General features: G+C 42.5%; 5 protein-coding genes across 10 annotated transcripts; 4 read left to right on the top strand and 1 right to left on the bottom strand.

Moving 5' to 3' along the window:
* The first annotated feature begins 3,284 nt into the window (after window positions 1–3,284).
* On the top strand, window positions 3,285–4,746 carry pou4f2 (POU class 4 homeobox 2). Of its 2 annotated transcripts, XM_076148098.1 has the most exons (3): window positions 3,291–3,370; window positions 3,458–3,501; window positions 3,785–4,746. In XM_076148098.1, exons 1-3 carry the CDS (start codon window positions 3,291–3,293, stop codon window positions 4,744–4,746), a joined length of 1,086 nt encoding a protein of 361 aa, XP_076004213.1. The 2 variants fall into 2 exon arrangements, with proteins under 2 accessions (XP_076004212.1, XP_076004213.1); XM_076148097.1 differs by having other exon boundaries at window positions 3,285–3,497; window positions 3,814–4,746.
* Window positions 4,747–74,547: 69,801 nt separating this feature from the next.
* Window positions 74,548–83,996, top strand: ednraa (endothelin receptor type Aa). Its single transcript, XM_076147985.1, has 8 exons — window positions 74,548–74,857; window positions 75,839–76,387; window positions 78,014–78,141; window positions 79,759–79,957; window positions 81,344–81,496; window positions 81,607–81,740; window positions 81,885–81,993; window positions 82,401–83,996. The coding sequence occupies exons 2-8, from the start codon at window positions 75,896–75,898 to the stop codon at window positions 82,536–82,538; spliced, it is 1,353 nt and encodes a 450-aa protein (XP_076004100.1). The 5' UTR covers window positions 74,548–74,857; window positions 75,839–75,895; the 3' UTR covers window positions 82,539–83,996.
* A 3,991-nt stretch (window positions 83,997–87,987) lies between these two features.
* Window positions 87,988–92,790, top strand: tmem184c (transmembrane protein 184C). 2 transcript variants are annotated; one of them, XM_076147909.1, is made up of 10 exons: window positions 87,988–88,529; window positions 88,639–88,769; window positions 88,867–88,903; window positions 89,046–89,251; window positions 89,897–89,971; window positions 90,118–90,211; window positions 90,594–90,706; window positions 90,816–90,915; window positions 91,133–91,304; window positions 91,393–92,790. In XM_076147909.1, exons 1-10 carry the CDS (start codon window positions 88,413–88,415, stop codon window positions 91,677–91,679), a joined length of 1,332 nt encoding a protein of 443 aa, XP_076004024.1. In that variant the 5' UTR covers window positions 87,988–88,412; the 3' UTR covers window positions 91,680–92,790. The 2 variants fall into 2 exon arrangements, with proteins under 2 accessions (XP_076004024.1, XP_076004023.1); XM_076147908.1 differs by having other exon boundaries at window positions 88,636–88,769.
* Window positions 92,791–92,817: 27 nt separating this feature from the next.
* prmt9 (protein arginine methyltransferase 9) lies at window positions 92,818–100,413 on the bottom strand. The gene is made up of 13 exons (XM_076147907.1): window positions 99,913–100,413; window positions 99,239–99,438; window positions 98,929–99,077; window positions 98,553–98,789; window positions 98,234–98,401; window positions 98,005–98,107; window positions 97,518–97,627; window positions 97,221–97,413; window positions 96,871–97,054; window positions 95,098–95,788; window positions 94,845–94,998; window positions 94,015–94,137; window positions 92,818–93,607 (listed from the first exon to the last, which is right to left on the bottom strand). The coding sequence occupies exons 2-13, from the start codon at window positions 99,434–99,436 to the stop codon at window positions 93,368–93,370; spliced, it is 2,550 nt and encodes an 849-aa protein (XP_076004022.1). The 5' UTR covers window positions 99,437–99,438; window positions 99,913–100,413; the 3' UTR covers window positions 92,818–93,367.
* Window positions 100,414–101,704: 1,291 nt separating this feature from the next.
* arhgap10 (Rho GTPase activating protein 10) lies at window positions 101,705–141,891 on the top strand. 4 transcript variants are annotated; one of them, XM_076147630.1, is made up of 23 exons: window positions 101,705–102,285; window positions 112,534–112,629; window positions 112,888–112,949; window positions 114,177–114,248; window positions 114,488–114,589; window positions 115,353–115,463; window positions 115,639–115,743; window positions 115,994–116,123; window positions 116,415–116,521; window positions 116,647–116,738; window positions 117,299–117,380; window positions 117,590–117,632; window positions 117,754–117,822; window positions 118,271–118,345; window positions 120,813–120,897; window positions 122,385–122,443; window positions 123,847–123,952; window positions 126,479–126,638; window positions 128,488–128,629; window positions 130,580–130,736; window positions 136,786–136,872; window positions 138,351–138,442; window positions 140,318–141,891. In XM_076147630.1, the coding sequence occupies exons 1-23, from the start codon at window positions 102,132–102,134 to the stop codon at window positions 140,404–140,406; spliced, it is 2,277 nt and encodes a 758-aa protein (XP_076003745.1). In that variant the 5' UTR covers window positions 101,705–102,131; the 3' UTR covers window positions 140,407–141,891. The 4 variants fall into 4 exon arrangements, with proteins under 4 accessions (XP_076003745.1, XP_076003744.1, XP_076003748.1 ...); XM_076147629.1 differs by having other exon boundaries at window positions 101,706–102,285; window positions 130,577–130,736; XM_076147631.1 differs by lacking the exon at window positions 136,786–136,872 and having other exon boundaries at window positions 101,707–102,285; window positions 130,577–130,736.
* The last annotated feature ends 2,288 nt before the right edge of the window (window positions 141,892–144,179 follow it).

The raw sequence follows: 144,179 nt of genomic DNA, 5'->3' as shown, positions 1-144,179 counted from the left end.
CTTGTTGGCGGCACAAAGGAGCGGTTCTGTAATAAAAACAGCTGTCTCTGGTGGTCTCGGTGTAATTGGGATTGTTAACGTGGAGAGCTCCTGAGGGAGACTGAGGAGAGTGTGTCTTTGTGTAAAGCACACAGACACCTCAGCAGCACTCCTTGATTCGGATGCAAGTAGGAGAGCGAAGGGGGGGAAAAAAGCAAAAAGCAAACAAGTCACCTGAGCTGTATCAAGCCCTGCTGCATGTGCTCCCTCTATTTTACTTTGGCGTTACTTTTATTTTTAGACAGTGCAGGTTTATTTATATGTAGTAAAGCTCCTTGAAGTGATAGAAGCCTTTTTGTGTGGAATCCCACTGATAGCTCTGAGGCGTGAGTGCACCTTCCAGAGACGCCTCTTTGTTTATGATTGGGACATTTTCCTCCAATTAGACCATCAATGTGATGATGCACATTTAAGGGCATTTACCTGATTATACAATAAAACTAAATATATGACAAAATCAGCCAAAGCCAAAGAGTGCAAGATTAAAGGCCGAAACTCACACATTCACTTATTTAAAATATGTTTTAAACATTAAGCAATTCTTTACAGTTTGAATGCATTGTATACACTGGATTAGAGTTTCTTCAATTCAACATTTTGCATGAGTTACATTTAATTTACTTTAGGGCAAATTCGTGTATTTTTGTGTTCTTCTTTACATCACAACAATAACACAAACGCTTCATGAGACCTTTGGCACTAGATGTCAGTAAAACGTGCTTCCTGTTTCTCACGTCACTCTGCTAAATACTTACATGCTGCTTTTAAGTATATAAGTGAACACGCAGTAGTAAAAAAAAATGCACATCAAAGCCAATTGCTTAGGAGCAGCCCGGCTGATTTATTTGAGTTCAGATATACTTTTTGTGTGTGTTTCATTGTCGATGAAAATTTCATACCACCGATTTAGAGGTGGTGAAATATAAATGATTTCTTTAAAGTTTCATCATAAATCACTCTGTCGGTATATGTGAGCAGACACTGATTGCTCCTTGATGTCTCCTGAGCCTGATCTCTTGTCTCCTGATGGCTCCGGCGCTGCTTGTCCCGCTGGGGGAGGCGAGTCTTCCTGCAGCTGGGCGGTACTCCTGCGACGCCAAAGTGCTGTGAAGCAACGCCAACGGGCTGCTGCGTCTGCTGTGTGTATGTGTGTGTCGCAGCCGAGGGGACTATTGGATTATTTCATGTCCGTGTGCTTAAAAAAAAAACCCAAACAAAAACAAAAGAAGGGAAGAACCGGAGCAGGAGCTGAACAGACGCGGTGTCCATCAGCACATGGAAGCTCTCACACTTTCACTGTCAGAAGTGACACGTTTTAAGATGGGTGATAACAAAAAGGACACTGATTATTACGTAATATCTGCTGGAAATGTCATATCTTAATGTGTGTGTGTGTGTGTGTGTGTGTGTGTGTGTGTGTGTGTGTGTGTGTGTGTGTGTGTGTGTGTGTGTGTGTGTGCGTGTGCGTGCGTGTGTGTGCGTGTGTGTGCATGCGTGTGTGTGTGTGTGTGTGTGTGTGTGTGTGTGTGTGTGTGTGTTCGTGTCCACACATCGCCCTGTTGAGAAGAAAAAGAAAAATATGACATTAATACACTAGAAGTGTAATTGTTTCCCAGTTTTCCCATATCGCTTCTGCAGCACAGGGGTATGACCACCTTAAACAATGAGACACCCTTTGCTCTTGTTAATTTCAATGTGATTAAATGCTTTAATTACGTTACCGATTATATGGTTTAATTAGCATAGAGATAAGATAATTGCCTGGTGTGACAAGTACATCAATATAGAATTAAATACTGCTAAATATATGATCAATCTACGTTTTTAAAACTATCATTCACAAAGTAACGTTTTGCATTTAAAATGGAATAAATCAAGAAAATATCTATGTGTAATATTGATTAATTATTTTCACTATAGAACAAAATAGCAAGTATTTCCTAAACGTATTTAAATAAAGATTAAATGTTATACCATCCGCGTTTCACATGTTTGTTTCATAATAAAATAACGTTCATTATTATTATTAACACTCACGACACTGCTTTTGATTTGTTTTGTCCCAAAAGCGAGGAAGAGGAGCTGTCCACGGTCCTGGATTCACTCCGCGATCCAGCTGCGGTGAGGTCAATTCTGCCTTTTTGTTTTCTATGCGATTAAAGAAATATTTTCGGGTTAAAAAAAAAAATCTGAATTGAAACAGTCCCCCAAACTTGGGAAGATGTGGAGATGTAGGTGAGCAGAGGGGCACAATCATTGGAAATAAATGCCTTGTCGCACACTGCCCATGCGCAGAGTCCCCAGCGGCGGCGGCGGTGATGGTGTGGCTAATGAAGAATAATAAATCATGAAAGGGTGTTTCAGGTAGAGAGAGAGAGAGAGAGAGAGAGAGAGAGAGAGAGAGAGAGAGAGAGAGAGAGAGGCGGGGAGAGAGGGGGGATAGTGTGTCAGAGGGCGAGAGAGAGCGAGGGAGGGGGGAAGAGAGGGGGGGAGAGAGGGAGGGCGAGAGAGAGAGAGAGAGAGAGAGAGAGTGGGAGGCGGGGAGAGACTCAGTCTGCCCTTCGCCTCAGAGCAGAGGCAGTTCGAGTCCCCGCAGCATTCAACATAGTCGTAGAGGTTCAGAGTCTGTCACCGCCACAGTTCGAGTCATTTCGAGACGGAAACTTCAGCCAAAAAAAACTCGCAACAGAAAAGCTGCAACAGTTTTAAACTTGCGATATTTTGGAAATCCTAAGAGACGGAAAGAAACTTTTTTTTTCTCCATAACAAAAATATTTTTTTTCTGAATCCACAGAAAAAAAATCGGTTCTATGCGTGTAAGCCGGACAGAGTTGAAGGAGGTAAAACAGAAGTGTTATTAGTTTGTTAATCCACGCAGGCGAGAAAGAGGGAGAGCGAGGGCGAGAGAGAGAGAAGGAGAGAGCGAGAGAGAGAGCGAGAGAGAGAGCGAGAGCACCGGGGGCGAGGCGAGGCGAGGCGAGGCTCTGTGTGCAGGGCTGGTCGGTGCGAATCAGACGCTACGCCGCCATACCTCCGCTATCACCACCGCAGACACACGTGAGAACTTGGCTCTGCTTCCTGGACGATCGCGTTCTCCGCGTCTCAGCTCCACTTCACCTCCGCGGCGGGCGAGACGGCGGCGACCTGACATCCCCGCCAAAGCAATTGGACCTCAACTCCCCGGCCGAGGAGGCGGAGTCTTAACTTATTAAAAGGAACTTGCCGAAGCTCGGACGCCAGCAAATATGATGATGATGTCTCTGAACAGCAAGCAGCCGTTCGCCATGGCCCACAGCCTACCCGAGCACAAGTACTCACTGCATTCCTCATCGTCCTCCACGCTGACTTCCAACGTGCCGTCGTCCTGCTCGTCCTCCCGACACAGCAACAGCATCATCAGCAGCAGCGGCGGCGGCAGCTCGGAGGCGATGCGCCGAGCCTGTCTCCCAACCCCACCGGTACGTATTCTGCATAATCAACGCTTAAAGGCACATTTTGACAGCCCACTTTTTTTTTTGCTTGATGTTTTTTTCATGTCTGCACAGCAAATCATCCAACACCTCCATATTTTTTTTCTTCCTCTGCCCAACTTAAGTATTCAGTCGGCTTTGCCTTTCGTATTAATTTTTATGACCTGGGATGTTGCATGTGTCTTGTTTTGTGTGCTCCTTTTTTAGGATTTCTTTTTTTCACAGTCTGGAAATGTTTTAAACCGAGGCGTGGAGGGAGAATTCCCTGTTGACAGTTATGTGTGCATTCTATTTGCAATTCCAGAGCAATATATTCGGAGGCTTGGATGAGAGTTTGTTGGCCCGGGCTGAAGCTCTAGCGGCGGTGGATATAGTCTCGCAGACCAAGAGCCACCACCACCCTCCTCACCACAGCCCCTTCAAGCCGGACGCAACCTACCACACCATGAACACTCTCCCCTGCACCTCGTCGTCTGCCTCCTCCTCATCGGTGCCTATCTCCCATTCGTCCGCCTTGTCTGGCCACCACCATCACCACCACCATCACCACCACCACCAGCCTCACCAGGCGCTGGAGGGGGACCTGCTGGATCACATCACCCCGGGACTGGCACTAGGAGCCATGGCAGGCCCGGATGGCTCGGTGGTTTCCACGCCTGCGCACCCTGCCCACATGGCGGGCATGAACCACATGCACCAGGCGGCGATCAACATGGCTCATGCCCACGGGTTGCAAACGCACATGGGCATGAACGACGTCGACGCCGATCCGAGGGACTTGGAAGCCTTCGCAGAGAGGTTTAAGCAGAGACGCATCAAACTCGGGGTGACCCAGGCGGATGTAGGGTCAGCGTTAGCCAGCCTGAAGATTCCGGGGGTGGGCTCCCTCAGCCAGAGCACCATCTGCCGATTCGAGTCCCTCACGCTGTCGCACAACAACATGATCGCGTTGAAGCCCATCCTGCAAGCGTGGCTAGAAGAAGCCGAGAAATCGCACAGGGAGAAACTTAATAAACCCGAGTTGTTCAACGGCGCAGAGAAGAAGCGGAAGCGCACGTCGATAGCCGCACCGGAGAAGAGATCACTGGAGGCCTATTTTGCCATTCAGCCGCGTCCCTCCTCGGAGAAAATCGCAGCAATCGCGGAAAAGCTGGACCTGAAAAAGAACGTGGTGCGGGTCTGGTTCTGCAACCAGAGGCAGAAACAGAAACGAATGAAATACTCCGCATGCGTCTGAAGAAGCGCTTTACAGCCAAACATGTCCACACAAACAAAAAAGACTTGGAACAGTTTAGAGACGATTTGTATCATATTTCTTATCTCACACTTTTTTCAATCATCGATGACTTTGTGCTTTGAACTTCGAAAAATTCCTAACATTGAAAATGACTGAAATAACTCCAAAAACAGCCCCAACATGTCGCGTCTTTTGCTCGCTGAGGTGGGAGATGATGTGCTGGAGTGAAGTAAAGCACCGTGTGACAGAGCAAGTAAGACCAAATGTTTCCACACTTACTTCTATGTTACACACACGTACACATACACACACACACACACACACACACACACACACACATACACACAAATGCCAACGTGGTTTGACTTACAGGACTCTTGTGCTTTAATCACCAACGTTTATTTATGACGAATCGTTTCAGATGAGGACTGTAGTTTGCGTCAGTCCTGCGTCACAAACACCCTGGTAGACATTTCTTTTGTTATTTACACGCAGCAAAGCACTTGGTTGGTGATTATTGGTGTTTATATATTTTTGTGGCTTATAGGATAAGCTACGTTTTCCCTCCGAGTTCATGACGATGCAGTCTGACATGATTCAGGGTCCACGAGGGGGAACACATATAGGACGACACATTGAAAGCTAATATTAGATTACTGCCAAATAACCCTGTGTAAAATTAACTATTTACATCTCACACACTCCATTTTGTGTCTAAATGTGTAAGTAATTTATCACTTATTTTGTTAACATGTGTAATTAAAAGTTGAAGATTCAGGGAGCTATTTTCAAGAGGACCCGGGGGTTTGGACGCAGGTGTGTGGCTGTTTATCAGGCCCGAATAGGAGCAAATGTCTAAATAGTGACACAGCTGGAAGGATTTCAAAGGATTTCCGAGTCAAAATATGATTTTTTTGCCGGCTGCAATAAGTTTACAATCCAGCGTGGGCCGGCATCTTATGAACTATTTATTGAGTGAGGTCATGTTTACTTCATTATATATTTATTGGGATTCCCCCCCTCCCCTCCTCCTCCTCCTCCTCCTCCTCGTTTTTTTGCTGGAGAAAATCAAATTCTGACAGCAAGTGAAGCGTCTGCGACTGTGAAACGCAAGCACCAATTTCCATTTAGGATTTCTGACGTTTGAGAGGTACAATCGAGATATATATGAGATTCTCTTTTTAAATTATTTTATCTATGTTTTCTGCTATTTATTTGTATAAATATACGCGCATCATTATGAAGTCGTTGCTTGTTAAAAATCACCTTAAGTAATGTTTTCTTGAAGAGAAAAAGAACAGCTTCATGGAAGTATACGTGTACTATGTAAATATTTCATTTGATCCATGAGTCGATGCACATAAATATATCCGTACAGGTTTTTGCTGTATTGCTGTTTTAGCTGAGGTAACTTATTTCTGTAATGTATGTTGCTTTTGGTTCCTGGTTAAATAATTCTATTAATTTATATCATCCATGTAATTTAAGTTATTTAATTATTGAACTGCAATATGTGTTTCATTAAAGAACAAATTTTAACATTTAATCGGGCGTTTTCCATGACTATTTGCATAATATGCATAATTCTGCATCACTCAGACATATTATTATTTCATGTATTTATCTATTTATTTATTGATGAGGAGGAGGGAAACGGTTTAGCTTTGGGCTGCACTGCTTTCAAAATATGTTTTCTGGTGTTTTTAGCCTCGTTCGACAAAATAATTATTTAAAAAAATCTAATTCTGAACCGTCTACTGACTGGTTTAAAACGACATTCACGTGATTGGAAATGTCCAGGTTTCGATCTTAATTGTGTCCTGCCACAGTGCCCATGAGCAAGACACGTGTTCAGTCGGTTCTATCGTTGTGTAGAGGTCTTAGTAATATAAGGCGAGTGTTGGAAATTAAAATGTAAGTGATGTGAGTGATGTAAGTTGCGTGTTTCCTGTCACAGTATAGACGCGTGTGACGCACCGCTCCGCTCAGGCCCCCAGTGCAGCGCATCATACTGGGCCTTTCAGGTTCCCTGTCGGTCCGTCCCATCAATGCTGGAGACACACACGTGGTATTTCAGATGACTTGCTGCCAGCTTATGCGGCTCTCTGTTGCCTTACCTGAGAGCAAATGCTAATATTCTATTAGAGTCTAATCAGGGCGTCTGTGGAGAGCTGGATGGGTCCCTGGAGCGCAGACTTGCCAGATGTCAGCCCGCCAGAAAAACAGCTCTCCTGCCAAAGTGCCCGTCTCTATTTAAACACACACACACACACACACACACACACACACACACACACACACACACACACACACACACACACACACACACACACACACACACACACACACACACCTCAAACACCCTTCCGTCATGCGGGCACTAGCTTTGAAAGAGCACACCTTGGTTGGAAGTTATGGCCAGTATATGGAAAGTGAATGTCATTTCAGCACCATGGACAGTTACCTGAGCGGCTCATTAGCATGTCTGGACTTCCTGTTTACAGACGAACAAGGGGAGTGTGTGACTGTTTTCACACTCACTCACACACGAGCATTAGCAACAATAACTACAAGAGGAAAAGTACCAGACATGTTCAGCAAATACTTTTACAGCTGGTTGGGTTTGATTTTGCTGCATTTGTAAGAAATGGTTCCGTTGTTTACGCTGAGAAAATCATATTTAACCAATAATTAAATGTTTTCAATGTTTTCCCTTTAACTTCGCTTTTAAAATGTGTTTTTTATTACTTATTATATCCTTCTATAAGAAATTGCTGTGTCAGGTGTAGTTGCATTTTCATAACCAAAAAAAAAGAAAAAAAGCAAGCGTTGCTATGACGTCAGACGCATTTCACCAGAGTTCACCGTGTTTAGTGGCGAACTGTTAGTACTTGATCTGACACACGCACACACCCCCCCCCCCCCCCCCCCCCCCCCCCCCCCCACACACACACACAAACACACACCCGCCGTACACGCGTGCACGTTAGAGACCTGCATGCTTGTCCTCAACCACGTCCTCCACCGCGATCCTCGTGACAAATTAACGGTATCAAAACGACTCTTATATTAATGAGACAGCGGTGATGTTTCATCAATTAAAAGATGCTCCTGGTGAGCGCTTCTAATCCCTCCTAAATGAGCCATTCACTTAATACGTTAATAAGAGCGAATTATTAAATTACACATCGAATTATGAAAAGCAGATAATTATGAGGAGCGAGTTAAGCACGTCATTAGCCATCCCTGTTAATTACCGCTGGTCAGGGGAGGGCTGCGCGCGTGTGTGTGTGTGTGAGGGTGTGTGAGTGTGTGAGTGTCTCATCGGGAATTGAAATTAACTTTATGCAGCGAGACAAGACGGAAAGACTCGCAGCTACACACACACACGCACGCACACACAGGCTGCTGCTGCCTTGCCTTCACTCCCACATATTGGAAGAAATCGATCCAGATTCTTTGACAGCCAATCCATAGCGTGAACGTCACTGGAAAAAAAGGACACACACGCATACACACACACACACACACACGCGGCCTCGCCACGACGAATGGGATCGAATATGTGTTTGTCTTTTCTTCTCTTTTTTTGTAGTAAATACGTGAAGCAAACAGTTTACCTTGAAGCATACACACCAGTCTCTCTCACACACACACACAGACTCTCTCTCACACACACGCGCGCTATGGGAGCTCTGCGTTACAAAAAAAAGGGCAGCGCCTCTTCCTTTTGTTATAATTACGCGCTCTGTTTTATTTTCCCCTCACTCTCTCTCTCTCTCTCTCTCTCTCCCCCTCCTGAACATTTGCAGCCCTTTCACAGGGATGCGGATGAAATTTTAATGAAGCCAGGGACCGTCGGAGCTCCGCCTGGGGACCCGAGAGGAGAGAATATTTTAACTGTACATTTACGCCAAGTGTCTGCCTTCAAACACGCCGCTGCGCCGAGAATTAGACGAACCCGGAGCTTTTATTTATCATTTCTGCTGCGAAATAAACGCCCCAAAAATTGACACTGTGGCTGACTGGCTGGCTGGCTTGCGAAATTGTGAGCTTGTTGTGGGGAAACACAGCGGCAATCGCCATTTGATATTGTCGCCAATCAGTTGTTGTTGATGCAATATTAATCAGCCATCAATAGTCATTAGTTTGTTAAGTGTTTTCCAGAAACTAATCGATGGGGCTGCATTGGCTGGTGGTGGGATAGTTTTTGATCTAGGGTGGCATGAGGAAGAGCGAGAGCCACTGTATCTGCCAATGGAACAGCTTCATCTCTCTCTCTCTCTCTCTCTCTCTCTCTCTCTCTCTCTCTCTCTCTCTCTCTCTCTCTCTCTCAATCACACACGCGCAGTCTCAGATGCCACGCAGAGACTTTATACATGGCCTGTATACTTTTATTTGAAATCATTTTAATGTTTTATATATATATTTTTGATTTTCGAAATCGAGTTTCCCCTGCAAACATTACGAGAGCGTTGGTATGATGGTGACATTAAAACAGGTGACAGTATATATATGTTGTATTTGTTGTGAATATCAGAGAGTCAAAGTGGAAAAATCTTAAAAATCTTTACCCCCGAAAAAGCTCACTACTCTCTAACCTCCAATCTGAGGAGAACGAGTCTCTCTCTCTCTCTCTCTCTCTCTCTCTCTCTCTCTCTCTCTCTCTCTCTCTCTCTCAGAGCGCGTCTCTTCATTCAATATTTATGCAGTAAATGTATCTGAACACATGGGCTTTATTTTGAGTTGTGCCATTCGGTATAACGGGGGTTTAGTACATCGAGGAAATAAAACGTACAGAGCAACTATACTGCAGTATTACACGGATACACGTTTTACTGCAACAGCGCGTTTTTGTGGCCTGTTCATCATGACAGACGAGACTGTATTTAACCCCCCCCCCCCCAAAAAAAAAAAATTCAGAATTTTCTCTAAAAAACCGAAGAAATAGTCCTTGTTAATTTAAAAATCACTCGACCGCATCATGGGTTTAATAACAGAAAAAAATGCCCCGGGCCTCAGGGCATAGGAGGAGGACGGGAGAGGCCACATCACATCACCTCTGACATCAGACTCTCTCCCTATTTACTCCTCCAAAATGCCGATTAACAAGCAAAACCAGATTTATATGTTTGCAATGCAATTTAAGTCTCTTATACAGTGTTGTTATTATTAATGTAAACATAATGTAGATAAAGATGTTTTCTGTCCTGTAGAAGCTGTTGATTTGATTTCGTAAATTTGTGAAAAAAAGAAGTCCTAGCAGTAAAACCAAACAAACCCAAAGAACAATATTTAAAAATAGAAAAAAATATACCGAAAAGAAATGACAGATTTGACTGCAATATTTTCACTGGCCGCTAGAGGCGCGCAGGCTTTGGCTCTATGCACATTGGCCTATTAGCCTGTACAGCTAACGCTAATGTGTCAAGTGATGGGAAGAAATTAAATGAAAGATGTAGTGGGAACCTAAATTTATTTCTTATATGTAGACACACTTTGTTTCCAAAATTAGTTTATTGAGGATACATTTCTCACGTTTACATTCTTTAATTAAAAGCGCCAAACAACATCCAGTGTCCGTATTACTGTACAGCTAAATGCTACAAGAAGCAACAGTGAGACGTAATGGTGACACAGAAACACGTTCAGCTGAAATTTGATTTCCTTTAACTAATTAACTAAAACACTCACTAATGTTTTATGTAACATTTAACCCCACATATCACCACAGATTGTCACATTTTACACAGTATATCACATTATACAGAGGATAGTCCTCACTCTTCACATACTTCTTGTGTAAGTTTTTGTCGAAAGTGTCACATATAGGATGTTATTCCCTCTGAATGATTAGTGCTGTATAGTTTCCATGGACACAGAGATGTATCTTTGACATTAGAATGCCACAGTTCAAATTTATAATGTGTTTGAACGCACAAGCTATTAAACAGATGTGTTAATTCTATTCATTCAGCCACACTATGTGTTCATCCAGTTATGTATTACGGCCTTACGTGCAAACTGATGGCATCAAAGTGCCTTCAGCTATCAAATACTTAATGACATCAGATGGGCGTGAACATTTATGAACCTCACGTCCTCTTCTTCTTCCTCTTCTTCTTCCAATCCCATTCACCTGATCTTCCTCTGCATCCTTCTCTAAGACTTCCTCCTTCTCAGGAGCTGTTTTGGTGTTCCGAATAAGTAAGTTGTAGGCCTTGTAGAGATTGGTTCTTAATGAGAAGGTGGTAGAGCTGTTCACTGGATGTGTGTTCATTGGGCTTTGACAGCCGTGCTCTGTTGCAGATCTATTAATCATATCCACAAGGAGTGCAGGTCTCTCTCTCTCTCTCTCTCTCTCTCTCTCTCTCTCTCTCCCCCTCTCCCAGTTTTCAGTTTATACAGAACAGGATCATTTACATAAAGTCCTTAAGGCAAATAACTGTTGGGGGCTCTAATTTATATCTGATCGAAAATTAGCCGTCATTATGCGCACCATTAGCTGCGTCTTTAATGTGCTTCTAAGCACCATTTGTCAAGCAGCTTGTTAATATCCTTCAAGTCTTTAAAGTTGAGAGCTCATTAAAGACTGCTGTGCCTGCTCCTGATGCTATTTCATAAAATTCGGTGGGAAGGGACATTTAAAAGTTTTCTTTTTGCGTTGACATTGCCCAGACAGGGATTAGGCCTACGAGCAGTCTGCTGTATACATGTATGCATTGTGTTTGCTTTGCATATAGTTGGAAATCAAAGGGTAAAAATGCTCCACTTTGCTGTTGAAACTGTAAACAGCAAATAAATTCAGGCAAATCTGTCAGCTGATGAGAACACAATTAAACATTTGCTAACGATAGTCTCTGAAACATCGGAGCTAGGCTTATTATCTGGAAAACAATTCTCTTCTGACCGTGCAAGACTTTGATCTGAAAACAAATTGATCTGAAATTCACACATCATAGACATGCATGTGAAGTCTTCCTATAGTTGCCCACAGCCTATAATAGCAGAGCCTCACAGGCCTAATCTTTGCCTATGGGTAATGAGAGTTATGCTGCTTTATTATTGGCTAAAACTCCAGTGTCCTTAGTCTTTTTTTCCTCCCCACTAAAACAGATTCCTCCAGGCTAAAGCAATAAAGAGAGTAATTAGAATGCTAAAGACAGATGTAAATAAAGGGAATGAGACAGTGGTGAGGGATGAGGCGTCTAGGTCACACACTCTCATCAAAAACCCAGTTGGTAGCAAATGACACAACGTTCAGTGCCAGAGGCCCGAGGCTACGACTGCAAACCAGAGGACATAATGGACTAAATTATGGACTCAATGGCTATGCATCTCAAAGCACCAATAAGGACACACACACACACACACACACACACACACACACACACACACAGAGGCAGGAGTACACATCACAAACAAACTCAAATGCCAAACACAGATCTCTATTCGCTTAAATTACATAACGCATTCACATCACAGCAATGTGCCATTTTGCAGCAGTATAGAAGTCACGTGGATTCATGTTAATTGATTGGCGAAGTGATAATAATCCAGAGATGGGATAGATCCGTCGCAGCATCTGTCCAGAAATACGGCCCGCAGCTTTTACTTACACGTGAAAAAATTTAAATGAAGACAAAACACATCACAGTAGAATTATGTTGCTTAAAGAACTGGGAGGAGGTGGGTGTGTGTGTGTGTGTGTGTGTGTGGAGGCAGACACAAGGAACCACCAACATCACTGTAAACACTATACACTTGAGATTACATGTGTGAAGAGGGGGTTGGGCTAATTAAAATATTTGCATTATTAAAAATACATTAACGCCATTGCGTTCAACAACAGGAGACATTAGATAAATCAGCCAACTTTTAGGTTTACAGAACAGAAATACTTATTTATACCTAATTCAAGGGCAGTTACTGTAAATATCTATCACAGTATATCAGCATGTATATACATTTTATAAATAATAAAAATTTAAAGTCATGAACATGATGAGATACACTTCCATAATTACATCATTGTATCACTGTTGTTTATTATAAAGCCGAAAGTGAAATGTCATCTGTCATTTGCTGTTTACACTTATATTGAAATACATATAGACTGGATGAGTGTGATCCCACTATTCAGTTTTATACTGGAGGAATTTAAACTAAATAGCGTAAAAAAAGCAAAAAAAACAGATCAATTACAGACTATACACAACTCTTTTATCTTGTTCATTGCTTACACTGTACACTGTTCATTAGTGTGTGTGAACCATGGATAAATTCAATACACTCACTGAGGAAGAAGCGCGTGACGAAAGATGAAGATACTGCCAGTGTGATTTTCTCTCCTTGTATATTCACAAGGTTGCTACTCCATCTAAACTAACGATGCGTTCAAGTGTTCCTCGTAGGTCCCTGCTTCCAAAATTTGAATTTATGAATACATCTACACATACTCGCAACGGATTGGTTTGGAAATAAGATCAGCCAGACATTCCCATTTAAGGGAACGTCTGGCTGCCAAAATCCATGGACACGTCGTACAAATACTCAGGGAGTATATCAGGAGAAACTAGAGGATTCTATTTTTGGCCTGCAAAAATATTAAATATGACACAAATAGCATCTGAATAGTGAATTTGCAGCTTTTCAGATCAGTTCCAGTAAGAGAATGGAGAGGCGTATATTTGCATTGTTACCGACATAAATGTTGCACAATCTCACCACGCAAATCCTCTGGTGGAAATAAAGCCACGGTGAAGCACAAGGATGCCACCCACAATATTAGATTACGCTCTGTTGTTGAAATGTCTGCTTCTGAGGTGCCTTTGCAAAAGGTTGATTACTTTGGATGTATTTCACCTGCCACTCTGGGCTATTATTGCTTGAGATACACACTATAGTCAGAACCCTGATGGAGCAATCATGAATGGGCAACGTCCCTGGTAAAACCATATAAAGTGATTCAATGCGAACATAAAGAAATGTTAACGATCATCAAAGACCTTTGTGTTGGATGGCTTTTCCTTCCAGTTTCTCTCTCTCTCTCACTCTCGCTCGCTCTCTGCTGTCCTTTTTATTTCCCTCACACTTTTGCTGTTCTCAGTGAGAATCTGGAGATTTCCTTTTTCCATGAGAGCATTTTGAGCCCAATAATAAACCCTTTATGGCCTGAGAGAATCTGAATCATCCCCTCTTGCTGAACAATGCTGAAAAATTACCCCTTTTTTTGAAAATACTCAAATGATTTCCGTCAGAAGGCTTCCTCGCATGTGCTAATATTGAGAGCGAGCTTTGCTGCGCATCTCAGCGGCTGTGCTGTGAAACGTGGCAGACAAACATAGTCTCTGACCTCTATACGGCCGCGTGGAAGGACCTCAACAGCTGTAAACAACACTGCAATCAGTGTCCCATCTGCTCCCATGTCCCACTTGTGTGGATGCCTTTTTGCCATTTGTTTCACCCTCTGCCAAGCGGCTGCCTCAGGACATCTAACCCAGAGAAAAGAGCTCAGTTACCCAAGGAGAAGAGGCGCAAACTAGATTTCTGAGTGGGTTTGCGAACTCGGAAACTTGGTTGTGGTGGCATTTTAATAGTTAGCTGTGCCATTCTGTATAAATAGCACTGCATAAAAGCACCGTTTTTGTAAGGAAGAGAATATGTGCGTGGACAAAATGATCAATTTTGTCTAAAGTCAAGCAGGAATAGAGGAATCAAGTGGCTCTGCCTTGTTGGTTTATCCTCCCTCTCACTGCCATTCAAGCTAACGATGCTTCAGCGTGTCTGGCGGTGATCCTGGGTGAAGTGGGTGCTTCAGCTGAAACCACTCCACAGGTAAGTGGCACGATTGTTGAGCCTGACATTATTTCATACATTACTGATTTTTGAACACTGATATAGCCACTAACGTATGTTTCTTGTGATTTGTCAGTCACCCATTATTCATAGATATAAAAGCGCAATTACAATTTTGGTGTAGCCATACATTTAATCACTTTTATGAAACAGTAGAATTACCATCAGAATCTTCTCCTATCACTCTACAGTATATAGACTCTATAATCTATATTATATATTTTTCTCAAAGTATTTCCATTATTACTTCCTTGACATATTCCACATTGATAGTGAGTTATAGTTAAGTATAGTAGTGTTATTGATGACAAAATCGACACTGTATGTGTTCATCAATCTATTGCAATTCAAATATGTGCCTCTTACAAAAGTTGTATTTGTGATTTAAAGTTTAAACAACACCAGGAAACATTATTAACCCAGATTTGCTTGTTCTGACTGCAGGTTCCTCTCCCATGTTTGACTTGCAGCCTTGTCAGCTTCATGCTGATGGGTCACTGTGCCGTGTTTCCCCTAAAATGATTGCCTTACATGCTTCTGTAATCAGAGTATAACTTATTTAGAAGCTCTTCATTTTGGGGCAAACTTTGTATTCCACACGCATAATCGATGCATAAACCTGCATCACGCCGCAGCCCTGTGTGTTATGTGATTTGAGTGGGGTCAGGGGCTGCTTGTATTCCTGTGGGTGGGATTGTGGAATTGCAAGAGATTTGATCAGGGCATTTTCCCAACACGAGGGCCCTCCAGAACCCCTATCTGTTGTTCCCCTCACTCATTTACTTTATCAGTGCAGGGCTGTAATATACATAATTCAGACAACCGGGGAATGTCTTTGGGCTCCGAACCACCTGCTGGCTTTTATTAGCTAATTAATGGTGATTTATCGGAGCTCCTAATTTGAGTGGGGCTGCTTGCCTTCAGGAGTCTCTGAACACCGCATGAATTCTGATGGTAATTATGCTTATTTGATGGGCAGTTTGCTAAAACAAAAAGTTCTGTCTTTTGTGCCCCACAGGGATACAATTCCTGTTCTTAGGAAAGACGACCTTGTGTGATTTTATTTTTTCTCTCCTCCATGTCTCATTAAGGTCTCACAGTTCATTTTAATACTTAAATTTTTTCTTTTTACCTGTAGATGTGCGTCCTTGGTAAGGTCTTTTGATGTCCTTATATTGCGAGAATATTTAAACTCAAGGACCACAAATTCACCTAAGGTCCATCAAGAAGCTGGACCGACAGTTGGGCAGCATCAAGCACGAATACGAATATCAATACACCCAATTATTTCTGCCTGTCTTATAAAATCCTTCCAGTCATTGTGCAATTTTTTCAAAATTGTTTTGGGAAAAAGTTGGAACACCAAAAACACACCAAACACCATTTCCAAAAAGGGAACGGTTGTTTGGATTCATTCAGTCAGTCACGTCTGGTGTTGTGAAGGAGTTTAAATTTGATGCTCAATCTTACTAACTGCTGTTTAAATGCTTGTATTTTTGACTAATTCTTCTTCAGGTGATTAGCAATAACACAGCAGAACTCATTGCACAGAGTGATATGATATTTGGCTTGGTTGAATTGAGAACCTAATACAACTGAACTGAGGGTTTTGTCAAGAAATGTCTTGAATGTCTGTTACAATCTGTTTGAGAAGGAAGTTTTTTTCCCAAAGTAACCCCAAGCGTCATTTACCACAAAGAGATTCCCTACATCAATTGGAGAGGGACTTGATCAAACTTTCTCCTCAATTTTACAGCATGCTGCCAGTGCTTTGGTGGATAGTTTGGGTCATATTCTACATTTATATAATAATAAAAATGTATCCTTCAGTCCTCCTTAAGATGTGAACAAAGTGGGAAAACAATTAAATTAGTGTGTTATGTTGAAACGAGTGTGTTCTCTGAATCACACCTCCAAAGGTTATTGGTTTCTATCAGGAGTGACAGCTGATGTAACACTGATGTTAACATGGTTGTCCACTGATACTGTAGGAATCAGCCGACTGTGCAGTTTTAATTACACTAATACACACACTGTTAACTACTTGGACCTTGTAGGATCCAGTGGGATTATTATTTTTTATTATAGTACTTCATCCTGACATATAATAGCTGTCTGGTGAAATCTCAAGTTTGCTGAAAGATTGATGGAAGGATTTAGACCCCTGCTGAACTCTACTGAACAAATATCACCTGATGCAGCTTTAAGTGAAGGATCTTCTAAATTGATGCATGTCAGCCATCAACATAGTTTGCTTTGTTCTATAATATTTCTCCTTAGTTAAAGACACGCCCCTCCGTGGACCGTCTGAACTATTTTCTCATAGAAAAACGACCAGAGAAGATCGGTGCAAGAACCCATTTGTTAAGTTTGATGGCTTGTGGTTTATAAAGTGGGAAACCTAAATCCCATAGTTAATGGCTTACACACTTTCATTAATAATGAGTTGTGTGTGTTCACAATACACCAAGTCATAAAGTCTGAGGCAATAACTCACACCTTCCACTGTTTATGCAGAAGTTTTTGGAAGACCATTACAACTTCTTAACTAACTATTAGGCTGCCACTCTGTATCTACATGGATGCTCATAGATGTTGTCTTGTTAGTTTACAGCAATAGTGAGACTGTGTGAATACATGTCTTAATATTGAGTAAGAAGTTCAAAATCATGCCCGATCTCAATAGAGCTACTGATCAATAATGACTTTAAAATACGCAACAACAATTAGAGGCGACCAGAGGAGAGAGGACCGAACTGTGACATTTTCCATCAACGTCTCTTGAGTGATGTTCTGTTGGTATTTTACACATTTTTGTAAGTTATTTTACTCTCAACAAGCTTTGGATTTATCATCACAAGTTCTAAGTAAGTGAACATCATCAAATTCAGTGCTTCTCTAAAATGTGTTTATATTACAGTTGCGCATTTCAACGAGTCAAGTTGCAGATGCAGACAACTTCCATCCCCGAACAAAATAATGACACGGCCGAGCTGAAAGTGTTCATCCGAGTTTTTTTTTGTGCCCCTCAGAACAGAACTGCTGCGAGATGTAACGATCCACTGTACAAGTGTGCATATTCTGTTTAAACAAGATGCTGATCTCCTCGGGCTACCTTACCATGAGTCCCTTTGTTGTCTCTGAGAGCTGACACGTAATCTGCAGAGATACGTTTTCCAAAGATCTTCCCCCCTCTAGTTTACAAGCTCAACTCTTTTTCTATCGCAGGGGGAGCCAGGTCTTACGGTGGGAGAGGGCCTGGAGGGTTTCATGGTGGTGGTGGTTGGGGGGTGCAAACCTTCTCCCATGCAGGGCAATTAAGGCGTCACATTCCCACTGTATTGAACTGTGAATCAGAAAAAAAAGCAGTTTTTTTAATAATGCAACATCTTGGTGACAACACTGACCAACATCTTGTATTATTGTAGAGAAACCTCTGAAGCCACCGACACGTGTTGTTAGTTTGATATCATTGCCTTGAAGACAGATTTCTATTTATGTTTGGGTCTTTAATATTTGAATTGAATTCACCTCATGCCGCAACATTTCACACAATGCGTCGTCTCTGCAAAGACCCAGTGTATGTGGCATCAAATAGCCCATTGATGTATTCTGCCCTCTGCATGCATATCCTTGGGGAAATGCTGTAGACTCTCTGCCTCTCGCTCCCATTCAGGTTCAAATCCCAAAAGGCAGACATTTGGCACGTCTTAAATTAGAATGTAGGAAAAAGGGGTTAAAATACGTCTGGCAACACATACCTTTCCCCGATCTTTTCATCCCTACTCAAATAAAATTCAAATCAGCAGGTAAATGGAAATATCACACAAGTAAGCAATGGCGCCTCCAGCAACACGATGCATTAAAAGCGTTTGCCTCGCAAGGTGCAACAGCTCGCTCGCTCGCTCACTCCGCGCAAACTGGAAGCATTTGCTCGGTGGGAAATAAAAGAGGTATCCTCGAAATTCATTTTAACATTGAAAATATCAAAAATGCCCTCTCAGCGTTGCAGTTTTCACAACAGTAACTCGTGTTACAGTGCCTGACCCTATTCAAGAGTACTGGCTGTACCGGCGTGAGTTGTATCACATCAAAGTGCAATTATGCAATGGCAGCCGAGCTCAATTTGTAACACCGTTGGATCTTTTAGTATAAAGACCCGATCACTTCTGTTGATCGCATTCATTTGACACAGCTTTGAGAGTCAATTAAGATGCCAGTCAAGATCCCCACATCAAAGGTGTTACATGCTTGTGTAATTCTAGCGGTGACCCTGAGAGGTCACGGCGTACACGTGTGTGTGTGTGCCCGTGCGTTTGTCTGTTTGTGCGAACACACACAATAGACTTAAGGGTTGACACGCAAAACACTGCAGTCCCTCTAGGGAGAGAACCTCAAGTATAAAAGCTCGTTATTCACAGGGACCCTCAGCAAGCGTCCCATATGGAATAGGGACCCCACCTTCTCCCTATAGCCCATCAAACACACACACTCACACACGCGCACACACACTCAAAACTAGGTTTGATGGAGAAATGGAAATAAGCCCCTCTGTTCCCATGAATGCTATCATTTCATTCCTCTGCTCTGAATGCTCCAGGGATGTCTGAGAAGGAGTAAGGAGCAATAAGTTCACTTGGCTGAATTAATGCTGTAATTCTTTATCAGGAGAGCCTTGGCATTACCTTGAACCGGGCTTGTTTTATGCAAAATGGTTTCAAGCCTGGTTTTTTTTAATGATGGTCTTAATTTGTTGGCTCACTTTAAATTATTAATCTCTTTTATATTCTAGTAGTTATTATGTGTCATAACTGTATATCTATGGGGTGAGTTTTAATAGCATCTGCTGGACCTTAGGAAAGGAGCCAGTGCAGAAACGCTATTAAATATTGATAATTAACTAAATATTTGCCTTGGCACCTGCTTTGGGCCTCTGTACTAATTGGCATGGGAACAGCTGCGGTGGTCACTGAAGACGCACCGGTGAGGTAATCAATTAGAAAGTGGAGATGAAACTGTGCCAATCCAGAGAGTGTTTGACTCAGATTTATCTCGCCGAAGTTGTGGTCTTCAGGCTTTGTGTTGGTTGTTCGTCTCGCATGGAGGAGCCGAGGAGAGGGAACGAGGGAGGAGAGGAGATGACAGTCCACGTGAATGTCAAACCAACGTGATGTGCTAAGTCACTAAGGAGGTGGTGACCATTACACACACACACACACACACACACACACACAAATGTACCGTCAGCGCTATCTACCTACCAGCTATAGTCAGTCAGACACACCAGACGTCACCATCTGCCAGCCTCCCCCATCCCTTCATGGCTCGACCCCCAGCAGGAGGAGACTCTCTCTCTCTCTCTCTCTCTCTCTCTCTCTCTCTCTCTCTCGCTCTCTCTCTCTCTCTCCTGGGACCTGATGTGCTAATGTGAACCTTTGTGCTGGTGAGGTAAGTGGGCAGCTATAGGTGCTTTAACTGTGGTTAGAGATTAGTTGTGGTATTCTGCTTTGATCAGTAACAGTAAGAAAATCCTGTTAAATGTTGCTAAAACATGTTGTGTATTTTCAAGTTATGGAATCTCAGTAAATGTTAACAAGTGCTGTACTTTCTATATGGAATTATAAAATAAATCAAAGTATTTTTTATACAATTTTATTGTATTGAAATTGGTTCATGAGAAAAAGCACATTTAGTCATTAAGTTATTTGTTCCCTAATTTGAGGAACTTATTATCAGCAACCTGTTTGCATTTTATCTCCATTTCCTAAGTTTGAGTTCTGGGTTCACAAGAAATTAAAATCCATGGGAGAAATTGTTTTTGCTTCATTGAAAAAGTCATGTTTTTGTGGGTAAATTAATTTCCCTCATATGTGTTATCATAATGATCTATTCATATCACTCAATCTAATAGTTTTAAATTTTTAATAATTATCTTCTCTAACCTCACCTTTACATTACATTTAAAACATTTTTCTTTACATGAACAGGAAGCTGCTGCTCTCTGTAGCAGCGCTCTGCACGCCGTCCTCTGCAAAATTCAATTAGACATAATGTTGCGCCGCAATCTATTCATTTGAGGCGCCCACTGAGGTTGCCAGTGGGAGTGTATTGATTGGAGTGTGTCATGTGTGCAGACGGGAGAGGCGTGGCCACCCTTTTCTTTTCTTTTTTTGCTTAATAAACTGAAATAAAAGAGGCAGGAATTGGCTCTAATTAGGGAACAGTGGCAGGGGCATCTAGTCTCCCTCCCTACCAGTAACCCTCTACCCCTATGGAGAGAACTGTCTCCCACACACACACACACACTGCACAAATGCTCAAAAGCACGTGCTCAAACAAAAATGCTAAATATCACCTACCGATGCATTTACACACACACACACACACACACACACACACACACACACACACACGCACTTCAAGACACACAGGAAGAGGGCAGAGGAGAGAGAGGGGGTGAAAGAGGAAAGGATGAAAAGAGAGGGAGAGAGAGGGAGAGAGAGAGAGAGAGAGAGAGAGAGAGAGAGAGAGAGAGAGAGAGTGCTGGGCTCCCGGGGTCTCAGCTGCTGCTTGGGTGCCACCTGCTCCTCGCAATGAGTTGCAACTGTCAGTTTATTTTATCTCCGGCTTTTCATCATGGAGCCGAGCCTGGTTGGAGGAAGCCACCTGAGAGTCTCAGGAATTTGTTGGCTACAAGTCATTAGCAAAGACTGCTGAGATGCACCGGGGCCGGAGATGTGCACGGGGGGCACCGCTTCAGACGAGTGTGTGTCCCCTTAACCCTCAGCACGCTGATTGGCGCGGCAGCTCCGGCTTTGATGGCTGGATAATTACATGCAACACGAATGACGCCAGGAGGTCATGTGAGCTTAACCGTGCAGGTGGAGAAGGCATGGAGACGAGGTGAACGAAGGCATGTGGAGAAAATTAAAGATCAGATAGATAGATAGATAGATAGATAGATAGATAGATAGATAGATAGGTAGATAGACAGATACATACATAGATACATAGATAGATACATAGATAGATGAGCAGCACTAATGTGTTCTGTGGCTGCTGACTTGGATCAGTGAACATGTCATTTCCACTCTGTTTATGTAGCAGCAGGCTGCAGATTCATTGGTGCCAGTCTGCATGGCCATCAGTCGCTTTTCTTACAGTGACTTGAGGCACTGGAATTGCACCGCGGCGAGTGATTGGCCCTCCGCTCCTGATTGCTCATTAACAAAGTGTGGGTGTCAAACCAAAACAATATTGATAGCATAGGCTGTGTCCCCAACATACAGTATACCACTCACTAATGATCTTTGATCTGATGCATATAATAGCTATAGTATTTTACTCAGTAGTGTGCAGAAACATGTTGTGTAATCACAGTATGAGATGAGACTGCCCATTGAACAATCACATATCACATGATCTAGCTTTTGTTAATCGGAGTACAATTTGACAGTACAGCTGTGTTTCTAAGCCTCTTTATCTTTTACTTGCTGCTACTCTTCATAAAAATGATTTGGAAAGGTATCGACAGACAGGTCAAAGTCGAATTAGGTTGAAATTTGAGCGAAGGGGACGGTACAGGCGCTGTGAAAACATAATGTGACCTCCGGTGCTGTGCAGCTTCATAAGCAGCCTTACAGTGACATGAAAGAGAAGTATCCCACTTAGAAATGGGATCAAATATGGATTGTGTCCCACTCCAGTTGCTTCCCCTTCCAGCCAGTGTCAGTGGTTTGAATCGTGCAGCACAGAGAATCCTTGTAAGTGGATGTTTTTGTAATGCAAAAGCTGTGGAGTGAAGCGAGGAAACACTGTATGATTACCCACCAAACACAAACAGTGGTCGTAACCCCCGACCACAGCAAATTATTCTCAGCAACGGGTGAAGGCAGAGAATTGAACAGGAGTAAAATGTGAAATTCCAGTGGGTGTCTGTCTGTGTACCTAACCTTGTGAAAACACAGAGACGTGAGTTTGATGGAGTTATTACACGTCTGCGGCGCTGCCATTTGTGCAGCTGAATCTCTTATGGGGACAGAGACGGGGCCGGGCTGAGATTCTGCAGGGACGTCTCATCACCCCGGTGTCACGGGTCAGGCAATTTCAGCCGGCACTGTTTGCTTTTCATTACTAAAATACAAACTTTAAGGACGTCTTTTTGTTTTTCTTAACGGAACAGTGTTGACTCTGTTGATAATTACAGTGGTATTATTTCTACTGTGTGTCAAGTGTCATTGTAGAAGCTTTTTGAGGATAATTTGGCAACATTGTCCATTTAGTTTATCTGACATTTTTATTTTAGCATTGAGGAAATGTCAGAGGAGGATATGTGGTGTGTGTGGTGTGTGTTAAGTGCAGTGCCAGATCAAGTAAAGAACCTCGAAATTGTCCTACTACTACTTATTAAACTAGAGCTGTACAGAAGAGAAAAGAAGATCTCTCTCAGGTATAAAGGTACATATTTTATTTACAAAATATAAACACTCCACTACGGTACAAATTCTACCAAAAAACAAACATAAAGCAGCACTACGGCATTTTTGGAGCTCTCTAACCTTCTTTACAACAAGTTACTGTCGCAAAGTTCAAACCCCTGACTACAGAGCTTTCATAAAGGTAAAATAAAACACTTTCATTATTCAAGCTAACAGTATAGGCACAGTTTATATGACTTACTCTTTACTTACTAGAGAGGGCAAATTCACCGTCTGGTTCCTGTCTGGATGCTGTGTGTGATCTGCAACCACAAGCCAGAACGATGCCGGTTCCCCAGGTGTGTAGTTTTCCAAAATATTGCTACATTTTTAGAGAAGACGAAGAGTAATCCATGGAAATTTAGAAATGTATGCACCAGTGTGTGTGTGTGTAGGTAAGTTTGTTTATGCTCAAGTTTCCGTGACCCACAACAACAAGCCATAGCTGGATGTGCACACACACAAACCAACCAATCGGACAGAGTATATGACGATATCGGGTAATATGTGGATCATATACTCAGGCCAGGATGTTACTGTAATGATGTTAACTATGTCACTTCATAACAAAATACACATCATATTTCATCACTGAAGCAACAGGCAAAGATATACAGTACATAGATTGTGGCTCAACATTAGACCGTCTCCACCATAGAATATCAATCTCGGAGTGTGTCGCTTTCCATTGTTAAAGCCACATCTGCCCTATCTTCCTGTTACATCAGGAGCAAGTGATCACTTTCAAGGTGTGTCCTATATCCATGAGGGAGGAGAAATAGGACGGAGGTTATCACCGCCCCCCCTACCCCCATACCCGTCCCCTGACAACTGTCCAATTATGTATATCACACTCTGCCTACTGTTTGCACTAGAAGTAATCAATAAAGGATTTGGCTGAGTGCACATACATTTTGGTGGAACCAAATGCATGAAAACTTAATCATTTGCTCAGGCTGGCAGGGAATCAAATATCGGTAGGGAACAAGTAGGCAGTGGTGTTTCTGTAGGGGAGGAGACTGATTAGTGATTGTAGCTCCAAGTTGTATGGGGTGTGGTGGGGGCGGAGGGGAGGGGGGAGGGGTCTCTCCTGACGCGGCAAATGGAACGGGTGACAGGTGGAAATGGGGATGAAAAGGCGGTCCTCCATTTCATGAATAAATGTAAACACAGCGACATGCAATTACTGCTTCTGGTCATCTCTGTTAGGATGGTGTGTGTGTGTGTAGGGGGGGGGGGGGGGGGGGGGGGGTGTAAACGTGCAGTTAGGATCCCTGCAGGTCCAATCTAATGAAAACGTGCAGGTTACTGGGGCGTTTAATTGTATATACGGTAAAGCTAAGAGTGAGGACTGTGGCGGCTTGTTGCGGATGAAAGCCTAACCCTACAAGTGGAAAATATAATTCAGTTTAAACATAGCGTTTCGTTTATTGATCCGCTGTGGAAGGTGAGATCATCACAAGAACACGACCTGAGCAGATGGATTCATTTGGACACGTCAGGAGAACACATGGGTCTTGTTGCTCTGGAGAATCACTTGTTACACAGCTTTGGCACTCCAAATGACATTTGAAATGGCAGCGAACAGACAGATACTTTATCGTTCTATATTTCTAAGAAGTTCACCTTGTTTTGTCATTATAAAAAACACATGTAACTGATTTTGACACCTTACACAAATATGATTGTAATCAAATGCATTCTTTTTCAATTAGGACAATAAAGTTGTTAAAAATGATGATGTATTCTCTAATAAAATGGCAATCATTCAGTCAAGTACTAATCTCCAGTTTTCAATCAATCTTGTGTAATCATCAGCATGCATATGCATATCTGTTCGGCATTACCAGTTATCCACCACAGAAGAGGCAGGTCAAAGCGTACCACAGTTATATCTTTTCTATTACCAAGGTTAATCAATAATTCATGGGTCACAATAGCAGGCAGAGTGAGTCGGGGGGAGGGAGGGACACCCTGAGATCTTCTCCCTGAGCAGGATCCCCTCAAAAACAGGAAGAGGAAATCAGAGTCTCAAAACCACTTTGAGCAGGAAAACATCACAGTGCTTCCCTCACACCCCCCTGCTGCTCTGGCTAAAGGTAGACCATATTCATTATCATCATCGCTGACACTAAGGCGCCTGTTCAGGCATTCCATAGTGAGGCGATAACCTTCTCTTTCCCCTCTTTCCCTCTGCTGCTCTCTGAGAAGTACTCACACCATCACTTAGAGCATTAATCAAAGAGCATGTGCCTAATGGCTCCTGACAGGCAGCGCCCATAATGGGCTGCAGTCCAGGCCTGCATCTTCCTCACGCATCTGGTAATACTAACAGCAGCAGCCCGAGTACAGCTGCCTGCCTGGCCACCGCTACATTGTTAATGACAGTGGGTGATATGGTCTCACTCACTATAAAACACTTAGAGACCTGAGATGTTACCACATCATGCATGAAGAAAGCTTTTTGATAGTATGCTAATCTCAGCCATTACTACAGGATGATTTACAATCACTTAAACAGCACATGAGCGGCTGTAGAGACAAAGCCTGGCTGGCTGGAATAATAAAGACACTGGTGCATGTTGATCATTAGCTCTCTCTCTCTCTCTCTCTCTCTCTCTCTCTCTCTCTCTCTCGTGCTCTCTCTCTCTCTCTTGCCCTGGCTCTCTCTCTCCCTGTGTGTGTGCCAGTTTGTGTCTGTGTGAATGCGCGCACTCTGGATGCAGTGGCATTTGGCTTAATTAGTAAGCGATTTTAACATGAAAGAGATGGAAGACAGAAGGGAGAAGGAGTCATTTTGCTTTGTAGTGGTGCATTGTTGTGTTCCTCTGCTACCTCTGTGTGTGATTACATTTTTGGAATATTGACATTACAAATAATACACAGTGTTGAGATTCAAGGTCACACAGACAACATTTGTTATGATTTCACCCTGGATGGCATCATTCTTCACCAGCTACAGCAGAATCAAATGTATCTTTACTGTGGAGAGAAGTATTATGGAAAATAGTACAACATTTTAATTACAGCAAACTCACACAACAACGTTTACTATTAAACCTTCAATTTAGAGTATAAAGTATCTAATTATAACGGCATCATCGATACATCCATGTCACAAAAGGTTCTAATAGTTTTCAACAGAGTCCTATTCCTTTTTATGAGAACCAAACATGCTCACTTGACTGTGTGTAACCTGCAGCTTACGGTGTGACGGTTTGTCTCGACGGCGTTTCAGCAGCGTTTGCTGTGTTTGACAATTTATGAAACCGTGGCAACATGTCATGCTGGAACCTGCATCTGCCACCGTGCAACACCTGGATTTTGATTGCTTTTCCTACATGTAAAGCTACAAAATTGCATCAATATTTTATCGGCGGCAGCATTTTCTTGCGCGCAGATTCAATGGGCAAGGAGATAAACAGTGGCGTATTAATAATGCAGTGCGGTGACACTGACCTTATTTTGTGCCTTTCAACCTGCGCTGATATTTTGATGCACAGTGCCCCGCTTCTCTCCAGCACACAGGAGGTTTTCATGCTCTTTGTTCAAAGCCAGGGAGAAAAAAAAGAGACACTTCCTGTTTGACAGAGGTTACATCACTGCCTAAACCACCTACAGACCAAAAGACATTAATGAAAATGCTGGGGCGATGTGCTGGATTTTTCTTGGGATACACTGTGGAAATACGTATCTTCATTTTCACTGAAACAATGTGAATGCTAAGTGTCGGTTTGACAACTGGCGCTGACAGCTGAGCAGATGCCTTGAAGGTGAATCGTGAAAGGCTTTGACAGGGGACTAAAAAGACAGCGCAACAACCGCTTCTTCGCTGCCGTATGGAGAAGAGACTCAGCATTCCAAAAAAAAAGAGAAAAGAATGGATGGGTCGGTCCAAGTCTAGGTCACCTGTGCAAATAAACATGTCTGCAATAACAAGTCAGTTCCTGAGCGGAGGAGTGGGAAAATGGTGCTAAGGCAGAGCACCATTAAGCCGGAGTGATCCTGTTTCCTGTCTTTCCTGCAGAAAAGGTAAAAATGCCAACAAACGTGTCGTCTCCATCATTAGTAGATTAGTTGGGTTCATTTCTTTATGTTGGAGACCAGAAACATGTACCAGTAGAGAGTTTCTTACAAATGTGTGTGTATGTGTGTGTGTTTATCTTGTGGCTCAAACACTTATAAAGGTGACAAATAATAACTTCTATCCCATCTGCCAGGAGCTTTTACTATGAGTGTTATAACAACCAGTAATAAGTGTAAATAATAAATGGCCGTTTCTTATCAGGGGGGCCTCGACTGCTCTGCTAAACTATTTAAGGTGCCTTGTTGATTGGAGTATTTTTTTGCTGTGGGGTTGTAGAAATTCTCTGGCTTCCCAGTAGAGTTTTGGCCTGACAATAAACAACAGTTTAATACTTTATCTAATCCCTGCCAGGAGGTGAGTCCAAAAGCAAGCTCTTGCAGATGTTCACATCCAATAATCTATCCATAATTGATGAAACAGGGAGGTCAGATGTAATGGCTGCTGCCATTCCAGCAACAAATAAATGGTTATTGACAAAACAAGCCAGTGTGGCACTGAGTGGGCTGTGAGATGACAGGCACAGAGTGGAGCGGAGAGAAGAGAAGAGGAGAGGCGTGGAGACAAAGCAGAAGGCAGGACAGGGAGGACGCAGGCTGGACCGCCGCTCCCACCACGGGCCAGCCGAGGCCATATAGGGCTGGGAGACTGGAGATCTATGGCGGTGGGTGACGGACACACCCCCGAGGACCCCTCAGGAGAGGATAAACAGGGGGGTGGGGGTGGGGGTGGTGACAGTGAAGAAGTGGGGAGGAATGGGCGGTGGAGCGACGTGGCGAGGTGAGTGCAACCGCATGGAGTGTGCTGAGTGCAGTGGGCCAGCTGTCCGCTCCTCTTTCATCTCTGGGCTTTATGTCAGATACAATCTACCTGGCTGTCAAACCTCAGCAGCCATCTCACAGTCTTCCCTGCCTCTGCCTCCCTCTCCCTCTATAACTACACCCCCCCTCCCCGTCTGTCTGTCCCTCTCTCACGCCCTCGCTCTCTCCCTCTCTCTCCCTCTCTCTCTCTCTCTCTCTCTCCCCCCCTCTCTCCATCTCTCTGTCTGGTGGCTGCACAGAGGGGTCCACCTTGCTTTCCTCTGGCTCTTCTGCTTAAATCTCTGTGAATGTTCTGTAGCACTACTGAACCTTTATTTTCTGACTTCAAAGTGTGTCTTTTCAAACACTATAGTAACAGCATTTCCTATACATAACTGGACAAATACAACACAATACAATACAAAATGAATTCTCTGGACTATAATACGACAAAATCGGCTGTATTTTTGCAACCCTGCAAGATTTTCATGAAACAAAAGTTATTTGATACCAGATTATAATATTCCACAAAAAAAGATGTGGAAACCTTTATATTTAAATCCCTCCACAAATGTATTTCTGTCAAATATAAGGTTAAATTACCACAGTTATTTAAATCAAAAGTTAAAATATAAGCTTATCACTGTAATATGTTGTGCAGCAGGTCAGAGGATGGAATTCTGTGTTTTAAATTTTTTAACAGCACGATCATTCTAGTTCAAAGACACTGAAGTGTTTGTTACCAAAGAAGGAGAATCCTGCCGATAACTCGGCCTGATGTCACACTATGTATGTGTTTGTGTGTGTGTGTGTGTGTGTTCTCTGTGGCACTTAACTGAAGTTAATTCAGTAAACAGAAGTGCACATCTCTTAAGCCTCATTAACTGTTTCATGGTAAATGGCTCTGTAGATTCACACAAACCACAAAGAAAATACTTCAAACAATTACTTAGAAAGCCGAGGATAACATGTTTTTGTACAAGAAGAGAAAAAAGGCCATTTTAACTCCAGGAGAGGGGTAGTGACTCTCCCTTCTCCGCTGCTTAATTACTGCATGCGATCATGAATATTTCAGGCATATGCTTTCCCACTTTGTCATTGGAGTTCAGAACTAAGAGAAACAAGTTCATATGCATATTAATAGGAGGGTTGTGGGTGGTGGGGGACAGGAGGACTATGGGTTGCCAGTGTGCTGGTGACAGCAGGAGGAAATGGCACTCATTCCCCAGCAGCTGCTCTTTTTAGATCCCCCTCAGAGGGAACTGCCCGAGGAGGGCCTCCGCCACAAAAGGGATAAAGGAGATGAGGGCTCTTGATGGAAAACAGGCAAACAACCGCTGGGACCCCTTACCACCCCCCATCAAACGCTAATGCTTGTGCGCACACACACTGGCTCGCTTGCCCGCACGCACGCGCAGACAGAAGCCCTTGGCCCACACTTAGCCGACCCCCAGGAGTTGTCAGGACCTCTTTAGCATTTTCCGTGGTGGCTGCTAAACTGTGCATTAGCACTGGGCTAACGGCTCCGCTCTAATGACCGGCACAGACAGAGAGGAGGGATTTTTTCTTTCCCCAGCTATGTATAATGACAAATGGGATGCGGTCCTGAGGGAGGGGGAGAGAGCGGGGCCCTGGAAGCATCTGAGGCCCATTGGTAGAAGAAGGGTGCTCTATTAAAATGACAATATAAATGTAAATCTTAAGTAATAATTCTTAAAAATGGCCGACGCGACCCTCCCCTGGATCACGTGCGTCACTGAACCAACATGGGCTAGGGGCAGCATTAAACATTGTCTAATTGAATTTATGGACCTTTAAAATACCACTTAGCATCCAGTAGAGCTTAATGATATGCTTTATTTAACATATCTAAACAAAGACGATTACAGCATTGTGCAGGTTTAATGGTGCACAAAGTGTTCTCTTCCCGCTTGATAAAGAGTCCTGTTTGAACAAAGCCTCGGACGCAAAACGCAACGCCTCTTTCCAGACAATGATTAAAATGTAGCATCCGCAGTTAGTTGTTTAAACGTGGCGATGATTTAATGAGCGTTTTTGTGGAAAGACTTGAACGTTTTTGGCCCGCATGTAGGACGTCTCTTGATTAATTTGAACCCTGTCAAGTCTGCGTGGAGGTAGCAGGAACTTTCTGTGGCAAGTTCAAAGGGAGCGCTAATTAGTTTGACCTTTGCTGTCATAATTAGCATGAGCCTGCCTACTCCACCTCCCACAATTTACCAGCCGGAACAAAAGAGCCGACCTCCAAGCTGCGTTCGCCAAACCAAAACATCCTCTTAATTGATGTTTACAGACGATACAAACGCCTTTTTGTTGTTGTTGTTGTTGTTGTTCGGCGTGACCCTCATTTGCTCAGTTTAGTAGACGTGCAGAACAACTCAGTTCGGTCAAGTGTCTTAAAATGTAACACAGGAGCACAACCAGGAGGCAATTAAAGCAGTGGCAGCTATATCACTTCTCTCAGTGTGTCAGAGGTGCTAAATGTGATTTATGGAAAGAGATCGGGTCTGGCTCTCTTAGAAAGGAGAGAGAATGGAGAGGCATTCAAGACGTCGTAATGCTAAAGGTTTCAGGATTACTATCTAAACAATTACGTTTTTACTTTTTTGTTTATGTTAGCTTTTCTCCTTTTTTTTAGTGAGTCTGTTTATGTGTGTTTTTGTGTGTGTGTGTGTGAGAGAGAGAGAGAGAGAGAGAGAGAGAGAGAGAGAGAGAGAGAGAGAGAGAGAGAGAGAATGAAAATGACCAAAGGGAAGTAGACTAACCTTATATAATCACTGATAATCATCAGACACACAGGCCTTGTGTGTTAAGTAATCTCACAGCTGCTTATGGGTGCTCAAAGTGTCATTAGCCATTTATCTGCCAGTGAGAGCCTATGGACAGGATTAGAGTGCGGCTCGATTGCTTATATCTGCAAAACACATCAGATTGACTACCACAGCTACAATAAACACTTGTGATCTGCTTCAGATCTTGTTCCACTTTCCTATCAGTCATCATCACAGCCCCTGTAATTCCCTTTCTTAGTGCCAAGACGCCCCCCCCCTCAGATAGGAGGCACAAAGAGAACAGGACAGAGTGGGGTGGCTTTTGTTTTGGTACCTCTGTGTCTTCCCCCACGCTTTCTCTTTCTCTTCCCTTCCCTCTGTGGGGCTCTGGTGTGATTATTACACTTTCAGTTGAGGATTTAACCACGGGCCAGTTGGGCCATCGCCTCAGGGAGGCCCCCATTTCAATGCGTGTGTGCTACTTTTTCCCCCAGTTTATTGCCTTGCCTTTTATTCTGCCAGGCAGTCCCACTGACATCAGGGGGCTCTTAGAATAACTTGCCCGAGGCAATCAGATCCCTGAACCTTAAATCAGCCACCGTATACTGGTATAGGTTTCAGATCTGAAAATGAGCTACAGCTAATAGATAAAGATAACTCATGATGTAAAGGATGAAAGGATTTTTTTATTGTTTTAATATATGTGTTGCTCACCAACCAAGCAAGTGTTCTTGTGCTCACCCTTCATAACCTTTAGTTATGATTGGTGTGATTAAATACTTGATTGTGACACTTTTATGAATCAGCTTTGCTATGTTCTGTTATGTACATGTCACCACACTGTGCTCTTGACACTGGAAACCACCACATTCGGAAATGAAATCTGTATCAGTGATTACTTTGGTATGTTTCCACAGCCGATCTCTAGAGGCTTCACACTCACCATCTCTGTCTTCTTTCAGTACGAGAATACAATGAGAATCCAAACCTGTTACAACAATAAAATCAAATGAAAATCAAATTTGTGATTTCTTTTTAAAGAAGATGACACCTATTTTAGGGCTCTGTTCTGTCTCACCTCTAACATCTTTGACAGGTTCAGATCTCAGAGAGAAAAACCTGTTGTGGTTTGGATCCGAAGGCTGGATAGCAGCGCAGATCGATTGGTGACAGTTTTTAGGCTGCTAATGAGTGTGTATGAGAGGTTGAGGATAATTAGCTGTTGGCAAAATCAACAGGGACCATCCTCTGTATTGACGGTCTTGGCCCCTCTCCCCTCTGGTCAGTATAGACTTTGTGCGGATCAATGTGACAAGTCAAGTACAGGTCAAGCTTATGTGGAAAATTCACATCAACTATGATGAACTGAAAGAAGATCAATCTTCTTTTGTGCTGTGCGAACAAATGGGCAAATATCCAACAGTCTGAGGCTGAAGCAATGAATAAAGATGCAGCACGTAGTAAAACACCACACAGCCTCAGAGCCCATGTAGAAACCTCACATTAAACAGCAGGGGGGCGGGGGATTCTTACAGAAATTCTTATTTAATGGTCATTTTAATAGAAGCTATTGTAGATGCTTAGTGTTGGATGTGGAATAACATATAGGGTTGTGCCATAACACATACAGATGCAAGGCAAAACACCTGATGTTCTAGACCTAGACCATTTCTACCTGAAATACACACACATGGACTCAACCATAAAGCACGTTCTTGTTTTTTGGTATCTAATACTCCATATGTTTCCTGTATAACAGCCACCTGTGCAAATAATACATTTCATAATTTTTTTCATCCAAATTTATCCAAAACTATTTAAATTTTTTGCTACTTGCTACTAAATTGTGCTCAGTGTTGATATCTTCCTTTTAACCCCAGCACATTTATCTAATAATACAAGTTATTTTGCAGTTTTCAAAGGGGGAGAAGCTGGTGGATCTACTGAACACATAGAGGAACCTTGGAATCATTTTTACCTGAAATTTCACCTGGCAGGATGGAAAAGCTTGTATCTCCATTTGTAGGCGAAAAACATTTATGTCCAATTTGGAGAGATATTTATTATTTCATTCCAACACTTCCATTACTTCATTTGGAAAGCTTGCAGAATTTGGGAATGCTGAGGATTTTTCACATCGTGGGTTAAACAGTGTTTCTCTATTTCACAATATGTGACTTTGATTGTGATTGTAAGATTCTACAGTAATGGAGTTTATTTCTCGTTTGTGTGATTACATCTTCGGCTTAATTGCACGAATTGAGCAGTAACACAGTAACAGCAAAGATCTGGATCTTGTTGCAGGCTGCTAATTTAAGACATGTTCCCTTTCCTCTGCAGTATGTGTGTACTACGTGCACGGGCATGTGTGTGCTGGTGTGTGTGGATGACAGCTTGAAGAGCCTGTGTAGTGGGTAAATATTGTAGAAGGCCAGAGTCTCTGGAGTGAGCACTGTGGATCTGTGATCTCTGATCTGTGCGGCAACTCAGCAGGACACAAGCACTGACTGCACCATCATATCAGCCACAGACATAAACTCACATTTGCTGGCTCCCCCTGTCTGCTGCTACAAGAGGTTTAGCATGTCTGAAATTGATGACTTGCCCCTCCTGGTCAAGCTGTATCAGGAGTCAGAGCCGTAATAAGAAGTAATTGTGCCCTTGCCTCACCCTGGCACCCTGTGAGGGATGCGGGTCAACAGAACAGTTGGAACTTGCAGATTGTTAAAAACAAGGTTCGCTTGACGTTTGTACATATTTTCAGCGTGAAGTAAAAGGAGCTGCTCGTCTCTTCCAGCACTGCAAGAGGATTGTTCTCAGTGAAAGCCTTTGTGCTGTCAGATGTCTAATTGCAGTTGGAATCTGTGAGCAACGTGTGAAAAGGAACAAACAGTTATAGCTTTTGAACAAGAGAAGTGCTTTAATCTGAAAAGAGCAAACATTGAATTATTGTTAAGATGACGTTAAGCTAAATTCATTAATATTGAAGCTTCAGCTTTGTTGAGAAGCTTTTTAGTCAGATTGTATCAGCGTTTAATAGTCAAGTTTAAGATTTTATATGCAGTTTATGCAAGCAAAATGGGACGCCACCACATTGAGCTCTCGCCTGACTGCTTATTGAAAGCGTTCTTAAAACGGCTGATAAAAGCCAAGGGCGCTTCTAAGAATTGACATTCTCTTTAAAACACACATCTCATGAAAAAGACTTAAAGAGGGCCAGTTGCAAATTTAATATAACTTGGGGGATGCAGCAGAGAAATACCATGAGTGCAGGCAGAGACTGTTCACAAAGTAAGTGCCTCGGTCTGAGAGAATACTACGCTCACAAAGACAAACACACTGGCAGATAGAGGCGAGGCAGACGAGACTGATGAAGAGTGAGGAGGAGAGGCAGGCTCAATTGAGCTGGAGTAGTGCAGCCCTATTTCACCTTTTTGCATCACTTGCTTTTGCACTGTGTCCATTCAGACAAGAGCATTTTAAAGCATGAAAGTGAGGGTTTGATAAGTTTATAAGCATAAAGAGAAAAGTTTTGTGACAAGTTTGATACCCCAACACCCTTTACACCCAAAAACAAAGACACATGAACAAAATAAGTCCAGATTTGCTCTCAGTACAATGCAAGTCAAGGGCTTCCAACACATGACAAACTAAATGTAATTCTCTTCACTCCTATTTTGATGCACTTTTTTTACCCCATGAATATTTGATGAAATGGGCCCAAACCAAAGCTATATAACACTCCTGCATAACTGATGCTCACACCCGTGAGCCATCAACATTATGGCCATGATTGAGTGCATTCAAATGAATTCAAACTGCACATTGATTACTTGATGGAATAAATGGGTGCTTCCCACCACATTACCCTGTCATTCTTCAACTCTACGCACACGTGCAATAGATTCCAGAGAAATCAACGTTTGTCAGACAGAGGGGAGAGAGGAAAGGATGGACAAGACCTTGGCAAATGGTCTTTTTGATTTCTCATCTATTTTAGAATGATTTATATATTTGATATCTGTGAGAAGTTAATTAGGTTCATGGATTGCTCCAGGTATTCTTTAGGTAATTCTGAGTGCCATGATCTAGACCTTACTCAGTCCCAAAACATGCTGCTGCATTCTTCAGAGCAGCTAATTATTTTTACTATGTCAGGGGTGTGCATTTTTGCCCGGTAGTAACGTGGTGAAAAGGAATAATAATTGGAAATCTAATGAGATGAGGCTTGCAGACACAAAGAACCGAGCCCAGGTTGTAAAAACTTAATGCAATTTACAGAAGTTGCTGCTCCTGTGAGGCTGATATCCAGACCTTAACCTTACAGCAGCCATTTCTCTTACTCCCCATGCACGATGGGGTTTTCTTTGCAGGTTTAAGTCATCATTATTAGCTGCCACTTGCCAATAAAGCACCACAGCAGATGATTTTTTTTCATCGCTATATTGTTAATGTTAACATTAATGCTGTCAATCAGAACAACAAAGGCATCGGGCTCCAGGACAACGGAGGTGCTGGTGTTGCATTGCAATTAATGAAACTTTTCCAGCTCTGTTGAGGTAATACCTTCAGGATGAGCCCAAGGCATCTCCCAGCTGTCAAAGTTGAGAGGATACACAACCAGGCCAAATTTCAGATCAGAACAGGTATAGAACCTGCGAGGGCCGGAGGTAGGTGTGTGCGTGTGTGTGTGTGTGTGTGTGTGTATGTGTGTGTGTGTGTGACGGGGTGGGGGGGGGGTTATGGTGGAGTTTGTGAGAATCAGAACATCTCATTAAAACCCTCATGCAGCATTTGGCTCTTCTGTCAACACTTTACCTCTGCCACTCCCCTTCCAGCTTTCCCTCAGAGGAGCCGCTGTCCAACAGTGGAATCAAACATATACGCATGAATAAATGAATTTTCCATATAATCACTCAGCTGAAACAATTCATTCACATTCCAACCTATTAGGCATATTTTATTCAAACAAGAGACATCAGTCCTTGAATGATAAATAAAGGGTCTGCTCCATGCCAATTGTTTTAAAATGTTAAGCTATAACTAAAACCTCATAATGAAGCTGATCCACAGAGACCAAGGTCAAAAGTAAAAATCATTTTGGTAATCCGCTGTACAACATTTCCCTCACACGGTGGCATAATTAACTTGAATATATTAATTCTTTACCACATTGCTTATTGAATTATACATCCTCAATTTGCCTTCGACAATACACTATATTGAGCCGTGATGGTGAATAAAGAGTAGTAGATAAGACCTGTGGCATACCTGAAGCCCCCGAGCATGAATTATTATCTCTTTCTCGCTGAAGGACGTTCTGTCGGGTTCATGGAAATCCTGAACGGGCCTTTTTGCCTGTTTGCCTGAGTGAGCTGTAATTGCTTTCTCAGGTGGTGCCAAAGTAGTTTCCGTAGTTTCTGTAGTTTAGGTGATATTGAGGAAACGGAGAACAACGGGTCTGCGTCCTTCTCGCAAGGCCACCGACTCATCCAATCATATTTGAGGGATGAGGCAATCTTTTTCCCCCGAGGCCCAAATCCTGCCGTTGGCATCCCTGCTGATGAAAGTTTAGGATATTGTAGCTATAGGTTTTGTGCGAAATAGGTGAATGATGGGAATTTACATCAAAAATATAATGAATTTTACAGCTGCGAACAGTGATCAGTGATAGTTAGTATCAGTTGTGCTTCTATGGGAACATTCAGCCAACATTAAGTGTCTTAAATTGTATTTCTGGTAAAAGCCCACAAATACATAATGGACGTGCTCGTGATCTGGAACAAAACAGAGAGACAGAGAGAGAGAGAGAGAGAGAGAGAGAGAGAGAGAGAGAGAGAGAGAGAGAGAGAGAGGAGAGAGTTTTTTGCTGTAGTAATGCTGGGTAAATTTTGTAACATAGATTTTCCATTTTTCTATGAAGTGCCCTGTGCTTAACCCACACTGGAGCCTGACAAAGGCGCAGCATCGTAAAACTTCCCTCATTCCCAGCAGAAGTCAAATTCCACCTCTTATTCTCACTTTTTGATCTGGCAAAAAAAATGGCAAAGATTCTTTTATATTCAAATGAGAACATTAACATTAGACATCCGGCATCACACGGTCCCTCTCTGTTAGCGTCTCATTTGAATATCTCATATCTACAAGACAGAGCTGGGTTAGAGTCATCTGGGCTTTTGTCCCCAGCACGGGACACCACAGGCATGTCAGAGGTGTCCCGTCACACATCCAGCCTTTTAATTTGTCATGAAAGAAGCCTTTCCTGGTATGAAGGTGACGAGCTGTCAAAGTCATAATGGCGAGCATAAACATAGCTAATTAATTAGAAACCAGGTGAGGCAGGGTTAGGCCTCACTGTTGGGAGAATCTATAATTACCAAATATGTTACATACAAGCGGCGGAATGTAATGTTAGCAAAGGCAAAACAATTACGTCGTGGTGAATATCAACAAAGAGAGACTGATAAGGAGTCTCTCAGTGGCACCTGTAACAACCTCAAAGAGAGCATGCATTATAAATACAAGAGGCAAGCCATGCTCTATTAGAGATGAAGACCAAAAGGCACCCAGACAATAACATGTCAGCGTCTATTAAAATGCAGAGCGACTCCCTCACACGTCTCAGAAAATGCCAAACAAAATGAAAACGACATTTTCTCGGTGCAGAAACTTGGCACGGAGCGAAAACTTTCCACCGCGGCGTTTCTCCCAAAGGGCCCAGACGTCTCTTTTTAGACTCTGACAGTTAATGGCCTAATCTATCCGTCCTGTTTGCTGAGAGGAGAGTGGGCTTTCATTGTGTCAGGCTCCTAATTTCCTTTTGATATCGTAATTAGTGAGCAAAATCAAGATCAAGCATTGCTATAATTGCGGATTTAATTTGTAATTTGTGATTTGTTGTGAGCAAAGTTACACGTTGGTAATTGAAGAGATAAGTAGACAAAACTACAAGGCGTTTTTTTTATGAATTTAAGTTTTACGGCCTTATTTGCAGAGAGATTTTTAGTTTTGGTCTGATCTCAAAATTCCTGAATGGTGGCTCATGGTCTGAAATAACAATCGATTGTCATCCTCTGTTTGATAAATGTGAAGCCAAGAGGCATCAAAGGGAGCATTTAACCTTACCCCTTCATGTAAAACACGAGAGGTTATAAATGTGTGCTGGGATTGTTTCTTAGCTGACACTGCTGGTTAAAAGGGTTCCGATTCACACAAGTGCAAGTGTTCAGCAGAAGGAGGAAGGCCTTGCAGTCAGGAATGTTGACAGGAAAGCAGATTTGGAGGGAGATTTGGCTACTCAGCGCAAAATTTTGCAGCATAGGAAAGCCACAATGCAAAACCACCGAGGATTTGGCCTATAGATGTACAGATCAATTCACATTTAGTTCATATGGCACCCTGCAAAAAATGATTTTTACCATAAAAGAACACAAAGCTGCACTCTGCACACCTTTCTACTAAATACAAATGAATAAAGAAATAAACATCTTAATGGAGTCATTGGAAAAGTTAAAGACGTTTTACCATCTGTTCCACGTTTGATTAAGTGTCAGAAGAAACCAACGCTGCCTTCATGTTTCAAGCTTCACGTCACACGTTGTCATTAAGCCAGCGCGTCTCATTTTAGTTCATTTCTCTAAGGAAGTGTTACCGCCTGTGTGAATGGCACGATCCATTCCGACTGGGAAGATTGGTGTACCTGCTGGCAGACAAATGGGCTGTCTGTGTCTGCGTAGAGGCGTCACACCAAGCTCCTGAGGGCTTGCGGTCATTTTTGCATCCAACATGCAAAGCGATTGGCCAGGTAACCTCAATAATTTGATGTCCTGTTTGGGTCTTTAATTATTATTTACCCACACGTATGCATATCAAAGTTTACTCTTATGAACCCTTACACTTTACTGGGTAATATAATATGTATTTTTTGTCTGTTAATTTATATGTCTATGTGCAACAATAATGACATTTCTCTTGTGGAAATAAATTTTTGATCGTTTTCCCATTGAATAGACAAACAGTGACGAATACAGATGAGACTGTTAGAAACGCGTAAACTGTCTGCATAAGAATGACATCAACAATCCTAACTCTATTCTGACAAAACAGCCACAGGATTCAATAAGTTAACAGTTACAGCGTTCATTCTACCAGAAGAGGTTCAGCAGATTTTGTGTAATTTTAGCTGTAATTTTCTTAGCATTGTGGGCACCACGGATGAGACCATTTCCATTTCTCTGCCCTCAGGCTCCTCGTGGTGCGGCTCTGTTCCTTCTGCTTGTGGGGGGCGGGGGGCGGGGCGCCACCGCCGCAACCCCCCCTCGTTCACCTGCTCGGTGGTGCGGGCCCGGTCCTCGGTCAGGAAGTGCCTAGGCTGATCCAGCTTATCGGTCTGGGCCTCTCCGGGGGCTTCTGACACCATATGGCTGACCCAGGCCCCGCAGCCTCCCCAGGGGTGATTGTGCCTTGATCAGAGTAAGAATCCCAAGTATAAGGATCTCTTCAGTACCACTCTACCCCCAGCGTGATTACACAGATGTTGTGTTTCAGCACATTCCTGAATTCCGTAAAATGGACCGTATGAATCAGATATCAGCGATGGAAGAACAACAATAACTTGGATCCGGTCTGGATGCTCTACCTGTGGCAGCGCTCACACCATCATGTGGGAGCTGCACTTTCCAGCTGTTTCACGTTTCTAAGCGGCGCCCTGACATTTTGAATCCGCTCTCACCCACCGTCTTCATTGTCCCGCACCGAAATTTGCGTGCCTTTGTTCCCAAAGGCAACAAAAGGAGCTCGCAAAGAAATGGAGGGGGAAAAAAGTCAACAGTTTTTTTAACAGCAGCCATGGCTGTATCTAAATGTGTCTTACATCTCTGCACCCTGCTAGGCCCCCCATCTCTCTCATCCCTCGTTCCACTTGCCTCCTGGAGGGCAGAGAGATTGAGGGGTGTTATCGCCGCCTTTTATCCTGCGAACGAAGGGGCGTCTGCCTCTCTCCATAGTTAAAAAATATCAACTGAAGAGGTGGCGAAGAAGGGGAAGGCAAAGGGGAGGGATGTGAAGTGTCACATGTTCCCCTTAAGCACAATGAGCCATGCACAGGTTGGACGCAACAATATGGAAAGTCATTATTTGCAGGCCTAAAGGGAAATAGGTGTTACATGGGCCAGATGGTAAATCAACAACAGGCAAAAAAAGGCCAAGCTATCCTCTGTAGCATTGAGGTTTACTATCAAAGACCTACACAGGCCTCGCCGCGGCTACCTTGTTATCTAATTTGTGTATGTTTACTCATGTGCCGTGTGCATTGGTTGCCCATGGGAGTAAAAAGATGGGACTAACATGTTTGACTACACCAGGGCTGCTCATGAGCCGACGCACAATGTGTTTGAACACGAAAACAGATCAGGTTGCATGAAGAATAATTATGTAACTGAAAGGGAAATTTCAGACAGTTTAGTGATCGACAATCTGAAATGAGTTTGAAACTTTGGCAACGTCGCATGATGTCATTTTAGATCCGTCTTGTATTATTTTAAAATCTTTGCTGAGGGATTAATTGACAAAAACATTACTCCAATCCATTTGCCCGTAAGACAAAACAAATACAGTTACAGTGCAAATGAATCAGTGCAGAAATGCAACACCAAAAAAAAAGTTAAAAGCTCTCAAAAACAGACAGCCCACTGAGAAACATCAGGTTTGGCTTATTGCTAGTTCGGAAGCAGAAGCCATTATCATTGACAATGTCAGTAAAAGCATGCAGCTGCTGATATAAAAATGTCCAGTGCTGTATTGCTCTGCAGCTCGCTCCCTTTGCTGGGAACAGTAAATTGTAATGTGGAGTGCCTGATGGAGGCGCCAGCTCTGGGGACTCTTAACTGATGGGCAGGTTGGGTATTGTAACTGGCAGATGAGATGTGTAGCATGCTTAGGCTTGTAATCTAATCTCTGCTGTTATCAAATGACATTATCAGGAGCTGTTTTGTTGACAAAGTATAAGAGGAAAAGATAATCTTCTAATAATCTTCTTTTTTTTTAAACATTGACAGCTATAATAAGTTATATTCCGTTAGTGTTGTGGAAGTTTGTTTAGTTACCAACCATTCATTTCCCTGCAATATCCAGTTCATAGCATTCCAGATATGGCTTCGGCAGTCACATCAACTAAATTCCGAAAGCTCATTGTAATACTGTATTTTCCTGTGAAGTCTGTTTGGGTTTTGTTTACATTTTTTAATTTGTTTTACTCTTTTGGATATCTACAGTTTATTTCAGCCTAATCTTCTATAGCATGTGATGAATCTCTGCACTCTGGTGATGAACTAGAGGTATTTTGTCTAAAGATATTTAAAGAAAAATCACAATATGAGGCTTAGATGTGTTTTCTGATTTCACAAATACAACCAAAAAGTGTGCTGTCAATGCCAGTGCCATGCTGCAGGCAGGGATGGTATAATGTGGTAAAATATAGTGTTTATATGGTTTGCAGGGACACCTATTGGCTGAATGGGAAAACTACACTAAGCTGTCCAGAGTTACACATATGATGAAAATGTTCCACCAAACAAGGACATTGCTTTCAATTTGTGCAGTTCATTAACATTGAAAACAAACAACATTTGTTATAAATAATGGATAACAATTAAAGCAAAAGCAATTCTATCCTTTTCTTATAAAACTAGAACTAGGACTTTTTCTTTCCCCCGACTTCACACACAGTGCAGTCACATGGTGAGCAGTCAAGTCAGCCTGTTAGGAATAAAAAAGCAATGCTTCCCTAGGACATACTAATGAATCATGTATTAAAGATAATCATTATTGGTTTAGAAACGCAAGCGTCTCACAAGCCACAAGCACACAGTTCAGTCCCAGGATATGCAACAACCAGTAATACTTTAATTAAAATGAGACACATGGCTGAAATTCTAACAGTACAGAGGAGACCAGAACATCACAGCAGCCGTAAAAAAGCTTCTTCATCTTCAGCTGCGTGATAAACAGCACATGGATTCATTTTTTGTTTTGTATGGAATAGGCTTGAACACTTAGTTGGGAATTGTCTTCATTTCCTCATAAATACACTCTCGTTTTAAGTATGTTACATTAAATGGTCCACCTGTGTGTTTGGTAATTAGAGAGTAGAGTTTGGATCGTTCAAGGAGCAGCATATAGTTTGTTTGTGTGATCTTTTGGGCCTTCCGATAAATAAAATGATGAGAAAAACAAAAAGAGTCACGTCAGCCTTTCAAGTCGCACTCGTTTAGCTTCTGTTCATTCCCGCTGTATTCAACAGGTGTGGTTTGCCACCTTAAGTCCTACTTAACGGCAGAAAGACTTCCTCCACAATTCAGCTTCACCTTTCATGGACCAGCTACCTTTGAAAGAGTGAGTGTATACAATAAATAGAATTATTCATGATTTTGTCATTAAAAATGAAAACTTTCTTTTCCTCATACTTGGGATGTGTTTTGAAATTATACATAATGGACCATAGATGTTCAGAAGTTTTCCAAACCTCCTCTAGCTACGTTGGGAGACGTACATGAACCCCCCCCCCCTTGCGTTTCACAGGAGAGGGGTACCAGGGCTTTAATTATGTGCGGCGCTTGGATCATTAGCATGGATGGGGGTGCGGTATGGAACATCCTCGTCTCCAGTCAATGCACTGTGCTCAGTGTCGACCACCCCCTCCTTCCTCTTCCTCCTCCTCCTCCTCTCTCCTCTCATGTAACAAACGAGCCCTGGCCTTGTTACCGCGGCACCGGTTAACAAGCACGCTAACTTCATGCTGATGAGCTGTCAATACCTGCGTGAAAACATCAGTCCATGCAGGGAATTTAGACAATGAGTGGAAATGTACTTTGCGACGGATTATTATGACAGTATTACGTGTGATTTAAAAGAAGAAAAGTTTGGATGATGTTTGCAGTTGAAACACAATGCTAGATTTGCATTGTTTGAGGTCAGTATGTTCCTGTTATGACCCCATACCATCAATCCTCTATCATCTGACAAAAACTGAGCCAGTTCTATATGACTGCACTGCCGGAAACACTCGGCGTATTACCCTGACACAGATACATGCAACACTCACACTTATCCCAACCCAGTTCTAAACTTTCTCAATTATTCATTAATATGAAATTGTGTTTGTCTCAAGTGGAACAGTGCGATTTCCTTGTGCGACGTGCAGGCATTGTTTGGCCTCTCTCCAGGGCCACTGTCACCACTCTGCCAATTTCTCAGTTGACACACATTGCTCAAGAATCCCATTTCCCTCTTGATAGTTTGGAGAGTCCTGATTTGTCCTAATCCTGAGACCATTTGTAATACAGAAGACTGGGATAAATAATAAATTGTGTATGACAGAGTCAAAGAAAGGGAAATGGAGCTCGCGAACAAATGGTTTGCTTTATGGTTTGGGGAAGAGAAATCTTTTTTTATGGATGCATTATCAAATCATGATATGTATATTCACTGTTGCAATGAATGAGTAGAATGTGGAAGAAATATGGAGAATAAAAAGTAGTGAAGAATTTGTAATTGTGTTGCTGTGACGCGGCACATACTGAACTATATGCAAATCAAAGCGGCGGACATAGCGTGCAGTTTTAGTGTGTGAGCTATAAAGAGCAAACGCAGATCCTTAAAATGAACGCAAATGTACACTACATCAAAATGTTTATTGTGTTTATGTTACAAATATTTTATAGTGCATGATTATGCTTTTAATCTGTGTTTCATCCGTTGATATTGTAACTTGGGAACATTGAAGATTAAAGATAAATACTACACAAACACTGCCAGCAACTAAAAAAAGGAATAAAAAAAAAGGAATAAAACTCATATATGGCTCTGAGTGCAGGTTATTTTCTATACGTTCAAACATTTCAAATGTTATTTGATTGGTTTGTCAGTATTGTGTTATTATCTGTGGTGATTTAGTGCATGAGTCAATTAATAAGAAAATAGCTGTAAGATGTAAAATGTGTATTATACAGTGGTTGTGAGTAAATGTGCATGCGATAAATCTAATTTAAATGTTGCAGATATAATCTATAAATAGTTATTATATAGTGCAGATTGGAAAGCTTTTCTTATGTGGGCCTGAAATCTGAAATTTAATTATCAGAATGATTCAAAACAACTTATTTTTGGCACATTGCATTTTATATATTGATTATAGTTCTTCACTTCTCTGTAATTGTGCCAGACAGATAAACCAACAAAGCTCACCCGGTGCTGAGGCGTGACCTCTCTGTGAGCCTTCATTCATGCACAATTTGTGAACAATCCCTTCACATTTTCTCCTCCAAATGCTGCAAAATGCGAGTGAACAACTTTAATAAAAGATCTGAGACGCTAAAGACTCTCTCATAAAACAACACTCATCCATTTTAATGTTCACAAATTTCCATTTCAGTTTCCTTTGTAATTGAGATTCATTTTGCAGGAACTAAATTAGTTTGGATAGTATAATTTGTAAATATATGGTAATTAACCCCTTCGCTTCGCATGCTGGTTTGTTAAGGGAGAGCAGAGCCAAATGAAATTCAAACTTACCTGTAAGGCAGATGTCTGTGAATTAAGGCAAATAAAAACACTCCTGCACAGTTGACTTTTTTTGCACACTCAGTTGTTCTTAGTTAGGCGCAGGTCTTAATTGCACTGTCGTTAGTGTATCTAATAATCGCCAGGGGACATCTGGGTTTATGAACCTATGCAAGCTTCCACTCACTGCGTATGTGTGTGAGTCTAAGAGCATGTGTGTAAAACCTGCAAAAGGAAAACCACAGGAAAAGGATGCCCACCACTGCTCCTTTAATTTAAAGAGAGATTAATAAAGTAGTTGCTAGACTTGCAGTTTGTTCTCCCTAAGGGTTGCATTTTAATAATCTGAGCCATACAGGGTTCATCTGTGGAGATTTGCCCTTGTGAAAGACCAACTAAACTTAAAAGGCTTGTCTTAAAAGATCACTGATGTGCCGCTGTTACTTGTCGTCCATAATTTACTGTTAGTTTCGCGCAGATTAAATGTTAAAAGAAAATCTGTACAGTGTGAAAGACTGTGGCGTCTGCTGGACTGAAGTGCTCACAAAATGGCCTGTGGATGAGAGCAGGGAGGAGGTGAAGGTTTGACGTCTCTACTTAGACGTGTGTGTGTGTTAGTGTGTGTGTGTGTGTGTGTGTGTGTGTGTGTGTGTGTGTGTGTGTGTGTGTGTGTGTGTGTGTGTGTGTGTGTGTGTGCCTGTGCACGTAGTGTGTGTGTGTGCAGCACTCGACAAGAACAATAGCCTGCCACACCCTGTGCTTTGACTCAACATGCAACTTTCAAGCACAAGTTGATGACTGATTACATTCCTAATTTTCAGGTTAAATTTAATATGGAAACTGTAGAAATAAGGAGTTTTCCACACTGTGAACAAAAACAGACATGGAGAGAAAATGGTAATGCTCTGTATGTGGCTATATGTCTAGAAGTGCAAAGGTTACACCAAATGATTTATCTTTCACTCATCTAATTATCATTTTACTTTTAATTTACTGCCAATTGCTTAACAGGCCTAATATTATCATGGGATCACTCTCAAACTCTAATTTGTTCCATTTTAGATGTTGTTCAGATGTGTGTATACGTGTGTATTTATCTGGTCTTGGCCCACTTTACCATGTACTCAGATTAGATAATGAGGCGATGTCATTTATGCTATAAATGACTCGTGCTTGTGATTTGTTTAATTGGGCCATTCAAAATAATTACATTTAATAATTTGATTAGAAATTCATGACTATTTTGAATTATTGATTATATTTAAGTTAAACAATATTCCATACCTGTTGGCATTTGACTGGAGGTCACACATCACTTCAGGCTCTGGCAGCTTGGGACCTGAACGTGTCACAGGCAGAACAATGAATAGGATAATAAAAAATAAAAAAAACAGTTTCAGCGCTGTGAGTGTTCTGACTACTTTTAGACTATACTACTACTTTTAGATAACGTGTTTTTTTTGTGTAATTATGCTCCATAAAATACAAAACACTTTGACTTGAGAGTGTGAAGGCATCCCAGTTAAAAGCTGAACAATGTTTAACAATGCTGTCTTGGCTATCCTTGACTGAGGATAATTATGAATCTATATGACAACAGATCAAGTCAAAGGCATCAGTATGACTGTATTTTTCTTTATTTTCCAACAGGGTTGCTTCAATGAATAATGTAATTTAGTTAAGAAAGTGTTAAGAATATGCAAATGAAGGCTGCATTATTCTTCATAGTCTTCATCAGCAGGCTACGTTTGGCTATATTGTGTTATATTTGTGAGTTCTTAGATGCAGAGTTTGGCCTTGACGTCTTCTTTGAAATTGCTTTTCTTAGTTTCTGGCATCACATGGAAACTGTATTAAAGTGGAAAACTTTCCAAATGTATTTTGTTGAGTTGTCGTTCTGCCCCAGATTGAAGCGGTGGAAAAGTCATGATAATAAGAATAATAATATGATCACAGTAATGGTTTAGTACCTGTTTTTAATTGTAATTACATGGAGTCACAATCTGATATTGTGCTGTATTTGTTTGTGTACTTCTTGCTTTTCTATTTCAATTAAGAGAAAGCAAATGATTAAATTTCATAAGCACAAGCACCACGCATTATTCATGATAATCAAACCATTGGATTGCACTCTTGACCACCTGTTGGGACCCCGTACTAAATATTTCACAGCCTCTCTCTCTTTTTACTCCTTCCTCTATGGCCCTTTGATGTTTTTGTTCACATTCTCTCCTCTTTTTTTTCACCCTCCCTGGAATAACTATTGAATAATCCCACAGTTTTTGTCTTTCATGCCTGGAACTTTGCATTGCATTTTAACATTTGTCTGGAGAACATTCCTTTCCTTCTGTGTAAAAGATGATCTTTAATATAAAAGCGGAGGGCTGAGAGGAGCTGTAAATCTGTACCATCCTCACAGTGTCGAGGTCTCTGGGAGACTGATTAGCATCTGGGAGCCGGCGCTCGGCTTCTTAGTAATGAGAGGAAGTTCTGCCTGGCTGCCATGTGACTGAGCCCGAGCCTTGATGCCGTCTCACTTTCCCTGGTCAGTCAAGAATCATTACAACCTACATTCCTTCAGCACAGCCATTAAAACTACTTTTCACAAATAAAGGTGTGATAACTTCTAACAACCTTCTGGCCAAAGTGAAGCCATGAAGTGACGTACTGTATCTCCCCTCGGATTGTAAAATGATGAAGAAAAACAACTAATCCCAAATCTTGGAGCAAGTTTTAATGACATTGTTCTGTTCTGTTTCGGTTGATTGTTTCACTGTTTAGGTTTGTAGAAACTAATCTTAAATCATATTGTCAGGACCTGAACTTTCTGCCTTTATCATTTTCAAAATCATATCAGTATTCATGTCTGTATCAGGCTGCACATTAGAAGAGGACGGCCTTTGAGCAAACACTGGCTAAGTTACTGTAGAATTTCCATGCCGATCAAAATTTGAATTAATATATACATAAATAAATAATACAAAATGAGATGCTATCATTATCTGTGCATTACCTGATTATGTTTGACTTTTTTAATGTTTCTTAAATCATCAAATTTTAAATACAGGCCTGTTGGTTGCTCGGCTCAAACACACACACACACACACACACACACACACACACACACGCACGCACACACACACATCCACACACACACACATACACACACACAGACACACATTGTGCATTCCTTCTACTTAACGGCCTTCGTCTGTTTGGAATGACAGCAGTTTGCAGTTGTGTGTTCTTGGTGGCGATCCTCATGTTTGAACTGTGTGGGCTCATCCAGGAGTGTGTGTGTGTGTGTGTGTGTGTGTGTGTGTGTGTGTGTGTGTGTGCAAAGCAAGACAGCAGTGAGTTGATGTTTTTATGCACATTTGAAGAGACTACGCCTAGATAATTGTTCCTATCCTCATTATTTGACCTCTTAGTTACTTGTTAAAGAGCCTGCAATCTCTATTATTATTCCACAGTTGGCTGACATGTTTAATATTTGAAATGACACATTCGCTAATTGTCCTGGATTATATATAAATGTCCTGTCACATATTCCTGTATTGTTTTATAGAAGCATCAGGTCAAAATCTCACCCTATAGATGTAATTCCTATTTTGATGATGACATTGATTGTGATGGAATTGAACATATTCTGAAATCTTCTGCCCTGTTGTCAGGTTTGACTCGCTGATGCCGTGTACCCACGACTGTTCTTTCTTATCTATTCCCTGGACAAAAAGAAGAGGAAAGATCTAAACCCTTTCTTTTCCACTGAATTTACATCTTCCCCTCATTTCTCCCACTTTCTTACCAAGAGAATTCTAATGAAGGGCAGAGTCAGATATCTACAGGGATACAAGAGGACCTGGAGACAGGAGTGAATGGAGCCATTGATGGCAAGAAATTTCCATAAAAGTACAATCAGGTTGGAATTTTAAAAGTGAATGTGTAAGTAGTCTAAGAGATGGGCTTTGATTCACACCCTGATCAAACCCAAGACATCTCATTCAGAGAATAATGATTTTTCCCCTTAATTTTTCTGTTTCTGTCTCATCTGTGCGCTTACAGGTAGAGCAAAGCCCACTGGTATTGTTTTCCCCGCAGTGCTCCAGCTCAGGAGCCTTTCTTCTACTGGATTAGACAAGGCCAAAAAGAATGGCAAATGGAGATATGCTAGGTTATTAACGCTTAGCTACATCGTCGACTCCGGGCCCAAACCACCGAATACATTTCAGGTCCCCTCCAAACACTGGATTGCAAGTAAATAAATATGTATATTTCACAGATCTTCCTTTGTGCATATGTACCAGTGCATATGTTGATGTGACTGAATATGAAATGCCTGTTATTGTTGTACGCTGGAATGATTGACAGTATGGCGTAGACACAAAGTTTCCATGGGAGAAACGCAGCTGACCACCTCCACAACCCGCCGTCATGGTTACAGGCAAAACGGAAAAGATGCATTGACCTGCGTAGGCCTTTGAAAATTTGTCTCCACCATGTTTCCAATAGAAATATCACCCTGTTTACCAAAGACAGTTAAGAGTAGCAGCAGTACAACATATTATACTTTATAGCTTCATAAGTGGGAAAGTCATTATACACATCATAAGAAGGGTATGCATAGATAGAACTGCGTGTAATCCTGATTTATGAGAGACAACATTCAAGCATGAACAGTCATCCTCCTTGTTGACCTTAATGCCCCCATCTTCTGAACATGAAGTATAATCTTGGCCTTGGATGTGTTAACGCAAAGCTCGGGCTGTTCAGCTCCTCCTCAGTAGTGCGGATAAAGTAAGGGAAACTTTGTTTGAACTAGCTGTGTTGTTTGTACTGCACATAGTGTAGGTCTATACATTCTCAGTTTAAAATGTGATCTGTCAGACCTGCCTGTTTTTTTTTGCTGCGAGCTATTACTCTTTCATGGCCCCTTTTTGGAGAGAAGGTTCCTGACCAATTATTTTCAGACAGATGCAGGGATGCAGAATGACTAGAAGCATCAGTTTTTTTTCCAGATGATGCCTAAGGTAAGGGGAGAATGGCCAGAGGCTATGGCAGACCTCCAGAGACACACAGGGCTTATAAGCTGCGAAACTGACATCTCTCATACATTACTTTTGCTAAATAGACCTTTAAAAACCATGACAGTCTGTTGCACGCTTTTCCCAACCTGCACATATTTAGCATTTTATGAATTTGAAGTCATTTTTGAAGTATTGACTGTGTATAATCTTGTGCATAATCACTGATCCAAGGATGAATAACAGCGTTCAAACTTATACCACTGCATCTACAAGTGCTCATATTTCTTTAAACGCACCTTATGTTACTTTCATGCAGTACAACTTTCAAAAATCAATACTCTGTACACTTTTAGGATGAAACACGTTTTATCATATCAATACACGTTTCCTTCACTACCCAGTTTTTAGCCGTTGCTATCCGAGCCTGGACAGAAATGGTTGTTTGGTTGTCGGGTGAAAGTGAGTTTACTGATTCTGGTTCTGTTGGCAGCACAAAGCCAATGACGCAAGTTCCCTTGATAGCTCCTCAGACACCAACAAGCCTTGCAGGGTGCCTCCAGAAATGTTCCTTCAGTCACCACCGTCCCCTCTGCAAGGTCACCATGTTTGAATGCTGTCACCTCCACTTAGAGCCAGACACGGTGACAAACAGTCTCTGATCTCCCTGTAGATCCCTGCCAACCTACCGCAGATGCCATACACGTACTCCACAGGCTATTCACAGCAGATATGAATTAGAAAGTGTCACAGGTTTTGATGGGATTTGTCTTCAGGACATATTTAATTATTTCCACAGAATGCCAGCAATGTTCACATGCAGAGATTGAGGTATAGATTACAAAAACAGCAGTGTCGGCTCCGATTATGCAAAGTTGTCACATCTAAACAGCCATAACACCCACAACAACCACACACACACATAACATCTGAAATGTCCACACTTTGTAAAGGCAATGTCACCTCAGCTGCAGTAGAAAGCCATTAGCTCACCTAAGGAGTCCTCTGACACTGTTCTGTAACCTGAGGTGCACTGAATGTCTCAGCCGAGCTTTCTGTGCCCAAAATCAAATGGACACACATCACACTCACACAGATGCTACTTTGAATAACAAAAGGCAAAGGTGATTCCGTGAAGCTCCAATTTATTCTGACCGTTTAGATATTTGGCTCAAATGTGGCTTTAAGATCAAGGGTCAAGTGTAAATAGATTTATTGTTCTTAGAGCTTTGCTGCTTGAAACAAGATCGATGTTTTTAAGGTCATGCTTATATTTAGGATCACAGTTGTCATTAGGGCAGTGTTAATAATTCAGCGCACCCCGAGGTATACACAGAATGTCATGAGCAAGATGTAAACCCCCAAAACAGGACAGCACCAATAGATGGTACAAAGTATTAAAATTCATTTGCCAAGTGTTGCATTTATTTTCAATGACTGCCCGACGTGTTATATCTTTTTATTTCTTAATTTGTCATCTCATCAGTAAAAAGTAGTAGTCGGCTAATTATAATCCAAGTAGACTTCAGCAATTGAAATTGAAATGACCTCCAGTGCTCTAGAGAAACCATTTCTAATCAATATTGCTGTTCTTCAGAAATGCCCTGAGGGTCTAAGAAGAATTATCATTAGTATCCATAAGATCGCTACAGCACAATGACAAAGGACAAACATTACCACCAACACCATCTCCAGCCACAGAGCCACACACTTCACTTAGATAGATAGATAGATAGATAGATAGATAGATAGATAGATAGATAGATAGATAGATAGATAGATAGATAGATAGATAGATAGATAGATAGATAGATAGATAGATAGATAGATAGAGGGCTTTTATTGTGACATAACCTTTATTTTGAAAGGACTTTGTTTGTTGTCAGTGCACCAACAGCTGTCACGTTGCTTCTGCGCTTCTTCTGCTCGAGTGTTTAGTGTGAAACTCCAGTGTTTTGAGTTATATTTTGGTAAATGTTGCCTGTTTACATTGCTGCTTGTCAGTATTTGAAGTAAGTAAGAACTTTGTTTCACTGTGTTTTCTGGTGTACTGCGTTTTTGGTTGCAAGCCAATGGTAGTGTTCTTTTTCCGCATTTTTAGATTACATTTGATTAAGTCAAGGGTGGAGCTTTAGCTTCTAGCATGAACATGGACTTCATTTATTAGCCTGAACAAAGATCATGTAAGTATTTGGAGTGTAAACAGTAATGTCACTCTGCTTTGGATCACCCAGTTTTTCGGCTTCTCCTGCTCCGTGTATTTTTGCATATCAAAGCACCTCATCTGTTAGTGGTAATGAGGCTCCCACCGTGGCTGGATTTATTGTTAGATTTACTGAGGATATTAACTATCTGCAAGTGTTTGTTGTGTCCAGGGGCTGCAACACTGAAACTACACCAAATTCAGATTTTTTTTTTTCTGGGGGTAGTTTTGAAGCTTGTGTGACAAGAATCAAACTTCCTAACAAGAGGTGTGTGTGTGTGTGTGTGTGTGTGTGTGTGTGTGTGTCTGTCTGTCTCTCTGTCTCTCTGTCTGTCTGTCTGTCTCTCTCTCTCTCTTCTGGGGTTGAAAAGCATGAATCCTGCATGACCAGGATGTCAGGCCTACACACTGCCAGTAATGCCAAGATTGTTGCTTTAAAGGGTTGTAAGGTTTTTATTGGTTAAAACACAAGTCACAAGTGTCATATATTGCTCAAAAAATGAAAAAATACAGTTCTTCTTGGTGACTCATTTAGTTGTAAGTGTGAAATTACAGACCGAGCAGGTCATTAGCACGAAAAGATAAGTAGAGATGAGCTCAGTTTGTTTGAGATCATTGAAACGGAGCCCTCAACTAAGCCGGACAGTTATTTGAGTTTCACAGAGGATGAGCAGAAACATCAATATTTAGCTCCTCCACCATCCCTCAGATAAAAGCGAGCGGAGGCCAGAGTACAAGGAGACGCCACCTCTCCCTGTGTTGCTAATTATCCCTGTTTGCTATCTGGGCCGCTCCCAGGCATTCTGATTGGATTAACTTGACAAAATAAATAAATGATTGTCATAAAAATGTAATGCCACCTTCCTGACCTTTCCCTCATACTGCAGCCATGTCAACAGGCAAAGGCACGGTTAGAAACTTTTGTACTTGTTTTAGATGCATTTTCACTCCTCTTTAGGTTTGACTACCGCTGTGTGTTCCTCGCTCCAGTTACAGCATGTTGCTAAATAATCTTTGATGAAGATGGTAAACTCACTAATCCACCCCCTCTGAGTGTATAACAAACATTTCTAAAGCACTTTTCCCTTTTAATGTGTTCCAATCCAGAGTTTCCTTACATGCGGCCTGGTCTATGATACAGGATGGAGCACTTATCTATCCCATACCACATCTGAAAATAGCAAGTGCATTTGATAGTGTTGCCCTAATGGTCAGCTGGCATTGTCAATATTGTCCGCTGTGGAAATGCTTTCAGGAATAAGGCCTGTCCACCTGCAGGCCAAGCTCATATCATTGATGCATGACAGGGTGGAGGGTTTTTAAATGTGACTGTTTCGGAGGCGAATAGTAAGCATCTGTTCAGATGGGCGTGCAGACCTAATTGCACCAGATATGTCATCTTTTATTGTGTGCTTTAACTGTTTTGACACTTTGCCACCCAGCCCAGAATGTTCTGCGTCATTTCCTGACCTGTCTTGCTCTAGCGATGTTTTTGCCAAGTTGTAACTTAACTACCAAAGGTGCCTCTATATTGCAGAGTTTAAAACACCATTGAGTGCCTTTTCCAGGGAATTTGACTTGGCAGTGGCTCAGTGGGTAGTGCTTCCACTTTGGAACTGGAGGGTCGCCGGTTCGAGCCCCTGCCGAGGTGCCCCTGAGCAAGGCACCGAACCCTCAATTGCTCCCCCCTCTGCGAAGGGGTAATGTAATGTAAGTCGCTTTGGATAAAAGCGTCTGCCAAATGATCGTAATGTAATGTATGTATGTTTCCATAAGAGCAAAGTCTGTAATATGGACACTAACATCTTGCTAAAGTGTGAAGGTTTACGAAAGAGGCTCCGGAGGAAGAGACTATGAAGAGACTATGAAGTTGAGGCAGCTGGGACCCTCTTATCAGTGATTACCTTTCTCAAATGTGCAGGATCTTAACATGGGTGGGGTTATACTCCAAGTAAGCACATCTCATCTCATCATCAAATTTTAAAAAGCTAAAACCTGATTCCTATTTGACTGCTCAGTCAGCCGACCGTCCACTAGAATTCCAGTCAGCCTTCTGTCACGATCCTTGAGTCCATCGTCATCCTTACAATTCTATCCCCCCCTATTGACAATATTAGTGGTTATTTCTATATACATATGTTTCCTCTGTGCAGGGAGCCTAATCCCAGCATTCACTGGGGCGATGGTCAGGGTTCACTCAGGTCAGGGTGTCGCAGAAAAGTACGAACCGCGTTGCCTGTAAACACTCTGATGTGAAGCAGATGTTCTGAAATATCACATGGAAATGTAAATTCACTCTTTACCCGTGTAAACACACCATCAGAGGGAGGCTACCAATATGGTGGTGGTCACACCATATTGGCAGGGACATGGTTGGGGGGCGGGGGGGGGGGGGGGGTTCGACCGACCGCCTGAAGTGTCGGTGGAGTGATGCTGTATGCCGACTCCACAGGACAGCCGGTAGAAGGCTTCTTTCACCTCGCCTGCCTCTCACTCTCTGTCTCCGGCTCAGATGCTCACTTTATTGTCTCTGTCAGTTGCGAGCTGATGGTTTACCCCCACTCACTGTCACCCCTCTGTCATGCCCTGACCGATAAAACTAGCGCCAGTGCCAATCTCCCTTCTTCGGGCTGCGTTGGCTGTTCCTGGACTCCATTCCGCCGCTAATTAGCTCTTCAGAGATTTCCCTTCATGGAGGCAGGGGGTTGGATGGTGGGGTGATGGGGGTGGGGGCCTGAAGGGGCGGGGCAGGGTAAGGAGAGAAGAGAAGAGGCAGTAGGATTCATCTGGCGGAGGAGTGTTATTGGATGTGTGGTGACTTCAGTGACAGAGGACTGGAGAAGTTGGTTATTTTGCGATGGGATGAATGTAAACGGCAACAGTGAAATGCAAATATACATCAACTTAATACATTTGAGTTTGTTGACGGACAGGTTCCCTGTAAGGATGGTTTGAGCGGTAAAGAGATGAAAAGTCAGCAAAATTTTACTGAAATGAGAAAGTTTTAGACATCTTGATTCAAATGAACTTGTTTCACAGCACGTGTATCTAGATAGATAGATTTTTAACATGCAACATGTTCTCAGCCGTCAGTTAAACAGGGGCAAAGTGCACTAATGTCCTGCCTCTGCTGGGCCAACGTGACCACTGCAGCTTCTCAGGTGATTAACATGTCAGCAGGGGTTCCTACATGAAAAGACCTCCTGTTTCTTTGTCTTCTGGTGTGTAAATATTGTGCTTGCGGAATATGAAAGTAGTGCAACTATAAGGTACAAAAACATAGGGAAAAAGATCAAGAGTGGGTCTCACATCAAGGAGGACCCTGAGGATGTCTTTGTTGTCAACTTCAGAAGGGGGAAGAGAGGAGCAGAGGAGGAAACTGGCAGAAGGGGGAAAGATGCCAGAGAGAGCTCAAAGGATTCGGTCTGGGCAAGGTGATCGGTATTCCTCGGCAGTCTGCCTTCTGGCTCAGATCAGTGGGAGTAAGCTGGCAGCCAAGCCAGAGGGCATAACAGCACAAACACACCTTCAGCATTACACGGCTAGAGGCTCAGCTTCACAATCTGGAGAGGCGGGAGTTGGAGGGAGAGACAGAGGGAATAGCAGAAGAAAATAAACACACTGTAATTACCCTCATACCATCAACCATTGACATCTATTGTAAATATACTGTATGTATATATGCATGTTGGAGTAAAAGCCATTATGCAACACGTTACTTTTCTGTCAAAAGAAAAGTTCATTAAGAGGATTGGGCCTTGGGCTGTGTTTTGTGTGGTGACGGTGCTGAGGTCATCAGTCAGCCAGGCTCATCCTCAGGCCAGCAGTGTCTCATCTCCACACATTATCACCTCAGTCCTGGATCAAGTCCAAATGTCCCCCTAAGTGTGATAAGACTCCACCACTGGAGGGCTTCCTACCTCCATGCTGGGACAGAAGCCTGACTCGCTCCTTGCAGTAGACACCTACATGGCCCGAGCTGATGTTGTGTTACAGCTCTGACTAAAGGTCTAAACAGGTACTTGATGGGTGGGCAGAGCTGGGCAGGGCTCGCCAATGAAGCGCTCACACACCCACACAAAGTGCTGTGACAGGTACCAGATGTCCTGGCAAAGGCCAGCTGTCCCCGCGGATAGACACTTCCAGTATATACACACACACACACACACACACACACACACACACACACATACAGACCAGCATGCACACATATTGGCCCTGATGTGGGTTATATATTGTGCAGGTTCTCAAGCATGGTGCCTGGCTTGACATTTTTAGTGTTATACCAAAGCAAAATAAGATCTTAGCTGTCTGCTGAAAAAATATTTTAGCACATATACATTACAATCTTTCCACTCACTTCCTCACTTTCCAAACAGACAGTTTATTCCCGTGGACACACTCACCGGCTCGAAAACTTGTAAAGGAAACTCAGCATTTAACTGTTCCACTGACACTTTCTTGTATTTGTGCACTATCATTTGAATCTCCTGCACATTTCACTGCAACACGCAACATTATTGACATTTAAATAAAAAGGTGTAGAACCGTTAGTTAGCCAAAGACACAAGGTTTGAACATAAGGTGACATAAGGTTTCTATATTCATATTTAATGTTATCTGTGATATAAGTTGATAATTCTGCTTCACAAGTGATATATGGATTTTGTGGACACATTTTCAGTTAGTAAGAATACTTTCACTACAAAACAAATTGTTCACACAGTTATAACTAACTGTGTAGTGCCTGTATAGTTAAGTTCCGCTAACGATTTGGCTCATAGATTTAAAACCAACTTGAATCAAATCTGATATTTGAATCTCCCCTCAAATATCTTCTTTTTAGCCAATATAATCACATATTCATGCAGCCAGGCCTTGAGCTTGTGTTTGGGCCGATGTGTGGACAAATTTAAGAGATCGGAATACATGTTTTATACGCTAAATCCAATACTCATTTAATGATGGATAATCTCATCATTATTCTCTGTCTCATCTGTAATATTATAATCAATCAATATGTCATTGGACCTTCACTGACGTCTCTGGAGATGTTCAGCAGCATCGGTCTTCAAGGATGTTCTGAAGTCAAAACTGAAGTAACCTTAGACCTACTGAATTACATTTCCATCTTGCTTATGCTCTTCAACCTCATCAACAGGAATTTCTTTCCTGCGGTGGAAAAGAAGAAGTTTGTGCTGTTTTAAGGCTTTAAGTGGAATCTTAATGCGTGTTTTTCCTCCACTGAACAACCCTTATTTCCTACAGCACAAGGTTAAGATATTCACATGGCCACAGACTGAATTAAATAAATAATCGGCAAGAAACAATTAGCAACACATCAATAGTCCGATCAATAGTGATGTTCATAATTATCACTTTTGGGATAAGGGAGATGGTTTTTCCTTATTGATGCCCTCTAATCACAAGTATAACCTGAGGGCTCACAGAATAAATCAAAATACATCAAGGTAAAACCACATTCCCAATTCTTTTATGACATGTGGATAAATATTGCCCCATAATGTAAAATATTAAAACCTGAACTAACCACAATATTAAGGTTATCATAGTCACGTATATATTTTTAATTCCAGCTTTGATTAGATTTCTCTGTTTATCCTTCAAACACTGAGTATATTATACCCATTAACTGAGTTTATACTTATTAAACAGATTTATTAAACACACATTTTCGCATTTCTTAATCTTTCACATTTCTTAACACATTTATTTCAAATATCTTAGTTGGTTAATTCTGTAGTAGAATCTGATATTATCCAGCGTAAACATTTCTATCTTTTGTTGTTCTTTGTTAATTTCCTGGAATTGCTGGGGATTTACATTTAAAGGTATTCTATTTTATTTTAAAAGGGTAGCAACTAACTGAAGCAAACTCTGGCCCTCCATCCTGTCACTCGTCTTCCTCTCATCCTCTCCCTCTCTGCTCTATCTTCTCGCCCCGTGCTGGTTACACAAGCAAAACGGACCAACTCTAAATCCTAAATGATACTTGTGAAGTACAATTCACAGCTGCTGAACTGAAGCTATAGGCTATAGGTTTAGTTTTGTCCTCACGTGCCTCTGAGCTCTCCAAAGAACCACAATCTCTCCAGACACAAAGGAGAACATTGTGAGCCTGTGCACCATCTGAGCCCGGGCCCCTCAGGCCCTATTTTTATCAATAATGCACACATGACCACAGTGATTGGAGGAGACAACTGGTGTTTAGCAAGAGCAAACCCAAAAGAGTACTCTGTCTCTACACAAGTTATCGCTGCTCTCTGTTTGCCACTGATTTAGATGTACAACTGCTGGAATGATTTAGGAGCTCGGCTTTGAACAACAGCTTTGTGCCGTGGACATGCTTTCGGGTGCACTAACATGGACACACACACACACACACACACACACACACACACACACACACACACACACACACACACACACACACACACACACACACACATGCCCACACTCAGTCACCCAGGTGAGAGAAGGCACACACATCAGCCTTACTGATGGTTCCATTGATTTTTGAAGGCATCACTTCTTCTTCCCCTTTTCTTTGATTATTAATTCACAGAGGCAAAAGAGAACTGCCCAATGCTTTTACATCTTAACTGCTCACTGATGTGCTATCTGTGGGAACGGTGCGCTTTTCCCACAGACATGGGAATATGTGCGATTGATACAACACATACTTTTTAAATTCTTGTTTTCAATACAATTGTAAGATAGCAAACAATTCAGTTTCTGGTAAGATTTTTCAAATTTAAAATGAAATTACGAGAAAGACAATTGAGACTACACAACTTCAGGTAATCTATATAACGTATCAACAGTAAAACATTTTACAATGAATTCCCTGATTACGGATCTCACATGATGATGAAATCAGAATGTAATTACTGTGTTGTGTTACATCCAAAGAGTAAAAAGTGGAGTGAGATATCAGCGATTGTACTGGGCTGCATAGGATGAATAGGATGAGGGCTTAACATTGTCTAAGTTGTTTTACATATTGTGCAAATACAGTATAATGTAGACTATATTTAGGAACGTGCTCTGTATGTATGTGGAACTGCCTTTACTTCAGAAATGGTTTACATGGACAAAAATGTTAATCATCATCTTTTCCTGCTTATCTACTCTTTGATTAAACTGCCAAATTTGGTCAGTTCCACAATAAATCACTAGAGGGAGCAAATACAAAGCACTTTGGCGTGTTCACTCTGAAGACGGAGCCCGAAACAGACAAAAACACATGCATTTGTTCTCACTACCATTTTCTGTCTCTTACACATTGAAAAATACATATACCAGTTTAAAATAACAAGATGCAGAGGTAATTCAGCAATACTTTATACATGTCATTTGCATTTAATGTGCAGAGTTTGTGCAGAGTTTGTTTTGTTTCAGTTTTGTTTGAAAAACTTTTTTATTTTGGAATGAGGATCATATGCAAATGGCCACGGGTACCGAGCGTTGCTCCAAAGCAAAGCTACTGAGTGTTCGTGCCTCCCAAAGATGATTCCATGCCGAGAACGCAATCCATACTGCATGTGTGCTGTTTGATCAGTCCATTCAATGTTTGTTTGTCCAATGTTGTGAAGACGCTGATTAGTGAAGACAGATTAATGAATCATAAAAGATACTTTAGAAGTGTCTTCTCCCAGGGACATCAGCCTGTGGAGAAACTCGTAATGCATTTTTCACTTATCACTGCATAATTAGATATATTGATGAATATTAACAATTAAGTCTTTCAATGGCCTTATCTCATCTGATGCCAGCTAAAGACTGCTGCTCTCAGTGAATTCATTCCTGAGTCGCTCCTTGCTGAAACATCTAAGGAGATCACCCAGAAGGCTGTGTTCAGCGCTGCTCTATGCTTGCTCTGCGCTCCCTGTTCACCCTCTTTGCCTGCATCCCTCAACTAGCACCCACCCTTCCCATCCTCCTTTTTTCTTTTTTCCTTCCATGATTTTTGTGCTTGATATAGTTCTTTCTACCCCACCAACATATTCAAAGACTTATACAATATACATGTTCCATCTGGTCAAACTTGGTGAACTTAAATATACCTGTCAAGTGCAACTTTAAAGTTTCCCCCGCAACCTCTTCTGGGTCTCACCCAATCCACCAAGGCTTTAATTAAAAAGCAGCCCCAGTTCCAGGATGTGCTTCTAAATGAGGGAGTTTGCGCTGGCAGACGAGGAGCCGGGGTCTTGCAGTGGGACCCGGCTTGTGGCTTTCATCACTTCCACTCCACAGCTCTGAAGTTCCGGAGAGGCATCTGTCTGACTTGAATTGGAAAGATGGAGAGACGCACAGTGAGAGAAATTGAGAGAGAGAGAGAGGAGAAATTGAAGAGGGAAGAGAGGAGCGGGAGGAGGGAGGTGTAGAGAGAGTGTGGGGGATGAAATCCTCCTTTTGTTCTGTCTGTGGAGTAGGCAAGTGCAATGGTAAATGTAGCACTTATAATTTGTGTTAATGCAGGACTTTGGCACAGAACTTTGAGAGATCACTTGAGCGGAAGGAATTTCTTGTTTGTATTCTCTTTTGTATTATTTTTGTATTTTGTAATATTAAAACTTACTATTTTTGATGTATGATGGATTAAATATGCATTTTTTAGAAAGCAAGATGCTTAAATATTTTTAGTTTTTCAAAACTCTTACATTGAAATTATTTTCATCCTAATCTTAAATAAATGTTGATGTTTTCAGTTACCTGTCACTGCAATCATGCAATTGAAAGCCACTTACAATAGCCAATCGGGCTGATGAGTAGGGGTCATCTATTAATAATCACAACAAATTGGAATTTAGTTGAACTGTAACTGAAATTCTTAGAAACAAACACAGGGCAATGTACATAACTTCATGCGTTTAATTGTTTTTAAGCAAAGTGCTGGACATTCTTGAAAACCAAGCAACTGTGACATCTAGTGGTCATTCCCTTAAAACACAATAATATTGGAAAATCCCATTAACAAAGCATTCAATTTGTGAGAATGGAATTATACAGCCTCAAGGATTACATCAAACTTTACTGCAAGATAACAACATTTTCTGATAAAAATGACAACACACATTTACAAATTTTGTGCTGATGAAATCCGGTGATAATCTGTAATTCAAAGGTCAGAGGAAGTTCTGCAGTAATAATGGATATAACCACCCAGTATAGGACAAAAATGGCACATTAAGCTATTCACAATTTTTGATATTTACCCTTTCATGCAGTACCAATGATACACAATGTTACTGTTTATATATTTTTGTATTTTAGTATTCATACAGTCCCTAACTCATTTAGGGTTTGATGTTTCCAGGCAGAGAGCCAAGGCCCACTGAACCCTGTGAAAGGTTAAGAATTTCTCATGCATGTCTCCAAGCAGGCTTTTTACTCAAAGTCTGTGCTTCACTAATTTACGGTCAATAACTCTCAGCACCACAAGGACACATCCAAAGTCCGACATCTTCCAATTTGGTTGTAGTGTTGGGAGTTCGGTGTGCTGGAGGACAGTTCATTACGGTTTAGAAAGGATCATGCAGTAAGCGTGTTTACACAGTTTAATAAATCTCAGTGGCAGTCATTCCTATAAATAAACTTTGTGCATTTTTTCCTTAACCGCAAAGACAACTGGCCTGTTGAATAATTACATATCTGTCTCCCCTATAGTGTCATCACATCAGCTGTTCGTCTCCAAGGGGCATCAATGGAAAGCTTCAAATATCAAATACCAGACAGTCATATTAAGTTAAAGCTGGTGTAACATTATTACCTGCTGTTGTGTTTTCAATCAAGGACGAGGAACTTGTGTTACGTGTTAGTAACAATGGAAGCATTTTGCTGATTTTGAGTTTTAGAGGGACACAACCACAAGCAGTGTTCAGTTGCTTTAATCCAATAGGATTTGACCCCGTCTACTTCCACTGCACAAAGAGGGCTTCCTGTCAAAGGGAAATTTAATTCAGATGGTGGATACAATTGCACGTAACAGTCTGGATTTAATTTTGCCTTTTTTTTACTGCTGCACTGTCTTCATAAATGGTTTGTCTTAAAAAAAGAAAGAAGTTGCTCATAAAACTCTTTATTGCTTTACCAGTCTTTTTTACCAGTCTTGATGCTTAATATTTACAATACCAGAGAAGGTTACCACAACAACTCCGCTGCAGCATTTTATAAAGAAATGTTTATACCATCTGATAGATTAATATTTGAAAAGTAGCTGTTTTCTCTTTAAAGAGCAGATGGTTGTATATTTGTATTTGCCTGCATAAATAGGGCCAGTGTTTAGTGTTCTTCTTGCCATTTGATCTTTATCTTTAATCCTTTCTCTTTGACAGAGCTCCGTCCTGCCAGCGGCCCCAGCAGGGACTCATTTCAGCGCCAGCCTTCAAGCTTTTACCAATTAAGTGCTACCATATGTAGGGTAAGGGCACTATTGAAGCTGTCACATGTTTGTGATTACGGCAAATGTAATGGTAAAAAAGAAGAAGAAGAATATATGTTACGAATGGGACAAAACCATGGGAAAACTAAAAACTAAAACAAAACAAAAATGTTCAAATAACTTTTGATCCTTCAGCAGGGGTGGACTTAGAGACATTGGGGCCCTGGGCAAATCCAAGTATCGGGCCTTTTACTGAGCCTTTTCCTATCCAAAGTAGCCGGTATTCAAGATCAAATCTGTAATCTAGACGTGAACAAAAAGAGCATTCCCACCAACAAAATTGAAACATAGGATTGGAGCCTGCTCATGCTAACAAATTGATTGACAAGTCTACCAAACTGATGGAGAGATAATGATCCGATCACCTTAATCTGGTTTTAGTGAAGTTTTCTGGTGATCACACACAAAAATGAATGATCTTTATTTTTGTGACAAAATTCACAACCATAAGAGATTTTCTTCAACATTTTGAGGGAGAAAAATAGGGCAAAGTTCGAGCCATTTTCACAAAGTCAGAGTAGAAAATAGAAGCTCTACTTATGAACATAAAATGCTTTTATATCCATCAAATCAAACAACATGATTACAGAATGATTTACAGCTATGGGGGGCGGGGTGGGTCTTATCTGGGGTTATCCCGGGTTGATGCAAGCCTTATTGCCTTATGGTGAAGTCTGCCATGTTCTGCAGAGATTACCATCACAGAGACCTCATGTGTGCTGGTGGTTATAAATGACTGGTTCATCTGTTAGATGAAATCTACTTTATTATTGTCATGTATGAACTCTTCAACCTTTGTATGTCATTCATGGCACCTTTATCAGCTCTGGGACTTATCATGTGTAATAAATCACAACAATAACAAGAATCACGCTCTCTCCTCAGCCTGGTTGTTGTGCATTATTTTAATATGACATAACTTCTTCCCTTCCTTGCAATTTTAATGAAAAGTGAGTTGCGTTTTGTGTACAGAGAGTTTGTTGATAAAAGGGATCATTTGAAGCAAAGAGCAGTTCAGGGACTACTTAAGTAGTAAAAAGTGCTTCCTAAGTAGTCCCTTAACTTTTAAAAAACACATTCATGCTGCATAATATTAAGATGTAACAACATGCGTGTTTGCGGGAAGGCACACACTGCTGAGGTAAGGGTGTGTGTGTGTGTGTGTGTGTGTGTAGAGAGAGATTCAAACCAAACATTAACCTATTCTATTTTATGTTATTAATATAAAAGACAAACAAAACCTTGGAGCGCACCTATCAGCTTCCCTCTGTGAGATACGTCCTCAACGTCTTCACAGAGTGGAGGACGAGAAACAGAAGGCACGCACGGATCGTAACGAGGCATTTTAACGAGATCAAAACCAGCTCTGATCTCATCTGGCTCTGAAAACATTTCTCTGTCCTGTAAATATTCACCAGCAGTCCACCACCACATGAGACATCGCAACACACATACATTACACGCACACACACGCGCACACACACACACACACACACACACACACACACACACACACACACACACACACACACACACACACACACACACACACACACACACTCTGTATCTCAATCTTACGTTCTGGTATAGATTTGCTCCAAATCTCCTCCTTTGAAATTGACAGACGCATGAAATAAATAAATATTGTGGTTTAAACAGCCCCTCATGCCTTTGTCTGCGCACACAGTTAAGCCTAGCAGGAAGGCAAGACATGTCTACAACACACACACACACACACACACACACACACACACACACACACACACACACACACACACACACACAATGTTTTCTTTGTGTAATTAAATCATCTCATGCTTGGTCCATGGGATCTCCCATGGGGATTTGGAGGCCCACACTGACAGTCCCCACGGGTCACAGGGGTTGTTGTTTTCCTTGGACATGTTTCATGAGACTGCAAGTGTTCTCACTGGGAATTGGGTCCTTTTGAAAGAAAAAAATGAAAAAAGGCTCAACGATGGAGATCTGGATTCTAGACATCAGAACAATATTGAACTCACATCTCATCTCAGCCGTGCACCCCTAACCCTGCAAGCAACCTGGGCCTTTGATTGGAGAGATAGATTCCCCAGTATGTGGCCTCTCAGTCACAATACGCTGGAGGTCATCTCATTCCACAGGTTTGTTTGTGTATGTAATATTAACAAACTCACACAGCAAATGACTTGTGAGCTTGTCGCAGGAATGTTCGGACAGAGTAGATGTTGGACGAGTGGGAAAATTGTCTGTTTCTTGTTCCTTATGTAGCTCAGAAAGGCAGTGGGGGTTGGGTCAGGGAAATTCCTGTTTATGACAAATGAGACTGAATGTAACCCTTGGGGAGGGTCAATGCAGTCAAGAAAATAGGAATTTACAACTTAAGTGTCCTGATAGTCAATTCTGAACATTTCAGGAAATTAATGGCCAGAGTGTGCCATGGCTTGATTTGTGTTTACAATTGAAATCAGTGAAAACAATAGAGGGCCTAGGGTTGAACCCTGTGGAACACCAGAGTGTGACCAGAGATTCATTTACTCCAAAACCAAAGAAAACATGTGATTTGAGTATTTACATTGAAAATGTATCAAACTGGGGTGACTGACCTCATCAAACGCACCCATAAACCTGGATAGAAAAGTAATACAAGCTTGTAAATACGTAGTGAAAATACATTGATTCAGATTGTCAGGATTCAGAATTTTAGTCGTAATCATGAACCATGTGTATGATTCTCAAATTCAAAATGTGTTTAGGTAAAAACATGCAATGTTATCAACAGAAAGAACTAGTCTGAAAGTGGACTTGGAGCACAGAGGACCTCCTGCTGTTGTGGGGCGTGGAGTCCATCCTCAGGTTAGACATATTGATGACTTGCCTATTTGAGCAGAGAGCCAGCAGGCCTCGGTCATTAGCCGGGCTGCTGTAGCTACGACACCAGATGGAAGAAGGTATATGGCTGTAGGCTGTACTGTGATCCAAGACTTCTAAACGTGTAATCCACTCTCCTCTGAGGGTCCCTAACCACAGGAAGTCTCTCATGCTGGCCCACTGATCTCTACCTCGTGGCCCCAGCTCACCTTAACATATTCCAACAAACACGAATGTATGACCTCTCACTTTATTTGGCAGAAAAGGTGCAAAATGGCAAAACGACCACAGTGCAAAATCAGCTTGACTTCTTGATGTTAATGACGTCTGCGTTTTGTGTCCAGGATGAAAGACTAGAGTGGGTGGATTGATTTTTTTTATGTTATTAGTTCAACAAGAATAGAAATAATCTAATTATCTTCGGAGGGGCCGTGTAACACGAGAGACTTCTAAGGAGTGTGTTTAAAAAGAACAACATCAGTCATTACCAAACCCAGTGATCAGTAGATCCAAGAGGATGAATTGTTTGTGCCTTGTGTCCATTCATCAGTTATTTATATATTTTGTGTTATTTTACGTCATTATGCATTAGTTTGATGGTTTCAAAAGAATACTTTCAATTTTAACTCTTCAACACAACCACAGCAGCCCATCCTAAGGCTAATGTACTGTGTAGTACACTAAGACTTCATCAATTCGGATGCGGTTTGCATTTGCAATTGTCGGTGTCAGTGTCAGTCTTTGACATGTGTAATAATCAGGGAGCAGCCCTGTCTCCTGAAAGAACGCTCAGTGTAAACAAGTACAGGAAATGATGATGATGAAGATGTCTGCACATGTCTTTCGGTAAGCTGTGTCTAGCTAGTTGAGAAAGTTGATACTCATTCTGAGTCAGACTATTCATCATACAGCGTAAGATGTGTGAATATCCACAGAATTGTGAAACTCTACTCAAGCTTTGGTCTCCATGGCCAAACTGCCAACCAAAATCCCTTCACATGTAATTAGGGCAGTGAAGCATTGCACCCAGTGAATAAGAATAAAGATTATAGTTCATGTTGAGTAGCCAGGCTGGAGCAGTTAAATTGAGCTCTAATGTGCTCATAATAACCAAAAATCGGAACGGCCATCTCCTGATATCTGCTCCTCATTCTTTAATCTAGATTTTTTGTGTCTGCTTGGCCAGATGGCACAGGAACAAAAACTTTATTCTTTTTGTCGTATAATACTGTACAGTTGAGGTTTTGTGTTTCTCTGCGTGTGTAACCGCATGCCATCTGTAGAGTCAACAAGTACCATACGCAAGCACAACAGAAAAACATATCTAGAAATCATGATTTAACTCATAACAGCGAGAGATTCAAGCAGGCTTCTTCATAGGTCTTTATCTCAGTGACCTCAACGGACCTCAGGGGGAAACATACCCAACTAAGAGAACACAGTCATTACAACAGGCTGAAGCCTGCGGTTAATGGCCTGTAGCGTTGCCTTTACGTGGCTTGGTGGCCGTGCCCTGGCGAGTCTGGCAGTGCCCATTTCCTCAGCTTTGATCTCCAAGTACAGGAAACACCATTTAGCGCGATAGGCTCGGTCTGAACTTCTCTTTTCACAACACAGGGCCGATTGCACAGACGATAAGGCGAGAAAGAGCCAACTGTTGAGAGAAACTCTGACGTCACAGCATGGAACAAAGTGGATTTAACAGCATATACTCGTTACATATGGCTCATTATAAGTTCCATATCATAAATCTGTAAATCATTACAACTTCACAGAAAGGCACACTCATAAAAGCTTTATAAGTTATTAGTCTACTGCTACTTAATGATGATATATTATTTAATAAGGCCTCGGAGGTCAGCAATAAGCCATTATGATCCATAAGGATGGAGACTTTAAGGTTCCAAATTTAGGTGAGGAATCCTTTTGATTTCTTTCGGTGATTTACCAACAAAGCTTACTATCATGGTTTGCTTTAGCTTTTTGGGGTGTAATTAACAAAGAAAGAACCTTTCTAACTGTTTGCCCCCTTATCTTTGGATAGACGTTGCTGAAATGGAACACAACCTGGCAACACAAACGTTTTGTTTATTTGTGAAATAAAAATGCTTAATGCTCTTCTGCAACACACTAAAATAATAACCATCAATTCAGTGATTAATGGTAAAATAATGAGCCCAGCAAATCAAATAATAATAATGAGCCCTGTTAATCAAATAAATGTTCATTTTGCCAACGTTTGCTGCTGCTACGTGTGAAAATGAGCTGTGTGCTTCCTGAATTTAATTGTTCACACAGGTGGGCCTCTAAGTCAGCACTGACCCTCAGGGCCAAAAGAGGGCCCATTACATAGGTCAAAGGTCAGTTTGGTGCTTGAGGCTAACTGATCAGAGTGCTGCTTATATATGCATATCCCACGAATCACAATAAGCACAGCTAATCAGTGTCATTGTCCAGATGTTTGAGAATTTGAGGTCATCAGCAGTAAAGGACACATTGACTTTGAATGAGAGTTTGTTAGCCGTGTGCTTGTGAATTACCGACAGGATACTAACAAACAGCTTCTATGGCTTGTGTATATAGCCAAATATGACATTTTTGGAATTTCTCTTAGAGCTGGCCTCAATAAATCATTGGAATAAAGGTTACTTAACATGTTCAGTACACACACACACACCACACACATACGCATATACACAAAAACACATAAGATATCTCAGCCTCTCATCGGAGACATAATCACTACCACATGGTGTCAGTTTACTCCCCTGTAACCTTTGACACCTCTTCCTCCTCCTCCTTCCCCTCCTCTCCTTACCCATACACACATGGGACTGTGATAGCATCCACGGAGTTACAGCCCAGTCTGGTGTAGGAGTGAAACTCAGAAGGAGGTCATACAGTATGCAGTGCCAGACCAGGCCAGGAAATCCCTGCGGTCTCTTAATCAACATGGAGGATAAACAAAAAACACGCAGGAAAGGTGATGCGTCACGTGGAAAGATTGTATAAGATAAGCTCAGACTGGCCGACAACATGGAGGCTGAGCCATTGTGAACATTCATTAACATTGATTATTATCTGTGCTGATATGAGATGATGGTTACGGAGTGGGCTGCCCCCGCACTTAGGAGTGTCTTCCTTTCATGTGTTGAGATCAAGTGTGCTGGAAACAGAGGATAAACTCTTGATCCATCAATCAAAGTGATTTCCGCTTTGGTTCGCAAGCCTAAAAAGTTTTGTAGATGCTCTTCAGAATGTTCATGGCAAGAAATCTAAATATTATTACTTGGTACTAATCTAATTTCTCTCTGTGTTAGATCTTACTCCTCTGCCACTTCCATCCGATACAGTGATTTTGTGTGTACTGTGCTCATATTATGCCTCTGAAAATTGATGTCATCACACAAAAATAGAATTTAGCTCATCTCTGTGTTTGGAGTCACATTTGTATCTGTTATTATCACGTCAGCGCTATTTCACCGGTCAAAGCATAGGCAGGCTGTCGATCGATCTGTCTTCTCTCAAACGTATCCATTTCACCATTGAGTCATTAAGCAACAGTAAAATAGGCATTCCGAATGAATGATGTAATGATGATGCACGGGATTTGAACTTCAGACATTTTGTAAGAGATTCTTTGGCTTGAATTTTACACGTAAATCAAAGTTTGTCAGCAATCAAGTTAGTTATTATCCAGTAGTTTCATGTGGCGTTCCTAACAGAGGAATACAAACTGGCCCAACGCTCTCACATCAAAGGAGAAAACAACACTGTGAGCAATCAAGGGAAATAAGTGGAGGGATTAAGTGTTCCGGGGGGAGCAGGTGGGGTAAGTCAGTGAAATCGCAACTAGCAACTGGATATGGACCCACGGGGGGCGGGGTGAGAATGAGGGGCCGCCGTGCTGAGGCTGGATGGACAGGAGGGCACCACTTGACAGATCGCCATCATTTGCTGCATGCGTGTCAAGTTCATATCTAATGATGCAGGGAAGCATTGTGTAAATACAGCCCAGCTGCAGCAGCACAAACAGACACACACGTGCCATTCCATTCAACAACAACATTTTATCAGCTGTGATACCTTTCAAATACGTAAAGCTCCCTGCACTTATCGCGGACGCAGATGCATGCAGTTGGAAGGTAAAATACACTTTAAACACTATTTCTTTTTAAAGATCTGATATCTGATCTTTATCCACTAACAAGGTAGAGCTGAGTTTGGAAATCTGGAGTTGAAGGAAACCTCATCCATCTCTCCAGACTGCGGTTTGTTATCCCCAGCCACTTGGTCGTCACAGCTGTGTTTACAGGGTGCATGCCGCATACAAATTGTCCACAGATGTGTTTCAATTCCAACCTACCTGAAGTTAATACTGAGGGCCCACTGCTTCCTGATTGCGTCTTCATTAGCTATTTTCCTCTGGTAGAGAAGTGCATTAACCAAAACAACTCCACACAGAAGTACACACTACGAGAAAGAATGCCTGACAGCTGATTTGTATCCGTCGAAAACAGTCTGACAGGCAGACGTAGAGTTATAATTATGTCCCAGACATTTTGAGCATGCACTCTTGGGCCTTCTGATAGGGGAATCAAAGTGCGATGGGCTCAGGCTCTCGCTTTTATCAGGGAGGTTAGAGTTTGTCGGACAAGAGCCAGATTGTAGGCAGGAATGTCTAGGTTGTAACTGCCATGTTAATGTCTACAGTATCAGTCACGCTGTCGTCTGAGAGCTCTATGTTTAGCCTTCTTTCCCGACAAGCACCTCACTACCTTATTACCGCAATTTTTAAAAAACTTAAGTGTAAATGACACAGATTGTTTCTTGTACAAGTTGAGTATTCTTCTCCCAAGTGGTAGCTTTTGACTTGTAGTTGTATTTTTGTGACACGATGTGACAGCATCTTGGGAACTCCACCATTGTTTGTTAAGACAGCCTGTGTGATCCCTTACCAAAAGACAGTCCGTGATATGATGACATTAGATTTTAACAGGCTAGCCACAAAGAATAGGTTTGCACAAAACTACCACGACACCTTCTTCACTTTCACTTTCTTCACTGTTACAGGTATTAACAGGTAACATCGAAGGTTATGTCACACCGGGATTACTCTTGACACTTGTCGTGCATACGGCGTACACGTGACGGCTGCCACATGTATCCTGGGTTTCCACACTAAAATAAGGCAACGGATTTGTGAGACGCAACACTAATGCAACACTAACAAAAACATGTGAGAAGTACCGTCAAGTCCTGCCAACGTGACTTGTCTGCCAGAATTTTCGATTGTCGCCATCTTTGTTCAAGTGCAGGCAGCGATGATGTCGCTCACGTTGCTTACTCTTGGACACAACATTTAATCCTCTAGATCCTCTGACATAAAGTATGCAAACAAGTACCCAACCAACACTATATATAGTATTGAGTATAATCCTGACCTCTCTGAATATATTGCATGTTTGATGTTAAAAGTACCAGCGAGTACTTCCTACCATAACACACGTCAGTGTAAGTGGCATTTAGAGATTTACTACTAATTCAAGTGCTTGAGATTTTTCAAGTTCTATCCATTTTAGCACTGAGGGCATCACATCTAAATTCAGGTCTGTGTCAGTCTTTAAAAGCAGTATTTAAATGATGTCACTCACATTTGATGCCTGCTAAAAACTGAATAACATTTGATTTGATGTGATTAAATATGAGGTACTAAATTTGATTAAGGTTACTAAAGCTGAAATCCACAATTTTCCCATGATTGATTTTGACCAATGAAAATGCAAACACTGGCCTCCGGTTTGAGGGGGCGTAAATGTTAATATTGTGGCACAAATAGCTGAGATTCGGCAGCGGAATTGTTGCAGCTGCATGGCACTAATGGATTACTAAGGTGGGACGGATAAGAAGATGCGGTTTTATGTCCAGCTCTGGGCTACAATTTACTGCTGTTGTTAACATTTATTGCAGTGTAACAGAAGATTTCAGATCGGCAAAGTTTTCTGTTCACCACTTTTCTTTTAAAAGCCTGGCGTGAAGTCAAACTTGACAATAAAAGCCATGAAGCACCGGGTCAGATGCCATTTTAAGACTCCCACACGCAGATGGCCCACCCACACAGGTGCTTTATTTTGCTCCTTTTATTATTCCAGCTGATTAGAGCTCTTCTCGGGACTGTGTGACTCGCTGCATAGTTAGAGAGTTCTTGAGAAAGGTTGAAATCAGCCCGAAAAGTCCTGGAAATAATTAAATATCTCACACAAATTGACGTCTTGTAAAAATAAATCGGCACATTTTTACTAACTCTTTCTTTCTTTTGAGTAAATGTCTTTTTAATAAAGCAACATAAATAGTCACATTATTGGAATCTTTGTTGAACTCTCACGGTTCTACCAGTATGACGCCAGTACGACGCTCAAATTAGCAGAGATTCCGCTCTATGCCACCAGCAGATGGGACACTAATTGACCGCCTCTCGCATGGAAACAACGCACAAATTTCAAGCTTCAAACTGTCACGGTGATGTTATAAAGAACCTGTAAAGAACCTCCACCTCTTATTACAAACCCTATGACAACACACACACCAATTTCCAAACAAACAGCTTTAAAAGTGTTTGAACCTGATATAGCATTACACAACCAGGCACAACAACAACAACAACAACAGCAGCAGGGCATTTAAACTTTGACATGGAGTTATAACATTCTCTCAGCCATGACTCTGTCAAATAATGGAACAGTATTATCCAAGCTATGGCTGAGCCGAGGCCCTGCACACGGCTCTCAAACAGCTGACTGACAGAAAAACTGACCAATCACATGTGAACATTCGTCTGTCCCGCCTACAATGACTTGATGGAGGTCGGTTTCCAATAGTAGAGCTTCTAAGGAGCTTTGTGGAAAGTTATTGATATAAAAGTACAAAATTTCACATTCGTTTATTGACAAACGTGTGGGGATTTACCAGTATTTTCATTTATAACGATAATTTTTGTGAAACACCACATGGAATCTCATGGTGAAGGTGTCTACAACAATTGTGAGCTTTGCTGTGTTTCTGTGACGTGTATGTAAAAGGTTGTAAGCACAAAAAAACAAGCAAAAGAAATACAGACAAGCTCTAACATTACTCTTCAGAGTAAGCCTTAAGGGAGTAATAGAGTAAGAGCTCTTGTAATGTAATGTTCAAGCAGTGTTGTCTTCATTTGGTCCTGCTGTTGTAACAGTGAGTCTGAGTCAATGAGCTCTGCGGTATTAAACTTTAAAGACATGACACGTCAAAACCTTACTGGAACAAAATACGGCAACATGAATCAGCTCGTCATTTCTCTTTCTATGCTAACTATGAATCATTTACAAAAAAGTGCATGTGCACACAGGAGGATACGCCATCCTACTATTTTGAGCTCCCCCTCTCTCCCTGACTTGCCATTTCCCAGTGACCCTACACCTCAACATCTACCAGGGCAAAACATTCAGATAGCGTGAGAACATAGCATGAAGAAAGTTATGCCTGTTCAGAAGAGCATTTTCATGTCAAACTCTCTTTATTGTCTCTATGTTCACAATATTCTTTTAATTGAATATCCATTAGTTTAAGATGAATTTGAGTGTCGGCACAAATCAGCCTCAGTTTTTGTGTGAATTAAATGTCCTGAATTAACTAAACCAGGTTTTCTGAAACTCTCCTGAAACTTTGTCACTGCCCCTCTCTCTCTCTCTCTCTCTCTCTCTCTCTCACTCTCTCTCTCTCTCTCTCTCTTGCTCTCTGCCTCTCTCTCTCTCTCTGTTCCCCCTGTTTTTTTTTTTGTGCAAGTGTCCCAGTTAAGAAATTGCTTACATCCCACTCAGGCTGGGGCTGGATTGAAATGTCCCATAGGGTATGTACCAATATGCAGAGAGCACACTTCGACAGATGCCATCAGAGAACAAGCATATGAATTACCAGGCAGCCTGCCATCTTTGAGTTCAGACAGAATGGCATTAATACATGATTACGATCCAAACAACAACACAACAACAACATGAAAGCCGAAGCAATTGGGAGCAGGTAAAGGTTTCATCATTTATATATTAATGGATTTACTAACAAAGACTCTACTACCCTCTCAAAAGTTAAAATGTCATAGAAACTGCAAAGAAGGGATTATTTTGAGAGGGAGGGGGGCGGGGGGGGGGGGAGAGAAATCACACGCCGTCAGCAATTCACGTTCCAATAAATTAAATATTCGTCACTGCTGACCATGACTAATTCAGAAGCTATGATATATTCATGACTACAATTAAAGAAAACACAGAGTCTTTAATTTTAAATGGCAGTAAATATTGGCATTACCCAATTAAGTCATACGTGACTGTAGGAAAAAGTACCTGTACATGAAGCAGGAGTACTGAACCTTGATTTCGTGGACAGAAGAATAATAGTTTCATTAGAGGCAACTGGAGCCTTTAATGAGTCGGTGATGTTTTTGTGTAAATGTTTTAATTTATATGCATTCGACAAGAACTGAGACAAGGCTGAGAGGTAGGAAGCCTGCAGCATGAGGCATAAAAGCATAAAGGATCATCTCACATTCAGTTAGTCGGTGCCCTTTGACCCCGGAGGTCTGAGGGCCACAGCCAACTGGAGTGTGTAGTTGTGTGCAATAAATAACACGGGTTGATGTCAGTCAGTTTCTACAGGCAGCTATGTTTTCGCTGTCAGTGGAGGTAAGATGTAAGTAGTTATTTGCTCGTCTACTCGTTTATTTGGCCATTTTAGTTCTGCCATGCAAAAAAACATAGTTTGTATATGATTTTTTATCTAATTGAGTGGTTTTCCTCTTTAAGCACTTGCTGCCTCAGCTCTTGGCTTGGCTTGACTTTGATAGCCCTCTTCCTGCTCTCAGCGCACATCATGATAAATGGTCCATTTCGCAATCCATAATGGACACTGATGCATAAGCACTCTTCTTCTTTGACATTGACTGATCTTTCCTCATTCAGTCATCTCGTCATTTCACAGAGCACCAGCCAAGAGCACGAACAAATGTATTTAGTTGACTTCTGTGTTTTAACCCAGACCATGCTTCTCACCAAACAACTGCAATTCAGCTTTTTGGTATTAATCCATGATACACAGCAGCTATTTGACGTAGAGTCATCATAATTTGTCATCATTATCACACCGCATCTGAGCTTTACACACGCAGCATAGATAGTGAGAGAATGCATTAGTTTATCTAGGAAACACAAGGCTAGCTGATGGTTTGATCCGCCTCCAGTAAACATAGCACCATAACACGGACACCAACTTCCTGGTGCCTTCCTCCTCTTCATCTCATCTCTGCTGCTTTAAATGTGAGGAAACAGTTGCATTTTACATATACAAGACATAATGTGATGCAGAGAGGGATTGAGAAAGAAGGAAGGAGGGATTTGAGGAATGGGGCAGATTGGAGGGGCATTTGGCTCCCAGATGCCCTTGCCCCTGAATGTGTGTGCGTGCTGTGGAGGTGAGAGAGAGAGAGAGAGAAAGAGAGAGAGAGAGAGAGAGAGAGAGAGAGAGAGAGAGAGAGAGAGAGAGAGAGAAATGGGGTGGGGGTGATGTTTCCAAAGGGGGCCCAGTCTGTTACCAAAGGGAGGTGGAGATTTACTATCCCACCCAGTCAAAGTGTCTCACTGGTGCTCTGACACACACACACACACACACACACACACACACACACACACACACACACATGCACAAAACCTCACACACACACACACACACACACATGCACGAGCGCACTCACTCGCACAGACTGCAAACTCTCCACAGGAAACTCTGAGCCATAATGCGAAGGCACCTCAGAGCAGACGGGTGCGTTGCTCAAACCAAGTGGGATACAGTGCGACTTTGATAGTGCGTTAATTACTCATGTGATGTGATACAGATGTCTGGGGGCTTCAGCTGAAAGTTTGCCTGACGGTTTCCAAGGGGGCCAGGCAGACATTTTAGAAGCGGTAGGTGAAAACCAAATGTATTTATTATTTATGGATAGATCAGTTTGTGTGCTGTCACAGATCCCAGCAGTGCTGGGCTGATGCTAAACTGTGATGCTACTTGAAGGGCTGGCTGCTAAATAGTTCTTTGTGTATTTGGTGACAGCTGGGACTTTGAACAGGAAGAACTCTGGGCTATAAGAGGTGTCTGTGCCGTGACATGATGAAAAGGGCTTCACTACATCTGACAGCCTGAAACTTCTATCTGCTTTTGACTTTTTATGTTGTTCACTAGGAGTTCTGTACTGTTAATTACTCTAATGTGACCCAGAAGATTTGTTGTTTTCGCTGTTAAGAGGTGTTAACATCTAGAAGTGCCTCACATTAAATTGAAGCCATTATGCAAAGAGACACAAAAGACTCAGAGGGAAAGTCAGAGGTAAATGCAGAATGTGCATATTGATTTCATTCTGATTTTATTTTTCATTCTGGTGTTGCACAGTTGACTGGAGATCAGGGCTGCAACAGTTCTTTTATGTCGAAATAGCTCTTTGTTTCCTCACCACAAGCCTAAACTTTTCTAAATCAAAAGCAGAGGGAGAACGCAGCTGAAAGCCGTGCCAGGGTCTTGTTTTCAAACCAGTGTGAGGACGTACAAAGCCACACTGTGCAGTTGCAACACCATTGACACGAAGATATAGATGCTCGCTCGTTCTTTAGGGAGTGAGTGAGAGCAGAGGAGACGCTCATCTCGGCTCTCTGACTCTCACCGTTCCTGGCATCTCCCATCTGTGCCGCTTTGGCGAAATCTTTTTGATGTGTTAAAGAAGTTGTTACACTTCTTCGCAGCAGCATTTTGATAAAGGACAAGTAATGTTGTCAAACTTTTTCTGTATCTGACATTTAACCTCCTGCTTTGGTAAGATGTGCAGTTGTTGTGAAGTTATTCAGTTTTGCCAGAAAAATAATTGAGTATTCCTGTTTGTTTGTTTTTCTCACCAGCAAAATTTTCAGACAATCTTTCAATCAGCGTTATCAAAGCACAGACTGTGTTCTACAATGGGCGCTCCAGCTGTACATATGTTGGTGCTAATGGCCTGTATGGCGGCCAGCGGAATGTGCCAGATAAACAGCACTGAGGCAGAGGAGGACACTCTCCCAGGCTTTCTCCTCCACTCCACCAACCAGTCTCCAGGTTTCCACAGCACCAGCACTCCTCTTCTGGATGCCAGCCTCGACCGGGGGGGCTCAGGTGCCGGTGCAAGAGCTTTGGGAACAGGATTTGGCCCTCAAAATGCAACAGTCATAAAGAGGCTGGTTGCACCTCCACAATGCTTTAAACCGAACATTCAGATCAACTACTACTTTAGGTACATCAACACGATCATCTCCACCGCCGTGTTTGTGGTTGGCCTAGTTGGGAACGCCACCCTGTTGAGGATTATATACCAGAACAAGTGCATGAGGAACGGGCCCAATGCCCTCATCGCCAGCCTGGCACTGGGGGATCTAATCTACATAACCATTGTTATACCCATCAATGCATACAAGGTACGATTACCACATTGCTTCTTATGCTGCACATGAGTACTTTGAATGGATGGTGAATGTTTAATCAAGCAACAATGGCAGAGATAATGTGGAATATTCAAACACAGAATAGGAGGAGTGAGAAGAGATGTATGGGAGTGTGCAAATGGACGGGAAAGTGTAATCAGTTACGTTCCTTTATCTTCCTTGTGTGGAGAGATTGGTGATGAGAGGAGCAGGGAAATGGTCGGCTTAAATAAACACAGGAATCAGCCTGTAGTCACACATACCACTGGCCTTTTTCTGACGCGGGACATTAGTCACTGACCCTTATCTACAGTCCTTACTAATGATACGCACAAAAAAACAGGGCTTCTTATGTGATAAATCACTTGTGGAGTGTTAAACTCACTCATTCGTTATGACACTATGTGGGGTTCTGCATGTTCCTTTCACACTCTGATTTATACTGATAAATGTCATGTGTCTATCGTACAAAAAAAACATACAAATAGGTTTCGATGACAAAAAAAATTGAAATGTTAAAAGAATAAAGTCACAATATGAGAAGGATATTATATTATTATTATACACAGTGGCCCATTAAATTGGAACAAACAATCATTTCAAGTGTATTGCTGACTTTGTATATACAAAATTGTCACAATGACTTTAATATCCTAATACTGAAGATTATTTCCTTGAAGCAAAACCTAACCAGACCCTCCACATCCTTTTTGTAACACAGGCTCATGTTTGCTCATCTACAATCACATTCTCAGTTTCTTCCTAACATGTCTCTCAACATATTCCACATATTCTCATAATATCCAGACTATATGCTGCAATCGCTTTTTTGTCAGTGGTCTAAATATTCAATTGTTGTTTATTGCTTAAACAAAGGGTAAGAGGGTCATTCCACTGTGTTGCCCTCTGCAGAGCCATAACTATATGTCCAAGCTCCTGCTTCTCTTCCTCTGGGGTTTGACAGCGTTTCCTAAAATAATCCGCTGCTTACAGACTAAAACAGCTTGGCCCCTTTCCTTTCTCCTGCTCCTCTGTGCTGCAGGGAAACTTAAACCGCACAAGTAAACAATAGTGGGGTCAGGATGCACTGTGAATCGCTTCCTTTGGCTTCAGCTCTTGAGAAGCATTTAACCTCCTTCGCCATTCTTATTCAAGCCGCATTCTATTCCGATTTATCCTTAAGGAAGCAATATAGTAAGAGGTTGTGGAAATGACTCTTATAAAGCCATGAGTTACTGCAGCGTTTCAATTCTGGATGTTAGATTGAAGACGGCATCAATCAAAGCCAATCAGAGCCTTGTTGGTCACTGGAGAAACTTTAGCTGTATCAGCTGATGAGCTGTGGTTCATTTCTCACTAAACTCACACTGACGTTCACATGACGTGGAGCGGCCTTTGATCTTGATTGGCCTCATCTGGGGTGAAATTGCCGTAAATGTATCTCCACTTTCAGCAGTGAGTAATGGTCAGGTCCCTGAAGACAAATCACTGTATTCAAAACAAAGTCTTGATTTTATGACTGTTATGACTGTATGAGATTAATGTTCTACTTCATCTGTTATAAATTCAGTCCTTTGAGGCGAGCATTAATTTGACAGTGATGTGTTTATTTCCCACCAGCTCTTGGCCTCAAACTTTCCATTTGACAGCACCGTGTTCGGCCTGTGCCTGTGTAAGCTGGTGCCCTTCCTGCAGAAAGCCTCTGTCGGTATCACAGTCCTCAGCCTGTGTGCCCTCAGTGTGGACAGGTCAGTGGTGTTTACAATCAAATTCAATTCCAAAAGAAAGACAGCTTGATGTAACATTCTTTGTGTATTCTAACAAATCTGACAAAAAAGGACTTGTTTTGTAGGATCAAATGTACATTTTAATGTAGGTTTCAGGATGAGGATTTGAATCTGTCAAGTTGTGAAATGTGGAATTTAGACTATTTAGATGAATATGATATGAATTAATTAATATTTGGATCTCGGTTAAAGGTTAACCACCTCAAGATGAGGCTAACTATTAGTCCCCCTGTAACAAAGACCTCATCATAGCTTTTTCAGGGTGTTCAGCTCATTCATACGTGTTGTGACAACTTCTGTTATGAGAAAAAAAACTCTCAACGTGTGTGTGTTTGGAAATGCTTGTGTCTATTGTGTGTCTTATCAATGTTGGAGGATACACTACCACTTAGTAAAATATAAATGCCACCACATTGTTCAACAAGAATTCAAATGTGTCATGAAAAATATATTGTTTTTGCCATGAAATCTTGATGCAGGGTTTTACTAAAACATTTCGACAAGTGGTTTCCATTAATGAAACAAACAAGTAAACAAGTATTCAGTGCATATGAAACACACGCCAACACACAGGCCTCCCTGCCAACACGGGCCAGTCTGTTTGGAGGCCTCACAAAAATATAAATATTAGATTTTTTTTTTATAAACAATTGATCATCTCTCTTGTTATTAATTCTTAACCATTTAATGTTATTTGCTGAGTGAGCAGTTTGTTGTATTTGGTGTGTTGCCACGTATACACAGAACTTCGTTGTTTAGGAGAGGAAATAGGAAAAGGTGAAATGACTTCACTTATATCAGTTTTTATTTATTTAAGGGGGACTGGTTTTACACATTAAGTTGTTCAAATGGTGTTGGGGAGCACTGTGAAAACATCTGTATAGAGGCTTGTGTGGCTAAGAAAGGCATTGTGTGAAGTTTGGAGCCTCCATGACGTCATAGAGGTTTCTACATATTGGTAAAAGTGAATTAAAAAAGTCTCCTTAAATCTGCGGCATGTAAGATTTCCTGTTGAATTTGCATTAATCCTCATTACATTAAAGGATAGGAACAGGAATTTCAAAAAAAGTGCTCTGTGATAAATATAAGGTCTCTATAGCGCCTCCTACTGATGGAATCAGATTTTGAAAAAAACAGAAAGGAACCACTGCCTCATCCACGACGTCACCCACTCCATAATCTTACAGACTGCTCCTTTACGATATTATTGACCCATGCACATTTCTTCCCACTAGTCTTCATTCGCAGCCACCAAAGCCTTGATACGGTTGTTTTCACAAGCTTGTAAACTAAAATCAATTTATCCTCCTTTAACGATGAGCAGAGTTTCGAGTAATTCAATATTATATTCTCACGCACACTTTTCCAGTTTTTTTATATCTCCTTGTAAATATATTATACCACTGGCAATTTTATTATTATGGTGATCCTGTTTTCCACCTTCCCCTTTCCCACAACTCATATGTGTATCGTGCTGTGTCATCATCTTTGCTGCTGCACAAAGTTAGTTCCATGTACTTGGATATGATGGGATAGTTAATAATCATACTGAACTGTATGTGTGTGTGTGTGTCACAGGTACAGAGCGGTGGTGTCGTGGAGCAGAGTTCAGGGTGTGGGCATCCCTCTGCTTACAGTCACTGAGATTGTGTCTATCTGGGTGCTGTCACTCTTGCTGGCTGTACCGGAGGCTGTTGGCTTTGACATAATCGAGTTCGACTACTACAACAACACTATACGCACCTGCATGCTTAACCCCCAGTCTAACTTCATGCTGGTATGTTGTCACCAGTTTCTTTACATTTACCGATCATAATAATTGCACTGAAGGACTGTGTTTGCAGTGTGTTGCTTCTATCCAAGTCATAATGTACTGTATAGTTCAGTGCGTCAAGGTAGAATATGAATTAGTGTGTGATACATACTGGATGTGGGTGGGACCATAAAGCAACAGCAGGTGGGAATAATCTAGAAAACTGGTGGTCAAACTTTTTGAACCAAGCACCTGCATTCCGGAACAAGCTAACTAAAGTAACACATATGCAGTGCAGGAAATGGTTAATTCCACTTGTAAGCTTTGACTGGTATGTGTGTTCTCTGATGCTATTTTTAACAAAACAGTTGTACTTCTTAATGTTACAAACTTCCCTTGAGTAATGTGTTTAATTTCCTGCAGAAATGTTCTTCTATTCTTGCATACTGCCGGGGAGGGGTGTGTGTGTGTGTGTGTGTGTGTGTGTGGGGGGGGGGGGGGGGGGGGGGGGGGGGGGGCACTGTTGGTACATGTAGCATAGTTTGAGAACCAGTGGCTGAGCGGGGCAAGCAGCACACGTCTCTGTGAAGAGAAAGTCAAGGTTGTACAGCAGCTTGAGTGTTTCATTTCAACCCAGCAAAATCCACCTCGTGCTATATTTCCTTTTTAGGCAGTAAACCTCTGAATAAATAACTAAATAACTAAATCATCATGACAAGAAAAGACTGTTCTACCTACTCCCTCGCACAGACAAAACCTTTCCTAGTGGCTATGGCCTTTTCCACATACTTGGAGGACGTAATTGATAACAGAGCCGAGTGTAATTACTGAGGCTTGAAATTCGGGGCCCTCGGGGCTGAGCCACATGTGTGTATCTGTTCCACATGTAGAGAACGGGACCGTGCAGATACATAGAGGTACAAGGTAGAGGTACCGGTCTGAACTATAGGGTCTCAGCATTATTATTCCAACTCTTGCTGTATATACTGTATATAATAACACACAAGACTTGATATTGCATTGCATCCATATCTAACAACTTATACTTGTAAATGTAAAATAGGTTAAATAGATCAAAGTTAGATTTAGACTATTTTTGCGGGTTTAGGCATTTTTAGAGCTGTGGAGGCCCAGATGGTCACAATATTCAGAGTGTAATTAGAGGCGGTGGAATGTCATCGTACAGTACAACAGCACACATGTGGAGTTCATTGGCAGCTTCAAGCCTTCAGCAGAAGTCTGAGAGGAGTTTAGACCTCGGCCAGTTTCAAAACACGTAGATTGGTGTAATTTGTCTCACACCTACAATTCTTCAATCTTCAGGCTGTGTAATTATTGTTTCAGTGTTTCATTTGTTTCTTGTGTTTCACTGTATGTGTGACTAAAATTGAGGAGTTTCTTTTGCTTCAGTTCTATAAGGATGCAAAGGACTGGTGGCTCTTTGGCTTCTATTTCTGCGTCCCGCTGATGTGCACCGCTGTGTTTTACACTCTGATGACCTGCGAGATGCTCAACCACAGGAACGGCAGTCTTCGGATAGCCCTTAGCGAGCACCTCAAACAGGTCGGACGTTCCTCCAAATCGAGTATCAGTAGTAAATTGAGTATTTCCTGCTTTCCGTCCACAACAAAAAGCTTTTGGTCGCCAACGCATTTCATTTCTTCTTCCTGCAGAGGAGGGAAGTGGCCAAGGCTGTCTTCTGCCTGGTCCTCATCTTTGCCCTCTGCTGGTTCCCGTTGCACCTTAGCCGAATTCTGAAGAGCACAGTTTACCGCCGGGAGGATGAGGCGCGCTGTGACCTGCTCAAGTGAGTAGAACGACCCAACCTATTCAAGACAGACTAGAAACACAAGTTAAAGTTAAGGAAATTGGTTAAAACTTAAATCCTTAATGTTTTTTTTTATGTTTACCCTTAAATGCTGTTGAAACAACAATTTCTTCTCGTTTTTAGTTTCCTACTGGTGTTGGATTACATCAGTTTGAACCTTGCAACAATCAACTCCTGTATAAATCCCATCATCCTCTACTTTGTCAGCAAGAAGTTCAAAAACTGCTTCAAGGTAAATACACCTACATCACGTGCGACAGACAGACATGCCTGCAACATACACACTCTCTCTCTGTCTTTCTCTCCCTCTCTCTCTCTCTCACACACACACACTATTAAACTGTTGCTTTTAGTCTCGCCAGTAAAACAAACAGTGAAGTCAGTCCTCAGAGGCTGTCATGGTGATGACATTCCATGAGCAAAATGTAAAGCAGCCTGGTGATTTATGTTCTCACTTTGTTGGCTGGGGTTATGTTTTAAAATGTCTGTTAAAGGGCCCTGAGCTTGAGTTAAAACATGTCTCATGTCTGCATGTTGAGTGTGTGGGATGGAGATGAAGGAGCGTGACATAGAGGAACACAATAGCTATTGTGCATAATGAAAAAGCTCTCCTTTTCTTCTCTTCCCTTCCTTTTCAAGTCATGTTTGTGCTGTTGGTGCTACTCTGACAACCAGCTGAGCAGCATCGGGCCCATGAACGGCACCAGCATCCAGTGTAAAAGCCCGGAGCCTAACATCGTCCACACTGACCGCAGCCTCCGGAAAGACAGCGACTGATCGCTCACCTGTGGACCATTTCCTAAGGACAACAAGCTCCTATTATACCCAGCAAGCTTTTAAAACAGCGCAACCACTGCTCACCACAATCTATAAACATTTAGAAAAACTCCCGTATATGAGCACGGCAGGGGTGGACAATGGAAATGTATACAACACCCCTGCTCAGTGAGCTACACTTCCTAAAACAGACTTGCTTGTATTCCCACACCCACGGACGGTGCGGCTGTATCGTGAGAGAGAAGAGGGGAGCGGGATGAGGAGAAGGAAGAGGAGGAGGAGGAGGAGGAGGAGGAGGACTCTTTAACAGGATGCAGCTGAACGGTGACTATAAATTACTCTCCATCAGAGAGGCCAATTGTGCTATTCCTGTAAAGGGCAGCACTACTGGGAAGGATGCACAAGCCACGGGAAGGATAAGCAGCCTGTCAGGAGGGAGCGAGGGGGAAGAGTCTGCACTGTCCCCATGCGCTGCTCTGTGATAACGCAAAACAGGAAAGCCTGTTACTCTACCTGCTCTCTTTATTCATTCAGCTACTCTGTGGCATAAATGTGATGAATGTTTTGAAGTGGTCGCTTGACGTTTGACTGTTATCGCTTGTCATTTGTTGTAATGGAAAAGCTGAACGAAAAGGTGTTTATCTCACCTTGAACATCTCCAGATTGAGAATTTGTCATTTTTTGCTTAATTTAAGTGTGATGAACTCATTTTCTGCGGTTAATAATCCAAATATCAAAACATTTAACTATTAAATGAAGTCTCATGTGAAAGGATGGGTAATTGTATTTAGAACAGGCCTTTAGAAATAGAGAATTAGGTAGAATTCTGTATCTGGTTTTAAGTACAAAAGATAAATAGGAAGAATGGACAAGAATGGACAACAAGAAGCATTGCTGTGAATTTTCATATACATTCAAATATCAGCCTCTCATATGTCATAGAATTGTTTTGTTTATGCTTGTATAACCTGTGGTATATATTGTCCACTTTTATAAAGTGTAATATTCCAGTCAGTATTCTATCCAGCCTGCATTACTGGCAGGAGTTCTGGCGTTATGGTTGACTTTGCAAATATATGTGTGAAAATCATATCTGCTACCAAAGATCTACTATAATGTCGTATACTATTTGATATGTGAATCCAGGTAAACCTGTGTGTGTGTGTGTGTGTGTGTGTGTGTGTGTGTGTGTGTGTGTGTGTTGCTTGTTCGTGTTAGCATGTCTGCTTGTGCTGTGTGTATTGTTCCTTGCACCTCTGTAGTCGGAGTGTTTTGCACACTGTGTACAGCAGAACAGGCTGTCTGCTGTATCAACACAGCGTCGTTTTACCACTATTCATCCAAAAAGGTTCAGGCTGTAGAAAACTGAATCCATGTATGTTTGTTGTCATTGGCGTAACACGTTAACCTCATGTCAGTGCTGCTGCTCATACAAATAAATTTCCATCTCCACTGTAAGCACAAGAGTTTTATTCCTCCGTCACGCTAACGTCGGCCTCCGGGAAGTGAAAGGGCCCCCCTCTGTTTTTCATCTCCGTCTGTGAGAAAGAGGCGTCTGGGAGTGATTGGAAGCGCTCTGTGACCTGTTTGGCAGTCGAGTCCTGAGGGTCACTGATGTCAGCGGAGAGGATGTGGATGTGAACGGCTTGGATGGTGGGAATTTGATACATATAACTCACTTTTCTATCTGTGAAGCCAAATGAGGATTTCTAAAAGCATAACATGGCCTCTATTCATCGCTGCCTTTGTCGCATCTTAGCTTGGATGTGGAATAGGCTCATCAACGTTTCGCTGATGTGGGAAGATGCCCTGCATACTTTCACACGCTGTTTAAACTCTTCACCCATTTATCAATTTCACTATCAACTGGCAATTAACCAATAGCGTCAAATCATTGTTTTTTCTACATCAAGTCAAATTGATGGTTGATTGGTTCCAGCTTCTCCACGCTGAGGATTTGCTGATTTTCTGTTTCATGTTATAAATTAAACCCTTTTGTATTTATTGACCTCTGGGTTGTGTAAACATGTGGTGACCATTTGTCAGAACGGTAGATTGTTATTACCACTGGGACGCACTTCATGGACCAATGATGTTACACCTAGGACAGCTTGAGAACCAGTCACGGAACAGATCACAAAGCACAAACTGTTAAAGGATAATACAAATTCCTGAAAAAACTGAAAATCAACACTATTCCAATTTCAATGAGCAAAATAAGGCAGTTGAAAAGAGTTGGTTAACAAAGGTTACTCTCTGTCTCTCTTAGACACTAAGAATAGTCAAACTCAAGTGAAAGAACTAAATCCCCTGAATAATCCTACACTGTCCTTCAAATGATAATTCATGGTAGGATTACTGATAAACCTTTATTTAATTTCTTAACAAAATAGTACAGTGGGTATCTTCTTATCTATAGTTGTATAGTATAACATTCTTGATTGGCTTGTATAGAATAGAATGAAGTGGGATGCTGCTGACAGTATGGATACAAGTAATGCTTCATTACGTCATTTTATGCATTGAAATATTTATATATTAAAAGCTTTTATTCTAAATGTTTGTACCATTTGAATGCAATTCCGATTCTGTTTTTCCATAGCAAAGAGCTTCATTATGTAAGATTGATTATGTTCTGTATTCCTCTGAGAAAGAGACGATTTTCAGAAGCATGTAATCCTCCATCAAAAAGTTGAAAAAGCCCCAACACCAACAGAACAGTCGAAGGGCCGAGGCTTTATCGGAAGCTGGTCTGTTATTTGTCTCAGTGGGATTGTGCTATGTCTCAGATAGGTCATAATCTTTATGAAAATGTTTCATATTCCTTGCATGAAATAAGGTCACCTTCTTATCAACCAGGCTCTATGCAGTAATCCTGAAGAAACGTCGAACTTCTCATAACTAAAATATACGATGACCTGGTTTAATGAAGCGGGGAACAAAAATAATAATAGGATGGAACATATTCATGTTTTCTGGGAAGTGAGAGGGGAAAACAAGCGAGGTCAAACACACTGGAACACACTGGAACCCAACACTGGAACGGGACGTAATTTGGTGGGAATCTTGTTTCCTGCCAGAAGTGAAATAAATGCAAAAATAATGAAATGGAATCTCAAAGGTCCAAAGCGCTCCTCTGTTTGGACTTGATTGTCACTTTATATGTTGAGGACCACTAATTGTTTGAGTAAAAGTAAAAATGCAGAGCCTGTTTATAAAGACTTCAGTTTGTGTTTTCTCAAGGCTCATAATGCAATAACGTTGAGTCCTGTCTCTGGGTCAGGTTATGAAGGAGTTTAATAACCAGAAACAGGTCAGGAATGCAAGAAAGAAAGATAGAATAACACAAGAAATGAAAATAGAATCACACAAGAAATAAGACCAGAATAACACAAGGAAACAGTCGTTGATGAATTATCTAACCAAACTACCCAACATGATATTGGTCCAGTTTGAATCACTAATCTACTTTTTGAATCAACAAGACATAGACGTTTGTCCCTTCTCTTGTGTCTGTTTATGTGTTACACAGATGCTCTGAGGTAATGGTCATGTGGAGAAAACAGTAAACACCCCATGGGATCAGGTTTCCTTTTGCTGTGGAAATCAGATCAACTATAAGATCTAAAAAGGAACAGGTTCACATTACATCATTACATCTGTGATAGATTTCTGCGCGCAATGTGACCTGGAATAAATCTGACAGACTCTGATCAATAATCACGTGAATAAATGTCCACCTGACACCGATTGGTTGATAACAGGTTTACGAATAGCAAAACTGTATTATATTGAGAAGTTTTCAATGGGTGTCATTTGAAGTAACTTGTGAGGGGTTTGTCTTCAGGCTGTCAAATTCTGATTCATGGTAGACATGTTGTGGGACTGAGTGCTACATAGAAACAATTATCAAGATGTGGATCCACACAATGTCATGGCAACTACTACCTGATCCACCCAAAATGTGAATGTTTGAACCCAGCAGGACTCATTGAGTCTCCTTGTCTTTAAGAGTCTTGATCTACATACACTTCAGCTAAAATGGTTGATTTCATATATCCACGATTGTTGTTACGACTCCATCCTGCTTGAGTTATGTTTTTGTTTGGGGGAAGATGAAGTCTACGCCCCCAGTAAGAGTGAACATTTCCTGACACATGGTCCTATGGCAGACATATTAATATAAATAAATAATTGGCAAACAATTGCAGACTTGTGTATTCCCCTGAGAAAGGAGGTGCACTTTGGCTAATACATTATCTGTTGTCACAATCCAGAATGAGACATTGCGTCTCCTCCTTTGCCATGCATTGATTCTTATTAATGCCCAGACCAAGGCATTCACCTTATTCTGTCTATTTCTGTTTCCCACATATGTATGTATATGGGTTACAAAACTCCATAGTTAAGGTCAGGATTAAGACACATGTGATGTATTCTATACTATGTTCTTTGTCTGATCAAACACAGTGAATGTTTTTATTCCCTGCACTTACATGGCTGTACACTGTATGCTGTTTTGCATGCCAATCCCTCCAAGCTATCCACCATGGCACTCTTTGCACGACTTGTGGCAAAGAACATTTCTAATTCATAAAAGCCAAAAGGATAAATTCAAAATTCATGAGCAATCTGTCCTGCAACAACCAGTGATTTTTGTGACTGTGGGGCAGTGGAGACATGGTGCAACAGAACGGAAAGTTCTGCCTCCCCTCATTTCAAAAGAAGACACACACTCACACAAACAAAGAGAGAGAGAGAGAAAGAGAGAGAGAGAGAGAGAGAGAGAGAGAGAGAGAGAGAGAGAGACATGTGCATGAATTTAAAAGTCTGTCCTGAAGATTGTTGTAAAAAGTTTTTGTTTAAGCAGGATACAAATAAAATAAGGAAACAGAAGGCCGGAAAATCTGTGGAAATGAGCTGCACATACCGATGAGGATGTTTCATCATTATGCAAAGGTTCCTACAAGGTGTCAATTTCGCATTAGACATTATTATAAGGTTTTGTCATCACCATGACAGTAATGTAGTAGTAGAGACAGAGTGACTCCAAACGCATAAAATGCATCCATTAAGTACACGAAAACGCATTCTGGACTGTTATTTTTCCAATACTTTTGTCAAAACATACAGATTAAACGTCTTCATTATTTGAATTTTTAATCAATCAGTGGGATCTAGTTTACATGAAGCTTCTGTGAATGGCTTGTGCGCTTATTTGAACATCAATAAAACCTTAATATAGCTGCAATAAAAGTCAGTATTGCGATTCTGACTGAATTGTTAATTTACATTGCCATCTTGTGGTCGAAATGTAGATCGTGTGATAAATAAAAATGCAAATCAACCAAACTAGCCACAAACTGGGAACGGCACCGTGACGTCTCTTCATTGATTGGCTACCTCACTTGTTACCACCAATCAGATCAACCGTAGGCGGGGTCAGAGCGGAAGCTAACAGGAAGTAAACGATCAACAGCTACATTACTCTGTGAAAACTTTTAGCCACGGCACAACTTTTCAACAATAAACTGTATGTTTAGCTGTTTAAATTATTAACATGTCGACGCTAAACTTTATTCATATATTTTGCTCCATTGTCATTGGGAAACCTTGGATGGTTTAGACAGCATGGGCCACCAGCTGTGTTTGTTTACATGGAGAAAGAGTCGACAAGCTACCGTTGCTAACTAGCGTGCTAAATTGTGTTGTCATATGATCTCAGACTTACAGTACTGCTGTATTCTCATCGATGAAACTCGGTGAAGTAACTAGCTGGATAGTTTACCTCACCCGTCCGTTTCGGTAGCAAAAATCCGCTGTTCCCCAGGTCAGTAAAGCCGTGTGATCCGTCTGAAGGCCCCGGGGAAGAAGATGCCTTGTTCATGTGGGAACTGGAGAAGATGGATCCGGCCGCTGGTCGCCTTACTGTATATTTTGCTCTTAATAGTCGTCTTGCCTCTATGTATCTGGGAACTTCAGGGCTCAGCGGTCAGTTTGTTTTGAATTCTTCTTAGCTTTGAATAATCGCACTTGTACTTAGATTGCCCTGATCAAATGACTCTGAATGCTCACTGACTTACTTTTAATGTAACAGAAGGTCGGCACTCATACCAAAGCATGGTTCATCGCTGGGATATTTGTCTTCATGACCATCCCCATCTCATTATGGGACATTCTGCAGCATCTGGTCCACTACACCCAGCCTGAGCTCCAGAAGCCCATCATCAGGTAAACAGGTCTTACTCTCCCAGACTCGGATAATATGTTACAGTATTCTTATTTTTTATTCTCTGTGTTAACTATTGTGCTGGTATCTTATCTCTAGGATACTGTGGATGGTCCCAATCTACAGCTTGGACAGTGTGAGTTGTTGTACACACAAATCCATCATGCAGCACGCATAAACTCTTCACTCCAAATGACTAATCCAGTAAACTAATTCACAATTTGTCTTCCATCCTATTTTTTCTCCCCCATCTCCTGCCTTTTCCTTTTGTCATGTAGTGGATTGCGTTGAAATACCCCAATATAGCGATCTACGTGGACACGTGCAGAGAGTGTTATGAGGCTTACGTCATCTACAACTTCATGACCTTTCTGCTGAACTATCTTGAAAACCAATATCCCAGTCTGGTGATGATGTTGGAGGTTCAGGAGCAGCAAAAACACCTGCCCCCTCTCTGTTGCTGCCCCCCTTGGCCAATGGGAGAGTGAGTTCCTTTTTTTATCCTCCATAATCGTACCACTTTGTTCCCCAACAAGAGGCTTCTATTCTAAACTTGATGATTTGGTCAAAGTGGTTATGCGAGTGGCGGGTATGAGGTCCATCTTAGGAACGGGCTTTCAAAGTCTATCCCCACCGTGCACACCTTAAAGCTGCGGCACTTAGACTGCTCATCTTTGTTTTACACTGATGCTGATACTGATGATTTCAATTTGAGCCGTTTCTGTTCAGCCAAAATGGTTTAGCCGAAATGTTAATACAGACCAGGAAGTGTCTTCTAAGCAGACGATGTAACAAGAGTCACAGGCTTCAGATTACCTTCAGACGGGAAACCTCAGTAATGGGTTAACATGCCGGTGTGTGATTTATTTTGTCAGACTTTCATACAAAAGGAACGCTGTCTTCTCATTCTGTACTTAAACAGAAGCAATTCAAGCTTTAAATTGAAGCTTTAAATGTCAAGAATGTCAAGAATGGGCCTTGGTTAAATCGATGTTGAGGGAAAATGAAGAGTTGAGCTATGTTTGAGTTTGATGAGTCACGAGCTCTTTCAGGGACTAACTAAACGTAATTATGCCGTAAAACAATGTTGTTGTTCTTATATTCACCTCGTAAAACCTTCCCTGTGCAGGGTGTTACTGCTGAGATGCAAGCTGGGAGTGTTGCAGTACACAGTGGTTCGACCCGTCACAACAGTGATCGCCTTGTAAGTGGACTCTGCTCCTCACGCGCCTTTGTGAAGTCGTACACCTCATGATGTCGTTCCTCATCAGTCACAGCTTTATCCTCTGTATTTGTATCGATTGTCACTTAAGCTGTTGTTGTTTGTTTTCTTTTTTTTATTCCTCCCAGAATCTGTCAGCTGTGTGGCTTGTATGATGAAGGCAATTTCAGTTCCACAAATGCGTGGACATACCTGGTCATCTTCAACAATATGTCACAGCTGGTAATGCGGATTTGAAATTGTACTTTTAGAAGAAATTCATCCACTTTGGCTTTGATCAACCAAACAAGATGGCACATTTTAAGAATCTGTGAAAATCTGTACATTTACTACAATAAAAAAAAAAAAAAAAAAAATATCACGACTCAAAAAGAGAGGTAAAAATTTCAAGAGTTTTGACTTTAAAAAACAAAAATTTGCGACATAATTCATTTGAAAGATTTACCTGTTTTTTTACTACACAATTGAACTGCTTTGCTTTAATTAAGGGCATTATAAGAACTTAGATCTCTGCCAGTATGCTTAGAAATAAGGTGTAATCAGTAAAGAAGTATTCCCTTATTTTGCCTGATGTATTGCCTTCTCTGCTTCCTGCTGACCCTAGTTTGCCATGTACTGCCTGGTGCTGTTCTACAGAGCTCTCAGAGAGGAACTTGGCCCAATCAGACCAGTGGGCAAGTTTCTGTGCGTCAAGCTGGTGGTGTTTGTGTCTTTCTGGTAATTCTCCACGTGTGCAAATGTTGTATTATTCACTCATTTACCTGGAGATATTTAAAGCGCTGCACTGAAAAGTGCTGAGTATTGATTCTTTTCTGAACTCTCTCAGGCAAGCTGTGTTCATTGCTTTGCTGGTCAAAGCTGGAGTCATCTCGGAGAAACGCACGTGGGACTGGCAGAGTGTGGAGGCTGTAGCCACTGGCTTGCAGGTAAGCTGAAGCTCATTTAATGAAACATGAAGCTACTGTATATTCATGAGGTGAAGTTTCTGTTTGTAATCAAAAGATTTAGTGTATTTAAAGTGCATTTGCATGTAGCCTCCGAATCGTTTGTTGTTGTAAATATGTCAGATTGGTTGCTTTTCTTGGTAGTGAGGTGTAACACAACCTGCCACACAATCTCCTCTACTGTCCTGTTTCCTCTCAGGACTTTGTCATATGTGTGGAGATGTTCCTGGCAGCCATCGCCCATCACTACAGCTTCACCTACAAGCCTTACATCCAGGAGGCGGAGGAGGGCTCTTGCTTTGACTCCTTCATGGCTATGTGGGACATTTCTGATGTCAGAGCAGACATTAGTGAACAAGTCCGCAATGTCGGTGAGTGCTCCCATCTACCCCGGTTGCTCTGTTAGTGTCCGGTATTCCTATAGATATGGAAAATACAGAATTTTGTTCTGTTTTACAGGAAGAACAGTTATGGGTCGTCCGAGGAACTCCTACTTTGGAGAGGCACAGAGTGACGGCGAGCGGTCTGGGCTTCTCTCCTCTGCTTCCCAAGATGCCATTGCAGAGGCCTCATCCAACCCGGTGTCACCCAAGGGTCAGTACCAGGGCTTGGGAAAAACGCCACATTCCTTGTCGGCTCCGGCTGGGCTCAGCTCAGCCCCTTGGGATGAAGGATACGAAGCACAACCTGAAGAAACCCAGGACGCCAAAGAACCTACAGATGCAGATCTCATTGTAATCACCTAGCCTCTGCCTCACTGACAGACTGCATCTAACGTGTTTGGGCAGGACCCAATTACAGCCTTGCCTTTACCCATCCTCATTTCACTAATGGAGTATCAAACATAACTGATGAATATTTAAAAAAGGCACATCGACAGAAGGAGGAGATGGCCGTCGACAAATGCAAGAGAAGATGGACGTCTCAGCCACAAAGCTTTAATACTTTCAGTTCAGGAAAGTTATGTTACTGAAATTTTGTTTTTTAGATTATGCATTTTATGCCGTTTTAGTTGTACTAATGAAGTGTGTTACTGAAAATGTTCAAACCCAGATTTGTTACACTATCATGTATATTTAGTTAAGGTCAGTTTCTTCCAAGGTTCCAGTGTGTGTGCTTTGTAAGTGTGACATGCGTATGTGTGTGTTCTAGGTGGTAGGTCACATCATGCTCTCTACTGTGAGACAGTTGAACGATAGGAGAAAGGTACAAATTTGAATGTTGTTTATTTACATAATATCTTGCGGTATAGTGATGTCACAGGACACCACATGAGCAATAATGAAAGGAAGTCTACTGAAGTAAAGCACATTCACTGTCCTTAATGTTCTCAGATCCTGTGAAATAGGAGCAGTGTGTACAAGACAAGCAAGAAGTGTGTGAGATGCACAGTAAGATTGTATTGACTTTCCTGTGACTTTCAAATGGAGTGGGCAGAGCCAAGTATTGCAACGCTATCAGAAATTATGCAATATACTGTACATTTCCTAATGTCTGAGTGGCTATGATTAATATCCAAGTACTCAATTAAATTCAACAATTTAGTCCAAAAATGTACAATCAGCACAGTTCTAGTTACTTCATGCTGTTACTTAATGCCTCTGATCCGTAGCATCGTCTGCTGCATGTCACACGTCCCCTCAGAAGCTCCAGTCGGCTGCAAGTCAAACTGTATTAACAAAGCATTTTTATTCCAGATTTATTTGATAAGCAATTGTCACACTGCCATTCTTTGTGTCCCATGATTGAAGGGTTTCATTTCTTGTCATATTAACTGACATTGATCTGTGCAGGGATATTGACTTCTTCAATGTACATTGCAGGATATCCGTTTTATTTGTCAATAAATACATAAATGTATCATATGTGCAACATAATCTGCATTGCTGACACTTACAGTATGTTGCATTGCCTTACATGTTTTTGATAAACTTTTCAGGATGACATCATATCGGATGTAAACTCCACACTTGAGTTTAATTTTGTCTGAAACACTTTCAGCCTTTAAATAAATCAGATTTAACAGGAAATGTCTTCTTGTCTTTATTAAGAAACTTTATTTTAGAAGCAAAAAATGCTTTCTGCTACTGACAAATTACAGCATCATCACAATCAGGAAGTTATTTTACTTTGTGTTATCTGCTAGAAATGTCTTGTTTATATAGAACAATTTATAATAAAATCCTAATTTGACAGTTTATTGATAACAAGTTTAAGTTCAGTAAACAAGCATAACACTGTTTGGGTTTGCAGCTAGAATATTCACACTGCAGTCATGTGACAAGGAGAACTCTGAAGACTAACAAGTTTGCAGAAACAATGTGCAGTAAAGAAAAGCTGGACTGACAAAAAGAAGCCATGACATTTAATACTAATCATTTCCATTTGGTCAGTGCATGACACACTAGCAGCAAAACTAAAACGCAAGGCACCATTACTCCATGGATCCAGACACAGTGTCTATATGGGCCGTTATGGAGATGGTGCTCTTGTGAAGCTTGACGGCGAGCCGGACCCAGTCTGCTGCTCTCACCTCCAGGGGCTGCTGCAGCACCGCCGCTGCTTGCTTCCAGTGAGAGTTCTGGCTCAGGGTGCTTACGCTGATGTCCTGGTCAAGGTAGATGTGGTACCAGAACGGGATCGCAGTTAGTCTGCCCGCACAGGTCGCCTGGACCTGGAAATCAGGGATCAAGATGCTTCACAGTAAGTAGTAGTACACACAGCTCCCTAAGAGAGAAGTCTATGCCTTAACAGACAGAAAACCTGAGTTCTAATCTGCCTGTCGTATTCTGTCTGTTTTCTCAAAAATGTCCTCCTGTTTTTTTCAAAAATATTCGAACTTTAATCTCAAAATCTTTCTTGTTACATTTTGTAACCTAATGCTCCATCAGCGTTTTGACAAAAGTAGCCAAAGTATACATCTTATGACAGATATGCACGTAACTAAAAGTATTTATTTGCTCAATTCTTCGAAAAACATACTAAATAAAGTATTTCTAATGTGTTACTTTAGCGCTGTGTACAACCCCACATCACCTCTACACCCCAGGTGGTGGACGGTGCACGGAGGTTGAACCGTACCTTGATCTCTCTGTTAACGTAGTTTGCGTTAGTATCCATGAGGTCGAGAACAAAGAGCTCCACAGACTCACTGAGATGCCTGCACTCCAGCGTGGAGAAATCCAGAAACACATGAACTGGTACCTAGATGCGGAGAAGATTTTGAGATAAAAAAAAAAACACTGTTAGATGTTTAGTTAGACATGTAGTCACATTATAGTCCATATACACAGTGACCTTAAGTACAGTCACAAACCAATGCTTGGAAACTTGTACCACAAACTCTTCAAAACCTGACAAACGGACAGTGGCCGCAGCTGGAGAAGCAGCCAAGCAGCACGGTGCTGCCGCTCTTCATCTCCTACAGAACAAAAGAACGTTTCCTCCTCCCTGTCACACTCGGGCAGATCTCGCAGCCTGCTGTTTGATGTGCTTGATGTAATGTGTACTGATGGATTCAGGTAGGGATGTCTCGGGCCAAGCTGTGTGTTCTCTTTGTGACAGTTGTGCTAGAAAGCGTCCTCCACTGAGAGCTTCAAAGATAACATCTGTTTCACTAAACTACTGTCCCGCAAGGGGCCGGTGAAAATAGAGCACAAACACCAGGCGGGAAAGAAAAGGGAGAATTTCCAGACTGAGGTGGGGAAAAGAAGCACTGCACACAACGACGAAGAGGGAAAACAATCCTGGGCTTTTATATTCCTAAAAAAAAAGCCTTGCTCAACAACAACAAAAGGAAAAGGTTGAAGAAGTTTGAGTTTGACTACGCAGCTTTCACAAGCTTTCCTGTGATGTCATTGATAAGGTAAGTGTTTTACATGCATGTCTGGGTTTAATGCAGGGATGCTTACGGTGAACTGGTTGATGAAGGGAGCGATGTTGAAGCCCAGTGTCGGCTCCTGACCCTGGACCGCACTCTCCAGGAGTAACGTGTCCGACTCTACCAGCATGCCGTGCACCACGATGCGCTCTGGGAAGATGCGTCCCCCTTCCTCCAGCAGGCACCTGGCAAAGACAATGAGTACTATTGTTGTCGGATATTGGGCTCTAAAGTGTGTCTTGGTTTCTCAACGTTTCCCCCCATTTTTGGCAGCCGTTCCTCACCTGGCCAGCGAGGCTTTCTCCATCAACTTCTGTCTTATGAGACCACAAGTCTCGACACAGTCCAAGATGATGGCCGTCCAAAGTTTCTCGCTGGTGGGCCTCTGGAGTGTCCCCTGCTCGTCCTCCATGCGGTTGAGCCAGAACTCCAGACTCTGTTCTGGGATGTCGTTGGAGCGTGCCAGCCTCTTGAGGATTTCCTGCTGCTTGCTCTTTTCCACCGAGCTGTAGGCCTTAACGTGTCCTTGGCTGGCAGCTATGAGGGAGAGCAGAGAGAACCCCTCCGACACGTCCAGCACATAGAACAGGTCCGCGCTGTCCACGCCGTTGGTGGAGTTGGCGAGGCCGGCGGCGGATCGTTGCTCTCTGCTTTTCAGATTGGTGATGAGTTTGCTGAACGCACTGCTGAAACTCTGATGGTAATGCCGATTGTTCACCAGTGCCATTTCTGAACTTTCTAGCATGCAGAAGTCTTTGGCTGGATTCTGGTCGGTTTGAAGACACGCCAGAGCGCTGCACAGTTCTGCCTCTGGGTTGGGGTTGGAAACAAAGCTTCCAGTGTGCTGCGACTCCGGGGGCTTGTCTAGACCGATTTCGTGCCCGTCTCTCGCCACGGCAACGCTGCAGAGCCTCAGGTAGGCATCTCTGCAGGAGACCTCGATAATCAGCTCGTCCCTGGGCCTCAGAATGAAACCTGAGGGAGAGGGAGGGAGGAGGGGGGAGGGGAGAGGAAAAGCGGGACAGGTAGAGAAGTCAGGGGAGGCGGGGAGAGGTAAAGAGAGTGAGCTCAGCGGAGAATTGAGATTCACGGGGGGGAGACGCATAGAAACGAATCCTGAAGGAATAACATCTGCTCGCGTCTTCATGTCAGCGCGCGGCTTGTCAGAGTCATTTGGGGAAAATGCATATTTATCGCCTATAAGAATTTCATGAACACTAAACAGTGTCACAGGCGATCCCGGTGCACACGTCACAGCAGCCGGGTAACGGATGTTGGTGATCAGCAGGAAAGGTGGCAGCTGCTTTGATGCTGCCACGGCCAATTAATGGAGCTAAGAAAAGCAGCAGACTGAGAGTCCTGTCTGCAAGATGAGGCGCCGTGATAACAAATGGAATGAGTTACTGCTCACAGAGGTTTGTGCAACCATTACTTAAAGGAAAACTGATTTAAATGAATCAATTGATCAATTTTAAGAACATCAATTCAAAAACACAGCCAAAAATCTAAAAACAAGACTTCTTTTGTATAGAAGCACCACATCTGTCCAGACCTGCAAATCCCACTGTTTTATGAAAAAAGGAACAAAATGCCCTAAAAAATGCATTAAAACATTTAAGAAAGTGAAATAAAATGTTGTAAACTAATCTAAACACACCGAAACATAAAAGACAAACAGGGACTCAACTAGAACACAGTCATGATAAACAGGCCTCCATAATTGACTGAAGACTGGAATAGCTGCAGTAATAATTAAAGGCTAAAATAAATTCTTCAGGTATACTTTAATTTTGTACAGTTAACATATGTTTGATGTTTTTAATGTCTGTTTGATTTTGTCAGTTCTTTATTTATTATATATTGGATTTGTATTTATTCATTGTCTTTAAAGTATTAACTGCTGATGTAACCAGATAACTGAGTTCAGCCTGGCATGCCTTCTGCAGCTTCTCAGCTTGACTTGAACAAACACTGCCCTCATCTGATGAAACTCAGAATTGCATGGAAGAGGAGAGCAGTAGACGAGCGGAGGATGGGGGGGACAACGGGGGTCTCACCTTTGGCGCAGTGGACGGGGTAGATGGCTTGCTCCCAGCATGTGTCCTCCTGGGGAGCGGTGGACAGGCTGCTGTCCTCGTCCAGGTGGAGCTGGAACCACACGGCCAGGGCGTCCAGCTCGCCCTCCTGGGTGACGAGCAGACGCACCTGCCGGGCCTCCCTGGAGCTCAGACCCTCCAGTTCCTACAGGCACATAAGACCCCAATGTAAGCCTCAAACGCCCGCCAGCAGATGTGAATGATGAACAGCAGGGACTCGATACTGACTGACCTAATTCTCAAATGGCAACATCATTATCCATAACTGTATCAAACTGTCTGAAGCACACGTCTGGTCCGCCTCTGCTCACCTGCACATTGTTGAAATCGATGTCGAGGGCTCTGAAGGGCTCGGTGAGAGGTTTGTAGCCCCCCGGCAGTCTGCTGAGTCTCTCCGTGGTGTACGGCTCCACCGAGTCGTCCGGCATGAAGGTGCAGCTCACCGGGCTCCGGAGCTCCCCCGCCGCAGCCAAGGACAGGCCACCCACCTCGGACACACACATCCTGTGCAAAAAGAGGAACGGTGGTGTGTGTGACCTGAGCTCTGCTGTGTTTACAGAGACAGATTCGACCCGGGGGCGAGTCCGGACTAGATTTGTGGAGATTACCTGTGATGCCGGCGGATCTCAAGGCACTCGACGGCCATTCCAAACACAGTGGCTCCAGCAGGGATGACCCGGCCTGTCACAGAAGCCTCCGCAGAGTCACTCAGGGCACGCTGAAGGAAACAGAACCAATTTTGAAATGGCCATTATCTGTCCATCTGTGTATGTACGATGCGGAACACCGTGTGCTCTAGCCCATGAGGATGTCGCGTAACCGGACGAGATATTGAATTACATTTCCTGCCGTGTGTTTGTTTGTTACGCAACCGACTTTCAGTTAAACTATCATATCATCATTTTTCATAACTCAATTGATTACTGACTAATCACACGTGAGCGGAGCCAGAACTGGGAGATGTTTGGCATTTCTACCTGATATATGCTGAAAACAAATAAAGGAGTGTTTCAATTGTTGTCGGGTATATTTCCCCTAGATCAACTCATTCATTATTCAGTCATCCCAGCATGCGTTTTAAAGGCTTTCGGTCACCTGTGGAGGGAGGAGTAGGTGGTGCCAGGCATGAATGAGGCTCTCTATGATGCCTTCGCCAAACAATCCTGCATCTACCGTCTCCGTCACCACCAAAGACACTCTGGGAAGGAGGCAAAAAAAGACAGTTTAGGTGGAAAAAACAGTGGCAAACGCCTTCATAACTACATACGCAAACTGAGGCGATTCTTTTCCCAGCGCTGCAGCCTTGAGGATCGACGGATCTCACCTGTGTGGGATGTCTTTGGGCACTTCCATCTCCAGAGATTTCATATGGAGGAGCTTGATGCTGCCCTCCATCCCATTAGCGCTCAGCACTTCGCAGGCCAGTTCGTACATTGTCTTGGACAGTTCGCAGGCGTAGACCTCTGCCGCTCCCGCCTGCTTGGCACACATGCTGAACAGGAACGAACCAGAGAATAAGAACAAGAATCGAGACTGCAATGTATCCAGGAACACAAGGTTTATTCTAGCTGTAGCCAAAGTAAATGAGTGTGTAAATGATAGATAGTACAGATTAAATCTCAATCCTCGTGAAAATATCTCACCCAAGGATCCCAGTGCCTGTACCTATGTCAAGCACGGTATTGCAGCCGCCCTGAACAGCTTTCCGGATGGCTTGCTGGTACTTCTGGTTCCTGCCGCGGTCGTTCAGCATCAAGAAATGCCAGCGCTCCACCAGCCAGTTGGCCACGCGGTAGAAGTTCTCCCTGGCTTCTGGGTAGTCCGGTCTGAGCTTCAAGGCTTTGTGGAAATGACCCGCCGCCTCGTCTCTAAAGCCCATTCTGATCGTAAAAAAGGAAACCCACAATGGTCAACAGAGGTACAAGCGGAAAATTTGGATAAAATGTAAAGTTGTAGTTTTTCACCGTAGTAAAGAAAGTGATGATAGAATACAAGAATGCATGCAGAGTAAGAGAATACCTGAACAGGTGTTCTCCCATGCTGTTTAGGATGACCTCATCAGCAGGGTAGAGTTCCAGGGCTTGTTCGTAGCAGCTAAAGAGGTCCTGAATGCGGCCCAGGGAGTCCAGCTCATCTGCCCATTTAAAAAGAGTGAACCTGAAGGATTCCTGCAGGGATCAAACCACAACACTGCACTTAAGACATATTTTACTACTGGTGTGCTACTTAGTCACTTCAAAGCATAAACACAAACTTGCGTGAGAGGTTACGTACACACAGCCTTTGGCAGTAAACACAGACTGTTCTACAGAATACAAACAGTTGTTACCCTTGCAAAGTCCTTAAAGGCTGGTGCAAGGTTGAGCACCAGAAGGTAGTGGACGAAAGCAGTCCCATAATCTTGGTTGAACAGGCACTGCTGGGCGCTTTCCAGGGAGCTACAGACCAGCTCGTTCCTGACCGGATCCTCTCGGCGCCGCCGTCTGTTCCTCCTGCCGTGCTTTGGCCTCACACTGGCATTGGGCATCCCTTACAAAAAGGGACAGAGAGAAATAACAACGTCAACTAAACCAGTGGTAATCAACAATAATAACACATATTTATCATTGATACATTTGTTCTTTGGATAGGTTAGGTTTCCGGATATAGTAATAACACAAACCAGCAGCCTGTTCATAACAAGCTGCCCTTTACCCGTATGTAGCTAATGCATTTAGTCGAAATTATATTCATAATTGCAATTGTTTAAAAATAGTTTATTGTTTATGCCCATTTTCTATTGTTGTACTGGCAACACATGCAAGTTAGCTTCCCCACACGTTTGAGCATCCAGGATCAATAAACTTTAATCGAATGCTATGTAATAATAACAATAATAATAATAATAAGACATATTTCAGCAATACTTGAAACATATAGGCTACTTCTTTTTCAGGCAGTTGTCATTCCATCTCTAAATCAGTCAGACTGAAGTGAAAAAGCATCATGCTGACAATCACTTACTGTGTGTTGTGTAAACGTTAACGTTATGAAGGCCTCGGTAGTCCAGAGCGGTACACACCAAGGGGATCCCCGGTGTTTGGTTTAGGCGTCGCTCCAAATCTCACACACCCTCGGCCGCTATGAGGACGCTTTGGTCAGCATGGTTGTGTCGCTTTTATCCATCCACATAGCGGCGCTTCCCAGGTCAGCGGCGCTACAAATAGCAACGTCAAAAGAAATGGGTGCATTTATTTATGTTCACCGTGTGTTTTCCTAGTTAGACACTAAAGTATAAATCACATCTCCACGAAGAATCGCGCATTTTTTTGATATCTAAGACCTGTCTGGACACGACCAGAACAACGAAAATGTGCTTACGCTAAATAACTCGGACAGAAACCTGCGACTTCATGCTGAGTTCCGCATTGTACGGAAAGCTATATGAAGCCTGTATCCGGTAATAATCGCTGAAAAATGAGTGGGAAACACGCTGGATAATAATTTTCGTTATAATTTAATAACAGTGCAGTTGTGTGAACGACAAAAATATATATTTCCTTTAATAGCGCCAAAGGCAGAGGATTCCCAAAGCAAACCCAAAGAGTATAAATTAAATCAAGATCATTACCGTAGCTATTTTAAGGAGTAACATTATTATTACCATGAGTAGTAGTAGGAGCAGTAGTATTCTTATTGCTATTAGAATTAAAGGTGGCATAATTGTTATATTGACTTCTCTGTATAGCTATGTTCGTCCAGTCCAGCTGTGGTGCAAAAGCAGTTTCACCATTTTGTGTAATGGAAAATGGACTGATCAATAACATTATCCCACATTGATTATCCTGTATGTTTACGCAGAGTTGTTCAATGCTGTGTTGGTTTCAACCACTTGCAGTGGATCATGCCAGAGTTAGGCCATTTGTTGTCCAGTGTTTCATAATCTATAATTGTTTTAACCAATTGTTGGATGGCGGCCTTGCTAACAACTGGCAGCTGGTTCCTGTACCGGAAGATTGCAGTGGTCTGTTTTCAGGTCATTTGTGTAATGTGATCATTTTTCTTCTTCGAGAAAGAACCTCTGGTACTAGGATTTTTACATGTATCTGTCTCTATTGTTCTTGTCTGGGTGCCTCTGGTGTCCACAGAATTGTTTATGGGCATTACATTTTATTAATTAAATAATTCAGTAATTGTTATTATTATTTCATATTGCTTATATACTTTTAACTGAGTGAGTTTAGATGTATTGCCATAGACATTGAAACGTGTGACAGTGCCCGCCATTACAATGAAAACCTTGTATTATCTTGGACAATTCACAAAAGGCAAATGAACACGTACAACCAAGTAAATAAACATTAACAGAAGGCAATTTATTTTAAAGTATAGTGTAAAATGCAAAAAGACCATGAAATCTCAATATATTCGCCAAAAACAGATAACAATAAAGGGAGAAATTAAAATGTACCGTCTTTTACCAGTGCATGAGAATGTGTCGTACATTCAAATGTACAAGAGTTCAATGTAGAGCAATCCTTTATGTCTCGCCCCAATCCATATGTTAACACTAAATTGAGGCTTTAATTAAATGAGCGCTGTTGTCATTTTGACACCAAACAGTCAGACTCTCTTTGACAGACTCAGCAACGCATGAGTATGAAAATAAAATTCATCCGATAAACTGGTAAATTCATGCAAATACTCCGTCGTTACCGCCACATAAAGTCAGTCAGTCTGATACACGAGGACGGAAGTAGGCGGCGGTGGATTCTCTCGCTCTACACTCTTTGTTACACTTTTTTTGCTACACGCACGCAGATGTCAGCAGAGTTTCCCAATCTGTCACAGTGCGAGGTAGAGTGCGTGTGGTGGGCGAGGGAAAAAGTTACAGGGGATTACAGCAGGCATGGTTTTCTAACGACTTTAATGAACACACTCGGGATTATTACTTCAACCGACTGGGTGTTATTACGAGTCACCATTTAACTCCGTTGGCTACCACCGCGTAACTTGACAACTGTGGAACAACACCCATGCGCCTGTGTCCGAAGTTACCATGCTAAGCAACGCTAGCTCCCTAACGTAGATATGCTCTTCTTTGCTACACTACACAGGGAGTTTACCAGCGGAAAAAGTGGTTGTTTGGTCGCACCGGAGAGTTTTCCATCCACGAAGTGAACGACGTTCTTTAACCAGGTGCTTGTAAAAAACAAAACGAAGCCGCCGACCTATCTGGAGCCATGGGACTACACCCGCTGGAGTTCAGTGAGTGCTATCTGGACAGCCCAAGCTTCAGGGAGAAGATCAAGACACACGAAGCAGAGCTGGACAAGACCAACAGGTTCATCAAAGAGCTGTACAAGGATGGAAAGAACCTCATCAATGCAACAAAGCGTAAGATCACCTATTTACTACTTTAACCAACTGTTTTCTGCAATCTGTGGGTCCCGTGAGCTTTATATTTAGGGGGGAATACCAGGGAAATCTTACTGCTAGTGTTTATACTTTAACATGAGATTAACATTTGCTGAATTAATTTTCCCCCAAAAGCTTCTTAACCCACAGGACTGTTTCCTCACAGTCACACACATACTTACACACACCTCCCTTAAAAATGATTAGATCATTATCTGTGTGAACTCTAGTCTTGTGGGCTGGGTTTGGCCTCAGGTTATTGGCTGTTATTGTCGCATAAAGTCATGGAAGAGAGGCTGCTGTCAATATGTTACAGTTTCATTTGGAAATTCTTTCAGATGCTTCATTGTACCTTTACCCGATTTCCCACAATTGCCTTTGCGGTTGCCAGGTTGAAAAGTTGCAGCATGGAACAGTGTAGTGTTTACATGTAGATTAGTTTCTGTAGCTCATATGGACTATGCACTAGGTTGGTGCTCTTGATTGTGGGTTTTTGTTTCCACACTGCTGCCTTATTACAGGTATGATCACAATTTCTGGCCCTAGTAACAGAGCCCTTCTGGAGTCAGAAATGTGCTGGCAAACGCTACAAGGTGATCTCACTGCCTTCACAGTGTGAGGTGCCTTGGACAGCTGTGGTGACATGTTCATTCAATTGCATCACAAAGGTTTTCTATCAGCTGGAGCTCCATGATTCAGCCTAATGTCCCGGTCTAAGCAGGCCATACCTTTTTGACTAAAGATCTAAGGAATGCACCTGGGAAGCACCAATGTCGCCGTGTCCCTTTTTAAATTATGTGCAATTGTGAAGTAGAGCACCAAGTATGCTGGATATGTATATACTGTATCTGTGTTAGGCAACTATCAGCCAATCATCTGGCTTCTCACTATGCTGATTGACCGCAGATGCCAAGGAGATCTTCTGCACACTGTTGCATCACTACCGTCACCATCAAACCTGTACTGTTGACACCCTGCTCTGTCGATTCACAAACTCCTGCAGTTTATGCTTAATTCAGACATACAGTCATGTTGTTGGTGAGTTCTGTGCTAGGACTGCTAAGTCTGCATGTCACTATTGCCCTTGCTTCTATTTGCATGCAGTGAATTTGGACATTCCCGTCTTTGTTTTCTTCCATCAGGACTGCAGCCAATAAGATAGGTTTGGGTTTTAATCCTTCCGATACTCTAAAACTCCTAATGTGTGCGTTAGGGTGGAAATGCTATTATGCAACTTGAGTGTTTCATAAATAATGCATTTAATCCAGTAGTCTCTGTTGTGCACATTTGGCGCTTTGACTACACGTGACTCATTATGGGGAAATTGCACAAGGAGGTGGCCATCGAACGTCTCCAGGAAACATACAGTCAGACAGGGCTTCAGTGTTGAAATGAAAGATGAACCACCTGTCTTTTTTATCCAGCCTATACCAAGGAATCAATGACGCAATTATCTGCCGACCTCTCGGCTTGTCTTGTATTGGTCACAGATGGCTGGATATTGATAGTTTGCTATGCTAGTGTAAGTCTATATAGACGGTGTCCCGTTTCAGGAGGGAGCGTCGGGTCTTCTATGGTTGGACTATGCAGGGTGTGAGTTTCTGTAGGTGATTGAAAGTGTTTAAATGGTCCATATGGTTGTTTTCATCATAGTTTATTATCCCTCTTTTCACCATAAAAGCATGATGCATCATCAGAGCTAGGGAGTCTTTAGTTAAAGTCTCTCCAATGGGAATACTGGGAATTTGGCTTCAGTTTAAACTAAATATTCTGAGTTGTGTACCGCTGTTATCAGCACACACAGTATTCTATGCACTCACAGTATTGAGCTTGACCTCTGCTGCACGGACACCCATTTTCTGTCCCTTCCGCCAATGTCAAATGACTGTGTTTGACATACCGGGATCACTGTAATCACGGGGTGTTGACGGTCCTCCTTAATCACAGGAGCGGAGCAACTCCACAACATCATCCACCTGCATCAGCAAAAAGAAAAAGCGTTATTTTGTTATTTAGAGACATAATCTAGACTCAAAGCAAACGCTGCCATTTCCCAAAAGAGTCTCACACTGGCAGCCTTATGTCACTCTTTTTTTACAGACATTCACAAACCACGGTGTAGTTGCATCACAGATCACAAGCTATAGCCTAAGTATAACCTAAGACTAAGTTATAAAGTAACAGCCTTGTTCATTTACACACGCAGGGTGGAGCTCCGCCTCAGCCGAGCTCCCATTACAAACCAACACGGTTTGTCTCCAGACAACGCAATCAGTCGTCTCAGTTCTCCTCTTAGGGAAAGCGGTTGTTTGTTTTTATGAATCTTTCCTTCTTTGTGGTTGGTAAAAGAGGAAGGGTGACTTTTCAAATAGCCTCGCTTTAGGGATGGGTGGACTTGATTTGGGCAACAGAGCGCTGCAAGGGTGTCGGTATATGAGGATCGCTACTGGCTTTACAAGATGATTTTACACTTAGCTGTGTTGTAAAAGGATTGAGTCTGAGATTGAGTCTCTTTATACCCCACAGTAAACTTCCCATATTTAGAGAAATAGTGCTGAAACACTTTGTTTTCCATTTGACGCTGGAAATATTGGACTTGCTGTTTGGACGCTTTCATGGAACTCAAGTCCCAGTCCATCCTCAGCCGCAAAGTTACTCCCGTCACTCCTACGGCTCTGAGGATGTCCCATGATGGAAAGTCCTTGGATCTGGAAGGAAATGTCAAAACAGTGCCCGGGTCCAAAGAGCCGTGACACGGAAGTGCCCACTAGGAGAGCAACGTGCAGATGTGCTTCTGTTTCGCTGAGTTTCCTCCACAGGAACTCTGTCCCGTCTGTGCCCTCTCCAACACCCAGCACTGTTATTGTCCGTCACTCATTTGGCCACACAAATGATGTCATGTTTGCGGGTCAGGAAAGAATGACTTCTCCATTTGAGAGGAGGAGTCGTTTGTATGTTAATTATCTCGTCGATGTGTCCAACAGCCTGGTCAGACCCATTTCATGTTTTATTTGATAGCGTATCACTAGAATGATCAGGGGAGCCAGGCTGGACCGAGGGGGTCAAGCTCAGTCACCTCCACAGCTGGACTTCAGATGCTCCTGGCATGTGGGTTAAAAGTCATAATAGCAAAGTGACACACGCACACTGCTTTATTATAACGCAAAATGCCTTTATTAATGCGTCAAAGCATCCTCATTTGTTGATTGTACAACGGTTCAGAGGAAGGTCGGCGTACCTCAGGACCTCGAGGAACTGTATTCTAGTATTCCGCACTGAAAAAAAACAAACCCAGCTATGTAAACATATTTTTCTCATCGGGGTAAACGGATTTAATAGTTTGCTGTCGTGGTGCGCTCCGACTCAAAGCTGCTTTCTATAATCACAGCACCGATTCTGCCAAAGAGCCACATCACATCTTTCATTAAATACGCATTAGCACAGACATGAAGTCATGTGGGAGGAACGCTTTTCCATCTCTGGCTTTCGAGTAAACAAGGCCCACTCAAACAGTAACGGTCCATACCTGAGATTATGATGCTTTGGGGACTCTTTTTCTTCTTTGGTGGAGAAAGTTGTTTATTTTTTGGAACAAATCCAGCATTTCAGAGTTTTATGTGCCCCATATGCAGATACTAACATACATCTATTATCTCTATTATCGACAGGATACTGCTGATTACAGCCTAGCCCCTGTAACCCTCGGAGAACTCACCCTACTGTCTTGTTTTGAGCACCGGGAAGTCGTGGGTGACGCAATGCATAGATCGGGGGCGGGCTAGAGCTGGCAGGAGGACCGACACAGCGCGAGGGAGAGAGAGTTTTGCTGGGAGGGGACGGGTTTGTGGGTTCGGACGGGGGCAAAGGTGCAGCAGCGTGGCTGGAAAAGACGGGCAAGTGGAACAGGAAGGACTGGGGGGGGGGGGAGGCACAGCACAGCATGTAAACACTGGCCGCTCTGTCCGGGCCTGGACCCTCGCAAGCTCTGACCCGAGTGGCACATCTGATAATAAGTGTGTAGAAATCATAACAAACAACACTCAGACTGCTGCCAACGAATACACGGCGGACATGGTTGATAATATACCCAAAGTGACCCTCTGCGCTTGAACTTTGACCTATACATGCCTTTTTCCTGAATTGTTTTGGGAGAAAGCTGTCACAGCAGCCAATACACACAAAGTTTAGTTTCCTCCTTTTGACTTAATGGTTGGAAAACAAGTTATGCCCCTTGACAGGATTATCTTAAGTACACTTATTTAGGTAATACAGAGACTTCTTGCCAGGGACGCCATTGCAGAGTTAATGAGATAATGCGTCCAAAGTGAAGCCACAGTTAGAGAGACACACCAAGCATGACTGTTTCTTATAATGACCCCGAGGCGCAGCTCAGTCATCATGTCGCGGAATTAAATATTTCAACAAAGTTCGCCGGCTCAACTATGGCGTCGATATTTGGCAGCCGTCTTGCCTCTGTATCTGCCGCTGACGGTAAACACGCGCTCGTACAGTAACACTGCAGTGTCCCGCTCCGGCAAAGTATATGAAGCGCGTAAGCACAATAGCTTTGTTTGCAATGTATCTTTGTGCTGTTCATCGTTGAAGCCACCAGCCCAGATACAGATAGTGTATACACCTGCTGTATCTGTGTGGGGGGGGGGTTGTGTGTGTGTGTGTGTGTGTGTGTGTGTGTGTGTGTGTGTGTGCGTGTGTGCGTTTGTTACTGCTAACAGTCCTCTTGCAGATAGATGAGCGAGCTGGAGCTTCTCTTGCTCTGATCTGTGCTGCTCCACACTAACCACAGCCCTCCGTTTCCCTTCCATTCTACCAGCGTTGTGCCATCTGTTATTCTTAGCACCTCGACTAATAGGGGCACCTGTGTTTTTTCCCCGCACAGCTCTGCATTTCTTTTTCTTGTTTTTCTCCACCCCGTTGCAGACAAACTTGGCTCGTAGCAGATAGACGTAAGGTGGGGTCTGTATGACTCACGCTCTAGCCTGCAGGCCCGGGGTCTCTGCTTTTCTGCACAGAAACTAGCCAAGTTTGACAGTTCCCAGGTTTGCTCTGAAATGCCTTGCTTTAAAAGGCAAAAAGCAGACGAAGCCTTTGCTTGGACTCTGGTGTGCCCCTGTGTGTGGTATTTCTTGTGCTTGTGATGTTCTCTCCTCTAGGATAGCTGCTATCGTTTCAATCTGTTCTGCAGACCTCTCATCTGACAACGTTTGTTTATTGCTACAGTGATCCTATCCAGTTGACGTACGCTCTTGTAATTGGAATTGACACTATGCAGCGACACAGATGCCGTCTTTACTTTTTTCCTTCTCCGAGAGCCGCTTGCGCTGCTGTGTAACGTCGGGGCTTCGCCTATCAGGATGACATTCATTCTTCACATTTGATGTAATGAAATCCCTGCAGTTTGGCCTCTTATTGCTCCATTAACTGTCCACCCCTGCACTTAGTTAAACAAGCGTTCAGTGTGCAGCGCTGCAATCAGTCTGTGGCTGGGTGTGATTGTACAGAGCGTTTGTGGAACACACTCGCATATGGCTCAAATGAAGGGACTGCAAATCTATTCATTGACATCAGTGTTCTTTGTGTAAGGCCTCTATTGTGCACAGCGACCTGGGCCTTCATCCCGTCATTGCTGAGAAAGGATTACCCTTGAAATTCTAATCCAGTTTATTTTAAAAGGTAGAAGGCTTAAATTCAATTAACCTTTAGAGAAAAGGTCAAGCAGTGCACAACAAATGACTTTTGTTGAAATGAAGCGTTTTATTATGATTGTTTTGAGTTTTTAGTACAGTAGTATATCTCTTCCCTTATTTCATTCCCTTTCAGAATAGAGTGATATTGGACCCCGCCCTGATCTTACTTCAGACAAAATATAGCATGTCGAATCTTTGTCAAGGCTCAGTGGAATGTTGTCAAAACAAGTTTTCGCTTCGTGGGGGGAGCAGCTGCTGAATCTTCCACCCTGCGTTCACCTGTGTGTTGGAGTCATTTCAGTCCTGCCGATAACAAACAATGGCATCGCAAAAGGTCAAATAATAACTACTGATACACCTTAAGACTGTTTTCTTGATTCCATAAAGGGGGGCCCAACAAGCCTGTGCACACTCAATCATTGCATATCTAATGGCTTCTGCATACACACGTGGACAAAATGTATAAGGAGACGGGGGGACGGTGACCCGGGCTGATAGCTTGTACAGTCGGGGGCGTTTGTAACAATGTTGTTGGAGATAAATAGTTGCGTTCCGTGTCAAAGTAAAGGCAGTGAGGCCACCTTATCCCAATACTGCTGGTTTGGTCTGTGTGTGTAACGCATTTCCATATACTGCTTATGTATTATTATTTTTATTTAACTTTTTTTGTTAAACATACAGAAGAGAAGCAGAGAGTTGGAGAGAGAGAGAAAGAAAGGAGAACTGAAATCCAGAAGAGAACTAGGTTAATTCATGTTTAAGTTCATTAAGACAGTAGGATGACAAACAGGGCAACAGCAGAAAGCCACGGCCGCCGGAGGTTGAGTAGAAATGACACTGTAGTGTGGACACAGAGTTCTCGATGACATCAGTGTTGTTGGTTCGATGATCTTGTAGGTAGAGTTTTTTATAGGATGACATCATACAGCAGTGCAGGCAGCTAGAGATCACATCAAAGGCTGTGGTGGGGGAATATGAGAGCGAGAGAAAAGAAGCGAGGCCTGTTTTCTTGATTCTATAAAGTGGGGCCCAAAAAGCATGTGCTTCAAACGCATTGCATATGTAATGGTTTCCGACTGGCCAATCAGAGCACCCGATCTTGAGTTGCAACAGTCAATCAAATATGTCGTAACATTCTGACCTTCATCTTATAAAAACAAACATTGTGATTGTGGCAAGCGGGAAGATTCGGACCACAATGCCATAGAAGAACCTCAATATACTTAGAGTTGACGGCGGCACCGGGATGGCCGCTCACTGCATGCGGAGGAAAAGCACGAGGGAGACACCAAGTCCTTCACAAACCTTCCTCTGGATATATTATACATTATGGATATTGGATGCTATATATTGTTTTTACCAGTTTTCTAGAAACATTTTAAAAGGATGTTTAACTTAAGTTCACTTCCTCTTGTAGACGTTACTGAAGCAACCAAAAACGAAAGCCTGGCTGTCTCTAGTGTCAGGCTGTTGATTCATTATATAACGAAGAAGGAACAAAAAGTCAGTTAAAATGATGTCACTGAGAGAGAATAGATCAAAAACAACGGGAGTTTCAGGGGGGAACTTGGGGGAATACCATAGCTCAGTTGCCTGGGGCAGAAGAAACCTTGGGAATTCCAGACAAACAGAATAGTTTTGTATGTTCAGATATGATTGATAGATTGCTGGTATTATAAGGTGAAACGAGGTACTGACAAGCATTTCTGTTCAGACTAGGCCTATATCATTTTAAATAAGGCAAATCTTATTCTGCACTGCGAAAGTGCTGGTAAAATGATGAATTGCGTTGTCAGTGTTGCAGTAAGTAGAGCGTTGTACAGGGGCAACAAAACAAAACAAGACCTAGACATGAAATCATTCTGGCTGTGTGTGTATCATCGGTGAGGACGAGCAAGACATTCAAGAGCTGAAACTTAATAGTTGAGAACGAGAATATTACTCATGTCACGTCTTTACCACGCTTACATACATTATATTGAAGATTGTTAGAGCGTTTTGTATTTGTGGGTTTGGGATTGTCAAAAGAAAGAAGAAAGAAAGAAAGAATGCCTTTATTGTCTCAGCAGGCTTAGAAATTCTTCTTTCAAGTACATGCTTTACATTTCATGATATACACATACATGCTTCTCACAAATGCAATTACACACACTTGAAAGTTTGCGCCCCCCTCCTACACACACATGCATCGGAGGGGGCACCGCAGGCGGCCAGCAGCCGGCGCCAGTGGAGCAGGTTGGGGTTCGGTGCCTTGCTCAAGGGCACCTCGGCAGTGGCCTGGAGGCCTATGGACGGTCAATGGTCTTCAGCTGCTTCACTCACTGCAAATGAGGGAAAATTGAGAAGGAAGTGTTCCCTTTAGTGGACTTGCACACCCTAGTCTGCTCTCCACATCCTTCTAGAATTATGATCAGTACAACGTAAATTATTATATTCAGCGTGTTTCCTTACAAAGCCCTGACCTGACGGGCTCGTACATACAGTATTTACCGTACCTTTTCATTTGAACAGTAACGCCTCCTAACTCCTGCGTAACCACTCCACTCGTTGCACTTCATCATCTCGGACGTCATCGCTGTGACAGAACGGCGGGGAGGAAAAGTAAAAAGCGGGGGCGTATTAACAAAAAAGGGCTCCGAACTTTATTTGGTGCGTTTGAGTTCACTCCTTTCCCAACGTAACCTGTTGTCAAATAAAGTCAGGCTACAGCCCCCACATCTGTTTCCAAGCTGACAAAAATATGGCTTCCCATAATCCTCCCCGCTCACATCCCTTCATACCTCACCAAACTGCTGTCTTTGAAGACTTGCTGTTGTTTGTTAGGGCCTCTTGCACATGTGGTGGCCTATTTGTGTTCACTGTGTCTTTGGGGTTTAAGGTACATGACTAATGAACATCTTTGCAAGTCTTGACTAATGATACAAATTAGTCTCTCCTGCAATATTATGTAGCCGTCGCTTGGTTTCACATGTTCTTCTTTCTTCTGCATTTTCTCTCCATTTGACCTTTTCGTTTCTTAAGAACAACAATGACCTCACCCATTGGGGAAAGAAAGAACATGTTTCCTGCAAGTGCTATATAAAGGGCCTGGTCAAAGAACAAACACTTGTAAATGATATAATACGTAAGCTACCTCATTGTCCGCTGTGCATCCTTTTACTTCCTGTGTTTCTACCACTTACACCAATTGACTTAAAGCGTTTCGGCGCTTATTCAATCGGTCCACGCTTCCTTGATTTGAGTTTTGTTCAAAAAACCAACAGCGATGGATTTACGCCGTTTTGAATGAAAGAGGAAGGTTTGCCTCCTGTGCCAGACTGAGGCACAATACCGTTCACATGTTTCAGCTTTTACGCATTAGTGTAGGTTTAATCCATAGCAGGCACACACACACTTACACACAGAGAAGTTGAAATGATATTTTGGGGCGGGATGTGTCTGCGGGCACCAGGAAGACTATGAGAAGAGATTTTTTTCAAATGACAAACAGTTGAGGAAGACTTTTCTATTTGGAATAAGGATAAAGATGAATAATCAAAGAAGAACCATTAATTGCTAATACATGGTTCTGCAGTAGGTACTAGGTCTCACTCCAGCCCGAGCGAGGCAGTCAATAGTTTAGCTGGATTTATTGTTTCCTCCGGAGTCCCAGGCAGCTGCCAAAGCGAATGACACTGCTCTGCAGGATACTGCTCACAGCCCCAGTCTTTAAATACCCTCACCACATTCTGTCAGGCGTCCCCAGGGAGAACGCCATGGACCAGAGATTCCCACCTTAGGGAATCTCGACACAGTTATGAAATAAATAGAGCTTGCTTTTTTTGCTGATGCAGTGGACTTCTCTGTCAACAGTCACTGCAATGCATCCAAATATACGCCCATATGGTCCAACATATAAATCTGTTTAGTCCCAAAATTGAATGCGGTTTCCTACAGTGACCTATTTGTGGTTGTCTAAGCTTAAACCCTTATTCACGTATTACAAATGCAATCACTCTCTAAATTCTATCTATCGATGCTGTGCAAAGCAGTTTCTTCTGGATTCTTAATGTATTCTTCTATCCAATCTTATTTAATCTTCTATTTTATAAGGCGTAGTTACAGTATATTGACAAATGTTGTATTGATTAATTAAGATATCATGTGCAGTCAGAAGACTTGTACTGCACTGTGCGGGAGCTGCAGATGTATAATTTGACGAAATTGAATGAAATCCAAATGTGTAAACACGCAGCTCAAACAGCTCTAAACCATGAGAACATCTTTTGACCTGGTTTGCCCTGTAGCGCTTACCTGGCACACCATGTTTGTATGTGAAACAGGATGTAGTCGACTGCAGATGAACAGGATGTTTGCAGTGTGGTAAGTCAGTGTGTGATGTACGCCATGGGACCTGAACAAGATAGCTTGTTTTGTGTAGTGTGTCACTTTCCCATCAAGCATGGTGGGTCAGCCCATCTGACACGCTGCATGCTTTGAGGCGTGCTGCGTTTAAAAACTTTTTTTTAATGTCTCCTTTCAGAGCTCGGAATGGCTCAACGGAAGTTTGCCCAATGCCTGGGAGAGTTTCACTTTGAGTACATCGGCGATGCAAAGACGGACGATGAGCGGTGCATTGGTAAGTGTGGGTTTGTCTCCTCACGTGATGCAAACCAACCACTACTTGAAAGTTCTCACTGATGCACACACTCACTGTAAATGTCTGTTTACACTCCTTTCTCCACCAGCACATTTAAGAACTGTTTTCGGTTCGTACTGTACCTGTTGTCTGGACTGCTGATGATCATAATGTCTCTCTGGATTGCATGTTGTGGCTGTGTGCTGAAGAGCGGGGGAGGGTGCATTTATGATGTCTGTGTTTGGATTTTGCTTTCAGATGAGTCTTTGCAGGAGTTCTCCTCATTCCTTAAAAACCTAGAAGACCAAAGAGAGTTAATGGTGAGCACAACCAGTCAGAACCTGCTTGAAAGACAGGGAAATACCTGTGTGTGTGTGTGTGTGTGTGTGTGTGTGTGTGTGTGTGTGTGTGTGTGTGTGTGTGTGTGTGTGTGTGTGTGTGTGTGTGTGTGTGTGTGTGTGTGTGTGTGTGTGTGTGTGTGTGTGTGTGTGTGTGTGTGTGTGTGTGTGTGTGTGTGTGTGTGTGTGTGTGTGTGTCCACCAACCTCGTGCTTCATATTTCTGTTCATATTCACTACTTGCATCCATTACTCAGAGACCCCTTCAAGTACAACAGTTGTAATTTTCTCCCTAATTACACGACAGCATCTAGTAAAGGCCGCAAATTAGCCTTGTGGATCCTAGTGGATATGGATACGTGTCGTTAGTGTTTGAACGGCTCCTCCCTCAGGTCTCTTGTGCCCCGTCTAAGGGTCACTATCACAGCACCTGCCTGGGAGCGGCTGCAGAAAGGACACGAGTGCAGATCACCATTCTCACACCCAAGCTTTAAATACCAAGGCGAATCACCGGAGCTTTTACAGGCAACCAGGTCAACAACAATACAGCCCATTACAACATGCCCCCATAAATACCTGCTACTGCATCAGGGCCAGTAGTTCAAATAGTTCATCTATACCGCTTCCGACATTAAGGCAGATTTGAACTCGCATTGTTTCACATTTTGCCAAACACAATATTGCCAAGGTTGGACTCATTAAAGTGCTTTGTACTTTGTAGACTTTGTATCTTGATCGTGCACAACCTCACATTAGGCAAATAGCAACTTATAGTTTGTCAAAGACATTCTAAAAGTGAACAAATTAAAGATGGTAGGGGGGTGGAAGTGGACCCCATCACCAGCAGCTGACCGAGTTGTTTAACTGGCGGGCTAAGACTGTAATGGCAAACACGCCACTCAGCACACAGCACCGCTCAGCACAGAGGGATGACATCACAGTGCAAAGTAAGGCAAAGAAGCTTGGGCATGCAGGCGCAGACATGTCCAGCAGCCAGCATAGCAAAAGCACCGCAGGGATCAAGACAAATACATTGACTCCCTCAATGCTTTACACACAGAGAAGATCACATGTATTTAGTTTCAGTTACGCAGTTTACAGTCTGACTGACAGAGTGCCAGAAGGTGTATACAGCTACTGGATTAGAGGCCACATAAAACATGAATTTGTTTTTCCTGAAACGATAATGAAAGAAATTGTCTCCCTCTAGATGAGAAACATCACAGAAACCTTAATGAAACCACTGGAGAAGTTCAGGAAAGAGCAGCTGGGCACAGTAAGGGTACTGTATATGATTTTATTACTCTTTTCTAATATTTGGCATGAACACACACATCAAACACATTGAATATGTTCAAATGTAGATTTTACCTGTCAGCTGACCTGTTTGTTTGGTTTTGAAGTATTCAAGTATCTGATAACCCTCTAACCCTGTGAATGTTGTTACACAGATTTTGATACAATTAATAATAAGATGCTTTGTTCCCTCTATCTGCTTTCTCCCTCCCTCACCTTCTGAAGGCGGAAAGAAAGAAGTACGAAAAGGAAACGGAGAAGTACTACAGCTCTCTGGAAAAGCTTTTGAATATGTCGGCAAAGAAGAAAGAGCCACAGCTACAGGAGGTAATTCTCCTTAAAAGAATGCACTCACAGATGCATAAAACAGAGAAATGCAAACCGCTTTGACAGTAAAATGGATGGAAGTGGATGTTTTGGTTCCATTTGAGAAGCCTGTTCTGGCTTTGGTGCCACGAGGAAAACCTTTGCCGCAGTTAGCCGGTTGGACTGCACAGGTTTCACAAGCCAGGAAAGTGCCGTCACAAGGCATTGTGACGGCACTTTTCCTGGCTTGTTTTGAAAAGGGAATGTGTGGTCATTTTCACTGTAGTCCCACTGTCAAACCTCTCCGCTGCAGTGTGTGGAAAGATCATACTGCAGTGCAGCGAGATAAAAGTTTTAAATCGTGGAGGATCAAACATTCTCTGACGAAATAAAAGTTTATGTCTTGTATACTTTGCCATTTCATGTAGCCATGTAAGGCCTACCCATATGTTCTGTATACACTAGCCACAGAGGACACTCAAAACTGTTGACATAATCCCTGTAGGCTGTTGTGTTCTCCATGAAGGTCTGTGGCACCAACACAGATTGCTGTCAGATCTCAAGGAATACAGCCGATGATTCATTCACTAACACGCGCAAAACAAACATCAATTGTTTGTGTCACAACCTGAAATGCATCTAGGTTCCCTTACAGCTTTGCACTGTACCACAAAAGCCAGAACGTTTCTTCTTATTCTACATCTTTTCTCTTTCCCTTTTACGTCTCTCTCTCTTCTCTCTGTGTGTGACTGTATCCACCATGGTGTGTCCTCTCCCTCCTCAGGCAGACAGCCAAGTAGAGACCATGAGACAGCACTTTCAGGAGGAGTCGCTAGACTATGTTTGCAAATTGCAGGAGATCCAAGAGAGAAAGAAATTTGAGTGCGTGGAACCTGTAAGTACACAATCATCTCAGATCGCGAGTGTTTCTCTTTCATAGTACTATGAAGAGATGAAGTCAAGTCTGTCAGTTTCACTTACAGTGTCAATCTTACTGATCCTTTGTAATTCAAGACTGAGTGATCGTTCTGCACGTTTTGATCTGTATCTCTATCGCATTGTGATTTCAGATGCTGGCCTTCTTTCAGACAGTCTTCACCTTCTATCACCAGGGCTTTGAGCTGGCCAAGGACTTTGACCATTACAAGAGAGCGCTGCAGATTAATATTCAAAACGTAAGGTGGCACCAGCAAACACTCTGTGCTTTAATTTGATTTGTAATTATCTTGTGCAGGAATAGGAGTCATATTTCAAATTTTAAAACGATTTTTGATCTCTGGAAGGCAGTAAGACGTCTGCCAGGCTCATCACACTCTTATTTATAACAAACAATGCCTACTTACACTAAAACCAGATCAAGTGCATCCCATCGGACTCGTCTTTCTCTTTGACTCTGACTTCTGGGATGTTGTGTTTGCCTCGCAGACAAGGAGTCGGTTTGAGGGCACGCGGTCAGAAGTGCACGAGCTGATGAAGAGGATCAGGGAGGCGCCCCAAGAATACAGACAGACCAGTGCGATTAGTTGTGAAGGCTACCTGTACGTACAGGAGAGACGTAAGTCCAGCCATGGCACCAATGTGTGTTCACCATTCCTGACGTGAGAACACATGGGCCTGCCTAATGGTTCCTGTCGTGTCGGTACAATGTTCTACGGAGTGTTGATATTTTTACTAAAACGACTGGCGGCTACCTTTTGGTGCTACGCCTCAGTTCAGGTGCTCGCACTGTATGTTAAAATTTCACACAGAGGTGCATTATGGGACTTTACCTACAGCAGTACTTTTTCTTGGCTTTCTGGGAAACTCAAACCTGCTTGTGTCCATCTCATCCGTGCTCCACCTGCAGGTCCACCTCCCTTTGGTTCAAGTTGGGTGAAGCGCTACTGCATATTTGTGAAAGAGCAGAAACTCTTGCACATGGTGACATTTGACCACAGATCCGGTGGCAAGATTGTGAGTGTCTGTCATGCCACTTCTAACACCCCCACCCCCAAATTTCTTTTTCAACTTAACTATGCAGTCCATCTGCTTTCATAATATCATTTTTTTTATTATTGTATCTTCTATCTCTCTTCCAGGGTGAGACGGAGTCTGTCACGCTTAAATCCTGCATCCTCAAAACCACAGATATGCTGGACAGGAGGTTCTGCTTAGACCTCGACACAGATCGGTACGTTATCGCCCGGCACCGCTCCTCAAATATCCTTTTTCGCCTTGTTTATTTGGCATTGGAAGGTAACCCATTTACTGCTTCACATGCAGCTCATTACTTTAGCTTGTAGCTCTGTGGCTGTTTGAGTGGCGGGACAGGAGGATTTGTCTTGGGAGGCCTGCCCTCACACACATAGCTGGGGGGATTTGTCATACTCGGCTGTGCCCTGCTGTAATAGATATCTCATTATGTCAGTCAACGGAACGCAACCGTGCCCATATTCTTTTCTATTAATAGAAGGGCAATACCCCAGATTTTGTACAGAAATTCGAGACCTGAAGTCCAATTCTATCTGAAATGTTGAACTTATCATGTATCTGGACTCGCGTTATCGTACGTTTTATAAACATTTGCTCACATTCCGAGAGAGTCTGTTGGCACTGTTTTGTGGTCCTTTTTAATACATTTTTATGGTGATAATTGGGATAGGAATTCAACCATAAAGAGGATCTTAGAGGCTAAACTCTTTAGAGCTGAGTCTATACTTAATGCTGATGTAGGTTGTCTCTCTCTCTCAGTCCAGGGATTGTTCTCACAGTACAAGCGCTGTCAGAAGATGACCACAAGTTCTGGATACAGGCCATGGGCGGAAAGGAACCTGTGAGTCAGTCGCCTGCACTGTGTCATCATAACTTTCACACTTGGCTAATACTCTCATATGCCTCTAAAAGTAGCCCGACTGTTTACTGTTAAATAGTCATCTTAGTGAAAATGGTGTTTTTCTTGGTTTGAACACATATCATTTTCCTACAGGCTCTATACTTGATCTTGACCACCCATTTTTTGTAAACATTGTTTTTGCCTTTCAGGTCGGACACTATCTAGGACGGCCATATGCTAAAGAAAGAGGAAGTAAGTATCGCTTTGTACCAGAGTATTTTTTTCCAATCCAGAATTGTTGAAAATGTAAGATGTTTCATGAGAGCACAGCGGAAGTTAAAGGCTTTTTGCTTTGGCTTACTTCACTCTACAGTTGATGCTCAGCTGGATGAATTGGGTTTGAGTTTTGTGAAGAACTCCATCAGTGCCATAGAGAAAAGAGGTGAGCTTTTTGACAAAAACACTGACACACTCGACTGATTGTCAGGCCAATAGAAGGTGAACGGTTAATGTGTGGAACAGTGTCTCTGTCTATACACAAGGGGGCAGCCTTGCTCCAATATTCAAGCAAAAGGCTGACTTGCTGGCAGGCACATGAGAGGATTTCAACATTACTAATGCTTTTGATGGCGTAGCACCACATTTCCCATCACTTTGGTCGAGTTCTCACATTCCTGAATTAGCCTGAAAGTTTGCTCTCCCATCCTGTCAGTCATAAATGAGCTTTTATCTTGCTCCTTTGAATAAGCCAAACATTGAAAGTATGTCCAAAGTAGCTCACTGAACTCAGTCCCTGTTACAGAGACATAACCATCATTAAATTGTTTTATATTTTCCAAGTACAGAGCTGTTGTTGTGTATATTATGATATTATTGTCTGTTCTTGTCAGGTATCAATGACCAGGGCCTGTATAGGGTCGTTGGTGTCAGCTCCAAAGTCCAGAAGCTCGTGTCACTAATGATTGGTGGGTGATCTATTTTTTCTTTGTCCTCTTGAAACTAGAATGTTGCCATTGACAATATTATAAGTTACATTTAGGCGCTATTACTGACTCTTAAGGCTCAGCTGTAACTGATTTTATTGTGATATTAAAAGAGAGGCTGTGAGTCAGGCACTTACATCCAGACTTGTGTCTCACTCTCCACACCACAAGTGCTAGAATGTGTCCTCCACTCAATGGCGAGCAGTTTCATACCCCCACACATCCTCCCCCCCGCTCCCTACCATCCATGTCCTTGTACTTTTTGGCTTTTGGTTCATTATCGCACAAGTGAGCGTGCCTCTGATGTTGTTGCAGCTTGCTTACTCAGTCAGTCTATTTCCTTTATTCATCTCACTTCTCTTGAATCTGTTTCACTCGCTCCCTTTTCTACAGAGCTTGTCCTCTGTCCTCTCCTTTGCTCCCTGTCTGCTCTCTGTTTCCTGTCGTCTCCAGCAGACACCAGCTCACTTTCAGCTCTGTGTTCGGAATGACAACAAACCCAGGCAGCCGCCAGCCTGTCTCAGCTTCCTGCTCCGAATCCTTCCAGCCTCCCAACCTGCCGACTCACGCTGTAGACCCCATTATCACTCTGCCGCACTCTAAGAAGTTTATTTTCGGCCTGATTAAGGCACAGGCAGCGTCCGTCTGTTGTCTCGACACAGCACACATTAATGAGGGTAAAGGGAAAATGAAGATTTGACTTGCAGAAGGTTCAAGTACCGAATGGGTTCTGGTATCAAAAACTTACTCATCGCTCTAGCACTGTGCAAATGTTTAAAATGATCAATTTGAATTACATTAGGAGCACAGTGCTACTTCTAAATATACACACATTCAAAAATTATTATTTCATGCATGCAACAGCTAATGGTGTGTGGGTGAAGAATACACGATGATTATTCTTCCTCATTTCATCTCTCACCCACTGACATGACCGTAGTCCAATCGGAGAGGACAGAGTTATAGGAAACGATTCTTCCATTATATTACAGTAGAAATGGAGAGAGCAGCACCTATTGAATATCAGGCAACAATATATCAGGAGGCATACTGTAAAAGTAAGCTACATTTAGTCCCTGACCTCTGGCTGTTGTACTGTGTGTGTGTGTGTGTGTGTGTGTGTGTGTGTGTGTGTGTGTGTGTGTGTGTGTGTGTGTGTGTGTGTGTGTGTGTGTGTGTGTGTGTGTGTGTGTGTGTGTGTGTGTGTGTGTGTGTGTGTGTGTGTCTGTGTGTGTGTTCACAGCCAGAACAGGTGCTGAGTTTGAGCTCTTTCGTTACAAACTGCACAGTCAAGATACAGAGAGGTATCACCAAAGAATTACACAATAGATTAACTTCCACGCTTGACTCTTCCAAATTTGAGACTTCCAAAGTTCCGATCCCTTCCTACTTTTGTGCTGATAACACTTACACATTAGTGTGTTTCTGCGACTCTGCCAAGGCTGACAGCTCGCCCACACGAACCAACGGAAAATAACATGGCTCATATGGCTCTTGGTGGCATTTTTAAAAATGGAGCCGTTGGTTCAAATTGTCGTCATTTAAATGGGGATTTTTATTTTGTGTGATGTTTCGTAAATATTTTCCAACTCTTTTATAATGATGTGCAAAGTTCACCGCACAGCGCAGACGCAGTCAGTGTTTTTTAAGGGAATAACAGAACACAGGTTTATGAAGAAGCTTAATTGTGTAGCTGACCTAACTAGAATGTCAGTGGAGTCTTTTTTTATGATAGAGCCAGACTACAGAGCAGACTCATCAATCACACGCACACAGATACAGAAAACATTTTGCTCTCAGAAGTTGATATTGGATAGGCCATTTTGTGGACAGAGCGGGCAGGGAAAAAAACACACACACACACACACACACACACACACACACACACACACACACACACACACACAGTCCTTCTGGCTGCAATACATAGATGAAATCAAATAAATGGACGTTCTGTTGCTTTGGTGATGTGTGCGTGTTTCTCTCCGTCTCCCAGCAAGCACTTCAGTGACGCATTGCACTTTCTTATCCTCGCTAACTCATCAGAGGTTACTTAAGGTGTGACTAAACCCCCACCCCCCCTGAATTTTTATCATAACACAGCTCTGGATCTCCCTACGGATCCCGAGCAGTAGTAAGGGATTAATTAAACTTGTAATGAGTATAGAACCAGCAGCCGTCTACAGAAACTGTAACTTCCTTCCCTGTCCACTGGGGTTAGGCTCGACCCCCCCAAGGCTAGCAGCAGTGCTTTTATCCTCACATGGCTAATTACAAGTTATTTATATTTTAGCATATTTGGACTTTTCAAGGTGCCCAGGAAGTCGTAAAGTTGTTGGCTACACAGTTTCATTCTGCAAAAGGAATATTTATTATGCAGGGCTTTGTATTATTTCCCCAATCAATGATTTATTTTCTTTTATTTGTTATGTGATCTTTGTTCATGCAGATGAGAAGACCATCGACATAGATCTGTCTACCTGTGAGGACTGGGATGTTAAAACGATAACGAGCGCACTGAAGCTTTATCTGAGGTGAGGATCAATGTAGTGTAATAGGAAAGACTCACACACACAAACACACACAGCATTGACCGATTAATGTAAACCTGAGCATTCCTTATCATTCGCCTCTTGAGGATTTCACAACAGATGTTACCCGATGCGGTCCTCAAACTCACCATGTGTCTTTTGTCATTTGCTGCCCTGCTGTAGGTGCGTTCATACAGAGCAGAGACGCTCGCACAGAGAATAGCGTTTGACTTGAGACGCCTCAACACGGTGGCCTCTGTAGGACAACATCACGCTGTTGGCTTTGGAGTACAATTGATCGTTTTGATACATCTGATAAGCTTTCAAACCATATCTGTATCCTAAAACAGCCCCCATTGTTGTAGACGGAGGAATGTTTTTCATAAGTCTTCCCCCCTCCCGGCCTCGGGTATCTTGATGAATAAGCTCCTTTGTTGACTTGCATTATGAAACATCCATTTCATCCATTGTAGGCTCCATCTTTTACAATAGGGCTACAGAGTTAATTATGCAAAGTGCTTTTGCATATTCAACCCATTACATGGTCACATTGCTGCCTGTTTCACATTTTCACCAACTCGTTTCAGGTTGCCAGATAGTGTGGGTGAAGTTAAACTTTGAAACTTTATGCGGCTGGCCATTTTGGAACTTCTTTTATGTACTGACACACAAGTTTAGAATCCGCCTGTTTTCCAGCACAAATATATTCACAAGAAACTGATCCTGTAAATGTTCAAACAGTTGCATAATGTCTGCCACTGCAGCCTGTTTTCATCAAAATAAGTTGTTCACTTGTAGTTCTGTTTCTTCAGTTTCATTATTACTTATTATTATGATAATGTTTCTTGTGTTGCCTTTCTTAAGCAGTCGCGACCTAAGCAGCACGGGAGCCAGACTGGTATCTGTCTGCTTTAGAAGGCAGGGGTTGCTCAAGGGTCAAGGCAGTGTTGTGACTGCCTGGTTTTCAGCCCTGACCCGTTCCAGGAAGCAGTTTTATGTCATGGCCTCCGGGTCGTGGGACTCTGTTTCACGTCCCAAAGCCAGCTTTATTTTGACTCGACTGGCCACATGTACATCAACCATTTAGTACCAAGCAGAACACACTGAGTGCAGTAAGGCTCTAGTATGCTGTATTACACTGAGCTTAGTCTAACTCTTGACTTGAATTGTCTTTCACTTTCTTTCTGGCCTGCTGCAATGAAGCAGGGTCAGTATCCTCGGTTTCCTCTGAGGCTAAGTACCCTTGGCCCTGGGCCAGCTGCAGTGTGAAAGTACCTTCAGATGAACTTGGTTATCTCAACGTGTGCGCCATCTAATTCCATCCCCTGGCCTGGCCACATTAATCATTGCTGTGTGCAGACCCTATAAAACAGTGTGCCGGCTATTTCTGTCCCCCCCCCGCTCCCCCACCTGCTCACTTTAACTCTCCATCCAACCCTCCCACCCCTCCCACCCACCCCTCTCTGCCATCTTTTGCCATCTCTCTAAAGGAGCCTTCCTGAGCCACTGATGACCTATGGACTTTACAAAGAGTTCATCAGCCCTGCAAGTAAGTTTGCCCGTCTTTATTCCACAAACCGATCTATACAGAACACAAGCAAACAACTGAATATAATGTACATGTGTTGTACCAGTCTGAAATGGACATAATATTACATTGACTAATCAGTGATGTGAATGTGGTCGTGGAAATAGTAAAGCTTGCAAGGAAGATAACCCCAATTAAAGACATTTTATTCGATTCTATTACCGCTTCTATTACCACTTCACTACAACTTACTAATTTTTCAGTAGTGTTGGTGGTTCATATTCTGAAAGGTATGGGTCTGCTTTTTCCTTGAATGCTAATGAGTCTTTTAAGCACAGCATTCTCTTACAGACCATATGTTATCTTTTTACACTGGATTTCAGAAATGTTGGTACCCTCAGCTCACACCATGTGTGTTTTCTTAAACAAATCAACCATCGGATGTGTTCCTGTCCCGTTTTGCATGAGCACTTTGAAAATAAATGACCCCGTCTCATGTTGATGCTTCTGTCTGGTTGATAACACTGTTGTATCTGATATTTATTAGCTGTGTGACACGCTTAACTTAACCTGCAGTCTATCTTTTAAATATTTATTTCAACATGTGGGGCTCAAAATAATAATGAAAAACATGAATATTATTAAAACAAGTGCTATAATTGGATCAGGTTGACACTTTTATCATGTACTCACAATTCCTTCATAACGAGGGGGGGGGGTGGATTAGCGATGAATATTTTTTTGACGGATGACAGCATCCTTAAGAAGCTTTTTTTTCCTGTTTAAATCCTTGACGTTCCCATAGTAATGATAATTTGCGAGTGTCTGTCTGCGTGTGTGGGTGGTCAGATGCTCATGTGTGAGGAAATGTTTAAGAGAGGATCATGGGGGGGGGGGGTTAAGGCAACCCTCTTACACGGTAGCAACAGTTGCATAAAGCTATCTGCACCACCAGCATAGTGGTCCCAGCTGCCAAAATTCCTCTGAGGATTGGAACCATATATCACATCTGATGTATTTAAACTGGGCTGTAGCATCATCTTAGGCTCTAACCCTCACAGCCATAGATTATATGTGTTGCTCATTTTTATGTATCAGAATTATTTTTTTGGCTGTATTTGTGTTGCCTGATTCTCAGCTCCACCACAGACTAGAGTCGTGTCCCTTTAACCATCTCTGTGTCAGTTAAGCAGTTGTGTACCCATGAGGATATTCTGTGATTTGTTGGTGAGATGTGGTGGGATGTTTTGGTTTCCTCATGAGGTGGTGTGAGAACCACTGGACAAGAGCGCTGCTCAAATCAATAATGTGTACAGCAGGTCATCAGATGAATGAGTGAAAACCCAAATCTGTTGCATTGTGCATGTACTGTATGTATTTTATTCTAATGTAATAATTGAAATTCTGCTCCTGCATTTCGACAGAGGGTGGTAGTCCAGAGTCTCGTATCCAAGCCATCCACTGCCTGGTCCACAAACTACCAGAGAAGAATCGACAAGTCCTGGGGCTGCTTATGAAGCATCTGGCCAAGTGAGTGGTCATAGTTCATCCATTCTCCGCCCCCTCCTTCTCTCAGTTCTCTCTTCCTGCTCTTCCTGTCTGTCTCCTCATTCTCACTCCACATGCTTTCTCTCTCTCCATCCCTCACTCCCACTCTCTTCACTCCCCCTTCCCTGCTGTCACTCCATCTCTTCTCTGCTGGGCTAGAAAATTGATGCTGCAAGCATCCTAACATTTTTTTTTTTTGGGATAATATTTAAAGTCGTCGAGAGAGGACTGTGTACCCTGGCTTACCTCATCAGCATGCCATTCTGCAGCCCAGCGCTGAAGTGAAATGAAATGGGACCACTCAAATTACGCCGTCTCTCGTAACACTACTCCATTCAGCCCCTGGATGGACCACTGATTCTTTCATTTCTAAGATTAGATGGGGTGAAAGATTTAAGAAATAATTCTAGGTAACATTACAAGGTTTTACCCCAGTGAGCTTTTTATAAACTAAATATGAACAAATTGAAGATAAGTAAATAATCCTTCTTCCCCCAGGCAGTCGAAGTCTGGAGAATCTTATTTCATAGAAACCTGCTGCAGAATCGGGCTCTGGTAAAAAGGCAGAGCTATTGAAATTGAATTTGGATTATCCGGCGTGAAATTCTCCAGACTGGAGACACGAATATTTTTCTGAAGTTGGCATATGTGCATGTCCTGCAGGGGAAGGAAGCAAAGCCAGAATTTCACACTTTTATCTGAAATGCTTTCAGAGATGTTATAAATGTGATTTGTCACCAGTGTTTTGTCTTCAAAGGCATCCTTTGAAGCTATTTAAACTGTCTCTCTGCAGATGCTGTGCATATCATCAGTGTGAAGGCTCCTCACCTGTCTGTAACTTTTTCTTCATCACTTCTTTCCCTTTGAAGAAAAAAAATGGTGTGTGTGTGTGTGTGTGTGTGTGTGTGTGTGTGTGTTTGTGTGTGTGTGTGTGTGTGTGTGTGTGTGTGTGTGTGTGCATGCGCGTGTGTGTGTCCCACCTTTATGGAAGAGGAGAATTGACATCTTGTGTTAATGAAAATAATGTGTGGCTACGACTTATAACATCAAGGAAAGCGATAATTAAGTCGTGGGGATGATTTTTTTGCCACACAATGGTGATGCAGTGTGAGCACAAATCCTGACTGCACCTAGCGCAAGTTATCAGATGCTCTTCCTGTCTGTTAGTGAAATCAATGAGCTCCGGAAACTTTCAAGAAGCAAGGCCTTGCCTTGATCTTGCCTTTAAGGTGGCATAAGCTGAAAATATACAAAATGACTCGTCAACCAGCGCAGGTACGCTGTTCCTGTGGTGCCTCAGGATCCACAACCAATCATATAAGCATATTGTACATCCATTATGAAGACTTTATTCTTACCCTATCTGTCAATTGTACTTTCTCAATCTTAATGGTGTTATTAATGTACCTGACTTCCTCACATTTGGAGACAATATCACAAGATAATGGCATCGTTTCCACACTTAAATTAGTTGTGACCACTAGAAAATTATTATTGCTATGCCTTTTTTATGTCTTTAACATAGAGTTCAAATAAATCTGAAAACACTGATCATGTTAGTTGGGTTAAATTGATCAGAATGGCCACCGTCAGCAGCATTGCAGGTCCAAAAGTAGTTGGACCAGATGAGCACACAAGTGTTCTCAGTTTTGATTTTATTCAGTGTAGGAATGAACAGGCATATAAAGCGTATTTTATGTAGGATTTGCACCACCAGTGGGAGGATTCCAAAATGTGTAATGTGGCACAATGCCTGATGTGTAGTTTTAATTTTGTCTCAAACTGCAGTTGCCACTTCAACTATTTGCAGTTTTCAGTGCATCTGTGATGTTATTGACTGGGAGGGGAAAGAAATAAGCGTGAGGATAACATTCTGCTCTAGGGGAGGAAACCTAATGAGCATTACAGAGAACACAAAGGTCAAGAAAAGGTTCAACACAATTTCATAAAAACTGTCCACTTATTTGTAATGCTAACTTTTGATATGCATTTGAAATGATATAGGAACGAACATGTCAACTGTACGTATTTAGTTGTAGTTAGATGTACGTTTTGCCTGCTTTTCTCGTTTGTCTTCTTCGTTTTGTCCATTGTTCTCTCAATGGTTTGTTCAATTTTTGTGTTTACTTTTGTTTGACTGAATATGGCGCAAGATGTATCTTCCTGTCCATGTCACTTCAAAATGGAAAGTTACTACTCTCTTAAAATGCAAGTTTAAAGGAAATGGAGGTAACTGTGATCCAACTGATAATTGGGTGAAAATTTATAGCATGTGAAAGATTTCCACAATTGTGTTGAAGTGCAGTTTGCAACATGCTGCTAAATCAAAAGCAATGTGCAAAGCCGATAATCGATGTGAGGAACCCGATGCCAGCTTCCAAACACATTGCTTTGTGTGACTTTGTCTGTATCCTGCATAGCATTAGAATTGAATATCTTTAAGATGAAGAATGAGGTGTTGGAGGAGAACCTTGTAACGATATATGATATGGTCTTATTCCTCCTCAGTGTGGCCGCCCACAGTAAACAAAATCTGATGACGGTGGCCAACCTGGGTGTGGTGTTTGGCCCCACATTAATGAGGCCACAGGAGGAGACTGTCGCTGCCATCATGGACCTGAAGTTCCAGAACATTGTGGTAGAGATCCTCATCGAGCAGAATCAAAAGGTAACGCTCTGTCTGGTGTGCGCCGCCAAAAACAGGCATTCACAAAATATTCACAATGGAAACTGTGTCATTTGATTGATCAACTTTTTACTGCACTGACCCCACGTTCCCGTTTGTCTCGCCTTTCAATTCTCTCATTTCAACATGTCGTGTGTGCGTCAGTGGTCATGTTTAACACACACACAAGGTAACACAGGACAGTACCAAATCAGATGCAAGAATATCTCTTTGCACAATAGAATGAATAAGAAAAATGTCCATGTGATGTGTTGTCACCTCCTGTTGTGTAAATTAAGTCCACATTTGGTCATAACTAGCATTTAAAGTGTGTGATACTTAAATAAGAGGCCATTTGTGTTGTGTCCTGTTAGAACACCGACATTAGTGAGCTGTGTGCCGTATTTAACTTCAACCCCTGTGGCAGAAGTCTATTTTCTGGATTTTAATCTGGCCAACAGGGGGAGCCCTTAGTGTTTATACCAGAGCCTTACACATGGTACTCTTCATACTCAGGAGGTTGATTACACTGTATATTATGAAAAACATTTTATTACATCTGGATGATCCATTGCCTGCCCAAACAAATGTATTTCATTTACGAGTTTTTATATTTCTAGTTCAAGGCATCATCTAATTTCCCCAGGATGTCATTAATCGGTGTCAATCCTCAAATAATTCTCTGTGTCAAACGAGAAAAAGGCTTGAGATTATTTAGCTAATCTCAGTTGTAGCAGCATTACACCGAGACGAGGCTCTTGGTCTTTTTCAGCATCGTTGAACGGGAGATGATGCACGGCGAGTAGCTCCTCTGCCCAGCTCGCGGTTTCTAAAATGGGCAGTGACGTTAAACAGAGACTCGGTGAAAACCAGCGTGGTATACAAATGCGATGAAGCTACGCCAGGAGCCGCACGCCGTCAATCTCTGAGACTATCCAGAGCATAATAAAGCATGTAGCAGAGGAATGCGGCAAGAGGATTTTTTTTCTTTTCGGTGGAGTGTTAAAAGAGGGGAAAAGTTGAGAAGACAGACAGACAGGCATTAACTTCCCTCCAGACTGTTGATACCCCCAGATACCAACAGTAGACTGTGTTTTACATTCACCTCCATCTGCAGAGAGAGAGAGGCGAGAGAGAGAGAGAGAGAGAGAGAGGGAGAGGGAAAGGGGGAGAGAAAGAGCAGCAGAAACTCTCAGCCATATCAGATTTCTCACTTTCTCTATCTGCCTTTCTCCAAAAACTTTCTCTCATGCCCCCTCCGCTCTGTCTGCCTCTCTTATTCGCACTCTGTCTCACTTTCTCTGCCACTTCTCTCTCTCTCTCTCTCTCTCTGTCTCTCTCTCTCTCTCCCTCTCTCTCTTCTTCTGTGATCCTTTCAGTGGCTCTGCTGAGACTTCCTCTGCAGCCCCATTCTCTTTTAACTCCACATCTGAAGTTTATATGTAAACACGGCCCCGGTGTAAACAGCTCAAGTCCAAACCCTGTTCATCTTATTGGACACCCTCTCAAAGAGCGGGTCGGCTGCAACGAGACCTGTCGCTTTAACCCTGGCAGACATTTCCGGACAAGATTGCGGTTGCGTTATAGTCTGAGCTTCTCTTGTTTATTAAAAAAAATCTATTTTGCTGCCCAGTTTTTGAGTGTTCAATCAATGAGATGCTCTGCATTCCGAAGGGATGTATGCTGTGGCTGTATATGGCCTTTCCCATTCATGTAACACTACATAAAACCAGTGCATATTGAAAACACGCTCTCGATGTGAGGTCATTCGAGGACGCGCCCGGCTCGACACTCCCTCACTCCCTGCGCTCTCCTCATCTCGGCGGAGACTCACTCACCGTTGTGTATTCAGATCTTTACAGATGCTCCCGAGTCGTGCCCTCTTTCACCCGCCGACCCAGTGTTCTCTGCGCCCACGAGGCAGTCCAAGAAGATGAGTCGCCAGAATCGTCCCCTGGCTGTCTACAATCCACAAGCGCTGGATATTCAGACCGGTAAGATTTGCGAAAGACGCCCACCTGTACGTTTCCTACCCAGAAAGCACTGTGGTGGCAGCGGCCATGCCCGAGTGCTCAAACGCAGAGTCCTAATAAAACATAGAGTGCATGTTATTGGTCTGTTTATGCTTTGCTTGCTTTTACTGCATCATCTTTATTTCATTTATTAGATTGAGTGGGTTCGGCACAGCAGTTGTGTTTACATATTATTGTAATTTAAAGTGTGTATAGGTTATATGAGGTATTAGCAACAACTATTAAACCCATAAACAGGAATTTTATGGAGTTGTTATTGCCAGTTTGGTGTGAAACGTACACGAAAAGTATCCTTTGCGATAAAATGATCTACAGGTCAGGCCAGTCCATAAATCTGTTACATCTCGTGTCCATTCATTCATTTATTCCATGTCTCACTCGCTCACAGCTAGTCTGTCTGTTCCCCAGAGGCCATTAGTAAGCGTGGCCATGACTACAAATGACACACTGAATGACTTGACTTTGAGTGCCCTTGTTCACTTTGAAATACTTAAAGTAACCCGCTTCACTTCCCTGTGAAGCTTCTAAAGCTGTGGTTGATGGAACGGGAAGACGGCAGACGGGCTCACTACCGTGCATCATGCCGCCCGGTCACCTGACCCGCCGCTCTAAATAATCTAACTACAGCAATTTCCAGTCAAATCCCTTCCCCCTCCACATTACTAAAGGAGTCCTAAATCTGCTTACCAGATTGCCTCCGTTTGTTTCCTTTGTGTCAGATTTGACTGCGGGTTATTTTAATATCTGGGATTTAAGGCGTTATCCTTTTTTAACCTTTGTGTCTTTCATGAGTCCAACATAAAAGGATTTAAAGGAAATTCTCTCTGCATTAAGAGAGTAAAAAGCAAATGTAGCGTTGAGCCATGCATGTGACTCTTCCTGCGACTTGTTGTTTGACTCTGCATTTGTCTAATATCTCTCAAGACATGACACCGTGCCTTGAGTGTTGAAGTGAAAGGGAAGTATATCAATACGCAGGATTTGTTTTGAGGTACAGTCAAGGCTTTATCATGGTTGTGTGCAGGCAGACATCGTTATCAGTTGTGTATTCGACACCGATTTAAATTCATTTACGATGGGAAAATGAAAGATGCAATGTCATCTCAAAAGGAGAAGAATTCAGACAAAAGAACAGGACAGGTAACGGATGCGGCGATGAGATTTGGTAAAGCGTTTTTGGCAGTTTAGCCGCATATTTAGCATTCGGTAATCATTTGATCTAATAGGCAATCTAGACTGTGCTCCAATAACTAAGTGACTTGTTTGTGTTCCCTACTAGACAAACTCAGTGTAAGGGGAGAACTCTTGAATGCAGTCCCTGATAGGATTAAACAGCATAGTTAGCATAATGTGCTGTTTCATGTCCCATTAATGTCTGAAATCTTACCATACAGGTACATTTTACAGAAATGAGAGAAATATTATGCCTTCTTTATAACTATTAAAGTAATAGCTTTGATTACCATAAAAAAGTAGTTAAAATTTCAGTTTTCTACCATGTACTTATCAGTCCTATCATAAGTTCAGATCAGTCTTTAAAAAAGGAAAAGGAATTGTTCGAAAAATACGTTTAAAACAATATAAGTGACTTTTGTGACTCCCTTGCCAAAACAGGATTTTTGCTTTGCTTTAAAATTGAAATAAAAAGTACTCATGTCTCCCCAGTGTGTCCCAGGTCCCTGCCTCTGTCTGCAGACATGTATTCTTGTGAACAATACAAACTCAAATGTAATCTAATATGTTTTGACAGGATTTTGATTAAGTCCCAGGCCGCTTTGCCTCGTCTGATGCTGAAATTATTGTTGCTATTTATCAGCCAACATCTGGCTGTCGTCGTTTAGCAGAAATAGGCACAGTTTTGTTTTTGTAAAAATAAACACTGAGCTTCTTCTTTGGTCTTGGGATCAGCAGTGGGAGATTGTTCCAACCTAGCCACCGACGAGACATCCATGGGCAGCAACGAGTCCGTGTCGTCCCAGTCGTCGTCTGCCTCGGCCTCGGAGACGCCTCCAGAGAAGAGCGAGCACAGTCCGCTCACCGCCACCCTCAGTTCAGGCAGCAACTCAAGGTGAGCAGTTCTCTACACTTTTAATCCAAATTAGATCTCTGACCGTCACAGATTGCAGGTATTGGTGGTGCAACTGTGAAGTAGGGTTAATAACTACATACCCCAGCTCTCCTTTTTGGACACCAAAGGAGTAGCAGAATTTGTAATCCAAGGTGCTGCTGTTGCTCTGCATTCTGCTGCCAGGTTTGTACTTCCACAGTAAACTAAGAACAAATGAGATCCGCCGGTCTAAGAGCTCCCATGGCCTGCATTCAGATGTGTACCAGCACACCGCACCAGCCACAATTTGAATGGACTCTTCCATGGGCTGCTGCTGTTGGCAAACAGTGAATATTTGTGGATTAGACCTTTTAAATGTGGCAGTGAATTTCGGTTTCTCAGTGACGAAGCATGTTTTAAGCTCAGGCCAGTCGGTGGTCTAAATCACTTGTAGAAGGAGTGCGGACACACTAGGAAGCGTACAGCAGTGGACTTTGATGTGACGGGAAGACATTAGAATCCTGTAGATGATGAAGCGTACAGAATGTCGTGCAAACATCATTAGGCGCTGGGCTCCGCTTTCACACAAACACAAACGACCGCATGTTACAGTTGTATGGAGCAACTAGGATTTTGGCTTCTATATTAATCTAACTTCATTAGAAGCAGTGTCAACTCCTTGTGTTCAGCATTCCTTCACTTGCGCATCAAATCAGGCAACACATTCACAGGATTCAAGTTTATATGACAGGGGACATGGGATGAATACTGAATACTTCTATAAAATGTACAACAATATGACTGCAGGAGTAGTAGCAAAATATGATGTTAGTCATAATCCTGCTCGCATTGATGATGCAATGCCATTTTTGTCAGGTCCAGTCCTTCAAATCTTGCAGTTGTTTGGTTTTTGTTGCTTTTAACAATATGCCTGCTACAGTGTGGGTGTAGTAGCACCACAGATCAGTTAATGCAGTGCGGTTTCTTTCTTTCTTTTTTTTAAAGCCCATATTTGCATTAAAATGTGCCTGCCTTTTCTAAGCACTCAGACCACCTCTCGTTCTAATTATATGTGACACAAATCTTTAGTGACTTTAGTTTGAGTGGCACTCTCACAGACCTCTCCAACATCACACCCTTATATATATATATATATATATATATATCATATTAAAGGAAGCCATTGTGACTGTTGTAATTGTACATAGACTCCCCAAAGGATTCTTTTACTACCTACTTCACAATAACTGTTGACACTTGATATAATCAGTTACAGTCTGTTAATTTAGATATATATATATATATATATATATATATATATATATATATATGAACGTTTCCGTCATTATCGTCAATATAAAATGTTCATCCAATTTGCATAAAAGTACTATTTTCACTAGAGTCGAGCAGGATCTATAGTGGGTTAGATACTTTCAAGAGCTGCTTGTCGAGTGCCCAATTGAGGACACGCCCCTTTATTTCCCTACAGCATCAGAAGCCACCGATATGTGCATTCCATCTGCAGTCTGGCTAACTTAGGTGAGATGCTGTGCGTTTCTAAAGTGCTATGCAAACACGAGCTTCAAACAGTCTGGGTTCCTTTCATTACATCTTGTGACATGAAAAGCTGCGTACACAAACCTCAGTTTTTTTGCATAGCAAACAGGTGTGCAGACTCACTCAGACACCACAGGTTTAAGCAGTGTAAACAATTAGGACAATATTAGGCTTTCTCCCAGGACATCTCACTCCTTACAGCCAAACTCCTTCACAAAAACAAGAGGCAGCACTGTATAAACCTCTTTTGGCAATGGTACTACCTTTAAAGCACACATGGTATTGTCTTACACACAGAAGATTTTGCGACTTGGTCTCCACAAATGTGACTTATACAACATCAGCTTGTGGCAACGTTTTTTTGGGTATCTCTGTATATTTGCACCGAAGCTTCTGTGGATCTTGGTAACGAAATAGAAGAGCACTACCAGAGGAGAGCAGCTTGATTGGATGTAATGGACAGCTGTCTGAACTGTACCTGCCGATTGTGTTTTTCTTACTTCTAGCAATGTACTACTACAGTATTATTTTCTGTTCCTACCCTTCTGTTTTGATATTGATTTTGTTTGTGTTTCTTATAGGCATAAATAACCATTTTCTGATTAGGACAACTACCTGCGATGGGCCTTTGTTATTATGTTTGGCATGTTATAGGCCAGTGGCTCTCATCCTGGTCCAGGAGTAACACAGAACTGCATATTTACCCTCTCTCCCTGCTCTACACAGCTGATTATCTAAGTCACCTTCATGGTCCTGATTGGATAAACACACCTGATTGGGCTTATCAGGTGACGGTGGAACTATTAAATAATCAAGTTATCAATACATTAATAAATAGTTCCTTCTCTATAGTTCAGAAACTTCTTGGTCCATCTCCTTTACTGTTACGAGATGAAAATGTCTGATGCCTCACTGTGCCTCTCTCTGACTTCTCCTTTCTATTCTCCTTGCTCCGTCTACTTAGTCCTTGGTCCTTTTTGTTATTTCCAGCCCTGTGACTTGTCTTGAATGCTGATGTGAGAGATGAATTATTGGGTTATGCTGCAGATGTTAGGCTCTGTGCTGTGTCATGTCTACAGAATCACCTTGAAAGAGACTTCCTTTCATCCACTTGGCCCCTCCCGCGCGGAAAGGAGCTGTAAAATAAAAACAAATCTGCTACAATTGACAGGAGACAGTGTGATTCCTCACACTTTGCCCTCTATGGGTGTATGTCTGCCCATGTGCATATGTGCAGTCCACAGAGTGTGCAGTGTGCAGTGTGTGTGTGTGTGTGTGTGTTTAGCCTTATGTCTAAATTGTATGCTGAACAGACGAGCCTGTATGTAACTTATGTAACCAATCTCCATTTTTCCTGTGGAATTTTTTTTGTGCTTTCCCACATATGAGGCATCATATTGGAGGACGGAAGGAGCGACCAGGAGGAGGTCGTAAATCTCGGCTCTTATTTGTTTGGGAGACAGGTGGCCGTGCGTTGGCCGTGTAAATCGTATTGACGTCGGGGAGATATTCATCTTGTTTACCCTTATAGTTGCGGCCGCCGTCCCTTTATGCAGACTTGTGCCATATGTCACAGGGTGTCGCCCTGGCTTTGTTCACTCATAAATCTTAGCATGTGAAATGGTGAAGACCTGTTAGCACAGCAGCTCTCAGGGATCCGGCTTCATTCGCAGCCAAAAAGAGCAGTAGGCACGGCAACGGCCAGATTACTCCCATGCACTCTCTAGATTGTCTTACCTGCAGGTCTACTGTGTTCACTCTGCACCTGGAAACAGCATATTTTAGTCCATTTGTTAAAGGATGGCTGCTGTGAAATTTGCCTGGTCATACACAGATTCACCCTAACTCATTATATCATGCAATAACTCTGTATGGATTGTGGCTTGATTTATCATCTCCGTCACCTTCAATGTCTTGCCTCATTTCTCCTCTTCTCCCAAATTCAGTCACGGCTTTTCCCACGTTGCACCGATGCTCTGAGTCCTGACCAATGAGGTTGCATTTTTTTGGCCTCTTTTCCTCCTTCCTTGCCTCTGCCTTACTTCGCCCCCTCCGCCCCTCCATGCCTCTTGCTGGCAGACAGCTGTGCGTCATAAAATGGCGGATCAGAGCTTATTTCCTGCCCACCCAAACTGGCGGTGGCTGTGGGCGAGCAGCTTGGCTGTAGACTCGATCTGACCTTCTACGAGAGAAACTACTAAATCCTACTGCTGCCCCTCTTTCGCGGGCAGTAAGACAGTTGATAGCTCCTCTCATCCTGCGTTAGCTCCGTGCCAGGATAAACTAGGCCTGGATGCTGCAGGGTGAAATTCCTGTCGAAATGAGAACCAGCAGCCTACTTGGGCTGATGAATTCCTCTCGGCTTGTAACCTGACATTGTGCGATATCAAGTGAAAACTCTGTTTGTTGAGATAACCTGAAGAAAATACATTATGCTATCGTGCAATTCCATTTATTATGATAAAAAGCCTGTGACATGTTGCGGTAGGTCATATGGTTCTAAACAAATCTGTGAAACCTCAAAATGACTGAAAAACGGAGAGCAAACACTACCAAGATCTGAAGGGAGCCTCTCAGTACAGCGAGCTCAATTCCACAGAATTTCCTGTCTAGTGTATTTAATCATGATCACAGAAGAGGCTTAGCCAGGCTTGTGATGGTTAAAAACAAAGGACGAGCAATTCAAAGCTTGGTGCTATTTTTGTTTAAGAGAAACGGCAAATGATTTCCCTCGGTTTGGCTTAGCTATAATTGTGAAAGCAATTTTGGGATGAATCCATTTACCTCTGGTACATTTAACAAGTTTCTAGGGCAGCCATGTGGCATTCAATGTTTTCCCTGTTTATTCTGTAATTATTAAAATATCTAGATTTTCACAGATCTGTTTAATCCTCTTCCAGCTGAAATAAGCAGTTCGTTAGTTGATAATTGTTTTTTGAAATGTGTGTGTGTGTGTGTGCGTGCACACTCTGTTTTCTTCTTTATTTTGCTTGTGTTTGTATGTATCAAAGTGGGTTCATCTGCAGGTGGGTGAAGTGTCGGTGTTCCTGAGCTCTGCCGTGTCTTGGCTGTGACCCAGGCAGACAGTGGTTGTGCCTGGGCCCAGGTTAATGAGTGGATTTGCTGCACTGCAGTGCACTGTCCCCCCATGCTGATGTGGAGCAGCTGAGCACCACAGTGGCCCCACACTGCTGCAGAGCTATAAATCACCCATAGTCAGCCCAGGCCCTAACGGAACAGCCACCAGTGGGGATGGACAAGCACACTGAGAGGGAGGAATGGAGGAAGAAAGAGATACAGAGGGGAAAGTTAGGGCCCAGCACTGTGTGTTCACCTCCACCTATGTACACAGGAACCCTGGCCATTTTCTCCCTCAAGCCATTGTTTTTTTCTCCTCCACCAGTGCCAAATCTAACCACTGTTCACAACATCCTCTCAACCTCCAGCTCCTCCCCAGCTGCTCCCTCTAATTGCCTTTATTAACGTCTCTATGGGAGCGGCAGCTAGGAGCAATTTGCTCATTATGTGCTGTATTAGCTCTGGCCCTGGGGCGGGCATGGAACACAGAGGGACGCTTGGCTTAGACTCTTGTTCTCCACTGCCCCACTCTGCCTTTAGCAGGACCCCTACCTCAGTCCTATGGGTTGGCCTTAGAATGTTGGCTGTGATTCCAGCAATGATAATGTACATTTATGGTTGTAATTGCACGTAGCATATATAGAATCTATTGCACATATTGTAAATAGCTGTGAATTATGACAGGGATACTCACTTTATCTCATATTATCCTATATAATGATTTATTTAGCCTTAATACCTTAGGAAGGTGATGGAGGGCAGAAAATGTTTGTATTTAGATAGTTAACAGTTTTGTTCTGTTGGCTTATACAGATTCAAGCAATTTTCCTATGCTGTCAAGAGTAATTGTGTGTTTTGGGGGTTGTTTGGTCTGATATCTTTGATCAAAATCCCTTTTTTTTCTCTTGGCCGTTCTCTGACTGGAAAAGCTATCGACTGACCCACGAGTGGCTATTCCACCAAAATGCAAACATCATGTTTAATTACTGGTTAATTAATGGTCGGCTGGAATTTGGTATTTCACAGAATAATCCAGTCGGTTTCCCACTAGCAGAGAGTTTATCAGTCTGTTCACCTCGGCACTTATTGGAAAGTTTCTCAACTTTCAAAATTGCTCCTTTCTGACAGAAAAGGTAGCAGGTGCAACACTTTTTTCCCCTTTTTTTCCTTTTCTTTTTAAAGAGGAGCCACATTGTGACTGACTCGCAAGTGCTTCACTTTGCTTTTCCATGTAAATTATGTGGCGGCAGCTGGGTGGGAAAACACACGTGTGTGACGACACCTTAGTTTGTACATACCTGATGTTGCAAGGTGTCCAAACAATGGAAGTCTACCAGTTATCCTTCCTGCAGCAGCACACATATTGTAAGGGCAAGACAACTCTATAGATACTGTTGCTAAGCTACGGTATTATTTAATTTTTTTTTATCTGTAGGGCCGGGGCAGCTGCAGTCTCCTGGCTAACTTCTGGAGCTTCAGGAGAGAGCCAAAATTCTGCCGCCTCTGACAGGGAGGAGGAGAGGTGAGCCATGGTTCCTTCTCGTAAAAGGCCTCAGGATACTTCCGGACAAAGGAGGACTGCACTTTCTTGTGCCTCTTGAAGTAAACTGGGGACCTTTAGGTTTCCCCACAAGCGTCTTTGCACCTTGCGTCTCAAGTGTACTTATGATCGCAACTTGCCACTTTTTCCTCATTTGCATTATCCCCGAAGTCACTCAGCGTCTCGCTCTGAAAGCATTTCACCTTTTTTCTGTATTCACTTGCCCAATAATTTGCTTGATAATTTTTTTTTATCTTGCACGTGCTCGTCAAACATCGGTTCACAGTCTTCAATACATTCCGCTCGCTCCCGAATGTGTTTGCTGGTCTCCTAATTCAGGTTACTTTAGAAGGATTTCAATGCAGCACAAATATTGTCTCCAGCGGGCCGTCACGCTCTTCCCCCCTTTTCTGACAAACCCAGATACACACAGTGTCTGAGTGAACAGGGTGGCACTCTGTGGACAGTCGGCCCATTACAGTGATCTATTGCTCTGCTTTCTACAGACTAAATGATGAATTCATTTTCGGCGCTTTCAAATGTTTCCAGAGGAAATTGCAGACATCAGGGTCATTCTATGGCCGATCCATTAATGTTATTTTCATAGAAATAAGTCCCCATTTTTCCCAAATGCAGTTCCACAAGAATGCATTCTACTCCAATTCTGATTTATAAAACTCCGACAAACATTGCTGTATTGACAACTCTGTGACCACAAACTTTTTTGCAGTTTGTATATCTTCTTTCTCCTCTCTCATCCTACATTGTTGCTTCCCTGCTGAAAGAATATGAAATATTTATCAGGGCACCGTGTGTTGAAGGCAGAATTTCTACATGGTAATGTTGCTGGCATAAAAGATAACGGTTTGCAATGGCGGGAAAAACAACCTTGCTGTGGAAACTTTTTTTTTTTTTGCTTTCAGGAAGGGAATGGCATAAATTTGGCTTTTTTGTAGCCTTTGCAGAGCAACGAATCCAGTCTCTTTGACAACACTCTTTTACATCAAGTTGATTTAAATGCAGCTTTTGAGCTCACAAATGTGAATTTAAAGCTGAAGCACTGGACAGAGACCTTCATTCTATCTTTGTTTGTGTGCAGGCTGACTTTGGAATTCACCTCCCACTTTTTAATTATCTCACCATAGATAGTTGTGTGGACCTGACGTGTACAATACCTGATACAAACAGCCTTGCATCTCATTGTGTGTGCACATGCATGTGTGCATGTGAGTGTGTTTTGACTCGCCGGCTGGGTTCGTCTAGACTGGAGATAGGGCAAGGCAAAGAGTGTGTAGCGGCCCAGCTCCTCTCTTACTACTTCTGCTTATTTTCCAGCCCTGGCCCATTTCTGCTGTTTCAGGCTAGTGAGTGAATGAACAAACAGGCCCAGAGCCCAGATTGAACTGTGCAGTAATCCTCTCCAAAGCTCCGCCAGCTCACTGATTGCCTTCATTTTTCAGTGTCACCGGCAGGAAAGCCAAGGCAGTGTACCCATGTGAGGCTGAGCACGACTCTGAGCTCTCCTTCCAGGTCGGCGCAATATTCAACGCCGGTAAGTGTTATCGCCTACACCAGTCGCTCACTCAGAACCAGCCCTGACATATTGGATTCGGTGGAAAAAACGAACACCCAATCTGATCTTCAATCGAACAGAGAGATGAGACGGAGCGAGGGAGAATGTGGGGGGTGTGTGGGAGGGGGTGTGTAGAGGCACAGATTTGCTCTCCGGTGCGTCTGGGAAGAGGCTTGACTGAGCTTTAATCACCCTCTGAGGAAATGAGGATTTTGTAGTTCCGAGTTTTTTGGCAGATTTTTCCCAAGCCTCTCTTGTGATACACTCACTCTGTAGATACACCACTACAGTCTTTACAGAGGAACATTTAGTCACGCCATTGATAAGAACCCGCAATGCATTGCAGCTCATTCCAGCCGAGGGAGTGCATTGTAATCACTGGCGTCCACCCGTCTGCTGTTGGACTGAACTTGGACAGTTGTCAAGTTGATATGGATCAAATTTGGCAGGTTAGTAGGAGTAAGGGTCACGACCTTTGCTGTCGCTTTGCCTCTGCCTGATGGTGGCGCTGTAATAACCACTTTAACTCTTAGAACTTTGTAACCTTTGACCGCTAAGTCATATTTTCTTCCTGGTTTCCTCAGCTTGAGTCGTATTCATTTATAGAGGCCGCGCCTATTTTCACCAAACTAGATTTCCCTTCATTTAGAATTTTGAATCGTTGTACAATTTTATCTTATTTGTCACCAAATGTTACATGGAAAATGTCTGGACCAAGCTGGATAAAGATTCATTCCTGTGTTTTTAGATTCCTTATAATTGAGTCAGTCTGTCGTAAACCAATTTTTTTGCAGAGTTGCCATCATTCCACCTGTTGGTGGCGCTATAACAACAACAGTGAAATGTCACAATGTACATCTGAACCTGATTATGTAGATTCAAGTCTCTTCCCTCTATTCCTTGGAATAGCTGCAGTATACATGCAGATGTAGACCATGGCCAGCACATTGCTCCTAGCACATCTTCCGCCATTTTGAATGTTCTCTTGACTATGTGATGTTGCTTCTCAAAATTAAGGTTTCATGCCAGAATGCAACACGTGGTCTCAGTGCTGATTCATTATGAGTGTAGCATCTCTCTGTGTGTGTCTCTTTGTAACACTGCGGAGCTCTTTCCAAAATGTCTACATTTGTGATTGTTTTAAAAATCAAATGTGAAAAGTTAAGGGTGTATTTGTGAAGAACAGTCATCTCCTCTAATGTCCCCCATCTACCTACACATCTTCCTCTGTAAAACTTTAACCATAATTGTTGTTTATTCTCTGAAGTGCCTTGCCTGTTCAGTGTTCAGTCCAAGTAACAAAGCAAATCAAAATGGGTCCGCTGACACAGTTGGGCGTGTACAAGAAGTTCTTAGACACCTAGTGAAGCACATTTGGACATGATGCAGGGGAGGGGAAAATAACTTGTTTATATTTTGACTGTATTGTCAGACTGCAGCCTTAGAAGCTCCCCCTTGCAGACTGCTGTTGCCTCTCCAAATTGAATTTGCCTCCCCTGTAGACAATCAAGAATCCAGGGAGGTTTGTGAAATGCCATGTCACAAAAATACACTCAGCCCTGACACATTTGTCACACTAAACAGGTTCTGAGAGCTCCATTGTGCTGTAGGCGGCCCAAAGTCAACTCAAGGGAAAAGTTATCAACGGGATCCAAAACAAGCCAAAACAAAAACCTATATTTGCAGTGTTGTGGTGTAGCGCGTCACCATAGTTACCGTATCCCCTTCAGATCTCCCCTCTATTAAATGTGACATATGCACATGCTTAGTGGGAGCTCTGTGTCCTCTGTCTGCCCCCCACCCTTCCCCTCCCTCAGGTGATGTCCCCAGTTGATGCTTTGTCCTTTCCCGCAGTGACCCCGTCTCGGGAGCCCGGCTGGCTGGAAGGAGAGCTGGAGGGAAAGAGGGGGCTCATCCCTGAAAACTATGTGGAGCTGCTGTAGGCTCCGCACACAAAACGTACGTGGAAACCGTAGCCCAGAATGGAAATATTTGGCGACGCTGTCACCGCCGCCGTGGGAAAAAAACAAAAAGCATGTGGGGGTGAAAGTGTGACGGCTGCAGCAGAACCTTGTTTATCCCAAACCCCAGCCTAAGAATCAACCAATTCTCCCCCAGCATGTGTCAGTGTAGGTGATGTGTTTTTTGCTGGTGAAATAATCCCGGATGCGTAGCTTTGTGTTTGGGGCAATTAGACTTTAGAGTGACAAATATTCAAGCTTGTTTCATTACAGTATCAAATTCTGAATCCGCTTCCCGTTCAATGGCTGACGGGTTTCCATCGGCAATGTTCTGCTGCACACGGGAGAGATGCTGTAACCGCTGAGATGTTCTGCTAGCAGCATCCAGAAGGTGAGCATCCTCCTGTTTGAGGCTTCACCCTCCTCCTCCTCCTCCTCCTCCTCTGCCCAGTTATACATGGTATCCATGAGCTCCAAAGGAATGTCCTCATAAATTATATGGTATAATATCTAAGTCAGCACCTGATTCACTGTAGCTGTTGACCCTTTTAGCCGTGACACCCTGTATTTGTTGTTTTAGAGGAACGAGATACCTACGGTGTGTGCCTTATCTTACACCAAAACCAAATATAAATGTATACGTACGGGTATGTATGAAAAAGAATGAATGTGTTACCGCTTTCAATTTATCAAATGTTGCTGTAATTTCAAGACTTATTTAGATGTTCAGCACCTGGCACATTGTGATTGTATTTTGTTTAATTGGCACATCGATTGCATGACTTTTAAAGTTTTACATGCACAAACACACTATATTTTCTCTCGGCGCACACACACACACTCCATGACAGAAACAGCAGTGACGTGCCCTCTCGCCGTCAAGACAGAGTCGAGGGGGTCAGAGGTCAGTTTAGATAGATGCCGATGATTGAATCCAGGTGTTTGTTGTGTGTCAAATGATTTGTGCAAATATATATATAAATATAAATATATATGTTTTGTTTTGTTTTAAAGGAAAGGTTTTAAACGTTGTTCAGGTTTAATTTGAACAGAGGAAAGAGAGAGACACTCCCACGACAAATCCAAAGTTTTTATGCAGCACCGGCACGAAATGCAGTATTTCCAAGTTTTCCTTCCGTTCCGTGTATATAGCAAAGGCGAGGTTCCGAAACCACTAGGAATGCCAAGTATAGCACGCCGTACGAGTTTAAAGGTGGTGTTCTTCGTCCAGAATGGCTGTAGTATGTACACGTCACATACATTTTCATCCCTCTGCTGTTCAACAAGACACTTTAATTTCTCTGAGAGCTTTAATTCAGTGGAGTGTTCTTGTTTTGAATTGCCATTGCAATAATTTAAGACATTGATTTATGACGTTTGTAAAGGGCCATGGTTTCACTTTCATTTTTATACCATTGGGTATCCTTTTGATCAATGTTAAACAAATAAAGATGTTTTTCTTCTTTATTCCTTCATGTATCTTGTGTTTTTCCAGTACAAATAAATGTTCAAATTGATATGTTGTAATTAGAACACAATGATTTATGTCTGGAGCTTACAAACATGACATCAGTGGCAGACTATGAATGGTGTCAGTGGCGTTATCGTCGAGTAAACGACGGACTCGCCCACATTTATCCCTAATAAGAGCCGGTTATAACCAGCGCCTATACGGGAATATATCTACCTTTAACAGTGTGAAATCTACCTGTGTGTCTAAATTTTTGTTGACTCATCCAAGATGTCAGCGAGAAGGCAGTTCCCCGCCGTGTCTAAAAATAAAGTCAGCGGTGTAATGAGGATTCATCCCGCAGCCAGCACTGTCACAGTGGGCCGTGGAGTGAAATGTAAGCCTTCCTCTCTATATTGACCCGTATCAGTCCATCTGACCACAAGATTATTCCAAAATTACTTTCCAAGAGGATTAAAAAAAAATGGGTTTGGAGAGGCACTCTAATGCACCTCACTCTTTCCCAAATCCATTAAGGCCTCTCGGTGTGAGGCGTGTGATTTCTTGGACTACATCTGTGTAATGAACACACTGGGATGGCCTCCAGTCCCAGTTATTTGGCCTCTGTTTCTTAATTACCTCTAGTCCTCCTCATTCCCGCCTCCAGTAGGTGGGCCAATGCAGCATTGAGTATAACACACACACACACACACTTATTGTCCTTTTTTTTTTTCTTTTTGAAAATCCCGGAGGTTGAGTAGAGCTTTCAGTGGCGTTCATGTGTCTCCCAGCTCCCTAAAGCAGTGGCGGACACAATGATTACATAATGAAATGAGGCAGAGCTAATGAGGTGGGCAAAATATTCCCCACTATTTACCACCCACCCACCCTTAGGGACCCTTCATCATCCTCCCCTGTGCCAGAATAGTGCTGAATCATAGAGCCATCCACCCTGCCTGACTCTCACTCTGCTTACGACTGTCTGTCAGAAAAAGCTCCTTCCATTTTTCTCAATGTCTACCTGTCTGTCTGTTTTGCCTCTAAGGAGTATTTAAAATCTCTCTCTCTCTCTCTCTCTGTCTCCATCCTCATTCGCTCTCCCCCCCTCCTTAAGTCTCCCTCGTTCCTCCTCTTCCCCTCTTGCTTTGTTACCCTCGCTGCGTGTCACTCTCGCTGACTTGTGTGTATGCTCCACTTCGCTCCAGCTCCTCTGGGATTTGAAGTAATTTGTTTGTGAAGTCGGTAATTCTCTGTGCATTCATCTTCAGTCCTCCCAAATATGAGGCGATGCAGCTGGTAATATTGCTGGTGCCAGAGCCCTTGAGCCTTTGATCTTGATCTTATTAATAGCACTTCAGGTTAAGATTGCTTAATTTGGGATGATAATATACTCTGCGTGTGTTCATCAGTCTCGCCGTGTTGATGGAAGTTTGGATGTAGATGTGAGGTGCGTGTGTGAGTCAAATCCAGCTGGATGTTTTCCTTTTCCCATTTCCCAAAGCCTTGGCTAGGTGCCAGCGCTTCTCTCCCTTCCATGACGCAGCCTCATTCCAACCTAGTCCCAGACCATGACTCATTATGGATTAAAGTGATCAGTAATAGATATTAGCTAATGACATAACAAAAGTTTCGACGGACATTACACAAACTCTCAAAGGTGCAGGCCTGAAGGTTACTCAAATATTATCCATCCTACTGTCTTAATCTGCCGTCTTCGCCCGGCGCGCGTCTGAAATATCACAAGGATAAAACTTAATGTAGCGGCAATGACAACTGAGTGGGGAATTTGGATGAAATAACAAACATATAGGAGAGAATGTGGGAAAAAAAACAACAACCCTCGACTCAGAAAGTGGGCCACAGAAGCTGCCATGTGCGCGGGCGCAGCCGTGAAATCAGCCTGATCCAATAGATTCTGTTTATCTGGCACAACTACAAGTAAAAGCTATTGGAAATCTGGGGGAGATTTGGAGAGAGGCTGTGGATTCTGAGAGAGAGAGAGGGAGAGTGAGAGAAAATGAGCAGGAAAGTAATTCTGTCTGCTCTATAGTCTGGCAGAGCCGGCACATTTCAGATCAGCTTTTAACAAGGTTAATGGTGATTTTTGCCCCTCACGCGTGGCTGTACTGGAAAAGTCTCATTCTTCCACAGTTTATCTCCGTCACATTCACTCTCTTGTCGTTCCATTTTTTGTTCTCTCCCTCTCTTTCCCTCTCTCTCTGTCTTGCCTTTTCATCTGATGACTGCTCTCTCTGCTGCGACGGCACATCATTTCTGTTTTTCTATGCGCTCTCTTGTTATTCTC

The sequence above is a fragment of the Genypterus blacodes genome, unplaced genomic scaffold (assembly GCF_046128005.1).
Source record: "Genypterus blacodes isolate CSIRO-AG114 ecotype Tasmania unplaced genomic scaffold, CSIRO-AGI_Gbla_v1 ptg000039l_1, whole genome shotgun sequence".
Classification (NCBI taxonomy): Eukaryota; Metazoa; Chordata; class Actinopteri; order Ophidiiformes; family Ophidiidae; genus Genypterus; species Genypterus blacodes.
Note: the sequence above shows the minus strand (reverse complement) of the source record. Positions and strands in the feature narration are given on the sequence as shown.

Excerpts from the sequence above, each read along its gene's own strand:
- pou4f2 (XM_076148097.1), top strand. The coding sequence starts at position 3,285 with ATGATGATGATGTCTCTGAACAGCAAGCAGCCGTTCGCCATGGCCCAC. Across the intron at positions 3,498-3,813 it reads CCTGTCTCCCAACCCCACCG|AGCAATATATTCGGAGGCTT; the intron begins GTACGTATTCTG and ends TTGCAATTCCAG.
- ednraa (XM_076147985.1), top strand. The coding sequence starts at position 75,896 with ATGGGCGCTCCAGCTGTACATATGTTGGTGCTAATGGCCTGTATGGCG. Across the intron at positions 78,142-79,758 it reads TGTGCCCTCAGTGTGGACAG|GTACAGAGCGGTGGTGTCGT; the intron begins GTCAGTGGTGTT and ends TGTGTGTCACAG. Across the intron at positions 79,958-81,343 it reads CCCAGTCTAACTTCATGCTG|TTCTATAAGGATGCAAAGGA; the intron begins GTATGTTGTCAC and ends CTTTTGCTTCAG.
- tmem184c (XM_076147908.1), top strand. The coding sequence starts at position 88,413 with ATGCCTTGTTCATGTGGGAACTGGAGAAGATGGATCCGGCCGCTGGTC. Across the intron at positions 88,530-88,635 it reads GGGAACTTCAGGGCTCAGCG|AAGGTCGGCACTCATACCAA; the intron begins GTCAGTTTGTTT and ends TTAATGTAACAG. Across the intron at positions 89,972-90,117 it reads GTCACAACAGTGATCGCCTT|AATCTGTCAGCTGTGTGGCT; the intron begins GTAAGTGGACTC and ends TATTCCTCCCAG.
- prmt9 (XM_076147907.1), bottom strand. The coding sequence starts at position 99,436 with ATGCCCAATGCCAGTGTGAGGCCAAAGCACGGCAGGAGGAACAGACGG. Across the intron at positions 99,078-99,238 it reads CCTTTAAGGACTTTGCAAGG|GAATCCTTCAGGTTCACTCT; the intron begins GTAACAACTGTT and ends TGATCCCTGCAG. Across the intron at positions 97,414-97,517 it reads GAGATCCGCCGGCATCACAG|GATGTGTGTGTCCGAGGTGG; the intron begins GTAATCTCCACA and ends CTTTTTGCACAG.
- arhgap10 (XM_076147629.1), top strand. The coding sequence starts at position 102,132 with ATGGGACTACACCCGCTGGAGTTCAGTGAGTGCTATCTGGACAGCCCA. Across the intron at positions 120,898-122,384 it reads GCACTGAAGCTTTATCTGAG|GAGCCTTCCTGAGCCACTGA; the intron begins GTGAGGATCAAT and ends ATCTCTCTAAAG. Across the intron at positions 122,444-123,846 it reads AGAGTTCATCAGCCCTGCAA|AGGGTGGTAGTCCAGAGTCT; the intron begins GTAAGTTTGCCC and ends GCATTTCGACAG.